At 43.8% G+C, this 144,179-nt stretch overlaps 1 protein-coding gene across 1 annotated transcript; it reads right to left on the bottom strand.

The window, feature by feature from the left end:
- Positions 1-44,544: 44,544 nt before the first annotated feature.
- Positions 44,545-136,808, bottom strand: ST18 (ST18 C2H2C-type zinc finger transcription factor). Its single transcript, XM_057736998.1, has 24 exons — positions 136,497-136,808; positions 133,188-133,324; positions 131,147-131,201; positions 129,167-129,314; positions 129,020-129,053; positions 105,161-105,360; positions 98,226-98,607; positions 97,810-98,138; positions 92,136-92,270; positions 90,511-90,601; positions 89,402-89,506; positions 87,159-87,352; positions 84,746-84,960; positions 75,894-76,139; positions 66,390-66,505; positions 61,632-61,694; positions 60,802-60,870; positions 58,062-58,124; positions 57,878-57,958; positions 56,756-56,977; positions 51,564-51,652; positions 49,014-49,117; positions 46,830-46,973; positions 44,545-44,685 (listed from the first exon to the last, which is right to left on the bottom strand). Exons 1-24 carry the CDS (start codon positions 136,806-136,808, stop codon positions 44,545-44,547), a joined length of 3,675 nt encoding a protein of 1,224 aa, XP_057592981.1.
- Positions 136,809-144,179: the final 7,371 nt, after the last annotated feature.

Genomic DNA, 144,179 nt, shown 5'->3' with positions numbered 1-144,179 from the left:
CAGGCGTGGCGGTGGGTGTGGGAAACCTCTGGGCTTTTTAGTCGCGTAAATGTATCCCGTTGATGGTTCAGAAATAAATTTTAAGTAGATATGGGTTTCAGTAAAAGTCTGATTTCTTATGTTTTTAAAAATACTTTCTAAAAATTTCCATACTTTTCCATAATTTCTGACTTTAGGAATCCGTGATAAAAATATTCCTCACCCTGGTTTTGTAAGTCTTGCATGTTTATCAGTGGGGAGCCCACAGGGATCGGAGGGCACCTCCAAGGAGCGTGGTTTTAGGAGGCTTTAATAAGGGCTGCTGGCAGGAGCGGGCTGGGTGGGAGCCCCCAGGAGGCTGGGCCCCGCATAAGAGGTGAGGTGTGGGAAGCGGGGATCCCAGTGAAGAGACCCCGCTCGCAGGCTGGGGGACCCAGGGATGAAAGCGCAACTTCCCCCTTCTCCACCTGACCTCCTGCTGGGACTCTTGGGGGTGCAGGGTGGAGGGGAGGGCGAAAAGGGGCAGGCTGAAGTTACCTGCAGGACAGGTGGGCGCACAGGAGAGCACGGGTGCTGCCAGGGCGCGGCTCAGGCAGATGCACAGGTTCAGGGTCCCCAGCTGAGCCTCAGGCTCGGGCAGAAGCAGGACCATGACGTCTGTGCTCATCCCTGAGCCCATCTCTGCTCCTGCTCAGGTGGGGGAGCTTTCAGAGCCCCCGGGGCTGCGCATCTTCTTCACTCACCCTCACTTGTGTCCTGGGCGTTTCCCAGGAACCACTTGCCCGAAGGCAGGTGAAAAGGATGAGGCTGGAGCGTGGGACCCGCTGCTCCCGGCGGCTCCCTGACTCCGGGTGACGGTCCGTCAACTCTCTGAGTCTCATGTTCTATGAACTGGGGGGAAAATACTTCCCCACTTTTCTCTGAGGCTTAAATAAGAACAGGTCTGTAAAGGGGCTGGCCCACTGCTCCGGGAGGGCTGTTTCCCCTGATTCCACAGGAGAAGGTGCAAGATATTAAGAGAAGTTTAATGGCTGATGAGGGTAGACTTGATCCAGGAATCAAAGAAGAAGGTGTTTCATGGTAGAAAAACTTCTGGATCTTTCAGAAGGGAGTCAAGGAAAACTGTGAGAAGTAAGGCCTGGGCTACATTACAATACCGGTAAGTGGATAATTAACACTGTGGAAACTTGGGTTTCCTGGTTTTGAAAACAGGACTAGTTATGACAGCACTTCCTCTGGGTGGCCCTGAGAATGCACTGACATGAAGACAGGGCTCAGAGCCCGCAGGGCACACAGAGCTCGTGCCGCACGGTCTCAGGGGGTCCCGAGTCTCTGAAACGTCCCCCAGGCTCACCACTTTCCACATTTCTTAATTGCCTTTTGGTAAAATCATAGTCAAAGCTGAAATACCAGTGTCTTTCTTTTTCCTGAGGCAGCAGGAAGAAAGCAGCCTGGAGAAGTCAGGACAGTCCCGTGGCCGATCTTTAGACAAGGGAGGTGGGTGTCCTTGAAAAACACCGTGTGCGGAGAGGAGAAAGAAAGCTCAGATTTTAGGTCCAGAAAAAAGCGGCTTTAGGGGCCCACCTGGCAGGAGGCGCAGGTATAATTTTCTGACTCAGAAACATCACCTGTCCAGCTGCACATTACCCCAGCACCTGCCTGTCTGTGCTCTTCCCAAGTCCTCCTGTGTCTGCTTCTGTGCTGGGCCTCAGGGCAGGGAGACCCTGAGCTCAGTGCCGTGTCTGCAGCTGCTGGACTTAGCCTTTAACCCACCACAATCACACCTGGGGCCACTGCCTCCAAGTTCCCAGGCTTCTAGGACGATGGGCTGGCATCTGTCGGTGGCCCACTGACCTCTTTGGTCCTTTGAGCACCGTGTACCCCTGGCGGCGTGAAGAGCTGTCGGTGATCATGTGGATGAAGGATGTTCATGTATATTTAGCTTTACCCGTCATTGTCAAGTAGAACTCAACCTAAAGAGGTGAGGTGCATAGAAAATGTTCAAGGCCTCTTTCATTGTCCCGGGCTTTTCTTGTCCTTGAGTTCTCACACTTACATTAGTGTTGGAAATTGTTCATCAAGGTATTCAGCAAATATTCGAGTATGAACTGTGTGCAGCTACCGAAGGCAGGGAGAGGCTGTGAAGTCAGAGCTGTCCCTGTTCCCCTGGGGCTGGCAGTCACATGTACAAAAGCAGCTTTGGGATTCTGCACTTAGGACCACTCTGGAGCAAAGAAGGGCAGTGTTTCAACTACAGCGACACTAATAAATTACCTGAAAAGCTTTCTTACCTCAGACCCAGGGAGTCTGTGCTGTCCAAGCCTTGCTTATTTTGGCTCCTTTAAAGCTCTGTTGGGGGGACTCCCCTGGTGGTCCAGTGGTTAAGACTCGGCGTTTCCACTGCAGGGGGTGTGGGTTCAATCCCCGGTCAGGGAACTAAGACCCCGAATGCCACGAGGTGCAGCCAGGAAAAAAAAGAAGCTCCAATGGGATTGTTACACAGTGACCCATATTAATTTTGTGAGGAACAGCTAAGAAAATTGTCCTAAAAGCGAAGCATTTGTTTATCACAAGTGGTGAGAAGAAGGTGGCAACAAAACTGCCGCACTGGCATGGCCAACGCGTGACTTTCTGGGCTTTTCAGAATGAGCTCCGGAGCCTCTTAAAATCAAATAGTTATTTTTCAATAGATATTCTCTTTATGTAATTTATGTATTGAATTGTGTCTCTTTTATTTTGAACAGGAGAATAGACATCGCCACAGTCTTTAAGAAATACACAGTCAGGGCCATTGGGTCCTGGAAACACGGTGTATTTTTCAGGTTGGAACAGCCGTGGATGGAGAATTGTCCTTGCCTCTGAGGTGAGCAAACAGTATTCAACTACTTAATCCTATTATCAAAGTCAGTTAACAGAACTCAACGTAAACAGCACCAGTTCAGAACCGCTAGTGCAGATCCGAGCAGTGAACGTGCAGGTCTTCTGGTGGCTCCAGCTCTAAGACAAACACCGTCAGTTTCAAACTGTCTAACATGCTTTTAGGAAACTAATGGCCCACGCCTGCATGTGTGCAAGCAAGTGTGTGTGCGTGTGTATGCATGTGTGCATGGGAGTGTGTGTGCATGTGTATTTGTGCACATGTGTGATGCGTGTATTCACTCAGCATGGAAAGTATCCCTGACATTTGACTGGCTTTTACTTTTTCATCTCTGTTGAAAGGATGCAAGTCCTATTCCAATAGCCAGCTCCTCTTAGTTGACTATTATTTAAACTTTTTCATAATTTTCAAGAAGAAAATTGAAATGTAAATGTTCATAAATTGGTATTGATTCTATGCCAACATCTTTTTAGTAAACATTTACTTTATTGTTATTGAAAAATAGTATAATATATAAAGACATGTTAGACATGCAATGTTTGACTCATAGAAAAAATGGGAGAGAATGAAAATTAATAAGTCAAAATGAAGCAGAATAATAATAATTACAAAATAAAAAGGGGAAGATCAGTAAATTTTATAGGAATCCAGAAATGCAATTCACAGAGAAACAAAATATTTGATCTTGAAGAAAATCTGAACAAAATCTATTTTCTATTATCATGAGATAGTCATAATTAACCTTGTTCCAAAATTATAAATGAGTCCACAGTACTAAAAGGTGTCTTGACATTCAGAGCTCATTTCTAGAGGAAGTAAATATGCCTAATTTTCAACATACTTAAAATAGAAGCAAATTCTAAGTGAAGTCAGCACGTGACTTATCACCAGGTTTTGGAAAAGTTTGATCATGTTGAACTAGCAGCATCACATGAAATATTTTTTATTTTTAAGTTAAACATTAGAGTGAATATGAATAAAAAAAAATCAGATGGCAACTAATTCGGATGGATTTTTACCATCATCACTGACATTCACAGCATGAAGATGACCAAAACTTTTTTGCCAAAAGTACAGGAAAGAAAGTTTGTAACCTGCTGTGCAGTTTGGTGTCAGCACTGGCATCCTTCACATGGAAAAGTGGGCTCACATCAGACAAATAACCCACAGAGCATCTTTGGGATAGATGTTCTATTTTCTGAATACAAATGACAATTTGTAAATGTGACCCCCATTTTCTACAATACTTTCAGTTCCTAATAGCATTCTCCTCTGCTCAAGCTGCTTGGAAGGTTGGGACTCTTTCTCTAACGCCACAATACAGAGTTTGCTGTTAACCTTGAGAAGGATCCTCTTGAATTCTACTCTAGCAAAACTGTGGTTGAATTCTTCATTTCTTCTAGAAATGAATCCCTCAAGCTGAGTCTTTGTGGTGTTGTGGAAGGATTACCTGGAAATTTTCCAGTTTGGAGTGAAAAAGAGAGCAGGTCCGGATAATTTGAGTCTCAAGGTGAACATCTGGAGTCTGACTTGGTTTCCACAGTTGAAGTCAACCCCACAGATTTTATGTCAGCCCAGAACCCTCCGTGCTTGGAAATGGACTTGGCCTTCTTTCAACGTTTAACATGTGTTCCATTCCCCTTAAGCTGTCCCAGCCCTCAGAGCAGCCAGATATTTCAGAATCTTGTAGAGAAAACCCATTGAGTAACAGATATTCCAGAGATGGAAATCCTGCCGGCTCAGGGCTGAACCTACAGTTGGGGAGCCCAGGACAATCCCCAGGAAGGGCGAGTGCCCCCTGCCGTGGGCCTGGCTGTGAGCCGTCTCCTTACTGGGGTGCCCTTGACCTTGCTGGTCTGTCCCATTCCCTCCCACTGCCACTGCCACCAGCAGGAGGCATATTTAGCAGGTTTCTAACTCAAATTTAAGAATTAAACTTAAGCCCACTTCCCCATGTCCATTAGCATTGTTTGGTTCTACTTTCCTAAAATGCTCCTCCAGATGGTTGACCCGTCGATCATACCTGATGATTAGGTTCCCGCCGTTCTCCTGCTTCACCTTCACATTGCGGGAAGAGCTATCTCGTTACCTCCCACCCACGGAGTTCACTGTGCCTCTTTCAGGGAGGCGGTACCATCAGCATCTCCGTTGCTTTGGATGCTCACAGCTTGCGCTGGGGATGGAATCCAGCCCACGCGGTGTAGTGAACACAGCCCCCTTCCCCACGGTTGGCGTCATGGATGCGACTCTTCCCCACCCGTTATCCTAAACCCACCTGCCCTTTTCTTCCTGCCGTCATGGCCTCATCTGATCACCGTCTCCTGCCTGGATGAATTCCCCGAGCCTCCAGGTGGTCTCCACACTCAGACTCCACACACCCCAGGACATTTGCTGCAATGCTAGCGGCATAAACGAGATTTCTAAAACTCATCCTGAGCATGTGATTCTTCTGCCTAAAATCCTTCAATAGCTTGCAACTGGGCAAATTCTAACATCCTTCGCGTGACATTTGAAACCTTTGAGAATAAAATTTCTGCCCTTGTCTTGGTTCCAGACAAGAGTTGGCAGCCCCAGGGGCCTTGCTGCAGGTCCTGTGGGGGTCCTCCTGCTTGGGGACCTGGCCCTGTCCCTGGGAGGCCTCCCATGACCCCCTACTCTGTCCCTCTAGAAAACAACATCAGATTTTTTTTCCATCACGTACTGTAGTAGATTATTGTTTACTTGTCTGAATTTCCTGATAGGGTCTAGACACAGAGTCCTGTCGGAGTGGACCCTCTCTTTATACTGGATTTGTTTTTGCCTATTTAACACATATTTAACACTCAAAATTTTCAGTGGATTAATAATACATCTGCGAAAATCTGAGGTCAAAATATATTCCCAATATCCTTTCCTCAAGTCATATAATTATCAATTGTCATTTGGGTCATTGTGTTAGTCACATGTCACATCTTTAAAAAAAAATGGATTTCTCTAACAAGAAATCTACATCGTATCATTACGGTGATGCTTCAACAGCAGGAATTACACAGCACAGGATGGGCTGGCAGCTATGATGCTATCTTGACTGTTGGGGAAAAGCACATATGAAAAGGCAAAAAATAAAAACACACAAAAAATTACCTACTGCTGAGTGCTATAGCTTAGCTTACAAACCTTTCACTGTTGAAGCGTTCTTTTGTAGCTATGGACCTCTTCTCCTATCAGACAAGATGGTGTGAAGACCCTGATGAGAAGTGTCTTGGCCTTGGGAGTCCATCAGGGTCATATTTAGAACTTGGCTCCAGCAGAGACCTGGCACCCGCACACCCTCCCAGGCCAGCATTCTGCTTGGCAGAGGCTGCCAGGTGCCTGATTGCACAGAGAGATGGGACGGGATTGCTCAGTGTGACAGTCAGGGGAGATTTCACAGATCACAAGTGCTTGGAGGGACGAGTCACAATCGCGCCATGGAAACGTGGCCTGCCATCTTCCCACTAAACGGGGGTGGGCTGCCAAGTAGGAGGCCAAGGTCATACGACAGCACCACTGCTCCTTTGGACCATCGCCTCAGGGAAAGAAATGCCTCCAGGCCTGTTGCAGGGGGATACCGTTGCTCGAAAAAAAAAATCCCAAACTCTGTTCTTTACCTGATCAGCCAGCAAGCACAGGGAAATTGGAGCTTAACATCGCTCAGTGGATAATAAGCCTTTAAGTAATGACATTTTTACAGTCTGTCCTCAAAGGAGTCCAATGCCAACTTTGTTGTGAGGCAGATGGTGGGGAAAAAGGTGGATGTGAATCTGATCGTTTAGCAGGCAAATTAATTTATGTGACAATAACCGGCCTCCAAATTGGGTTTATTGACTCATTACATTTTCTCCCTATGAAATTTAGTAAAATGCCAAACTCTACATTTTAAAGGAGCTGAAGGTTATTTTCTCATTTTAAAAGGGGCACATTCAGCATTTGTTAGAATCTATATGAACAATAGTCCCACAGCTTCAAGGTAGTTGGTGATTTTTCTGATAATATGTTGGTAGTAAAATTTTGGTCTCTTCGGCAACCCTTAATTAATCTTAAAAATAATCAATTATTTAATTTCTGGATTACATTTTTAGGAGCCCAAATAATTAAAAAAATAGACTAGTAAAACTTCAAATAATTTTGATAAGTTTAAAAAAAAAGGAATGAAAGGAAAGGAGGGTGAGGTGAAAATGTTAATGTCATATTAGCTGCTCCTTGAGTTTGCAAGGTCTGCTTATAACAGAAAGCTTGTCTTAGTTGATCTGCTAAAGCCAAAGTCATGAAAAGGAAGGGCATTTACTCTAGAAAATCAAGAAGAGAAACAGAAATACAGACGCTGATTGAACCGTACACTAGACTGTGCACTAAATTATTCTAACCCAGACCTCGGAATCACGGCTGGCCCTGCAGGACTGTATCAGTGTCCATCCGTGGCACCTCCGAAGGTAACAGCTGGGGCAGGTGACCTTATGCTGGCGGCAGCTGGGGTCTCCTTGGGCAGGTGCTCCAGGGCCCCCCTCGCCCCTGCCCCGCGGCTGCAGACTCCTGGACCTGCTCATCTCCATCTTTAAAAACTACATCTTCCCCAGACTTTCTCGCTCTGCTTTTATTTGTCTCCCCGAGCCAAGAAAATTTGCTAGAGGCTTCCTTTTTATCCGCAAGACAAAAATAATTGGCATGGGAACCATGCTTTTAAATTTATCTTTTAACAGAAAATGTCACACACGTACATTCTTGGTTGGCACAAATATGAACGGTGTGGATGGATGTAGGCTCACACGGGCGGGCTCCCGGCTCCTCCAGCGCTGCTTCTGGGTGGTGTCTTTGTACTTGACTCATGCGGGTCTGCGCGTGCTGAGGCTGCCCGATGTGTTTTCTAAACAAGCAGGCAGGTCCTGCGATGCTGTCCGCTGCCTCATTTGATTCACAGAATTACACGTGAGTTCTTGGAATGATGCCACATCACAGTCTTTTCACAGCTGCATAATATTCCAGGGTGTGACTGCATACATTTTGTGTATCCAGGCCTCTTTGTTTCCTCCTCTGAGAAGATGAAACAGGACACATCTTCCTCACTGTGGACAAAAACTCTAACTTCACCATTCTTAGGTCTTTCCCAGAGGGACGATCGGACAGGACACGTGGGAAAATAGCAAAGCATAACTAGGATCAACAATCTTTAGTTTATTTAGAAAGCAGTGTACCCAACAAATTACTTCTGTAAAATTCTCTCAAGCTGGTCCATCCACTATGCCCCCTAAAATGCACACGCCATCGCACCCTCCCCACACGGGCCCCCTCCTGGGCCAAGGTTTCCCCAGTGGCCTCCCTGCCCCCTGCTTTTCTGCCCCTGCCTGGCCTTGAGCAAGACCCCAGACGCGTCGTCCCACAACGTGGATCCCGGCACCTGTGCACAAAGAACACTCTCGGCCCTCCTGGCAGCTGGGTTTGGAGGGGCCCCGGGTCCCTGCAGCGATACTCACGGCCCTCACAGCCCGGCCGCAGTCAGAGCCAGGGAGGGCGTCCCCATTGCATCTACCAGCTGTGGGCTCTTCCACCATGTCGCCGACCCTCCCCCCGTGCCCGCTTCCTCACGTCCAGAAGGAGGGATCGTGACTGTGTAACCTGCCTGGTTCTTCTCCGTTGTGAGACCCTCAGCCCATCCCAGTATTGATCAAAGAGCCAGGAAACTCTGCTCGCTGAGCCAGCTCTCAGATCAGAGTGTATTTCATCCTCACTTCAACACAGTTTAAGATCTTTGGAAGGATTTTCTTCCGCTTTAAACATATGAGTGTGGGTGTTTATTGCAATCCGAAGCCGTGGGGACATGGCTCCCTCACACCCTGGCACCACTTGCCGTGACTGATGGGGGGGCTTTGGCCAGCAGGGCCTGTTTTAATCAAACGCTTTCATCTGAAATGCAATTCACAGTTTCTGGGTGGCAAAGAATAATTCCTGCAGGATGAACCTACAAAGCCGTGCTGCTGAGCTCTTTACACACTTTCAACAGGAGGGAGAACTCCTTTCACTACACACACTTGCATCAGGTGCTCTCTGGAGTCACTGTCCTGAGGACACAGGGTGACCTGGACGATGTTCGTGCCCTTGTGTGGCTTCAAGTCTGGTAGCAGCTAAGTCAGCAGCTAACACTGAGTTAGAATGCGGTAGCTGTCACTCTAGAAGTACTAAAAACCCCAGGAGTTCTCAGAGGGGAGTGAATACGAGTGACCAGGGGAAGGAGGGAAACACTCCTGGAGAAAGCGAACTTCGTATCCATTGTTGCTGTTCTTTGTTGTGATTTGTGGAGGGTGAAAGGGTTTGGAGGAGGGTGCTGGAACTAGAGTTTAGACTTGCACACTGCTGTGGACGTCACTTTTCCTTACCTCCCCAACCAGTGTGACTGTTAGCTGAGGCCCAGTGATGAACCCGTGAAAAGCACGCTGCCCTGGAGCGTCTGTCCTGGCCTCTCAGTGGTGGGACAGCCAGGATGGCTGAGTTTCAAACAGAGACCAGAAGGCTGCGGCCACCGGCTCACAAGCCCCAGCCCGTCCAGGGGTCTCTAGCAGAGCTTTTTGTCACCACCGTTGAGGTCTGAGTGGTGACAGGCTGCACACTTGGATCCTTGACAGAGTTCAGAACCAGGGGAGAAGCAAGTGCAGGAAGCAGACGGGGGTGGGAATTCTATCCTGTGTCCAAGGGCAGAGCTGAGGTGGAGAACGCACAGGGGGTCTGGCCGCTCCCCACCCCTCCCCACCTCCTCTCCACCCTCCTGAATTGCCTCCCTCCATCGTGGCCGCAGGCTGCAGGCTGATGCCAGGGCAGCCCCTCCTGCAGGAGAGGAAATGTGGGGCTACACAGACAGCTCAGCCCCCTCGGGACTCGCCAGGGAGAGAAGCTCTGCCTCCCCTGGGGAGAGGGAGGAGGGGCAGAGGCCAAGGGTGTCCTTCTAGTAAAAGTGCCCACAGAAGCATCAAAGACCTGGGGCACGTTCCTGGGGGCTTCGTCTTCCACCACAGGCTCGCGGTGGGACCCTGGATGGAGGAGATCAGGGTCTGGTGCTTTCTCCCCCCGCCTTGCTCTAGCCTCGCGAGGCGGGGCTCCTGCCGGCATGCCCCCGGTACACGTCCGCTGTCCCAGCCCAGGTGTTCACGCATCCTGGTGGCTCCGGGACCGCATTGTTCTGCGCTCACAAGCCCCTTCCCACTCTCCCTGCAGCCCTTGTCCTGCCCAGCTGGGGAGTCAGTGTAGCTCCCCAGACATCATAATTTGAGGGAAACGCCAGCTAAAATACTCCCAGCAAAGTAGAAATGCTCTGGATGCGACCACTGTGAATTCCTGTGGCTAACAAACCTCTAGGGAGAAAGTAGAACTGAAAACACTCCCGCCCAGTCTTCATCCCTCTCAGCCTCAGCTGGGACATCTCGCCGGGACCCCTGGAGGCAGCTGAGGCTCAGGCTGCCTGTGCCTCCACCCTTGCTCCAGGCCCTTAGAAGTCCAACCACTTCAAGAAAATGCACGTCTCTCATTGCTTCTCTTGCTAAAGAATCATCAAGAAATCCCGGGAAATCCTTAGGCTACAGAAGTTCTATGGTAATAACTCCCCAGGCCATTGGGATTAGGTGCCCAAGATATAACATGACTTTCTTTCTTTTTTTAAAAAAAATATTTATTTATTTATTTTAAAGATTTATTTTATTATTTATTTATTTTTGGCTGCATTGGGTCTTCATTGCTGCATGCAGGCTTTCTCTAGTTGTAGAGAGCAGGGGCTACTCTTTGTTGTGGTGTGCGGGCTCCTCATTGCGGTGGCTTCTCTTGTTGTGGAGCACGGGCTCTAGGCACACAGGCTTCAGTAGTTATGGCACATGGGCTCAGTAACTGTGGCTTGCAGGCTCTAGAGCTCAGGGTCAGTAGTTGTGGCACATGGGCTTAGTTGCTCTGCGGCATGTGGGATCTTTCTGGACCGGGGCTTGAACTCGTGTTCTTTGCATTGGCAGGTGGATTCTTAACCACTGTGCAACCAGGAAAGCCCCTAATTATTTATTTATTTATTATTTAGGCTGTGCCAGGTCTTAGTTGCAGCACGTGGGATCTTTAGTTGTGGCATGCATGAGGGATCCAGTTCCCCGTCCAGGGAGCAAACCTGGGCCTCTGTGTTGGGAGAGCAGAGTCTTACCCACTGGACCACCAGGGAAGTCCCAAACATGATTTTCTTAAATACATTATGCGTAAAATTCCACTTCCTCCATTCATGAACATAAAAGTGACAGAATATACATTTTGTACCTATAAGAAGAGTTGGGATCATTCCACTCAGATCTGAGGCCTTCATGGAGAAAACAGCATCAAGGAGAAGGCAGGCGCTGCCTCTGGTCACCTCCCCAAAGGCATGCAGCCTGTGCCCGGAGGTGGCCGCGGGGCACCAGCCTGGATGCAGGGATGGCTCTCTTCGGAGCACACGTGGCTGGGTTGCCTTCCCGACCTTCCCTCTGGGCTGTGGGGATGCTCCCGGAGCTCAGAGACAGACCCATTCCTGGCAGAGGCCACGGCCACTTCAGAGGTGAAGGTGTCAGAGACATGCCCAGCCCAGGCTTGGCAGCCTTGGGGAATGAAGGTGAAAGTTTTCTTTTCAGCTGAATGTCCAAAAATTTATTCCTCTTTCTGTCAACATTTAGCAGACTCTTTGATTCAGCTGTGGTAGATAACATTTAATCAGAATTGAAAGTGAGGATAAAAATCATCCCCTCGAATTAAAATACAAGGGCTTCTTCCAGAAAGTGGCCCCTTGAGCCCAGTTCTCCATCCACCGGTGAGGTGAGTGAGCAGCTTCACAGACATACTGTGTAACTGTCAGGGGCTGACTCATGTCCCCAAAATACACGTGTCAAAGCCCTAACCCCTGTCCCTGAGGACAAGACTGTATGTGGAGACAGTGTCTTTAAAGGTCTTTAAAGAGGTGACTGAGGTGAAATGAGGTCATTAGGGTGGGTCCTAATCTAATCTGACTGGTATCCTAATAGGAGAGGAGATCAGGACACAGAGACGTCAGGCAGGTACACACAGAGGGGAGGCCACGTGAAGACCCCCCTGGGGGAAGACAGCCGTCCACGTGCCGAGGAGAGGCTTCTGGAGAAACCAGCCCTGCAGACACCTTGACCTCAGACCTCCAGCCTCCAGCTCTGCGAGAAATCCACTTGTGTTTTTAAGCCACCCAGGCTGTGGTGTTTTGTTACACACGCCCTAGGAAACTAGTAGAGTAACACGCACATTTGATTTTTCACTTTTGTTCTGACTGAACAACAGATAGTGAATCTGATTCAACCTATCTCTCTTTTTTCTAGGAAACTAAGGAGAAAATGTGTTAGGTCTGCCTCTAAATCCTTTTCTCCTACCGAGTGTTATATTTTGTGAGAAAAGGAACGAATCAGTCATAATTCTGGGTCAATTCCAAGGTGTAAAAGAAAACAGTATGATTCATCCACAATTCTTTAAACATGATGTATATATTCCAGTACATTAGAGAACGAAATAGTTTCTTAGTTCCAAGGACAAATTCTGACTTATTGAAGCAGAACACTTCAACAGAGAACGTATTTTCAGAATCAGCAAAATATCTTCCAAGATAAAACCAACCAATATTCATAAATTGGCATGTAGATTTGCTTTGCTCAGACTTCCCAATTATTCCTGAAAAGGATGATTTTACAAGAGGTTTTAACAGACACTCGAATGATTGTTTCAGCTTCAGACTAGATGGCAATCAGAACTGAGTGTTCCACAAACTCAGGCTTCCAGTCGGAATGCCGGGGAGGGCCCGGATCCTGCAATAACGCTCCTTCTCCACTAAGTGATGGTGGCCAAGTCGGGGGTACCTCTTGATTCAGAAAGCCTAAAAGTGGGCAAAATGAAGTGACTATTTTCTATAGTCATCTTATAATGTTATGTGAAATCATAAAAAGAACCAGATGTTGTAGTCATTTCTTGACAAAAGAAGCCTAACTATTTCTTTTAAAGGTAATTAACAACAGTACCCTAAAAGCTTTTCTTAATGTACATCACCTGCAAATGTCAAAGATCAGGGTTTTGTACAGATTGATTTTAAAAGGATTTGGCGGGCAGGGGTTGGGAGGGGAGGCAAATTTTTGGTTGCTTGCTTTTGAACAAGTGAAAATAAAAACATGGAGTAGCTGATAGCAATTATGACATGAAGGCTTCAGCTGGTTCGAGGCACAGGAGAAAGAGGATGGACATCTCAGCTAGGGATGTGACCTGAATTTTGGATTCTAATTTTTGCCCAGGCTTTTTGTTTCAGACTTCTTGTCATGTAATTAAAATAAAGGCCAGGGAGCAAATGAAATGAATGTTCAAACATCTAAGAACAAAATGTATCTATAAGGACTGATTTCTTAAGCTGGATTCAGGGTACATGACTGTTTATAAAATTATCCTCAAAACATTTTGGTATGTCTGAAATATCACATAATAAGAAAAATAAAATGAAATGTCTTCTCAGCATTTTAAGATCGCCTTCTTTTGTGGATGACGACCCCTGACCCCATCCCTCTGTGTGTGGTGGGTCCCCGTGGCTGGACCCACAGAAGGAAGCCTGATGGCCCTTCCTCAGGGTGCTTAGAAGGCCTGAGAGGGCCTGCATCCCTCAGGACCAGCCTGGCCTGTGGTACCCATGGCTTTTCTTCTGTTTGTGCCACCATGTAAAAAGGTACTTGGACACCTTCAAGGTAGGGAATCAAAGGTTTTTTTGATGATTGGGAATCTCATAATGCTTCAGGATGCCCTTGTGAGATTTTAGAGCTTTAAAAGAGGGAATCCTTTGATACCGGGGTTGGGAAACGCAGAAAAGCCGCTGTCAGGAGGTGCCCCTCACTAATCACTGGTTAAGGCAGATTGTTTTGTTTAGAATATTGGAAACAAAAGAGTGTTACGATGGAAAACAAAGTAGCTGCTTAATAAATATAGAGAATAAGAAACATTTGGGTAGAGAAACTCTAAATGTACAGCCCTGCTCTATTTATGCAAAAATATTTAAAATGTGTTATTCCACACTTACTAAGAATCTGTTGTATACCAGGCACTTCAACCTCTACTGCAGAACTTCAACTTAAATGAAAACCTGGTGTCTCCATTTGAGTCTTCTGCCCTCTTTCTAAAAACCAAAAAACTTCCAAGTTAGTCAGCACAGAGCTCGTGGGGGTTGAAAGTGGCAGCTCTGATCCCAGCCTACCTGGGGCTTGAGAAGGGATGAGCAGGGTGGTGAAGATTCCTAGTGAATTCTGCCACATGTGCAAAAAATTAATATTAACTCTTCACAAACTATCCACCCCCAAGAGAAGACGAAGGAACACTTCCCATAAACATGGATGTCTTCTGTTTATTTGGATTTTTTAAATTTCTTTTATTAATGAGTTGTAGTTTTAGAGTATACATCTTGCACTTCTTTTCTTAAATTTATTGCTAAGCACTTTATTCTTTTTGATGTTATTATAAATAAAATTATTTCCTGAATTTTATTGTTCATTGATGGTGTATAGAAATATTATGGACTTTCGTATATTGATCTTGTATCCTACAATCTTGCTGAAGCAATTTTTAAACAAATTTATTTATTTATTTATTGGCTGCATTGGGTCTTCATTGCTGCAAGTGGGCTTTCTCTAGTTACAGTGAGGGGGGGCTATTCTTCGTTGTGGTGTGCAGGCTCTAGGCATGCAGGCTTAGTAGTTGTGGTACATGGGCTTAGTTGCTCTGCGGTGTGTGGGATCTTCCCGGACCAGGGATAGAACCTGTGTCCCCTGCATTGGTAGGAGGATTCTTAACCACTGCCCCACCAAGGAAGTCCTGTGAACTCATTCTAATAGCTTTGAAGTATGTTACCTTGTCAATCTCTCTCTCTCTCTCTCTCTCTCATATATCTATGTCTATGTCTATATCATCTATATCTTTATCTATATCTACATCTCACCCAAGGAGAGAGACCTCAGTGGAACCAAACCTGCCCACATTGGACCTTGGAATTCGAGCCTGCAGAACAGTGAGAAAATGCTTTTTTGTTGTCTAAGTTCCCCAGTCTGTGGTATTTTGTTATGGCAGGCTGACTAATACAATAACTGTGATCATTACCTTTTTCATCAATATTTTTCTCCAAAAAGTCCGAGCCAACACTATCCTATCCCCTCCTATTACTGATAAAAAATCCAAAACAAAATAAGACAAATCCTGGCATTTTTTTTTAATGGCCTGAGGTGGAAGTGTAAGAGTCATTTCCACTTTCAGATGATTTTTTCTGTCCTTTCGGGTGAACCTCCAAAAGAACCAACCCCTGTTAGCTCAGTTTCCTGCAAATTGGATGGTATTCCAGGATTTTGGAGGGTTTGTAAATCACCCTCTCCCCACAATGCACACACAGTTTCTGTGGGTTGAGAAGCAGGCGTGTGAGCTACTCAAAGAGGCTCTGTTTCCCTTGTCTTTCTCTTTTAATCATTCTCTTGTCAAAGATCCTAAACAGTGTGAAGTGTGTCCCCTCCCTTGGGCGGCTTCTAAGCTTTGTTCTGGTTTATTCTGTTCAGTTTTAGAAAACAAGGTGTTGCCTCCTGGCTTCATTCTGCCAGATTTCATTATTTCATCCTGTGCTCTGGCTTCAGAGGAGCCTCTCAAGTGAAGGAAAGAAGGTGCAAAGTTGGGGTTTCCGAGTCCATCCTGGGAGGCTGGGATTCTGTCTGAGCAAAGCGAGGTGGTCCGCACCAGGTCTCGGCATAGCTGGCAGTGGTGTGGTGTGACTGTCTTCAGCTCCCGCTCCCCAACGGTGTGACGGAACCTCAAGAAATGTGCAACCCAGGAAAACGCTTCTGAGCAGCACCGGCAACAGAATCTGCTCCTCCGTGACTTAAATTTCCTAATTGGAATTAACAATCCGGGGGTGGCCTCGACGCTAGACAGCACGGTTGTGCCATCTGTCCCAGCACCATCATTCTGGGAGTTTCTAGGTGGTGAATTGAAAGGTTATTTTAAGAGGCGCAGTTTATGGTGAAGCCTTCTGATAGCGCCTCTTTACAAACCCAATTGGATATTTATAAATGCCTGGGGGGAAAGAGCCCCTGAAATTGTATCACCACCTTCAGAAGCATTTTAAAAGGGCTTGTTGAGTATTAATGTCATGTACAATTACTTTTGAGCTCTTGCCAACAGTGCCAGGATAATATAGTATATGCATGTCCCAGTGTGCCTGAAAATTATTTTACAAAACCGGACCCAACCTGCTGTTGGTAGATTTGAACTTGAGGGCAGATTCTGCATAAGAGGCGGAACATTTGCAAAAGTCTGCAAATAGGCATCAGAATGCAGCCCGGGGCTGAGAGCACGTTAGCACACGTGAGATCACAAGCCCAGGGGGAGACATTTTATGATATTCAAAAGGACAAGATGCTGCAGGACCTGCGGATTTTGCAGGCGAGTTCACAGGTGGCTGTGAGGTAAAGGGAGGCGTGGCGCTCATTGCTCAGCTCACGGAGTCCTCACACCCTCGCCTTTTCTCCTGGTCCTTGTGCTACTCAACTTGTCTCTTCTAGTTTCTCTATCATTTTATTAAGTTGAAAAAATCAGGTCTCTTTGTTCTCTGTCCCCTTCCAGATTTTACCCTGGGGGCCTTACCTTTTCCCTAAAAACATTTTCCCTACACTAAGAGCCAGCTACTGTGAGATGGATTCTGTATTTTCCCTCCATATTGTAAATAGCTCTTTTCCTTATCTTTGTCATGTCACCATCCTTTCATATGAAATGGGATGTTTTTGTAGTAAGATTATACAAAAAATGCAAATTATGATTAAACTTAAAGAAGATGGCATACGGTTTAAAGTATAAATAAGCCAAGCTTGAATTTAAAGCCCTGAACTGGAGCAAGGACATCTTTATTAATTATCTTTTGGGTTGTGCAGATAGTGTTTGCACAGGGACACCAGAACGTCAGTTTTCTCTGAAGTCCTGCCATCTATTGGCTAATTCATGCAATAAGAATTTATTCTAACATTAATTAAAAAGCAACCATCACAAAAAGTCTTTGTATTCATGGAATGGAAAATAGGTGCATTCTTTGTAGAATTATGTAAATTTTCAAAAACTGTTCTTACAATGAATAGATGAATATAAATTTTAGTGCCAGTGACTAAGTATAATTATTTTTGTTAGAAATATTTTGTCTTCATGGAGGTTACAAACAGAACTAAAGAAAAATTGAATAGGATCTTGGTAAATATCACAATATTATATCTAACCAACAAAAAAAATGTAATATCAATAGCAATACAGGGGTTTTTGTTACCTTTTTACAGAAAAAAGGAAGTAGATGGCAGGGAAGTTAACTAACATCCAAAATCACACAGAGAGTAACCAACAAAGCTGGGATTTCACTCCGTTTGTCAAATCCCAGAGCTCACGCTCAGGCCAAATGGGAAAGCGGTGTTTAAAGGCTCTGCAGTCTCAGTGGTGGTCAAAATAGTCACTTTAACATAATCCAAGTCTAAGATGGGTCCTTTGGGGCTGAGGCTTCTCTCTCCAAAGCCGGAATAGTGACACCTTACAGTCGCTGACAGATGCCCCCTGAACACGCTGTGCTGTCCTGTGTCGGCTGTCCTGCCAGGGCACAGGGGGCAGGGGGGCCCCTTCGTCTAGAAATTGACAGCTTCTGCTGTGGGCAGAAGAACTGAAGCATCAGCCTCGTTGTTTCAAAGACGTGTCAGTGGTACTGCTTCCTCGTCCTCATCCCGGGGCAGGGAGGTGGTGCTAGGCCCCTTCCTCCCTGAGCACAGGGAGCTGGAAGCAGGCCTGGGGCACCTGGACTCTGATTCAGGTCCTTAGACCGAAAGCCCAAGCTCGACCAATGCAATCCCATGAATGAGCAGCACTGGGCTTCATTCTGGATGAGAAGGAGGGACCAGTTTGCAGAACGGAGGTGCATGGAAGCTTGGGAGAGCGTTTGCCAAAGCGTGTCTGTTGTTGCTGCAAAACAAAAGACCTCGAAACTTTGCACCCAGACCAGGACCTCTGATGTTCCCTGACTCTGGTGAGGGATTCAGCTGAGGCTCTGTGGGGATGGGTGTGGGGGTTCATCCTGCTCCCGGTGGTGTCTCCCGGGGCTAGACCGTCCAGGGTGTCCTTTTCACTCATTTCTGACTCCTTGGCTGAGGTGGCTCCAAGGCGTGGGGGTGGCTAGTGGGCAGCATGGACTGGGGAGGAATGTCTAGGCCTTGGGGTCTCTGGGGACTGTGCCCCTCTGCTGCCCTCTCTGGAGTTCCAGAGTCTCTCTCTTGCTCCTGGGTCCCGGCTGCCTCGTCTCCCCAGCAGGATTCTTAGGTGGAGCTCAGGGCTCCCTGGAGGGCACAGCTGAAAGCTTCCAGAGCAGAACCGGTGCAATCATATTCCTTATTCACATAAGCGGCTTGAGTTTCATCAGCGAGGACACGGTCACCCCCTGTGCAGTAGGGTCACAGTGCAATTCAATTTCACTGCAGAACAAATCAGTAAGAATTACCGAGGTGTTTTCTCTGCTCTCCCAACAGATTCATCCCTTGTCCAGATATTAGGAGGGATGGGAGTGATGACAACGCCCATGATTTGGTTATTCTGGGCTCCGGGTGAGTTGGGGCAAAGCTCGTCGTCCCGTCTTAGTTTATGGTCTTGTACTGAGGCTGGTCTCCACGGTGCGCCCCTTCCCTCCTCCAGGATGGATGCAGGTGGTGTTCAGAATATTTCGCCTTCCTGCCAACTGTGCTACAGAATGCGTCTGATTCTGACCTACTCTTCGGGTGAAGGCAGTCACGTGCACGGAGGTTAATTACAAGCACCCTCAGAGAATTCCCGTGTCTGTGGAGGTCCATACGTTTCCCACAGGAGTGCCTCTAGGACCTCAGCAGCTAAGATGGAGTCCCTTGTTCCACCAGTGCTACAGCCCCCATTGCATTAAAATAGTCCGGAGGCCCTGGGGGTCGGAGACCAGCCACCTCAACGCTAGGCCCCGGCTCTAGGCAGCGAGCTTGTTGAGTCTGCCTGACCTACTTCACTAAGGCCTCGTTCTCTTTCCAGGCAGCTCCTCCAACGTGCTTCTTCCGGGAAGAGAATTGCCTCTAATCTGTTTATTGTAGTTAATAAATCATCTTCCTGCGACTGCTGCTTCTCTTTAAAGGCAACTTCACCTTGACCTGGGACACCTAGACCAGCAGCCCTCTCCCCTTGAGCCCTTTTTGTCTTATGTGCCAGCGTTGTTTAATCTGCCCAGCATGTCATCGCCCTTGTGGTTAGAGACTTGATCTGTACCCCGAAATCCCAGGTCCCCCACCCGCGGGACAGGGGAGCGATAGTCACACCCCGGGGTGATTCAGTCTGAATACGCCGCCCATGGCCGGCCTTTCTTGTCTCAGGGGGGCCACTTCCCAGCGAATTTTGGACCATGTTAGTTCCCATCACCTTTCTATTGCTTCATAGCTTTCCACCTACAAAAAAGGGCTGGCGTGTATTTGTGCACAGCGCACGCTGCATGCAACTGCTATGTTTTACTCGTTATAATGAGAGACCTTCCTAAGCGTTTGGTCATCAGGGTTTATAGTTACACAGACCTGGCTACCGGCTGTTGCATCCTGCATCGTCCAAAGGCTGCAAGGCAGAGTAGTTCCCAGAGATCCCTTCCCAGATGCTATCGTTGTAACAGATGTAACCTGAGAGATGAGAGTGAAAGGTGTGGACACACGACCAGAATCCCATTCATCATTAAACACTGGCCTCGTGTGTCATCCTGCTGTACGATGGCGACTTGTCTCCGCGATGCCACTCGGGTTTGCAGGCTTCTACACAGCCTCCTCCAGCTCAGAGCAGGCATGGTCTGGAAACACACGGCTTTAACCTGTCTGGCCTCTGGTGTAATCACACTAAGGAGGAAGTCATTCCTTGCTTTTTTTCTTTTCTAGTGAAGTATGGTTGATTTACAATGCTATGTTAATTACTGCTGTACAGCCACCTACTTCAGGTATATATATTCTTTTTAAAATATTCTTTTCCATTATGGTTTATCACAGGATATTGAATATAGCTCCCTGTGCTACACAGTAGGACCTTGTTGTTTATCCATTCTATGTACAATAGTTTGCACCTGGTAACCCCAAGCTCCCACTCGATGCCACGCCCCCCCCCCCCCCCCCCCCCCCCGCAAGGCTGTTCTCTAAGTCGTTCCTTGCTTTGAGCCTCCCTGGAGGCAGCAACCTAATGATGAATTTCCCCTTGTTTCATAGCTCGCTTATGCGTTCCTTCACCCTCAGCTGCTGTTTCTCTTTTTCTCCATTTGTCACAGGTTTTATCCAAAATTTTCCAACTTTGGAGGGACTATTCGGTCCCCTCACTGTGCTGGGCCCAGCTGTCAGCAGCAGTGCTTCTCTAGCACGTGTGTCCCCACAGGCCCCTCCAGGGGCAGGTTTACCCGGGGATGTGGCCAGAGGACTGTCTCCACCACCAGGTGACACAGCTGCCTTCACCGCCAGCCCTCATTTTGGCAGGTGGGGTGAGGGCTCCAACCTCCCCGCGAGGCGCGGAGGAGCTCGAGCATCAATGTTTGCAGGGGACGGTCTTGCGGAGGGATCCGCCCCGCAGTTGGGCTCTGGTCCTGGAACCGTCGAGGTGATGAGGATGGAGCCAGCAGGTGTGCATGGCCCCCCGCTCACATCCTCACCCCCAACCTGTCCCCCAAACTCGCTTCTCCACCCGCACGCAGAACCAAGTAGACCATCGCTAAGTTAGTCACTTTCACAACCCACTTTAGTAAGATTCTAACAGCAGATAATATCAGCAGTTTCTTGATTTTTGCCTCCTCACCACCTAGACTACCTTCTTGCTGGTCAGAGGTCCTAGGGGTGCTGCCCGATGTTCAAATAGCCCAAATTTTCCTTTCGTTCGTGGCTATGAGAATAGGGATGCAAGTGCAGAGACTGGAGGGCAGGAGGTAAGTTGACGAGAGCGGAGGTCCCCAAGGCTGCGCTGTGATGGGGAGTCCCCTGGGGAGAGGCAGGTCAGGAGCCAGGTGACGGAGAGCCTCGTGGCCTTGCTGGGGCTGGGACCCTCCTCTGTCCCTGCACAGGGTGCTGTCCAGCAGGGGAGCCTTCCGGCTCCTTTCCACCCCAAGGGGACCTGTGAGTTCCCCGAACGGTGGGACCGGGAGACACAGCCCTCCTGGGCTCCCTCTTTGTTCGGGGAATCAACCTGCCCGCAGAAGGCATGTGTCACGTGTGCGCTCACCAGTGTGAGGAGGTCTGCCTAGCCTGCCCCGGAGCCCGAGGTTGTCCAGCAGTGTGACCACCCCATGGCTCCCACCCAGAGCTACACCCCTCAGCAGTGCTATCAGAAGCAGAGGTGGTACTCTGCCCGCTGTGTGTCCGTGTCGTGTCTAGTAGGACACAAAGATATTATGGAGTAAACCCACGAAAAACAAGCATTAATAACTTAGAATTTCTTTCCAGCTGATGGGAAGATTTTGAAAGCCTTCAGGTTGGGGTTTGGGGGTGAAATGATCTGATTTACATTCTATAAAGAGTGTTTTTGCTCCTGAGAGCAGAATGAAATGAAGAGGTCGAAAATAGAAGCTCGTTAGTAGTCCAGCCAGGAGGAAAAATAGGTTAACTTGGGATTTGCCTGGATCGGACGTCCGGGGTGAATGGTAGGGAGGAGTTTGTGGATCCCTTGGTTTTAGGTTCAGTAATCAGGTGGAAGGTGCTGATAGGTACGGAGGTGGGGAATTTTGTTTAAGGGCTTTTCGGTAAGAACTGTGTTTGCAATTTGTTGACTTCGAAATGCCATTAGCTGGTCAAGGATAGATATCAGGTATGCAATTGAATTTGATGCTGAAGCTTTGGGTTACATCAGGACTGGAAGCGGAAATGCGGGAGTCATCAGCGAAAAGGTGGTATTTATGCCTTTGGATTCTGAGTAACACATAACGGATGTTTGATAACTGTAATTGTGTGGTAGGTGAGTGTGGTGCCATAACAATACAGAGTGCGGGGGCCGGGTAGCAGCGCAGTGATCACAGTTACCGACGGCCGAAACTCTCACTTTATGAAACACACACTCCGCACAGCTGAGATGATGGGGCGGTATAAAGGCACAAAGCAGGAAAAACACTGTCAGGGATGCTGTGTTTTACCAAGAGCGTGAACCGCAGTCTCTGACTTTAAAATGACTTGCTTCACTCTTGTGATTTATTGCTAGTGTATAATTTTTTGAATGTTATTCATAAAACAAAGTTTCAGAAAACAGGAAAAATGCATATATCAACACTCAAACAAAGAAAAAAAAAATCATTTTGCTGCTGCTGACCTAAAAAGAATGGTTCAAAATGTATTGAGGAAAAAAAGCCCTAAAATCCAAGGGAACCAAAGAATATATAAAATGCTATGGAAAAGTACATAATTTTTTTTATTATTAAAGAAAAATTTGGATTTGCTTATGAGAATGAATAAAGGAAAAGCTCCCAAAGTCTTTGCCATATGAAATTGAATTTTTTTAATTGTAAAAAATTAGCAGCTTGATAATAACATAAAAGGATGAAACATTTTTTTTTAATGATGCAGAGTGGACTAAAACCATCACAACCACTGCCAGGAAAATTTCTACACACAGATTGTTCCCCTATTATTAGATTGGTGTTAATAATTATCCAGGCACCAAATGGCAGTTTGGAGAATTGCTGGAAGAAGACTTGCAGACCAGTTCTTCCAATTGAGACATTCGGAGACTAGGAAATGTGTGGAATTGAATTAAGACACTGGGAAAGCAATTTGTTTTCTCTTCTCTGTTACAAATGAGCTCATGGAGCCCACTGGTGGGCTCTTGTAGATGGATGGAGGGGAGGGGAGAACTAGGGGATGTTCACCAAGACCAGGGGTGCAAGGCCCGGAGCAGTCGGTGTGTCTCCTCTCCCAGCAGCTCCAAGGACAGACAGAACAGACAGAATTGCTCTTTCTGGATAAGGACACACAGGCCGAGTAAGAGGATGGAGAGGATGAAGGGAGGACGCCCACCGGCTCCCCTAATGTGTGCTGGCGGGGCTCCCGCCCAGCTGGGCTCAGAGCAGAGGGACTGGAGGTTGGAGATGGGGTTTGCTGGGTGGGGAAGCGTCTGCAGGGCATTTGGGATCCACTGCTTCATTCATTGAACACACAGAGTATGCTGCCAGAGGGCTTGCTGGGCACAGAACTGCTATGTGTCCTTTTATCCAGGAGTTGACAACCCAGTAGGAAGTGATCACTATGGAGGTGACACATAGTGTGGAAATACTGTGACTAGAAGCACCAGGGGTGTCTACACTTCTCTCCTTAACAATCCACGCCAGTAACAGCCCCAGTGGAACTCCTGCACCCTCTCAGTCTCTTCTGATTAATATGAATGTTGGTTATCAAGGGCTTATAGCCAACTTGACCAAACTTATACTTATAGCATAACAGGTAGGTTTTTTGGGGGGTGTATCCATGATTCCTCTGGTTCTAGGTCATTCACCATGATCCCACACTTTTGTCTGGGAAGATGAAGAATTGCTGAAACTCAGCTTCGTGACCAATTTTCTCATTTGCATGTTGGCTTAGAAAGAGAAGATATGAAAGTAAGTTTTCCAGTATCTGGAGATCTCGGTGATTCATGCCTTTGTTGGCCTCTCTTTTTGTTTCTGAAGAGGCTTGTCTGCCTTTTCTAAAATTTATTTCAATACTATTATGGAGTAGGTACATTAACCATCCTGATGTCTTTTGGAAAGTGGAATCAACTTGAGAATTTTAAAAATTAATCTTGCCATTTGCAGCAACATAGATTAACTTGGAGGGCTTTATGCTAAGTGAAGTAAGCCATCAGAGAAAGACAAATACTCTATGATATTGCTTATATGTGAAATCTAAAAATGCAACAAACTGGTGGCTATAACTTGAAAGAAGCAGACTCACAGATATAGAGGACAAACTAGTGGTTATGAGCCGGGAGAGGGAAGGGGGGAGGGGCAAGATGGGGTGAGGGAGTGGGAGGTACAAACTATTGGGTGTGAGATAGGCTCAAGGATGCATCGTACAACACAGAGAATATTTTGTAATAACTGTAAATGGAAAGTAACCTTTAAAATTGTATTAAAAATTTTTAAATTAATTTTGAAAGATATAAAGTTATGTTTAAGGTAGTAAAATTTAAAAGTCCATATTGAAAATGTTTTAATTTTTTAAAAAAGTTTTAGGCAGACGGCACAAAGCAGGGGAAGTTAAACATGCACTGTAAGTACTGAGCCTGCATGGGTTTAATTCATGAAGGGAAGGAAAGCTCTTTGCTTTCAGACCAGACATGAGGAGAAACTCACTAAGGATCAGAGTCACCAAGGCTGAGCAGATGCAGGTGAATGACCTCCAGCCCCAGTCATTGGCTCTGGGCCTGCTGAACAAGGAATTCTGGAGGATGGGCCAATCTTTGGCAAATCCTGGAATAAGTTGTCCGGAGACGCCTAGAGAAGGAGAATGAAAGTGGGGAGTGGGGCAGGAACACTGGGCCAGAACTCAACAGGAGCTTATTACAGGAAACTAAGGATCATGTTATGATAACGACACTCAGAAGTGAAGAGCAGAGTACATGTAGCTTTACTCCTTTCATAGCTCTAACCACTGTCCTCTCTCCTTTAGCCACGGATCTGGGAAGGAAGGACTCGTTCACAACTTGTTATTTTTTGCTTATTTCAAAAATGCTATTCTATAAGCATCTTTGTGTAGCCACTGATGCAGATTTCAGGCTACATACAAGGCAGCTAAGGTAAGGTGACTGTCCCTTCTGATGTAGGAAAGCATAAAAGCTGACTCATGAGGGTGAAGAAGGGTGTGTTTTCATCCAAAGACACGCATTGGAGTTAAATGAACACCTGCTGCATCCACATGGGGCATCTCGAGCACCCAGGGGGAGGAGTTTAGTCCAGGCGGCTCCTCCCACTCGTCCCAAGTCAGCCTCTATCCTAAAGGCAAAAACACAGCTTTTTTGGGGGGAGACTTCATGCCACCAACCCAACCAACAAAGCAACGTCCACAAAGAGCCAATTATGGCTGCTCACAGACTCTCAGGTGGGAAAACAGGAGAAAACCTTGGCCAAGAGTAAAGATGTCCCTCCACAAGCCCCTTCATCCTTTAGTCCAGCTGGTAATCTGTACCTCACCAAGTATCACAGAGACACTTTACAGGCACCACTCTTCCTTTCTCAGGGAAATAGTCCCGTGGGGGTGGGAAACCAAGACTGTTACCTATTGCCCTTAAATGAATCACATCAAAATCTGTTAACACCTTTCTCTGAAGTATTCGTTGTGCATATTGCAAAAGTGAAATTTGTATTTTCTTGGTATTTCCTTTTAACTGTTGTTAATAGATCAGAGGGAGGGATTTGCCCACAGAGCATCACTCAGATGCAGATGCTGAGTGGTACAAGGGCTCATCATTTCTGTCCCAGGGGCAGGAATATGGGGGTGTCATATGGTTACATGTTACACCCTCAGAATTTGCCCTCCACAAGAGGGTGAGGCTCAGAACAAGTTTGGACTTTTGAAAGAAAAAAAGATGAAGAAATCTTGAATGAATCCAGCAGAAGGCTGAAGCTAATGCAAATAATATCTAAATGTTGAATCACATTTTGAGTACGGGATAAAGGGGTAATAGAAAATCCTGGACTTACCTCAGTTGCTTGTTGTCACAAAATGTCCATCTTCTTGTTTGTTTTCAGAGAATCGATATTGAGCTCAGGTGAAAGAGTTGGGACACCATTAATTCTGACTAACACCAAAGGTGTCTAGCCATAACACTTTCAAGCACAAAACTTATGGTAGTTGGATTAAAATACAAATATTACTTCTCTCTCCTTAAATAATGTCATAAAGCCAAATTTCTTACTCATGGTATAAATCAGAAGAAATTTACCATTTGTTAATGTTTATCCATTCTAACATTAGAAAATGCCCATCTTTTAGGAATTTCAACACATATTGCCATTTTTTTTTACTGTGAATTCGATATTCTAATGTAATCTGTCATGACTAGAATGACTTCTCTCAGGTCATCTTAGACAAGTCGCTGAAAATCTCGAATGAAGATGTTTTGATCTATTCTTGCATAAATAAGCTCTCGTGTGGCTCAGCTCCAGAGAGAAAATGATAGTAATGTGAAATTATTAGATTAAGTGAGTTTACTGGTTCCAGAACAATTGTCTTGATGGAGGTAGAATCTCTTTTGTTTATTTCAACATGTTATTTAAGGCAAACTCTAACCTTGATTTTATTTTGATCTGACTTACTCATGAACTGTACCTGGACCAGGTGACTTCTGCTAAGAGGATTGTCTTCTATTACTAGTGTCGGTGTTAAATAGAAGTGGTTTAGGGAGAGCTACAAGAAACAATATAGTAGCAATAAGATGACTGCAGAAGTAGAAGTTGTTTCACTGTGAGGATTTTAATAATATGTCCTTAGAAGAAGAATGCACTCAAGGGATCATCTAATCCAACTTCTTATTTTTCTGTTGGAGGAGGTCAGAGAAGTTTAGTGGCTTACTCAATGTTAGTTGCAGATCCAAGACTAGAATATATGTCAGTTGAGTTTAATTCAGTGTCCTTTCTGCTTTTATTGATATCAATTTCACCTATGTACTGTCTGTCTATCTATCATCTATCTATCTATATCTATCTATCTATCTATCTATCTATCTATCTATCTATCTATCTATCTACCTATCTATTGATCTATCATCTATTCTGTAGATCTATCTATTGATCTATTTATCTATCAATTGATCGATCGATCGATCTATCTTCATCTACATCTATATCCACGTAATCATGGCTCTCTATGTATGTGTGTGTATAATCTTGTTCTCTAAAAGTATTTAAATTTGGAAGAAAGTTCAAATCAGTTTTCCCAGGCTATGTAACCTAGAGTCTTGAAATAAGCTAAGAATTTGAAATAATATACAAACGATGTCCTAAGGAATTAAACTGAATTATTCTGAACTGGGGATTGAAATCATGTATCACCCACATAAACATATTTTATCACTTACATAAGTCATAATTAATTTTCTATTGATGTTTTGTTGCAAATTAACCTAACCCACTTAAGAAATGAGGTTCTGGTGGCAAGGCTGGCCAGATAAGCTACCTGTGGGGAAGTGCTTCAGAAATGAGGCACAGAAATTATTAGGACTGCCATAAGCTAGCGGTAGATTAGCAAATCTCTGTGTGGCCCACACATGCATTTCTTGCTGACCCAAGTAAAACTTCATTAATATGTTTTTCTTTTAGATGTTGTAAATGATGAACAAACTTCTCGTTTCCTAGTGACAATAACAGTAATAAAATACTAATAGCCAATGTGCCAAGCACTGTTTTAATTATATAGTTGATTAAATTAGGAACAAGAGAGCCTATGTTATTTCCTTTCCCCAAGGCCTTCAGAGGCCTCTGTTCCTGACTGTCCATTTGGGTACCCAGCAGCCGGACCGACTTCCGGTCCTGTGCTCTGACTCGTCAGAACTGGCACTGGTAGGGTTGTGAAGACTTGGTTCTGCTGCTCTCTCTGTACTCACTTGATTCTGGTGCTGGCGTCTTTTGGTTTTATGGTCTACCCGTTTGGCGATCTCTCTAAATGAACTGATGGTTTGTAGAGATCTTGTGTCTTTTGGGTGAAAGACCATACAGAATCTGATTTATTAGTCTCTTCTGTTTGTCTGCGTTGTCTGTTTTGAGCTCAAATCAATTAAGGATTCAGACACTTTGGGAAGAGAATGGCTTTTTGGTATGAAGTAGTGAGTTTCTTAATCTTGTGTTTACCTTTGACCCAAGGCTGAAATTTTTTAAATTAATTAATTAATTATTATTGGCTGCTCTGGGTCTTCATTGCTGCAAAGGGGCTTTCTCTAGTTGCAGAGAGTAGGGGCTACTCTTCGTTGCAGTGTGCAGACTTCTCAGTGCAGTGGCTTCTCTTTCTTGCGGAGCATGGGCTCTAGGTTCGCAGGCTTCAGTAATTGCAGCATGTGGGCTCAGTAGTTGTGGCGCATAGGCTTAGTTGCTCTGTGGCATGTGGGATCTTCCAGACCAGGGATCAAACCTATGTCCCCTGCATTGGCAGGCAGATTCTTAACCACTGTGCCACCAGCAAAGTCCTGAAATTTTGAATTGAAGCTATAAGCTTTCTCTCTCAGAGTCATAGGTTTATATGTTTATTATTCAGAAAGACTTTTACCTGTCACTGGTGAGTGTGTAATATTTTCCTACCTCCTGATGGTATAATCTCTCAAAGGAACTATATTCTGATTATACCTATATAAATTGAATACTTATAAAATTCCCAGAAATTAAGGAAATGTAACTTTCAGTACTTTCAATGCTCTCAAAAACTGTATTCTTATAGAAATCAACCCAAGCAAACACTGTCTCTATTGCAATAAGCTGAATGAGATCATACCTTAATTGTCTTGTATGTTTTATCCTGGACACCACTGATCCACTTTCTAGCACTAGTTTTCATTTTCTAGACTTTTGTATAAACAGAACCACATAGAATGTCCTCTTTATCTTTTTGTCTGGCATCTTTCACTCACCACAGTGTTGCGAGTATCAGCTCCTCACTCCCTTTTACAGCTGAGCAGTACTCCACTGAGTGAAGGTACCACAGTTTGTTTATCCACTCACCTGTTGCTGGATGTCAGGGTTATTTCTGGTTTGGGATTATCACAGATAAAATTATTATGAACATTCATGTACAAACATTTTCATGGACATATGCTTTCACTTCTCTGGGGCCAATACCTAGGAGCGAGAAGGCTGGTACTAAGCAGGCTTAAATGGTTATCTCTGTATCTCTCCTCTTAGAACGTCTTGAACTTGAACTCTTCTCCAGTGGCCAATGGAATGATTTTAGGCAGAAAGTTTCCATAGAGATTTTCCTAGGCTCACAGGATGATCTTAACAATACTTTTGATAAGAGCAATGAATTTAAGAAATCTGTGTGGCTTCTATGCATTTTATTAAAAAAGAATTAATGTAGCCTGTAACATCTATAAGTTTCAAATAATGTCTTCAATAGCATGAAATTATCACAAAAAGATGCCATTAACCAGAAATTATACAGTGATTGTAACAAACACAAATTAATAGATTAAAAGTAAAATTGATACAGGAAAGTAATATTATGAGGGTGATGGCAGGGGTTGTAAAATACAGATAGTCAAAAGAGGTTAAAAAAGGATCTCAAAAGTGTTGTTTAAGCACATTTCTTTATAGATAATATCTGTGCCTCTAACCAGTTCCTCCCCATCTGCCTATAAGCATGTTCAAATCTTCTCCCTGAGAAACAAAACAAAAGGACACCTTGCACCTGCCCTTCCCGCTGCGGCCCGCCCATTTTCCGTGTGTCTTGCGCCCAAAACTGCAGAGCTAATTCTCTGGGAAAGTCCCACGTGCCTGCAGGCAGCCTCAAGAGAGGATAGGTTTCCATCATCACCAAATGAGACCCATTTGCTCACTGGAGACCATTCATCACACACTGCCCGCTTAGCCATCCACTCCCCTGAATTCTGGGCTACTGCCCTCTGTCCAGTGCTGCTCCTGCACCCCGACCCCGTCGTCACACCATCCTTGCCCCTCTTTCCTCTCTGCACACGCTTGCTCTGAGGCCACGGTGAGGACGCCAGCTTCCTCGGAGTCAATTACAGACACAGGAGCCCCTCGAAGGGGATGACTTAGGAAAAGGCAGCCCTCCCTCTGGAGGCACAGCCGAGCCTGGGCACTTGGATCCCTAGAACCTGTGCCCTCTGGCACCGCCCTATGGACACCTTTTCCTGCTCATGGTGTCTCTTTGCTTCTTGCTGGTTCTCACTGTTTCGAGAAATGCAGTTTAACATGTTTCTCTGCACCGTAGGTCTCCTCCTTTAACTCACTGCCCCTTCATTCTGCTCTGGTAGGTGAGACTGGCGTCTGTAATTACAAACAAGATTTACCTCCAACTGGCATGTTTTCTGAGAGCAGCAGGAAGCACAAAAGTACTTATAGTAATGCTTTCTGGATAAAATTACAGGTTTTTTTCCTTCAGAGTAGTTTATCAGAACAGCTTTAACTGAAATGATTTTCCCACTCATCTCTCCAGTGATAAAATTTTAATACAAATGTATGTGTTCATATACGTTAGGAAAATTATTGGAGAAATATTGGGAGAAGGTGAAGAGAAGGAATTTGCTACACCAGGAAATGGCCGCCAATGAATGTATCCTTCTAAAGAGTGACATTTCATAAAATCTTTTTAATATTTTTTGTATTTCCTAATTTTCAGTGCACTTTTGTCTGTGTTTACTTGCTAATGTATTTATGTGACAATGAAGAGTAATTTGCAAGAAAAAAACACAACCCGATATTAAATAATAACAGACATCATCGTTGTTGTTTCCACTAGAGGTCAGACGAAATGAATGTGGCAGATTTTGTTCCTGTGTCCTTCATGAAATATAATAAAGTCGAACTGTTTCCAATGCATACTAAACACGTGCTTTGTATTTCTCCTAGCTTTTCCACGGAGCCCAAAGAGAATACATCTATTACTGTAAATTATATAGTCGAAATCGTGTCCATTTATTACTCTGACTTTTTAAGCGAAATGAATAGCTTACGAATTAGTAACGAAATTGTAAGCATTTATAATGTTATATTCCTTATCCGACTGTTGCTAAAGTGACTCTTATAAAGATAGATGAAATTTCATATACGTTTTAAAAAGACACACAATGTGAATCAGTGAAAGGGATTTTGCTCGAGATTCTTTTATAATAACTAGCCTGCCTTACACCTTAATAATGAGGATATTTTATACATTATATTATCTTCTTTACAAGATACGTTAGAAACAGACTCACAGACATAAAGAACAGACTTGTGGTTGCCAACGAGGAGGGGAGGAGGGGTAGGGATGGACTGGGAGTTTGGGGTTAGCAGATGCAAACTATTGCATATAGAATGAATAAACAGCAAGGTCCTACCGTAGAGCACAGGGGACTATATTCAATATTCTGTGATAGTGGAAAAGAATGTGAAGAAGAAGATATATATATGTAACTGAATCACTTTGCTGTATAGCAGAGACTAACACAACTCTGTAAATCAACTATACTTCAATAAATTTTTTAAAAAGAGAGATGTTAAACAGCAAAGTGCAGTAAAATCTCTGCACGTACCAGGAGTATCCCCCCCGCCCCGCCCCAGCCACCTCCTACCCTTGAATCTTTACTATGAAGGTGGAGGGGCAGGCCTGAGGGCAGGAGGACCTGGCTTTGACTCGGGAGCTGTGTGACGTCAGGCAGGCTCAGTAACGTCCCTGGAATGGTGGCTGGTGTTCACAGTGGGACGGAGTCATGTGACCGGGGCCCCGGCTACGAGGGCTCTGCAGGGTGACCCGGATCCATGGAAGCAGGAGTTTGTAGAGGAGAGGCCAGCAGAAGAACACAGTCCCTGTGGGGATCCTAGGACGTGCTGGAGAAGGTGCTGGAATGCCTGCCGCATATGGAGTAGATGTCCTCTAATACCCAGATGACTCAGAGCCTGGAACTTGAAGACATTAGGAAACTTATAAGTAATGCTGCCCGGAGCTAATGTTTTATCTTGTGAAAGACGGTTGAGTAAAACAGACCTTATAGATTAAACACCATTAGCTCGTTTGACCCCATTTCCCGAGTGTCACAGATGTGCCGTGACCTCTTCTGCAGACCACAGATGCTCCACCTTCTGAGTCTTCCTCCGTCCTGCTCTGGTTGCCCCACTCTTGTTTGCGTACCTTTTCTCCAGGTGCTTCCCCTGGGCTACCTGTACGCTAGTGAAATCTGACCACTCAGTACTTGCTCCCCAGGCCCCACCCTGTGCTCCGTGTGCTTTCTTCCTCTTTCCCCCACCGTTTCCCCCCTCAGGTGGCCACCTCCATCTCTTTCCCGTGATTCTGTCCATCCTTCAAGTCCCAGCTCAGCGATTACTGCCTGGAAGTGGGGGGCTGGGGGTGCACCTGGGCCGAAGCACCGACACCCCTCCCCCAGCTTCTGGGAGGTAGGAGCCCCCTCCTGGAGGGAGCCCCCTGGGCCAGGCCACACCCTCCACAGGCTGCCAGGGTCTCAGGACTCACCTGTCGGTTGGTGGTGGGTCTTAAAGGCCCACCAGCTCCTCACAGCCATCCCAGCCCCAGAGCTGCCCTGGGGTTGGCTGAGGTCTCTGCAGTGACCACACCACCATTCAGCCTCTCTGTCTGCCCCATCCTGTTCCCAAAGGGCCTGATCCTAAGGACCCCTCCCACTAAACTTCCTCCATGCAATTTCTACCTCAGTGTCTCCTTCCTGCAATCTCGCCTCTTCCTCCTTGGGTGTTCCTGCCAGCCCCCTGCCTGAGTCCGCAGTGAAGGCGCTGAGATGGCACTGGCTGATGGACAGAGCAGAGGCTCTTAGCCATGTCCTCTGTCAAAGCCCAGCATCCAGAGAGGTCCAGTGCGGGTCTCAGGCTCACAGCAGTAGCTCTGGGCTGTTGAGAGGATTTATGCAGGAGACCTGGGCCTCTTATTCCTAGGTGGGAATGCAACAAATACTGAATCAAATTAAACCTAGGCCTGATTGAGTGGGAGAAATGGAGGCCCAGGAAAGGTAAGAAGTTCCCCAAGATCACATAGCTCGTAGGTAACAGAGCTAGAGCTGCAGCGTGTCCTGCCCTCTTTAGGGACAACTGCCCCCATCTCATAACAAGCCTGTGACTTAAGTCTTTGAAATCTTGATCCCGACAGCATTATTATAGAAAATAATTTCCTAAAAATCAAAGAAAATCAGGCTTGGCTCCACCTTGGACTTCACATTTAAAGCCTCCTTTGCCCCTGAGCTGATTGATCTTCAACCTTCCTTGTTGAAGTGGCTGGTGGGCTTCTCCTGGTCCTTGCTTTCCTTTCACAGTTTCTGCAACCTTTCTCTGGAACCTGGGTCCTTATGGGGTGGTCCCTACCTGAAGCTTTGAGAATTTTCTTTGAAGCTGGGGCGTGACTGTGCCCGGTGTCACTGGGAGTGTCAGGTATCCCTGGCCTACAGGGCGGAGTTAGGATAAGGGCTGTGACACGGGGGAGAAATGGAGAGATGGTTTAACAGCGTCTAGCTTTCTACCTCCAGCGGTACAACCCCAAACCACGTCCAGAGTTCTGGGTGGGGTTGTGTGGACTTAGCACAAGGCATCCTCCAAGACAGCTTCGCGCAGCCCACCATCGCCTTCTGTGTCCTGCAGCCTCTCAGGGAGGAGGTTGTGACAGCTTCGTGGATCAGCCATCCTTGGTAGATTCTCCCATAGTTCCAGGGGGCACAGTGCAGAGAGCAGAGGGTCCTTCCTTCTGGCTTGAGAGGATGCCCTGCAGGGGATCACCTCCGAGGAAGATGCACAGGGAGGCCATCTCTGGTGATCTCTGGGAGAAACTGGAAGTGCTCCACTAGGGCTGGATGTTATGCTTTATTTCTGATCACTTCTTTGGATTTCCCAAAGCTAAAAAAAGTAAACTTTATTACCAGTATTTTTTTTTTTTTAATTTTTGGCTGTGCTGTGCGGAATGCGGTATCTTGGTTCCCTGACCAGGGATCGACCTCGCTCCCTGCAGTGGAAGCGCAGAGTCCTAACCACTGGACCACTAGGGAAGTCCCTATTACTGGCATTTTTAGAAAAAGACTTCAAATATTTTAGGGACTATTAAAGGACATTATTAAGAGAAAATATTCTGGGTCTACCAAATAGAGGCTGGAGATGAATTGATTATAAATCGACTAACCAGAGCTTTTGGCCAAATTCAACCAGAGAAGAAGCAGAACTAATTTCCAAATGGACTATTGTATAGGCTTGACTGGAAAAGAGTCATGAGTGCAAAAAAGATGGAAGAAAAACAAATTTAAATGAATTGCTGAAAGTTGTCATGGTCTGTGAAATCCATGTAAATTCGCCTCCCCTTTTAGTGAGTTCTTCCCTGTAGATCCTGCAAACCGGCACTTTCACTAAAGGGTAAGGCAATAGATGCACAGTGTACCCTCACCAGATCAGGTGCTGGAGGAACCAAGTGCACAAGCAGCCCCAAAATCCTGAGGGAACATTCAGGGAAAAGATGCACATGATGATAGGAAATGAATTTGGAATCAAGAGCATCGTGGGAAATGTGCATGATTCAGTCATAGGAACAGGCTAAAAAAGGCTATTGAAAAGTTGATTCACTCATTGTGCAGGGCCAGATCCAAGTGTAATTGCAGTGGAGAAATTAGCATTCCATTACAGCAGAGCAGTTTTGAAAAACTGTGTCTTGGCCAATTTGTTTCTCTAAATCTGTATAACATTATCGAACGTGAGTCAGGCGGTAATATTTTTCAGGCTCTGCCTACTTAGTGCCAAAACCCCTAGATGCAAAGTGAAAAAACTGCATTCATACAGATGCAGATGTTTTCAGCTCTACACCAAATATCTCACCTATGGTTTTTTGCTATTATGAATCATAGTTTTACATGTTTTCGGTGAAAAAAACCCAGTGATTTGCTTGTTAAGTAAGGTTTTTTAAGGTGGCGCGTAGAGGGTGACAGTCCTGCCACTGGGCTACCTGTGAGAATTTTAGGATTGGGGTCTTTTAGGACCCAGACGTTTTAGCCCCCTCAAATTCAGTCATAGCCATTAGTGCATATAAACTTCGGGCATATGCAATCCTTTTAAGGAGTGCCTGATAATTGCAAACTTCTATTTTTTAGGAAGAAAAAAGACATCAGGATTGTAAAATAATAAATCAAAAATATTTTTAAAATAATGACTTTTAAAATTGTGGTGAGAGGAATGCTATTATTTGAAGAACTCTCACCCAATTCTACCCTGGAAAAATGAGTCACAGGTGATGCTCTACATCAAATGGGCTCAGCAGTGGAGAATGACAGGTGCCTAGCTCAGCGTCCGTTCTCTTCCTACTGAGTAACAGAACTCTGAACTCCAATTCTTGGCTATGTATATTGTTATCGAAAATGAAGGATTTCATTTAGAGTTAGCTAAGTCTATGTGACTAGTTCTGAGCAATGAAAGTGAGTACAAGTGTTATATGTGGTGCATGGGATGGATGGCTAAAGGGATCTGCTAACCTTTGTGGGTCCTTTTTTTTTGCTGTTTTCTCATTCTTTCCATCTTTCTCTTAGTATAGGATGTGGGTGAGATGGCTGGAGCTCTAGCAGCCATCCTGGCTCATGTGATGACCCTGAGGAGGCAACCTAGTGATAGGATGATATCTCAGAAAGACAGATGAAACTAGATCCACATTGGACTGCCTGCCATCCACCTTCTTGAAGAAGAGAAAGCAAGAGAGAGAGAAACCTTCCTATCACTTGTGTTAGCATTTGCTGTTGTGTTCAGCTGAACCAAATCTAACACAATTACTCTCTATTTCTATTAAATTAGAAAACCCTAATTATAAGTCTTTCAGACGATAGTGATTGTTTGGTGGCTCTGGCAGGAAGCTCTGGATGTTTGAATTGAACACAGACCCAGAAACAATGGTGATATTTCTCATTCCTTACTAATTTCAGTTCTTCAAAGGTATTCCTGTGATGAACACCTCACCCTCAAACAACAGCTGGGAATGGCTTCCTAACCCGTTCCTTGGCTGTGTGTGTCTCTGAAAGCATTTTGGAACGTATTTGATCCTAGTATGGTTGATTTTACTCTTTGAAATGTTTCTTTGAACTTGGTATCCTCCCAGTTTCCTACGTGGTTGCTTTTGCTCAGGCCCTCACCATCTGCTCAGCTTTGCAAGAGCCCTGGCAACTTCCCACATTTGTCTCCACCATGTACTTCACCCCCCACCCAGATCCAAGATTTTTCTCAATCAAGGATCAGGTTCAGTATAACGAGGTGGGAGAACCATGGTGTTTGGAGTCAGACAGACCTGGGTGTAAATTCTAGTGGTTCCACTCACCAGCTGGGTGTTGTGGACAAGTTATTTAACTTGTTGGAGACTTCAGTAAAATAAAAATACAGCAGCTTGCCTCGTGGTGGGAGATGCTCTAAGGTCACATAGGTTCTGCATTGGCAGCTCTGGTTTTCATTAGACATCCTTCCCGTGCTTCTGCCCCAGTGCCCTACTCATCAGTTTCACTGCACTCAAGGCTCACATGTGGGTCAGCCAGGGGTGGAGGTTGCTTTCTAATTAACCCTTTTCATGGTGCCCAGACGGATGCCATTGTCATTGATAGGTAACTGGCTTGTGCCTGCTGCATTCTGAGCATGTGCCGTGTCCCCACGCCCAGGAACTGGCTACCTGGTCCCCACACCTTTCCTGAGGCCACCCCTGTCTGCTCTAGAGCCTCAGGATTCCTTAAGCCCACAGTAAAATCTCTGCAACTTTACCTTGGCAAGCAGAAACTACCACCCACCCCCCACCCCACCCCACACATACAAGTTTACCATGTAAATCGACATGACCTTCCTAGCCCAGGGAATGCCACCCAGGAAGACACAGCTGCAAATAACTACCTTGTTCGTGTCAGGAACTTCCCCCACATCCACTTACGTGAATATTGGAGCATCACCTTCAATACCCGTTTACTCTCCCCTCTTTAAACTATGTTTGTTTGTTTTTTTTATTTAATTGGCTGTGTTGGGTCTATTTTTTTTTTTTTTTTTTTTTTGCTGTGCACGGGCTTTCTTTTAGTTGCAGTGAGCGGGGGCTACTCTTCATTGTGGTGTGCAGGCTCCTCATTGCCGGGTCTCTCTTGTTGCAGGAGCACGGGCTCTAGACGCATGGGCTTCAGTAGTTGCAGCACATTGGCTCAATAGTTGTGGCTCACGGGCTCTAAAACACAGGCTCAATAGTTGTGGCGCATGGGCTTAGTTGCTCTGAGGCATGTGGGATCTTCCTGGAGCAGGGATCGAACCCGTGTCCCCTGCGTTGGCAGGCGGACTCCCAACCACTGCGCCACCTAGGAAGCCCTACTCTCCCCTCTTAACCAGGGTCCATGATTATACCCTGAACTCTACCCAGTTTGGCTTGTCCATGGAAAGATCTGCCCTGAACCATCAACAGCCACCTTCCCCTTCTCCTTCAGGAGCAGACACTCTCCTGTAGACCCCTCACCCACAATCACTGTTGCTTAAAGGATAAGGAATCCACTAGATATTTGTTTGGTTCCCTTATTTCGGATCAGTTCCTTAAGCTTCCAATTCAGCATCGTATGCAGATATGTACTAAAAAAAATTATTCCAACTATTACAGTGACCTTTTAAAACATAATTTGGTCATGTAGATTGGCAATTGTTTACAAAAAAGCTCAAATGAGTAGATTTTCCGGTTGTGTGAACATATTCGATACACTTGTAGATCTAATGGTGCGACTGGCCACTCCATTTTTTTACCTGAACACATAAAAATTATAATAGTTCTCAGATGTTTTCATCATTTGGCAAATTCTCCCTCAAAAAAATGAAAAAGGGAGAATAAGGGCATTGTGCTTTCTGAGCTGCAGAAATTCACTCTTGTTTTTTCTTCTTGAAAACTCCCAGGCCTCTTACAGAAGGAATGGCCAGAGAAGGCTGTCCAGGAGAAAGCTAGTGAGAGCCACACGTGGACTTTACATTTTCCAGCACTTCCACTGAAAGTAAGCACAATGAGAGGAAAAATAATTTTAAAACTGTATTTTATTCAACCCACCATATCTGGCACATTTTTATGTCACCGCATGGCAGCAGTCTGGACTCATGTGGCCACTCCTGCTCAGGAAGGGGGGGTGGGGGATAGGAGGGGGCAGGTGGGTGGGGGCGGCCATGGACAAGCAGATTCTCGGGGGACCAGGAAGGGGCGCCGTGGACGACGGCTTCAGCAGAGCACATGTGACTCAGCCACTGGGTGACTCCTTTTCACAGTGTGTAATGATTGTAGTAATTCATAGCTCTCAGAATTGTTGTGAGAATTAAAATCGCGTGTGCAAAGCACTTGGGAAACTCCTGGTGAATGTTAAGCATTGAATAAATGTTAAACAGACACACGTGAGCACACACACACACACCTCTTTTTAAACCCTTGTGGGCGCTTGGCAGAACCTGTGGGAACAGTAAGGCTCTGTGCTCCTCCAGGGCCTGGGAATTAGCTTCCGTTGTTGCCCATGAGGGATTTTCATTCACTTTTAAAAAGCCATATGACAGGGACAGATCATTATTCTATCTTTGTTTCCTCTCTCTTTCTTCCTCTCCCTCATCCTTTCCTTCTTCCTGCCCTGCTTCTGCTCATTATTTACGTTCTCACCGCTGATCCAGGTGACTCTCTGGAGACAGAGAGCACGTGGGGAGAGGAGAGGCATCCGTTTTCCTTTATGTTCACAGATGTGCCCAAGAGATTGTTGGAAAGGTTTAGAGTTAAGCTTTCAGATTTCTGGTGAGTCAAATTGAGCCACTGACATTCCCAGTTACTTGTGGCTGTGCAGGAATTCCTTGGGTCTGTCAAATGCTATGCCCGCAGAAAACACAAATCTTGATTAATTTAACCCTGACAGCCCCCTGAGGAGGAGGCAGGGGTGTTCATGTGGTTTGAGGGGGGCTCTGCCTGTGAGAGTATGATTGGCCCCTGGGGGGCATTCCCCACCTGCAGGTTTGGAAGAGATGCTCCCGGCAAAGTGGGGGAGGCAGAGCGCATCTCCAAGAGTGAACAGTCATTTTGGGTGTCTGTTGTCCAGAGAGGGGGTGTTTCCAACGAGAGCAGGTCGAGTCCTTCCCAATCAGATACATGTGTTGTTGAGAAGCTGCTGAACAAGTGATGAAGATAAGTTCTCTAAATCTGTGACTCTGATTCTGTTTTGTAAATAAGTTCGTTTCTATCATTTTTTTTTAAGATTCTGCCTATAAGTGATATCATATGATATTTGACTTTCTCTTAGTTCACTTAGTTTGATAACCAATGATTAGGGTGTCACATTTGCATGAGGTGCCTGTGCAAGGAAAACACATCACAGCAGTGTGGGTGGGATGTGACAATGATGTTCCTTTGAGCAACTTTATCCAGACCTGTGATTAAACTGTCCCGTCCCGCCCTCAGGCTGTGATCTGAGGCAGGTTGGGATGTTGGCTGGGGAGTTGGGCGTTGGCTGGACGGTGCTGGTGGCCTGCAGAAAGGACAGGAGCTTCCCTGGGGGGTCAGAAGCAGGTTGAATCCTGACCCTGGACTTATCTCTGGGGCATCAGGCAAATTCTTAAGTCTCCAAGTCACACGATGCTGATGGTAACACTTCCATCATGTTGTGTCTGGGAAGCCGTGACAACAGATTCAGGAGTTCAGGACACCAGGAGGCACCGTTGCCACATCAAGATTTAGGGATATCCCACGTGTCTGGGCCCGACAGATATCTCTTCTTTTTTCTTTGATGTTCAACTTGGAAAACTGCATAGCAGTATTTATGATAGCTGGCCCTAAAATTCCATTCTTAGTTTTAGACCTAATAGAAATGAGTAAATACCAACCAATATCGTAATTCTTTTTTTTTTTTTTTTGATATCATAATTCTTGACTAATTCTTGTTTTCTTTCTTCCAGGTGAGACAGCATCTAACCAGTTAGTAGACAGATCCCCATGGGTTAGATTTTAAAACCAATGGAAAGTGGTCCAATCTGGCCGTACCTTTTCTTAGTTTCGGGGTCTTGGGCAACTTCCTAACTTTTCTGAGCAGCAGTTTCCTCTTTGGTGTCACTGATATGATATTTACTCCATAAATGTGTTTGAGGATTTCAGGAGCTAAGTGTCCAGGCATCGCTGATGGGGTCTGACCGGCAGACAGTGATTAGTCCATCACTGTCTGCTTGCTTTGCAATTATCTGCTCAGTAAGGAGAGGAAATAGCAGGGTACTATTTCCAGACTACATTATAATGAAAGTAATGTATAGAAAGAGATGTAGAAAACATGAGTTCTAAGAAGACTAGTAAAATATTTATGCACCATGACAAGTTAATTTTTAAAACAATTTTTAGGGAGGCAAATCAAAGAGTCATTTAGGCTCCTCTTTTCACTCAGAACGTGTTTCCGCTGGAAACATTTTACTTCTGTGTCTAAAGACTCCAGGACCTCGCATAGGCTGGTGACAAAGGGGTCCATGCAGCATCCTGAAAACAGTCACAGCAAAACTCGTTGTCAATTTTTATTTCCTGCTATACATCAGAGGCACAGCACTGAACACAATTTTGTTGCCTTAGGGTAAGAAATAGTAATTGTTTGAGTTGGTGGAATGCATAGTCTCTAATAGAAATCCGATCCTGTCATTCTTTGCTTTTAGATCTTTCTTTGGTACTCTGGGGTCTGGGTGTAAAAATTACAATTCTTTACCTTTGATGTTTATAATGTGACTCCCTCTCCTCCCTGCCGGGGCTTTTTGCCTCATATCGACTCACTGCTCACTAGTTTTTGGATATTTTAATTACCTGCTCAGTGGATGACTGTCTCACCATCATCTTCTGTAGGTGCCATTCGCGCTGCCTGCAATGCTTTTCTTCTGACTTGCCAGCTCATCTGTCACCAGAACTTTTCCCAGGAAATCAGAGTCAGGGGGATGCCCTGCACGCTGTTTCCGCAGGAGCCTGTGTATCAATCACTCATTTCCATGTCCCGCACCAGGCTGAACTCACGTGGGAGTGGGCCCGGCACACGTGTCTTCTGATGAAATGTCTGTCATATGAACGTGGGACTCTTACTCACCACTGTCTTCCTATTTCCAGTAGGACCAGTTCTCCTCTTCTGCCATGTCAAGTGACAAGGGGGCAGACATCGCTCGCTGATGTGAGATTCCAGGCCGGGCAGGATGCACAGACCCTGCAAGGGGGGCACTGAGAACTGCAGAGCAGATATGTGACTTGTGATCCACTTACACGCTGGACCACATGTGCATCTTTTTATTTGTTTATTTATTGGCTGTGTTGGGTCTTCATTGCTGCACACAGGCTTTCTCTAGTTGTGGTGAGCAGGGCTACTCTTTGCTGTGCTGCGCTGGCTTCTCATTGCGATGGCTTCTCTTGTTGTGGAGCACGGGCTCTAGGCACGTGGGCTTCAGTAGTTGTGGCACGTGGGCTCAATAGCTGTGGATTTCGGGCTCTAGAGCACAGGCTTAGTAGTTGTGGTGCATGGGCTCAGTTGCTCTGTGGCATGTGGGATCTTCCTGAAGCAGGGATCGAACCCATGTCCCCTGCGTTGGCAGGCAGATTCTTAACCACTGAGCCATCTAGGAAGTCCCATATGTGCATCTTTATGCATAAACTTGGTGATTAAAAGCAAGCTGCATATATTCTGCATTAACCGCTGTGCACCAACTCCTGTGACACAAAGGTCTACCCAAGTACCCTGGCTTTCCTCTGGGGACCCAGACTCCCCTTCAGTCAAGTTTGCTTTATCACAAGGATGACATGGGTTTTGTTTGTTTTGTTTTGTTTTTACCACATTGAGTATAAATGGCAACCAGTCCTAAAGATGTGTAAAACTGGGCAGGAACTGAAAAATTAAATTAAGCTGTTTGACATGAGATAGGAAAAACATGCAAGCAAGAGAGGTGCTGTCAAGAATTCATTCTTGAGACTTCCCTGGTGGAGCTGTGGTTAAGAATCGCCTGCCAATACAGGGGACACGGGTTCGATCCCTGGTCCAGGAAGATCCCACATGCCGTGAAGCAACTAAGCCTGTGTGCCACAACTACTGAGCCTCTGCTCTAGAGCCCATGATCCGCAGTAAGAGAAGCCACCACAATGAGAAAGCCATGCATCACAACGAAGAGTAGCCCCACTCGCCACAACTAGAGAAAGTCCACACACAGCAATGAAGACCCAATGCAGCCAAAAATAAATAAAATAATAAAAATAAAATATAGCTTTTAAAAAAAAAAATAGTTGATTCTTGTCCTTGAATCTGAGTTCAACTGGCTTGTAGCAACACACAGAAATACTCGGCATCCAGAGTGGTGCCGGCGTCGGGGGTGTGGGCCTCTACCCTACTGCTCACTAGATGCAGGTGAATTTCCTGCTGGTATGAACAAAGGTCTCCTGACCTAGAAGGCATCTGCCGGTCTGTATGTGTATTACTGAACCCAGGCTGGGACTGATTACCAACTGGCAAAAGTCCTGTCCACTTAGGGTGAAAAATAAGCCAGGCAGACTGGTTGACAGACCCCAAAGCATCCGAGCAACTCAAAGGCTCGGGTGTGCCCTGCCCTTGCTGAGCCCCCAGCGAGGGGGGGGGTGTGGTGGAGGGGAGGGCACAGTGCTTTCCATGGGATGGCACTGCATCTCCACTAGCTCGAGAAAGACCACAGCGAAACTCTTATCAATTTTTATTTCCTACCATACACCAAATGTACAGCACTGAACACAATTGGTTGCTTTGATGTAAGAAATATTAATTGTTTGAAGAAACTGTATACAAACAAACTACTTCAAATTAAAAAAATGCATACATCATTGCCTTTTTGTTGTTTACAAAAGACCCAATTTACAGTAGCAATCATTAACAGAGTGGAAAGGAAAAAAAATTCAGTGCACATTACAAAACAGATCAAGTATAAAGGAGGCAAATAAATACAAACATCCTTCACAAAAACATCCTGTCCAAACTACTCAAACACAAATCAATGAACCTGAAGTCATAGTAAATTATGGTAATAAATACATAGGTCGGTAAGAGATATCTTTTAAATTAAATAAAATATATAACAAACTTGTTAAAATATTTAGCAAATTAAACTTTTGTCTTTGTAATAAGTGAACTCATTTGTATGCATCTATCAAGGACTGTATAGCAAAATGTTTGCAAGTACATAACTTTAATAGAAAATTTTGTTTGGTGTCCCGTTTATAATAGCACACACACAGTAGCTCTTTTTTTTTTTTTAAAGTTGATTTTTAAATACCCACCGTTCCTACCTAAGAACAGACATCTCATTTTCACTAGACTAAGAGGCAAGGGTTCAAATGAACCCCAAACCAAAGATAAGCCCCACTTAATACAGAACAATGACCAGTGTCATGGGGTGAAAGCACCGTGGGCGGTGCTGTAGTTTGTGCAGTAACAACGGCGGAAAACATCAAGCCTGCGAGAGCCATCGCATTCAGTCTACACACCCATGAGGCTAAGAAAAATAAACACTTTGTTACAGCACAGAAATCAAGCCCATTTACAGGGAGGCACGTGGCACACCTGGGGTGTGTGCACAGCAAAAAGGCAGTTTAGCTGGTTGTCTATACCTTTTTCTTAAAAAAAATAAATATAAAAAAACTTTTGAAACAATGTTTAACTACTTTACAATCCCTGAAATAGACATTGCCTTTACTATAGCAACCACTGAACTCTGATCCATCCGGAAATGTGAGATTGCGGGCTCAATTCTGTGTCCATGTGTGTCTGTGGGTGTGGGTGTGAGTGTGTGTACTTTGCAACACTTGTCGTTCTGCAGAGACTTTTGTCAAACTGAAAGCTGTCTGGTTGCCTAAGGAGACTGAGACAATGTCGCCAGTGTTTAAAGCAATGACTCAGATCCGGATACCATTTGTGCGTGTGTGACTGTATTTTCCATTCCTTTCCAGTCAATCCAGTAAGATAAATGCTATTTCAGGGGATATGGTATCTACACAGTTTTCCATTTGGATGCGTTTACATTTGCTAAGTACAAATCTACATCGATATTGTCCCTTGTATATTGTACCAACGTACGGCAGGAAAGCCTGGCCGGTCACATCAAGTCTTATTTTTCATCTTGGGGTAAGAGCTGCCAGCTATCTGGTGTTACTTGAAAAACAAATGGACAAACCTGCATCACTAAAAAAGCTTGTTTCTTTAAAACACTTGAAATAAATAATTCATATAAACTAAAACCAGGCAGCCAAGTCGAATGCTTTGCTGATTGCTCTATTTAATTATTGCTAACAAACTGGGAACAGGCTGTTTTCCAGACTACTGTGCTTCTGTGAGGCCGCACATCCCACAGGTGGGCGCCTCTCTTCTTGCTGTCCCTTCCAGGCACCTTACCCAAGCCTGTTTATAAATACAAAGCCAGTGAAGGGGGTGGGGGGCGGGGGGTAGAAGTGTGCGGGAAAAATCAAACTGGACCTTCGTGTAGTCCTTAGACAAGGATTTCCTTCATTCTTTTCTGTCTCCTCCTTTAAACCCAGCAAGATATGTGATTTGAGAATAGCATTTCTATTTAAATTCTATTGGAAAATAAATTAATAAACACACTTGTAAAAATATGGCAGACTTCAAAATGCAGTTAAAAGATAAAAAAACTCTTTGATTAGAAATAAATAAAATATAAAAATGTCACATTTATTTTACATACACTGTACAAAAAAAAAAAAAAACCCAAAAAGAGTGCAATGAAGAAATAAAAGAAAAATATATGAAAATAAATAAGATCTAATATTTGACTGCATTGCTTTTCATCCAAAGAGTCTATCATAGTTTTTCTTTCCTTTTCACTTCAGCTGGGGGAAAAAAAAATTAGTGCAACGTTGCAATTGTGAATGCAGTACAGCACCTGCGGCCTTTGTGGCCCGGGAGCCCCTGCAGCTCCACGTGCGAGGCTGCTGGTGGAGAGGCCCGCAGCCAGCACTGTGGTCCTACACGTGGATGCCCTGCACCGCCTGCTTGATGCTCTCCAGCAGAGCCTTGCACTCCGGGGAATAGTCCCGTTCCAGGTTGCTGTACATGTCTGTGAGCGTGTTGACGTACGCTTCAAAATTCTGCTCACTGATGGGCCCCTGGAGGAGGACAAAGCACACGGCACCAGTCACGTGACCCAGGCAGCTGGGAAAGGGGGAGCAAGTGCATGGAAGGGTACCATGGCTCTGGAACCAGGGAGAGATGGAGGGAAGCAGGGATGAGTGTGTGATGGGCTCACTCTTCACTCAGTTAATGGGGTGAGTGTGACTGACTGTCCGTATTTTGGGGTCAGTTTGCAGCCACACCAGGGGGAGGGCTGGCTGCTGGGCTGGGCACCTCCCAGCCACCTCCCTTCTCCTGAGAGGGGATCTCAGCCTCCTGCGCATGTGCTCAGCCCAGAGACCTTGTCTACACAAGGTGAGTGTCGGCCAGGCGGGAGGAAGGCTTTGCTTGTCCAAAAGCTTCCTCTGAAAACCCTGGGCTGGGGTTTCAGGGATGTGAGGCTGGGTGAGGTGCTCCCTCACCAGCCGTCTGGTGGGAACTGTCCTCTTTCGTCCTCAGACCCTGTTTGTCCATGTTCCCCTTGAGGGTCAGAGTCAGGTGTCCCCCTCTCTGTCTTTCCAGGTGGAATATGGGATTCACAGAGTCAGGTCTGTTCACCTCCTGCTCTGTGTGCATGTGGGCACCTCCTCTCCCTAGCGTTCTGGCTCAAGCAGAGCAGCCCCTTGAAATGTGGAAACTGCACGCACGCGTGTAAGGAATGAGCAGCCTGGGGGGATCGCCGCTGCACCACTTCTGGGGCCTGCTCTTCCCAGCTTTTTGGAAACATGCCTTACTCATCTCACTAGACGCTTGGAAGAAGGGACCTGTAAAAGATGTCAATGCTAAGGAATCAGGTATTATTGTGATTGCCGCTGCCGAAGAGCTTGGCTTTTTCAACGTGAAGCTATTTCACTGTGCCCAGCCAAGTGCTGCCTCCACCAGCATCTGACCCTGGTTTCTGTTCCCTTGTCCTTTCTGCCTTTGCTGTGTCATGGCTTTCTAGCCAGACGAGGACCCGGGTGGCAGGGTGATAAAGGCCACCTTGCTCGTGCTGGCTTTGGAAACTTGATCAAATTATGTAAGTCTCTGAGCCTCCATTCCCTCCCCTGTAGGAGGCAAGACCAGTGCTGAAAATAAATCGTGAGCATTTACTGTGACCTGCCCTCACATCACCACGAGAGGGCCTTGTATGTAACTCTACAAAGTACAACTTATCTTGCTGAGTAATGATGATTCTCATGGTGCTGTTGAAGAAAAAAACACTACAGAATACAAATTTGAAGCATGAGTGAGAGAAATGTTAAGAAATAATAACAAAAAAGAAATAATATAACAATAATATTCAAGAATTACCTTAATACTGGCCATAATGGAATCATTTATTTTCCTTTGGGTTCTTTTTTTTATTACATTATTGATTTTTACAAAAAAGTATTGATTTTTTTCTTATCGTCAAGAGACATATTTGGAATTGGTCAAGATGAGGGCTCCATGCTGGAAAGTTGGAAAAATTGAGAGATTTCCTGCTTTTAGGAAAACCAATCCCATTTCTTTATTAAATTGCTGCTTTTTCAAACCCTTCTGTGTATAAAATGTGCAGCTTTAGAAAACTTGTTCTAAACATGCCTGTAATGAGGAAATGAAAGCATTCAACAATGCAGCCCCTCTTCCACCTGTTTATTATATTTGTGAAAATGTAGAGGAAACTAATTTTCTATGAATTTTAAATAGCTGCAATGCCTCAAATATGTGTTTAGCTTTTGGAAACAGGATGCCTTGCTCACTTTGGTGCTTTTTATTCTATATGAGGAGAACTTAAATATGCTCTTCAGACCTAAAAGCACCAAGTCACATTTTTTTTTTTACAGTTCTTGATTTGGGTGGATGGTGCAGATGGCTGGGTCTCAGATTGTGCAAGCCACATCAGCAAGCTTTCCACTTGGAAACAAACGTTTAGAGAGGGAGCTTTGGCTTCCAACTTTCACATTACTTTATAAAACAAGTTTCAAATAAACCCTCATCATCTTTGAATGACTCCTGCAGTATCAGACACCCTTGGTCGTGATGTAGGGTAAATGTAAATATCAATCACATTCACAGGGATGACGTGTGGCTGGTGGGTCCCTTCGGAGCCAACCCTTCCGCCACAGCGCTGGGAGCCCTGGGAGCCCTGGGATGCGGCCACGCAGCCCGGACTCACCATTTGTGGCAGCTGGATGTCGGCGAGGCTAGAGATGAGGGCCTGGCTCAGCCCTGCCAGCTCCCGCAGTAGGCTCTCATTGTTCTGCTCTATCAGTTTGTTCTCCTCCTCTATCGTCTTTAAGTTGCTCTCCATAGACGTGATCTGCAATGGAAAGAACTTGAGAACGAGGGAAGCACTTCAGCTGAATCCAGCGCCGAGGGCGGCAGGCATGGCCACTGCGGCCTCCCCCCCCCCCCAGCCCCCCATCGTTCTGAGGGCTGGAACCACAGTCTCTCCCAAATGTGCATCTTCAGCCCAAGGTCTCCCGTGGCTGCAGGTCCAAGCCTCCACGCGGCTGCAAGGTGGATGCGTGCTCAAAGGAAAACCTTCGCTATTTCCCCAAACCTGCCCCCTACATGGCCCCCTCCTTCCCAGCTGATGGCAACTTGCTTGCTGTGCAGGCCTGGGAGGCATCTCTGACGGCTCTTTCTTGCTCACTTCACCTCCACTGGGCTCCCCTTTCAGAGGGCCCAGGATGGAGCCGGTCCCCACCTGCACTGCTGCCCTAGGGTCCAGCCACTGTGGTGACCATGGACGCTGCACCTGGCTGGGCGCCACCCAATCTCTTGCTGGGCCATCTTCATCCCACCTACTAACACAGGTCTCTTCAAATGTCAGGCAGATAGTAGGTGAAATATGATCATGGCTCTAAACCCCAGGATGGTTCTGCGTTCATGTAGAATAAAAACCAACAACTTAAACATGGCCTGGTAAGCCCCGTGTGTCCCCAGGGTCTCACCTCCTATAACCCCAGGTCACTCACCTGCAGCCACACCCACTCCCCTAATTCTCAGAACGCTGGGCCTTCTGGAGGGTTAGGGGCTTTGCACTGGCTGCTTGTACGGTTGGAAACACTCCTCACCTTCCTGCTCGGCTGACACCCCAGCCCCTCGAGTCTTCCCAAGTGGTCTCTCCTCCTGAGGCCGAGCCGGCTCTCTTCTTTACACTGAACCCGGCTGCGCCTCCCCGCCCCCGCCGCCATGCGACGTGAGTTATCATTTATGGTTTTGTTGTTGTTTCCTGCCTCCTAGACCGTAAGCTCCACGAGGGCAGAGGCCCTCACTTTCTTCACTAACGGTTCTCAAGACCAATTGTCATGGTTTGTGAACCCATGCGTGACACTGTTTTGCAGACATGATTGCTGGTAATGGAAGATTATGACCTGGTCACGCTGAAACCTGCTTCTCAGATGGACCAAAAGCTTCTGTCTTAGGCCCCTGTGAGTGAGAACTTCTGAAAGTCAATAACCTCGGAGGCCTAAACTCCATGTTTCCAGAAAGGAGAGAAGGGAGAAGTCACGTCAGCTTAACTTTATCTCATTCTTCTCCTTCTGATTTATTGCAATAGAGTTACTATTTATTGCAATAGAGTAAAAATCTTGGACCCTGGTACTCCCTGGTGGTCCAGTGATTAGGACTCGGGGCTTTCATTGCTGGCGCCCAGATTAGATCCCTGGTCAGGGAACTAAGATTCCTCAAGCTGCATGGTACAGCTAGGCTTAAAAAAAGAAAAAGTCCTGGACTGAACTTTTAACTTCCATGTGGGTAAATTTGACCAGGGGTTGGGCAGACATAAAACAGGAGAATGCAGAATTGAGAAATTGCTTGGATTTTCAATAAAGAATCTGTCAGGAAAATCTCAGAAAAGATTTGTTTCTATCAAAGACTGACTCATTCAGAGGTATTCTAGAAAAATTAAATGCGAAAAGTTGCTCTTTTTACTTGAATTTCAAATAAAACTAAGTCCTCTCATATCTTCTTGTGACAGTTTTTCTAAAGCACCACATGCTCTACAGACTCTGCAATTATAGGATGATCTGTCTTATTTGCTTACAAAGCCTTTGGTGCACCCCAGGCATCAATGTGAGCAGCTTCGCCTACAGCTGCCAAACTAGCGATGGCCCCCGGAGATCTGCGTATTCAGGCCTTCACAACCACTGTTTTGGGAGACACACTCTGTGTGTTCATTGCAAGAGACCAGTCTGTTTTTCATCACAGGGTTTGATAGTTCAATGTGTTGCCTCCACTTAAGATTTTGATTACCTGAAGATAACTCATTGCTCTGCTTCCTTCCTCCTCCCTCCCTCCCTGCCTGCCTTCCTTCCTTCCTCTCTCCTCCCGCCCTTCCTTCCTTTTTTTTTACCTGTGTCTGGAGTTTCATCATATCTGCTTCAATTTTAAGGTTGGACTCGTTAAGTTCCTTTATTTCTTCATCCAAATGCCTAATTTCTTCATCAGTCTCTATACCTGTAAAAAGTCAGACTCAGTTCAAACAGAAAATAGGAGACTGTGACAAATCTGAGTCCTTCTACGTTTAATCTCTGGTTTGCTAAGTGAAAATGGGACTTTACTTTGATTTTTTCTTTTTTAGTTTTTAATTTTTTAAGAACTTTTATTGAGATACAGTTAACAGACAATAAACTGCATATATTTAGAGTGTACAATTTGGTATCCCAATCTTCCAATTCATTCCCCCCGCAACCCTCCCCGCTTTCCCCACTTGGTGTCCATATGTTTGTTCTCTACATCTGTGTCTCTATTTCCAGGACTTTAATTTGAAATGTTGAATTTTTACCCAAATCCATATCTAAGATGCTAAAAAAAAAGTGGGTTCAAAGAGTTGCAGGATTTACTTCCTTGGTAAGAAACGCCCCAGGGTTTAACGTAGCTCTGCTGTGTTCCGGGTCTACTGCTGGAGAATTCGCAAACAACTTCTCCTTTGAATGTGGCTGGACCCTGTGGGGCAGGTGTCATCATCCCTCCCTCCCTCAAAGGCCAGAGCCTCACAGAGGCTAAAGGAGGCCACCTGATCCCGATAGGGTTGCATCACCTGCCCGGGGCCAAAGGAAGGGGCAGAGCCGGTCTGAGTTCCAAAGCCCGGGCGTTCCCCTTGCACACCGCTGCCAGGACGTGGAGACCTGGGTTGTCCTGGTTCATGACCAAATGTGCCGGACCTTACAAGCCATTATTAGAGGCATGGGGGTCCTGGCAGGTGGGCTTGAGGCCAGGGACACTCAGCTTGGCTTCTCCACAGACCCGGATCAGGGGCAAATGATGTCTGGGGGGCTTTGGAGTTCAGATGCTGCCTGACTCTTGTCCTTGAATGTGGGTCACTTCCCTTCCTTAGGCTTTGGTAAAATGTTGTGAGAATGAATGCAATAAAATACAAAGTGCTGGATATACAGCACATTCTCCATGAATGGGAGTTATTTTCCTTTCACTCTTTTATAGGAGGAATACGAATACATTTTAAAGATTTTAGAAAGCTGAGAATTGTGGCTCATATTCAGGATGCCAGAAGCAGGATTTAAGGTCATCTCAACAGTCCAGAATGATGAGTCTAAACCAAGAGATGGGGACTTCCCTGGTGGCGCAGTGGTAAAGAATCTGCCTGCCAATGCAGGGGACATGGGCTTGATCCCTGGTCTGGGAAGATCCCACACGTACCACAACTACTGAAGCCCACATGCCTAGAGCCCATGCTCCACAACAAGAGACGCTACTGCAATGAGGAGCCTGCACACCGTAACGAAGACTGGCCTCTGCTCGCCACAACTAGAGAAAGCCTGCGTGCAGCAACAAAGACCCAACGCAGCCAATAAATAAATAAATAATTAAAAACAAAGATGTTTACTAAATAAATAAATAAATAAACCTAGAGATGACAATTCAGAGGCATACGTGTGAATGCCAGAATTTAGATTTAATGAGATCAACACCTGGGTGCAGGATGGGGAGAACTGACGGTCTGCGTGAAAGAGCTCCAGGCTCTGGTGCCTTCTTGGGGTGTAGCTCTGAGACACAGTTCATCACCTACTGAAGGTGGACCTCACATGCTCCTCGGTCCGGCAACTCCGTGCCTAGGTGCACACCTGAGACAAGGTGCACATGGCATGTTGTTCATGGAACACAACCTGGAAACAAGCCACTCTACGAGTCACACATGGATTTAAAAGAGGGAGCAATGCTTTCAGAGAAATAAAGCAGCAACAGTTCAGAGTCCCTGGCTCAGTTCTACTCCTGTGCCAAAGACACTATCAGATAAAATCCCCAAAGTGAAGGCTTCGCCTTCGTCTCCCGGACGCGTCAGGATGACGCTGAAAGGAAACAACATGACCCGAGACAATGCTGGTGAGAACTCAAGAGAAGCACTCAAGAACCAAAGACACACAGGAGGGTCCAAACACAGACCTCAGCTCAGCCGCTGTGCATACCGAGTGTACTCAGGGGCTGACACTAGGAAAACATGTAGAGAAACAGAGATGGGGCACTACATTACACCATCTGGGTTCACTGTAAAAATGCCAGTCTGGGTGTAGAACAAAATTTAAGGGTTCAAACACAAACGTCCCAAACTTGAAATTCAATACAGGGCTTATACCAGGAACACACACACACACACACAGGCTCATTCAGAAAACTGTCATTTTCAGGACTGAAAGACAAAAGTTCAGCCAGTGAACCCTAATTCATCGAGTATCATTGCTAGATTTTCTCTCTTGGAGATCCTTATTAAAAAGTAAGGGGAAAAAACCAATAAGAAATTGCTTCTTGGAGAGAGTTGCAGTTCAAATTTGAGGAAAGCTTCCTTCTGGCCTATTCAAGTTGTACTTCCTGATAAAGGATGGTTTGGATACGGGATGCCTTGGGGACCAGGGTCCAGACCTCGGGAGTGGCTGCCCTGCCCTCTCACCTCCAGACGCTTTGACCTTGATGGTCATCAGTTCTTCGGAGACCTTGCCCTTCTTGATGGCTTGTGCATTAAGAGGACAGCCAGATAAGCTGAAAAGAGAAATTACACCGATTTGTGAAAAACATATTATTCTTACAAAAATTAAAATTTTGTGTTCACTACTTAAGTCTTTGCCTGCCTACTCATTACATTATAATCTGCAGTCTCTGTGCAGAAAGTAACAATATCTATTGAAACAAAAGCAAAAGGCCCTCAAATAATGTAAAACATTTTGTGTTTTTTTCTTAAAATACAAATAGCTACTGTTGATAATTACCCCTTAATTAATTTTGTTAAAATGTTACTATTTTGCATTCGTGTAACGGCCTTTTTTTTTTAATTAATTAATTAATTTATTATTTTTTTGGGGGTACACCAAGTTCAATCATCTGTTTTTATACACATATCCCCGTATTCCCTCCCTCCCTTGACTCCCCCCCACCCTCCCTCGAGTCCCCCCCACCCTCCCCGTCCCAGTCCTCTAAGGCATCTTCCATCCTCGAGTTGAACTCCCTTTGTTATACAACAACTTCCCACTGGCTATCTATTTTACAGTCGGTAGTATATATATGTCTGTGCCTTTTTTTTTTAAAGTAGTGATTACTTTACTGTAAATATAAAACTGTACATATATATTTTGAGTAAAATTTGTTCCAAATTAGTCAAAATTCCATGAATAATGAAGGCAGAATCTGGATCTTCCTGTCTTTATACACCGTGTCATCTGATCTTTACAGAAAGACTCAAATTAACAAAAGCCCCAGATAATATCCGCCCCACCCACCCCCATGGTAAATTCAGTTTGGGTAGGGGAAAGTTTCAAATTTATTCTTTAACTTTTAAAACATCATTTGTCATTAAAATCTACCTGAAAGAAAAGAAAAAGAAGGGCTGTAGGTATATTTAGGTGCCCTCACCGCCCAGGCAGCATGCTCTCCTGCAGGTTGTTTATACGCTTTCCCTGAAGAGCTGCACCCTTCAGTCCTGCTTCTTCCTTATCATATCATCTGTTTTGTTTAAATTACACCAAAATGATAATGACAGCATCGAACAAAACTTGTTCCCTGTAGTACATGATGAGATCATTTTGTTGTTCTAAGCAGTCATTAATTCTTTTGCCATTTGGTTATATTTTTGGAGGCACAATTTTTAAATAAAATTAAAAATTATCATAATCAGTCATTGAAAATATTTTTCCCACAGAAATTTAGTTACAATTCATGCATGAAATGATCATTTTCCATCCAAAGATTAGGACACTTGGCAGAATGAAAGAGAATATTTCTGAAGCAAAGCCCTTACTAAATGTTTGTAGAATGAATGTATTTTTAAAATAATTTTAAATTATTCTATATTAAGATTATATGAAATTAAACAATAGATGTGTAATATTACATATAAAAGGAAGGCTCTGTGGTTTGCCAAGGTTTGATAAATTATGAAATATTTTACATAAGAAAAGAAAATAATGGAAAAGCACAAACTGAACTTTGCACCTGATTTTTCTATTTGGAAGCTGCTCGTTGTAAAGAGTGGCCTATATAAGCTGCATTGCTTTTTTTTTTCCCGGAAAGTTTGCACACGTCTATCTTGTTTTATGTCACATATCATCTTCTGAGAAAATGGTCACAAACAGGATTAATGTTTAGCTGGTAAACTGGATTTTAAAAATGGCGCGCAGGAGGTCTGTGACAAGATGGATGTTAATACCTCCCAAGAACCTCTCTGACTCCCCCCTCAAGGATCTGCGTTGTTCAGACAACATGGGGTGAGTGTCCAGGGGTTGTGGGGCTTCGCCGACCTCTCACAACCACGGAACTTAGAACAGAGTACAGTTAGTGATGGAAGTGAGGCTTTAGTCTAAAAAAAGCCACTGGGTGTTTTGTACCTCCCAATGTAGTTAGTTATACCTTCCAGAATATAAAACAAATCCTAAATTTAAGAAAATTGGGGCAGGAAAATATTTTAAAAGTCCCCTTTCCTTTTGAGGATGCCACGTCCTCCACAAGTCTCAGTCTCGCTGCTCAGGAAAAGGGGTAGCCCTCACCTACCCATTGACGGGCCTCAACTTTGGGGTTTGGGATCCGTATTGTAAAGGCGGGAAAAACATGCTTTGTACGGCTTGGACCAAATTCACAACGCTATGAAGGCACACGAAGGCAAGTTTAAACTATATCTTCATCTGCCCTGTTGCAGTAAAAGAGTGGTGAAAATCTGTGTGGTGGATGTCACTGCCACACATGGTGTGGCACTAAATGAGTTCTATCAGTCACAGGAATTCTGGTTTTAAAGCTGCAAACATCCATAATGATGCGTGTGTGTATTTAATATAATATCCTTTGTCTTCTCAGCTGCTATTCTTTCATGGGGGAAGTTGGTAACACGAAGTCTTAAAGGTTTTAAAGTAATTAGTACATAAACAAAATGCTGACATAATGCACAGGTAATCGTTCTCAGCCATCCTCTAAGGTAAATTTTATAGTTATTGCTGAATCTTAAATGGGAAAAGTTACAGAACTTGCTTTAGAGGATGGCTGAGGAAAGTCTGCAGGAGTGCTTGGTGGTTGGGAGGAGCCAGGAAACGCCAGGGATGGGCTGGTACCCAGCTCGGGAGTGGGGCTCCAGGGTCCTGATGCTGTGAGTTGTGCGGCGGGTGGGGGAATCCCTGAACTTTCCTGCTCTCTGATTCTTCTCTCAATGGAGGGTCACCTCAGTCCCTGTAGCTCACAGGGTTTGTAAGCGTTTAAAGGGATAAGCCGCATGAGCAACTTAGAGCAGGCTCTCTGTGGGACAGAGCAGCCTGAAGAGCAGTGCTGGGAAGAACAGAACTGCCTCAGGAAACACAGGACAGGTAATTGTGTATCGTAGGTCAGAACGTGCAATTCCAGCAGAATTCATTCCTGCTTTAATGAATTATTGCATATCTACACATTCATTAATATAACTGCACAAAAGGGAAAGGAAATGGTCTGTCGAACACGTATTATATGCCAGGGAATAAGCTAGACATTTTACTATACTTGTTGAAATCCTATATGTCGTAAGGAAAAGCATTCCACCTCAAAGAGAATACCCCAGGTTAAATTTGGGCTCTTAAATGCTTTGAGTAGCAAGAGTGAAAAACAGTGAAATCTGAATTATTCATTTTTCTAAACTCTTTGTTTTTCTTCTCCTAGAAAATATCTCTGCATTAATACTGTAGCCTATATTTTTTGAACTCATAATTTCCTTTTCCTATTATGAAATAGTATGTATGAAATAGTATGAAATAGTATGTATGTATGTGTATTTGCAGATGAAAGGACACCTCGAGGGGGATACCTTGAACTTACCTTCAAACACAGACCACACTTTGAAGCCCCACTAGCCCCGCAGCAAGAGCTGTTCCCTGTCCCCCAGAGACAGCCATTAGCTCCAACTGTAGACGAATAATTACCTAGCTTTTTTAAAATGTGATTTTGCTACATGTGTTTTCACTTTGTGGAAAGGGAATCACAAACACACATACCCCCTGGCACTTCGTCCCACTCAGCACCTGCTCCAAACCCGCCCCGGTGCCTTCGCGTCCACACGGCGCGGCAGCCCCGCACGTGGAACCCGTGCTGTTCCCTGCACTGCGGGGGCCACGGTGGCGGGGGCGGGGGGGGGGGGTGGTCCCCAGCCTGGAGCTGGGGAATAGGCCTCCCGGGACACGTCTGTCTCCGGCTCCGGGTGCAGGTGCGCCTCCGGGGCGGAGCCCCGCCACCGGGGCAGGACAGTAGGGCCCTCCCCTGCTCCCCTACAGCTGCGGCACCAGCATCTGACACGACACGGTTCTACCAACTCCTCTCCACCTCCAGCTCCGAGGGCCCCTGCACCCCCATCCTCACCAGGCCTTGGCACCCCATGTAAACTACTCCAGGGTTTGTCAAGAGAAATCTGCTGTTCCAGCTGAGGGAGGCTCTGGCCACAGCCCAGCATTAGCATTTCACCATCGACAGAGCGTGGATACACGGGGTCCGCGGTGAGGACGCAGCGCCCTGCGCAGCCGCGAAGCTCCACTGTGCTTCCTGAACAGGAAAAGATGCTGCAGACCAGGCGGAAAATGGCGGGCGCTACTGTGAAAGAGATCAGGCATCTGAGGCATGGAGAAGTAAACCACCTGAAGAGTTCAGGTTTTCTCCATAAGCAGGCATGGCTCTTGGAAAAACTTCATTTCCTGACACCATGGAGTGAGTGCACCTCGAAAATGGAACCAGCTTTTCTCTGTTTGCATCCCGTCGGTGAGCAGAGCGCCAGAACTCACTAAAGCCTCCTTAGATCTTAAATCTGCGTGGTGCACCGTGGGCCCCACAACCGGAAGGGCCCCACTCACCAGAGGTGTGTGCAGTGAATCTTGCAGCTCCTCTCCTTTTTTTTTTTTCCGGCCAAGCCTGCTTGGCTTCTGAGATCTTAGTTCCCCGACAAGGGATGGAACCCGCGCCCTCGGCAGTGAAAGCGTGGAGTCCTAACCCCTAGACCGCCAGGGAAGTCCCCTAGCTCCTCTCCCTGAGGTCGAATGTGGACAAAAACCTGGGCTAAGATCAGTGCTCTTGACAAAGGTCCTGGTTGAAATACATGCCACTCAGTCCTGAAGGACCTGAATCCTGTGAAGCTAGAAAATGTTTTCTACATCTCTCTTCTCCTCTGTGTACTCCGTGGTCACTGTGTCCTTTTGTTTCTGGCTGCTGGGGGTGAGTCACAGCTTCCCAGCTGCAAAATAACTGCCATTTGGTCTGAAATGGAGCCAGTTCGCGAGCGGAAGGGCGTGACATAAACACATAGAGTGAAAGTTCTCACACACACACAATGGAGGTGATCAGCTATCCCCACTTAGAAGTGAAGCAAGCTATTGAAAGACAGAACCATAAAAAAAGAAAGCAGCACAAACAATATTTTAGAATAAAAAAAACACAAGCACAGTTTCGAAATCACTTGACAACCGTGCAGTGAATTTCAGAAATAGAGAAAATAAATTTTCCATCCATCAAAGTGGTCAAATATCTATCCGGCAAGACTCATTGCTCGGACATCTACGGTGCTGTGATTACTGACCGTGAGAGAGTCTCTCCCCTCCCCCAGGCAATCCAGGTGACACGCGCCCTCAGCGGCCACACCGCAGGAAGCAAGCTTACCTCCTGTGGGTGACGAACACGTTGTTGACATGGCCCAGCCCGTTGCAGCCTGGCAAGGGGCAGTGGGGGAGTTCCTGTTTGTTCAGCTTCCAGGAGAGGGGGGCCCCATTCAGAGGGTTCTCCTTCTGTCTCTTGGCGGCCAGGGGACAGCCAGAAGCCGTGCGGTGGGACGTGTATTTACCCGATATGTGACCTTGGCCGTCACACCCTGTCACAGGGCATCTGGAGGGACACAACACAGATGTCAGCAGCTGGGAGAGAGGACTAGCCCGGGTGGAGCGCTGGGCTGAGTGAAGGAGAAGGCGGTGGTGAGTCCAAACCACACAGGAGGCAAGAGGGGAGATGACAGAGTTTGCCAGGTGCCTTCAACCAGGGAGACAGCAGGTGCTGGCAGTAAGGGTGGCCTGCAGCCTCCTGGCTAGGAAACTGTCATGCGTTACCTCCTGTGACCCTCACTGCACACCTCGTGGGCAGAGATGCTCTTAGCCTATTTCTAGAGCTTCTAGAGCTCGGGGCACCTGCCACCCAGTTTACAAAGAGTGGGGTCAAGTTTGTGACCACCCTTCTCAGCTCCAGAAACAACCAGGGAGCACCTTGTTACGGGTTATGTTGCCTCCAAAGACTGAGGGTCTAACATGTTAACTGCCTCGCCCTCATCACAGAACCCATCGTTCACAGAACGGGAATTTGGGTTCCCAAGTGTCTAAATATTGCATATGGTAGAGCAAGCATCTGTACCTTTCTACACCCACATCTGCATCTATCACCCAAGACGTGCAGCGTATTTCTCAGAGGAAGGAATTCACTTTGGGTAAAACTGTGCCTTAAGCAAAATGGAAGTTTCAGGGGAGTAGCTGTCATGTGTGCTGCACCAGGGCATGTCTCCAGGCTGCTTTCCTTTTAAAACCACTGGGAAAGGATGAAGCCCCCTTTTCCTTCTGCACTACCAGAGACCTGTGCAAGCACAGCTGGGGAGGGGGAGGTTTTCTGCAGCCTCCGGGCTCCCTGTGCTGCTCCCAGGGCCTCGCGATGAACAAGAGGCTCAGTTACGCCCAAAGTCCTGCCTGTGTGTCCCACCAGTGGCTTCTGCCCTGATGCCGCCACCTCAGCTGCTGCACTTACTTGAGTTCAGGGTCTTCTTTTTCTTCCTTCGTAGGGGTCACCTTGACACCGCCTTTCCTGGCACGAGGGCAGCCGGACAGGCTGAAACATGGACCCAACAAAGAACAAAACAGAACCATGTGATCTCACGGGCATGGCTGCCGCCGCTTTGAGTTCCATCTCTCGGGCCTGGGGTCGGTCCTACCTTCGGTGGGAGGCGTAGTTCCCGGTCACATGCCCCGAACCATCACAGCCTGGGGTGGGACACCTGGAAGACACAGAGCGGAGATGGGACCACAGGGGTGCAGGGTGGGGGGAGGTCACAACACATCACACAGAGTCAAGCAGTCAAACAAGATAAGCTGATTTTGTGGGACTCTTTTTGTTTGTACGTAACTGGTTTTTGGCTAAGAATCCATTTCTAAGGAAATGTTAAGGTGTGTAACTACCGGCCGATACTTGGTAGACACTGTATTTGCTGTTATGCTGCATCCTTTTTTCTTCTTTTTAAGCCTTTTTTTTTTTTTCATTGAAGTGTCATCGATTTCCAATGTTGTGTTAGTTTCAGGTGTACAACAGAGTGACTCAGTTTTGTGTCAGATTCTTTTCCCTTCTAGGTTATTACAAGATATTGAGTGTAGTTCCCTGTGCTACACAGTGGGTCCCTGTCGCTAAACCTTATTTTGGAAGGAACCTGAAATTTGACCCACAGCTTACTGCTGGGCTTCTGTCTACATCATGCAAAGTTCTTACCCTTTGCTTAAGAAAGAGTTTCCAAATTGTTTCTGTGCATAATTTATTTCCTTTGATTTGCCCCACCTCCATGATCATCCCTTACGTTCAGACGGACAACAGTGGTGGACGGGCAACCGGAGACCCGGCGGATTAATGCAGCTGCCAGAGAGCCTAAGACATCTGCACCTGATCTGTTCTGCCTCCCGGCCCACCTGAAAAGGTCTTTTGGAAACACTACCAATAACTCTGGCCGACAACCAGCCACCACACTTGGATTCAGGAGAGGGAAGGAGGAAGAAGACTCCAGCGCTGCTTTGGTTGCTAACGGGGAACAGGGTTCAAAATACACTTGAATGCAAAAACAGACAGACACTCACTCTTTTGTTGCCTTAAGAAACGCCAAGTACTAATAAAAGCACAGGGGCTGTCATAAAATGTTTGCTTTCCTGAAGGTTCTTGTAGACAAGGTCGATGTTATTATTTCACGTGTATGCCCACCCTGGTTCAGATTTCTACTCAAACAAGAGTTTGAGAAAGATGATAATCCAAAGAAGAGTATGAACATGTTCCTTTTCCTAAACTCTAACCCATGGAACTTTCGCGGAAATGTTTTATATTCAATCTTGAGGCAGAACATAGGGAGTGAATGCTTTTTTCAAAGGAAATATGAAATGCACGTACATCTCTTCAAGCTAACCAGAGACCCCTGCATTGATTCCCCAGTCAAACATTTAGAGATTTAATACATATTATATATTGTCAGAAAGGCTCAGATACTAGTCTTCTTCTATTAATATTTTTAGTAAAATAGTGGTTTACTAGCATATTGCAATTCTGGAAAAATCTGTGCCTAAAAACCTTGTTTTGAAATTCTCTCTGAATACCCAAACAAGAGGTCAATAAAATGTCTCTTTGTCTTCTTCATACAGAAAAACCAAAGATGTTACTTATTAGGTGGCTGTATAAAGCATGTAAATACTGAACATTGCTATAGAACCGCTCAGTCTACATGTTTTCAACGTATCATCAACATTTTTTTTCCTAGAAATTTTTTAGAGGAAATACTTAGGAAATACTGTTTTTACGATACAGCAATATAGAAGCTCAGAGCCACTGAGTAAGATTGAATAAGTATTGAAAAGAGTTTAAAAGTAAGATTGAGTAAGTATGCCTAACACTTCTCTCCTTTCAATCTGCTAATGAATCTCCACTTCACAGCCTACATTTCAAGCTAGAAAAACGGTGGCCAATAAAATGATTTCGAGAATCTACACTGACACAATCAATTGTACTTCCACTTTGAAAATGGGAAAAGTTGTTTATTTTATAGTTGCCTTTACTATTCATGGTACTAAAATTCTGAATTTTTATACCTGTTCAATATCACATCTTGATTCGTAAACTTTTTTTGGATAATTTTTAGACAAATTTTAAACAAGTTAAAAAGTGGAAATACTAACAAAATATTAAGAAGATATATTCTCTAACATTTTACCTGTAATTTAGATACCAAATGTTAATTCTACTATTTACATAAATATAATTTTATCAGCAGACTTAGTAACACTCATTTTCCCTAAAATATTATGTGCAAATACATTTTGTTAATTTTGTTCAATGTTATTTTTCATCTTTTCTAAATGTATGCCTCATTATATTTTTAAAGGGTATGAAATAGATTATAACTTTTTGTCTATATGTATTATAACAATACACAAAAATAACAAGTGAGAAGTCTGGGATAAAAGAAGATAATAGTAGGAAAAATAAAATCAATCAAGGAAAGTTAACATACGTGTGACTCTGAGATCCTGTTCACGCAGTGAAAATGAGCCACAGTTGTGTGTCACCCCCAAAAGGGAAAGGCAGTCATATGAGTCAGGATGCCCACAAGGTAAAGTACTGTGCAGTTTCCCTAAAGTCAGATGATGCACATGCTGGCCACGCCCTCCTAGGTCTGAGTAGCATATGCATTCCGAAGGTAACAGAGCAAAGGTGTTGTGTTGAACATTATTGCTTTTAAAAATATGTTTTGTAAGATACAGACCCCCAAAGTCAGCAAATTAACTAAACTAAGTTCCAGTGATTCAGTTTTAGTTGTTTGACTTTTTGGTGAGAGCGTGCGTGGATGGAATGTATTTAGGTGCCATCTGCCCCTGATTAGGGCCACCCTGGCTGGATGGGGGCAAGGAGGCCGGGTCCACACTTACTTGAGCTCCTGAGAGTTGGCCGCCATGAGGGATTTCAGGGTCTTATCCGCCAGAGGACATCCAGAAACACTGACGAGAGAGGAGAAAGCAAAAACAGAGGCACACACGCTGACACATGCAGGCCCGACTCACGGGCAGCCTGAGCTGGTGAACATACGTTCCATCCACCTCTAGGGCTTTGGGAAAGAGAACCAGGTCTGAACCCAGCTTTGCTGCTCTAGCCAGACGGGGCTTTGGGCACCTTGAATAATTGTCACAGACTCTGGTTTGCTATTTACCAAACCAGGGGCTTTAGCCCAGGGAGACCCCTGACTCCAGTGATGACTGACCCAGAGAACCCGCCCTCTGCATCCTGAGGGAAGGTGCTCAGAGGTTAGAGCCGTGCCCAGAAGGACAGAGAATCACATGGGTGACACGGGGTTGGGGGGGGGGAGATCGAGCATGGCCTCTGCACTGCTGTCCTTCTAATGCCTCACTGGCTGCCTGCCCAGCACGGAGGAAGCCCCCCGACACTGCTGTCCTGCCGGGGTTTCACTTGAGTCTTAAAGCTAGACAGGACCAAAGTCTGACACGAACTCTAGCTTCTCAGTTGTAGCCTGGACTATAGGATCAGAAAACCGTTTTTGACCAAAGAAGTATACTTTCTTTACAATATTAGTAAAAAGACTGAAGATTTAACTTAGCTTTATTTCTGAAAAACCAAGTGAACCAAAACCCCAGCTAACTCAGTCTCCAAGTCCCGATTGAGATAGCATCTTTCTAGAAGGTGTGAGGATAAGTCCTTAAGGAGGACAGTTGATGAACGCCTGACTGAGGAGGCGGGGAGCTACCTGCGATGGGACGCGTAGTTTCCCGTGACATGGCCGCTCCCGTCGCATCCTGGCGTTGGACAGCTGGGTCAATAAAAACAGAATCAGGGTCAGGTGCCTTCAGGGATGCATTTGCTCTGTCTGCCTGGGTACGAGGTAGCTTCTCTTTTCAAGACCAGTTAATACAGTGTGAGACGAGCAGCAGCTAATGAACTGAGGATGTAGGTTATATAAGGACCAGCAGGTGCACCTAGAGGACACTGGCATGATCCTGAGTTATTAGTTTCCAGCATCACATCAGCTCTGATTCAGATGATGTAGGAAAGTGATGCTAAAACACGTGTCCTGGTGATGGCTGTGAGTCAACAGTCAGTGGTGTTCTATTTCTTTGAAAATACGAGTTATAAAACGTAAATATTATAAACCATGCTTTATCATGAGAGCAGCTCTTATGTGTCAATTATATCACAGATTTCAGAAAGAAATTTTTGTGATTTGCTTTAAAAGAAAAAGATAACATAGTAACTTCATAAACATGTTAGAAACCACCTGAAAAAGATCTTTGGAAATACTACATAACGACTGAAATGTAAACTGACATTTTACATGGGAAAGTTACTGACAGCACAGAAATAGTTACTCAGTTTAGTTAATAAAGCTTGTGATCATTTTTGTCCAAAGTTTTGAACCCAGCAAAGACCATCAGGAGTTAACCACCTAAGCAGTAGGCTCTCCAGGCTGTCTGCCCAAGACCAGAGTCTGTCCCTGGCACGTCACTGATCTCAGAAGCTGGTTACATTCTGTGCATCTTACGTGTTTTAAAAATAATGAAAGAGGGTAGCTGTCCTGAGCAGTTCTATTGCCATGATTAACAGATTCCTTGGTTTCTCAGCCATTTATTTTCCTCTGACACTGCTTGAAAGTTGCTGGTTTGGGGTAAGCAGATCGACCCCTGCCCACTCAGTGGCCTCTGTGTTGGTGCCACTAATCAGGGAAATGTCAGCCACGTCACTCATGTCTTCTGATGCGTTAGGGACCCTGCCTGACATGAAGGCTCACCCACGTGTGCAGTACAGACTCTGTCCCCTTAAAGGGGCATTTGGGGACAGAGTGATGACATCCAAGATTTCTGAAATGTCACCTTCTCAGTAGTTTTCTTCCTGTGAGCTACTTCCCAATCATTCTCAGGTACTCTAAAGAAACTCTAAGAGTCAGAGCATCTCCATCTCTCGGAGAGATGCTTGATTTTCAGAGCCTGATCCAAGCTGGACCAACCTGCTCTGTGCCCACCACCTTCCTAGATGGAACGTCAGAAAGGAAAATGTGGAAGCTACAAATGTATGTAAACAAGTAAAGAAAAAAAAGAACAATGATTAACATCGGAGCTGAGTTATCTTGCAAGTGCCATCCACCTGCTAAAGGGAGACAGGATCTTTCCTGACCGTCACACAGCTGGAACATTCCAAGCTTGAGATGAGTTGTTAATGGCCTGGGAATCCCACTTTGGAAATACATCGCCACCTGGCGTGCCAAAACAGCACTGCATTTTTTTAAATTTTACTTCAAATTGCATTTCTATTTTTAAATTATTCTTGTTAATACTGCCAGGAGAGGCAAGGAAGTGTCAATGATCTTTAAACCAGATGCTTATAAATTACTTGGGAAGAATAATGATAAGTGTGCTTTTACATAGTGGCTAATTATTTTGTTTCAGCTTTGTGGTATAAAGAGGTCAAGGAAGAAAGCCAAGATTGAAGGGGTGATGCAGTGGGAAAAGCTTCTGTTTCGGATCCTGATGGCTGGTTTCATTTACAGATCTTCCTTGAGAAATCTTACACAATAACATGTGCGGATACCAGTTGGGTGACATATTCTGGGAAGATTTGTAAATGAAAGTATCACAGTTTAGAGAAAGGAAATGAGCTAGTTTCCTCAGTAAGCGGCGCTCAAACTCTAAGTTGATCAATGACATCAAAAGATCCTATTTTAGCCAAACAGTTTCTGGTAAGCAATTCAGGTGCATTTATCTGTTAGAAACATAAAACAAAGCACAATAAGGCCCGGGTGAAACTGTAAAGTGGTGAGATGTTTACAGGACCAGTGGATGACACAGGTGCGTGGAAGTACTTGGTACCCACCCAAGGGCTCACCTGTCCTGAAATGAGTGGAAACCATGAGGCCTCTAGAGAGTCAATTTCCTAGCAATTCATGATTATATTACAAAAATTATTCACCATTTTTGGAGCTCTTTCTCTTTGGACCAATGAGAAGTGCCCATTACAAAACAATCACACTCCTTTTCTCTGTCCAAAATGGTGACACAAGTTAATTATCAGTTTTTTACACTTCATTTAGCTTGGAATAACTCTGGAAATTTCCAAAATCTACCTTCAAAGGATAAACACTGGCCCTTTTTGAAGATATTTGCAATAATATGCAGAAACAAAATCCATACAAAGATTCTAGAAACCTGATCAGCGGCCCATCAGGGCATACGTACAGTGCCACCCCTGGTCACCTCCCAGAGGGTGCTCAGTGACACACAGCTCTGCTACGTGGGCCCCACATCATCAGGAAATGTCAGCCTCGTAAGAGAACATGACACCCCAGGCAGCACCGTCTGCCGATGAAATCCTTAAGGAATGCAGCATCTCCATTTATTTAAAAATCACTCAAGTGTGGCTAGGACGGACTGATGCTGGACTGGGGGTTTTCTGATTGACAGCTTCTGTGTGCAGGGCCTTTCACCGGGGAAATGAGAGGCCTTGCAGTGGTACCAGGTACCAGCACGTGGACTTGGGAGAAGGAACCTCAGTGGCAGGAAGAGCCTACCCTCCTGGGCCCCGCTCAGGGGAAGCAGGCAGCACAGATGCAGGTGCAGCTGAGCCTGTAAGTGCATTTGATGCAGATAAAAGTGGAAGGAAAAGAGGATCTGGGGTGGGGGGGTGGTGGGTAGGGGGGGATGGCGGCGAGCACCAGGGCTGGGGAGGGGGACCACAGCAGCAGGAAGGCCTTTTGGGCGGGCGACCCTCGGGGGAAGGGCTGGGGGAGAAGAGGATGGCCTGCAAGGATCCATGGGTAGAACATTCTGCTCAGGAGAAGGTGCTTAATCCGTTTCATTCAAAAAACGTAAATGTACTTTTATGTTAGGGGATTCAGAAGGGAGAGTACAGACGCCGATGCCTAGGTGGAAAGGTTACTCTTTACTAAAAACTCTCATTAACGGGCAGCCTTACACATACTTGTGTATGAATATACTTCAGTCATTTTCCTATGGAAAAGATGTCCCTGCATTTCACTCACTTACATTAAACACAAGCCCGCTGGGGCGTTGCTACCTGCTGAGGGTACAAATGCCCCAAAGCCACGGTTCCTGCCTTGTCTTTGCCTGAAAGACCTTCCTCTCCCTGCCACCCCCCCCCCCACCCCCAGTGTCCGTCCTGATGTCTCTACATCCCCTGCATGTGATGGAAGATGAGGAGGATGGACTCTGCCCTGGCAACGGCCCAGGTGAACCCACACCCGTAAGCAAGTTGTGGGAACCACACTCTTAACTCTAACACCCCATAGTCAGAGATCCTCAGAGTTAAAAAAGAATAAGGGTGTGTGAGCTGGGCCAAGGCCACAGTCCTAGTTAATGTCCCTCCTTGCATTTGGTGGCACATCCCCTACACCTGCACGCACCTCTGTGCACCCGAACTCTGACCCCCTACCCCCTTCCTTATGCCCAAGACCCACCTTCCTAGGATTTTTCCTGCCTTTTCTGCTTTAACCTCTTCGAACTTCCTGTGGCATCTGAAACCATCAAAGGCCTAGTGGGAGTTCTCTGAGGTCTTAGCTCCCACGACCATCACTTTCCTCCTCCCCCCCATCCCCCAGTGCCATCTCCATATTCTTTGTGGGAGTCTCTTTTCCTCTTAGGTCCCAGCAGGACGTGTGCCCTCAAAGTCTGGGATGGGCACTCTGTCCCCTTCTTTTTATACATCTTCCCTGGAGTCCCCATCTCCCAGGCCACACCTCATGATCTCACGTCTGCATCTCTAGTCAACATTTCAGATGATCTTCCTGACCCCAGATGGTCTCCATGCACACCTGGCCTCAGAAGAATTCTGCACAAGCTCTTCCTAAGACACCCCAGCACTAGCCCATTTTTCTGCTCAAACACCCTGTGGCTTGTTCATGTGAAACTTGAAACCAGGCCACCTTCTCAGGCCCTCATCCTGCTCTCCCTCTTTCCCCCTGTCTCCTGGTTCTGGGGCTCTGCTCAGGGCCTTCTGCTCTGGATGACCTGGCCTGACTCAGAACCCACTGCAGCCAGACTCATAGTTCCTGCCCTGTCCTTGCAACTTCAAAGTCACAGAACCCCTTGAGGATGTGATGAAAACCATGAACTCCCTTCCCAAATAACACTGTGCAGTAAGTTCTGTAAGTCTGTAGACTCCCTGAAGCCCTAACTTGGCTCCTCTGAGGTCAATGGACGTCGACTAAGACCTTCTGATCTGAACATAAACATTTCTCATCATTTTATATGATTTGGTTTTCAGTCAGACTTTTAATTCTCTTAGCTTGAGGTCATGTCATGCACATTTTTTTTTATAATCCTCTTAGTTCTAAGCATAGGTCTAGGTACATACAGACCATTTAACTACCGACTGGTTGAAACTGCCCTAAAACATTCGCAAAGTCAGCTCCATAAGCCAAAGCGTTACTTATTACTGAAGGGTTTGAACTGGAGTCTGTGTTCTAGAACCACAGCATAAGCTGTTCCACATCACTTACGTGATGAGTTCTTTCTTGAGATCTCTTGCGTGGAGCTTGGGTTTAGGGCTTGGTATGGAGGCCTCTCCAGGGAACTTCTTTTCCTCTAAATTTTCTAGAGAGCTCACTGGGTCTTTCTGGAAAAAAAAATACAGAAGCACACAAGACATTAGGAAACCCTGGAAAGACAACTGTATTGGAAGTCATCAGGGTCAAATTTGAGTTTTGACTTAAAGACTTCGATGACATTCCTCATTGGATTTGTACATAAAATAAGATAATGAGTATAAGGGTATATCTGGACTGCTGTGGACCTTTTTCCTCAGCAAAGAATGAGAAATTACAACTCATGGGCACACCTATAATTGTTCTCATTTTGGCAAATGTAACTACAGAGGTATTTCTTGAGCTATGTAAATAAGTTAACATTTTAATATATTTCAAGGTTTACAGTATAGCAAACATTTCCTAGAGAACATAGGAATAGTTCTTTACGTACACAGCCATCACTGGTAAAACAAAAGAAATATTGCAAAAAATGAATCACACAAATTTTTAAACAAAGAAAGAAGAAGTAAATTTAGGTTAATAGAATATCCTTTCTGATAGGCAAATAATTAAGATTTACATTATTTGTTTAAATATGTGGCCACTGAGTCCACAATATCTAGGTAACATTTAGTTAGATGTTTCTGGATAATTGTTTTCAGTCTCATATCACTTCCTGTCTTTCTTATGTTACTTCTTTTGCTAAGTTGGTATTTTGTAATGCTTTTATTCACTGGGTGGAATTTCATTTTGGATTATCACTAATTTTCATGGCCTTCTTTTAAGCTTAGTACTGATCCTGATTTCACAGGGAAATCTCATCAATCCTTTCCAATCATTTATTTACCATCTGATATATTACCTTACAGAAAACTAATGATGGGTTTACTCGATCACATAATTAGCTTACTTTTATCATTAAGCTTATATCTAGTAAATATGATACTTTCTGGATTTAATATTAAAATCAGATTAATATAAAAAAATGTATCTCCTAAATCTCAAAAGTATTGATCCATTTAAGGTGAGAAAACAATTTTGAGTTATTCAAGGAAAATCTCATTTAAATCAAATGGATATGAAATTGCAAGGGCAAGTACAATTATAATACTCCTGAGTCTACCCTCAAAATCAATGGAAAAACAAAATCCCTGGATTTTCTCAACCAAAGAAAAATTCTAAGCCTTGATCTCAGTCATAAAGGCAAACATAATTTCTTTCATTAACTACTTGGATAACAGTTCAGTTATTTTACATAAGACCACACAGTGATAAATAAATTGGCAAACTACTGCAAGTAACATTATCTTCAGACCAAATTAATAAAACCTGGTTTGGTCTAATTTCTTCTTTCATATTATTTTTAATACTGAGTATTCCATTTTATATTACTGATTAATGTTTGAAAAAGGAGCAGATAGTAATACACAACTGAAAAGTAATGAGAGATAGGGGTTTGATGACAGTTGTCCACTAAATTACAAAGAGAAGGGCTATTTAGTGCTGAGTCCGTGGCATTCATAGAAAATAGGTGAACGGTGATTATCCTTTTCACGTTTCACACTGTACATGCCTGAAGCGAAGCAATTCCTAATTATAAGACCTTAAACCTGATACACTACCACCCATTTCAATTGGAGCTACCTGGATTCAGCATAGGTGGCATTTTTCAGTATAATTTACAAACATCTTGGCCTTTTGAAAGTAGATACAAATGATAAATCCAATTTTGTCTCAATGTGGAACAGCCTTTGTTTTTCTGTTCTGATGCTGAATTTATCACAAAAGCGGCCAAAAAAAAGAGCTATTTTATTACTTTCTTTGTGATAAACAAGAGCAACGTGTCTCTAAGAAGGCATGTACTTTACAGACAAAGGTATAAAAGTCGTCAACTGTTGTTTGTTGAATCTGCACATTATGGAAGACAAGGGAATAAGGGATTTTGAAAGAAATGATCAATTATGAAAGTTTAACTTATTTGACTCAAATACATTCAAAATCAACGTTTGCAGAATATGTGGTATTTAACATAGCACAGAAATACGTGGTGATGTTTCAATAGCATAATTTTATTGGATATGACCTTTTAAATATTTTACAATTTCTTTTAAAAATTATGGACTCTTGGGTAGCAATTGCATTATGAAATAATTGTCTCCCCCCACCCCCTTTTTTTTGGTCAGCTTTCTACCTCTAGAAACTTGCAGGGACTTCCCTGGTGGCATAGTGGTTAAGAATCTGCCTGCCAATGCAGGGGACACGAGTTCGAGCCCTGGTCTGTGAAGATCCCACATGTCTCGGAACAACAAAGTCCATGAACCACAACTACTGAGCATGCACTCTAGAGCCTGCCAGCCACAACTACTGAGTCCTTGTGCCACAACTACTGAAGCCCATGCACCTAGAGTCCGTGCTCCACAACAAGAGAAGCCACCGCAATGAGAAGCCCACACACCACAACAAAGAGTAGCCCCGCTCGCCACAATTAGAGAAAGCTAATGCGCAGCAATGAAGATCCAATGCAGTCAATAAATAAATATATATAAAAAAAGAAACTTGCAGAGAGCATATATATTAAAATACAGGTCACCATCACTATAAGAATGCTTAATTTTGTTACAGAAGCGTTTTATGTTGGCTAAACTCCTCAATAGCACACCATAAAAATAGGTCAGCATCATTTGCCAGAATTTTTTCAACATTTAAAGTATCATTTTGAAAATAACAAATTTACATTGGGGATATGTATGAGAAACGGTGGCATACATATATGTGTGTGTTTAGAGAGTACATGGGTGAAGTGAAATTCCTTTAATGTACAGATAGAAGTTTACACAGATTTCAGTAAAGGCCAGAGCATAATGGGAACATGAGTAACAGATAATAGCATCTGGCACTTTTAACATCTGAAGCCCTGAAATCTTTGGAGAACTGAGAGTTGAATGAAACTGACAGCCCTAGTTATTTCTCAGCACTTTCCTTTAGAGATAGTTTGAGCTTTTTCCAGATTCAGGATTTTTTTTTTTTTTTTTAGGGGGCATCTGGACAGGCTATTTCACTGAGAGAGACAGACAATATTTTCTGAAAATTACCACCAAAATTAAGCAACTGTTGTGCATATGAACTAGATAACAATGAATTAGAAATAATCGCCCAGTTTCTGGTCATGGGTATGGGTGTGAGTGTCGTGTGGGTTGTGGCGAGGTGGGGGGTGGGGGAGGTGGGGGGGGGAGGTGGGATGTGGTGGGGTGGGGAGGTGGGAGCAGCCCACGTTCACAGAGCACCTTGGGGGCTCTGTGAACCACGGCAAGGGCAGCCAGGACCATGCCTCCCTGGTTTGTGTGTCACATCCTGTAACCGGGCTCAGGTCCTGCCGTCCTGAGAAGCACTGAGACCACTGTGGCCTCTGCCACACACACACCTGTCCAAGTACCATTTCTTCATTATTCTCTTTTTTCTTTCCTTTTTGCTTTTTCTCACTATTTTCTGGCTGTTTCCATTTTTGCACTTTTTTCTTTTCCTTTTCTCCATTTTCTCCCTTCTCCCTTTTCTTCATTTCAAGGAAGCCCAGGCCCATTAGTTAATTTCTAGATGACCAAAGAACAACAACTTTACCCTGTCAAGCCTCAGTTTTCTGCACGAGAAACTTTGATAATCACGCTGCTTTTCAGAATTGTTAGGATAACGAGACACTTTATAAAGATCCTTAATCTTTACTCTTACTCACCTTGGCCTCCCTCTGCTACCTGCACAACGAGGACACTGAATACTATCTACTTTTTCAAAATAATAACTATTGAGTCCACATTTCTCACTTCAGGATTCAGAACAGAATGTGAAAAATACTCTCTCGGTAAATTACCTTGGCACAGATGAAGGAACAAAGAACAAGGGTGAGAAACTATTCCAGGAGTGACAGGGGTTCAGCAGCTCCTGTGTGTGTCCCCAAATAAACAACCACCCACACTCAGACTGTGACAACAGGCATTAAGCTTAAGAAATATTTTGTCAACCGAAATCTAGTGCAAGCGTTTGGACTCCAAGAACTCAGTCGATGTCCCCAAGGTCCTCTTTGTTTTTCTCAGTAACATCGAATTTGCACATAGCTTGTTTATTCCAGAGGTCAGAATATTTAGGTGCAAACTGTAGCAGTGAGTCTGCACTATCAGACCTGAAGGAAGTGGGCCATTCTGAAAAGAGCAGAAATCTAATCTAAACAAACCTATCTTCCCCATGACTTTGCTGGTACATCAAACACTGTCACAGGTCCGTAAGCATCACACAAGAACATACTCCAGCCGAACCCACGAAGCTGCCTGGGTGAATCCACACATTTTTACAAAGAGAGAATATTTGTTATGAGACTTATTTTCTGGCGATTGGAGGGATAAGAAGTACATACAGCCAAGCAGATCCCTAAGGTACTCACAAGACCCCTAAGTGACAGGAGGGTCCCAGGATACAAGGGGTACCCTATAGATATTGCTTTGCACAAACTTCTAACTGATGTCAAATGACACAAGGACCCTAAAGGGGGAGAAAGAGCCCACTTTGCTTCGTTACTGTCGGGACTAGACTGGACGTCTGATGCTATGAGAACAGAAAGGAGATTTCTGGTGACCTTGGCAGGGTCGCAGGGGTGAGGATAGAAAGTCTAAGTCCCCTTCACATGGCACCGAGACTCCCCAACACGGGGGGTTTCATCCCAGCAGGATCACCCTAGAAAAGGGGTGCAGTCACGCTTCCTCTGTAAGGGACCATCCTCCATGCCACATGCCTTTGACGGGACCCCCACCTCCAGGTCTCGTAACTGGGGTGAGGTCCCCCCATGGGGAGTGGGACAGGCGGTGGCCCAGCTGGCAATCAGGAATCTCGTGGGCCAAGGGGTGTCCCCAGTCTTAGGAGCTGATGTGCACGGAGTGGGCTGAATCAACAAGCTTGCTCTGAAAAATACAATCTTCCAAGTCTGAACCAGGAAGAAATAGAAACTATGAACAGACAAATCACAAGTACAGAAATTGAGACCAGGGCCAAATGGCTTCACAGGTGAATTCTACCAAACATGTAGAGAAGAGCTAACAACTGTCCTTCTAAAACTTCCAAAATATAGCAGAAGGAGGAACACTCCCAAACTCATTCTATGAGGCCACCATCACCCTAATACCAAAACCAGGCAAAGATGTCACAAAAAAGAAAATTGCAGGCCAATATCACTGATGAATATAGATGCAAAAATCCTCAATAAAATACTAGCTAACAGAATCCAACAGCACATTAAAAAGATCATACCACGATCAAGTGGGGTTTATCCCTGGAATGCAAGGATTCTTCAATATACGCAAATCAATCAGTGTGATACATCACATCAACAAATTTAAGGATAAAAACCATATGATAATCTCAATAGACTCAGAAAAGGCTTTTGACAAAATTCAACATCCATTTATGATAAAAACTCTCCAGAAAATGGGCATAGAAGGAAATTACCTCAACATAATAGAAGACATATATGAGAAACCAAAAGCCAACATCATTCTAAATAGTGAAAAACTGAAAGCATTCCCTCTAAGAACAGGAACAAAACAAGGGTGCCCACTCTCACCATTATTATTCAACATAGTTTTGGAAGTTTTAGCCACAGCAATCAGAGAAGAAAATGAAATAAAAGGAATCCAAATTGGAAAAGAAGAAGTAAAATTGTCACTCTTTGCAGATGACATGATTATTATACATAGAAAATCCTAAAGACTCTACCAGAAAACTGCTAGCACTAATTGATGAGTTTAGTAAAGTAGCAGGATACAAAATTAATACACAGAAATCTCTTGCATTCCTATACACTAACAATGAAAAAGCAGAAAGAGAAATTAAGGAAACTCTCCCATTTACCATTGCAACAAAAAGAGTAAAATGTCTGGGAATAAACCTGCCTAAGGAGGCAAAAGACCTATATGCAGAAAACTATAAGACACTGATGAAAGACATCAAAGACGATACAAACAGATGGAGGGACATACCATGTTCTTGGATTGGAAGAATCAACATTGTGAAAATGACTGTACTACTCAAAGAAATTTACAGATTCAACACAATCCCTATCAAATTACCAATGGCATTTTTCACAGAAGTAGAACAAGAAATCTTACGCTTTGTATGGAAACTCAAAAGACCCCGAATAGCCAAAGCAATCTTGAGAAGGAAAGACGGAGTTGGTGGAATTAGGCTTCCTGACTTCAAACTATACTACAAGGCCACAGTGATCAAGACAGTATGGTACTGGCACAAAAATAGAAAGGAAGATCAATGGAACAGAATGGAGAACCCAAAGGTAAACCCAAGCACATGTGGGCACCTTATCTTTGACAAAGGAGGCAGGAATATACAATGGAAAAAATCCTCTTCAATAAGTGGTGCTAGGAAAATTGGACAGCAATTTGTAAAAGAATGAAATTAGAACACTTCCTAACACCATACACAAAAATAAACTCACAATGGATTAAAGACCTAAATGTAAGGCCAGACACTATAAAACTCCTAGAAGAAACCATAGGCAGAACACTCTATGACATACATCAAAGCAAGATCCTTTTTGACCCACCTCTTAGAATCATGGAAATAAAATCAAGAATAAACAAATGGGACCTAATGAAACTTAAAAGCTTTTGCACAGCGAAAGAAACCATAAGCAAGACAAGAAGACAACCCTCAGAATGGGAAAAAATACTTGCCAACGAAGCAATGGACAAAGTATTAATCTACAAAATATACAGGCAGCTCATGCAGCTTAACACCAAAAAAGCAAATAACCCAATCCACAAATGGACGGAAGACCTAAATAGACATTTCTCCAAAGAAGACATGCAGGTGGCCAACAAACGCATGAAAAGATGCTCAACATCACTAATCATTAGAGAAATGCAAGTCAAAGACACAAGGAGGTATCACCTCACACCAGTCAGAATGGCCATCATCAAAACATCTAGAAACAATAAATGTTGGAGAGGGTATGGAGGAAAGGGAACTCTCCTGCACTGTTGGTGGGAATGTAAGTTGGTACAGCCACTATGGAAAAGTTTGGAGGTTCCTTAAAAAACTAAAAATAGAACTCCCATATGATCCAGTAATCCCACTGCTAGGCATATACCCAGAGAAAACCATAATCCAAAAAGAAACATGTACTATAATGTTCATTGCAGCACTATTTACAATAGCCAGGACATGGAAGCAACCTGAATGCCCATCAACAGATGAATGGATAAAGAAGATGTGGCACATATATACAATGGAATATTACTCAGCCATAAAAAGGAATGAAATGGAGCTATATGTAATGAGGTGGATAGACCTAGAGACTGTCAAACAGAGTGAAGTAAGCCAGAAAGAGAAAAACAAATACCGTTATGCTAACTCATATAAACGGAATCTAAAAAAATGGTACTGATGAACCCAGTGACAGGGCAAGAATAAGGATGCAAATGCAGAGAATGGACTGGAGGACACAGAGTTTAGGGGTCAGGGGGCAAAGCGGAAGCTGGGATGAAGTGAGAGAGTAGCATAGACATATATACACTACCAACTGTAAAATAGCTAGCGGGAAGTTGCTGTATAACAAAGGGGATCAACTTGATGATGGGTGATGCCTTAGAGGGCGGGGACAGGGAGGGTGGGAGGGAGTCACAGGAGAGAGGGGATATGGGGATATATGTATAAATACAGCTGATTCACTTTGGTGTACCTCAAAAGCTGGTGCAAGAGTGTAAAGCAATTATATTCCAATAAAGAGCTTAAAAAAAAAGTTCATCAGAAACATCTAAAAATATATATATATTTACTGAGCCATAAAGTTGTAATGGGGCACAGTAAATAAAATAATGAGACTATCTGTCCATTTAAAAAAAATGAGTTTGCAGTATAACCTTAAAAAAAAAGAAACAGTTCTAAAATAGTGTTATGATAGATTAACTAAGATCATCCCTAAATACTTGGGTGAATTTTTAAAAGCCAGGCAGAATGACAATGACAAAGGCCCAAATAGCAGAATCTCACCTGAAGCTGCTGCTGTGAGTTCCCCCCACACCCTCCCCGCGATGGTGTGGCCAGGGGTGGCGCAGAGCCTGCCTTGGGTCCTGGGGGCTCCTTCCCATCTACTCTGTGCACCTGCTAGGCTACTCGTTTGTCTGTGAGCTTGGTTATAGGTTGGTCCTCCTACAAGACCGAGCACGCATGTGGAGGAAGTGTGTGCCAGGTGGTGCTGCATCCTAAGGACCAATCTCACTGCCTGGACGTGGGGATGTCAGCAAAAGTTCAAAAGTTTGGGGACGGAGGGTGGGAGGGAGGGAAAGAGAGAAGGGAAACAGGAAAAACCCAATCTTGTCATCATTGCCTTTGACATTGACTCATGCCCTGAGATGTTAAAGTAGATGCTAAAATCACACAGGGAACTCTACTGATGCTATGTAATAACCTATAAGGGAAAAGAATCTGAAGAATATACACAGATATCTCTGTATATATACATATATATGTATGGCTGAATCACTGTGCTGTACATCTGAAACTTACATGATACTGCAAATCAACTATACCTCAATAAAAAAATAAAGTATATGCTAAATCAAATTAGTCTTCCTCCAAAGTCTCTGAACTTTCACAAAGCTGAAAAGGTGACGATGCCCACTTTTGAATGTCTATTTCAGTTCTCTAAACATGTCAGCTGGCAAGTACTAACCACTTCCCTGACAAACAGAGTCACTTCCAGTAAAACTGGGTCACATTTGCCATGCCATCACGTCTAACCAGTGGAGAGTGTGGCCAAGACCTCTGCTGAATGACAGATACTGAGTTGCGGCCCATCAGACCCACCGGGGGCTCCAGCTACAAGATGAAACTGATGAGTTCCTGCTCGGCCACAGTATTTGGCACCCAGGGGTGAAGCCACCTCCAAGGATAACTCAGCCCACAACTCTGGGGTTGCCACGGCTGAGACAGCCCATGTCCATGACCCGTCCCCAGACCATGGCTCTGCCCTAGGGGATACCAGCACCATCCCTCCACAAAACCACAGGAGGAAATTTGACAAGATGCACCCTTGCCCTGGTTTGTTCTCCTGCTCTGGCCTATGGTGCCAAGCATATGCAGGCCGGCAGCTCGGCACTGAGTGACCCCTGTGCCTCACAGGTTGCCATGCCCAAAGGGACAGAGGACATCACCTCTCGCGCAGCGCATACGACTCAGCCGTGATGGGGATACAGCGTGCTCTAATGACATCTCATTTTAGGCAAGGGATGGGAAACGTTGGATTCATTTGTCAATTCCTCCTGAAATTTAAAGCCATCACTTTCCCAAATCGAAAACAAGGCACAGAACGACGGACGTATTATCTACACAGGATTGTGAGAAGCATTCCAGGAGGAAAAGCTGACCGCACTCTCCGACCAAGCTCTGTCTCCAGTTTATTGGTCAACATGGAAACAATACCTCTTTCTCCTCCTCTGTCTTCCCATGAGCTTTGCTATAGTTGATGGGCGTGTCCCAGCCCTCATGATCACAGAGGGCCTGGTAGAATGTAGCGTTAACCAACAGGCTGCTGGTTTTGAATGGAGAGGAGGAAGCGGTTGGAACAGAAGGGTTAGTGGAACTTAGGGGTGCAGCTTTGTCCAGGATACGGGTTTTCTTCATGCTTAAGTCCAATGTGCCATTTTCATCCACTTCTATCTCCGTGCCCTGGTGTACAACAGGAAACAGAAAATCATTTAAGCAGTTTGCCGTGGTAGCCTAGCCATGTGGGGCTTTTAAGGGATCATTTTAAATGCCAGCTTTTATGTAAGTATATCTGATTTTAAATCTAGCTCTCTGATTGGCTTTGGTTAATGTTCAATTCTTAGGCAGACTTTTCAGAGCAGCCCCATTAATGAGCTTTGTGTTTCTGGGTTTAAACAAAGTAAGCCTAATATAAATAAGATGGTCCAAGTACTAAACGTATGGGCTAAACCTGTCTTATCTTTTTTTCTTTTTTTTTCTTTCAAGTTTAGCTTTGGATCTTCCTTTCTAGTTTGCAGAATTATCACTCCCAATTCATCCTTTAAAGCATTAACACTTGAGTTTAGAAAGAGGCACCATATTCCTCCCCCATCACAATATGAATCTAACGTGGAAAACATGCAAAAATAACCAGCTGGAAGAGAATTTTTACTGGGAAATATTAGAATTAGATTCGATTCCCACGAAAGTGACATTTTACCCTGGGTGACCTGAGCCAGGAAAGCTTGGTTAACGCGTGGGGGGTGGGCTGTGGGGGCGGGCAGCGCACCCCATAGTTCCCTTCAGGGCCTGGAGGCAGCAACTGCCAGCATGATGCGGGGGGGTGGGGTGGCGGTGAGGTCTACAGTGAAGACTTCAGAATAAAGGTGATTCTTTTCCAGATACTCAGTATGAGCCTTTAATTCTACCGCATAATGCTTCTCCTCGGGAGACCTTTGGCTAAGCTTCGTTTTGTTTTTAAGGTTCCAGAGCCAACAGAGTCCCCATGTGCCCTGGACCTTCCACAAGTCATGTGCCTGAGGAGGGTGTGCGAGCTCCTGAACCGTGAACACCGCCAGGCAGGAACTCCCAGAATGCGGGGAGAACGGGCTCGTAACCCTCCTAAGTGGGTCACGTGAATACCTTTCTGGTATTTTCACTGTCACCCATCAATTCACAGCTAACTTCCGGGCTGGGTCTTTTCTCTTTTCCTTCTGGCCAGCAAAGCAGCAGTCTTCTCTGAATGTGTTCCCAAGATCCCCGACAGTTACGACGCAGGGGTTTATTTTAACTCCCCATTTACACCCTGTCCTCACCCCCTCCCCAGTGGTTCCCACTGAGATGTGATTCACAAGAGCTACTGCCTGAATTAAAAAATAAAAGCATCACTTCTGTTTGCTTGTTTTACCCGCAAATTTCCTGTTCTCAATCTTTCAGCCTACGAGGTAGAGATGCTCTATTATATTTGTGGGAGGTAAATACACTTCTAATATATTTGTACTAAGATGCTTTGGTCATATCTTTCTGTCCTTTTTAGTAAATAGTTTAATCTCCTGTGATAGTTTTAAGCCCTGAATGTCACAGTACAGCTTATCCGGGATAATAACTTAGTAACCACCACATCTTATGCCATCTGTATAATATCAAATACATTTTTATACCAGCATTAATAAACCTTAGTTACAAAAATCCAAGATATTAACTATATCGGTGCTGCGTGCTCTCTCCATGATGCAATGTATTCTGCCACGAGCACATCAAAACAATTTTTGGCTTCAAAGCTGACATGTAACTATAGCAATGAAACAGAGCTATAGCAATCAAGTTTAATGGCCAATGTAAAGTAAAATGCTAAATATTGTAGTTGCTGACATTTTTCATAAAAAAAATTAAAAACTTGGGTTAAGACTGCACAACCAACATTCACATAAAATTCCAGACCTCTGTGACAGATGGCTTAGGAAAAAGGAGTCACATGACTGGGCTGCAGCATTTTATAGTGCAAAACCCATAAATAGTGCAGATTCGAGCTCGCTGAAAAAATACCAACTATTCCAAGACAACACTAATATATATTTTAGTTTTTACAGGAAAAAATAAAAACTTCCAATGAGTGAATTAAAAAATCAGAGATTCTCAGAGTTGTGATGGTTTTACATCTTGAGTAATAATGGGCTAACTGAAAAAAAAAAAAAAAAAGCACTCCTAACATTTAAAAGAAGTGCTTTTCTGTGCCCCATGCCCCAGCCGGCTGCTCTGAGCACCTGACCAGGCTGGGGGGAGCAGGCGGCCGTGCGGGTACAGATGGGCTTTAAGTGAGCTCACAGATGCATCCGACAATTACACACAGCACCAGAGAAGGGCCCCTTTCTGCCCATGGATGGGTGGATCACACATTTACTGCATGGATTTTATTCAGAGCAGTATCAATAGACATCACTTCTCTCTGTGCTTGAAACTCCAAATGGCAGAGCAATGAGGACAGGGTGGTGGAGGGAGAGGCTGCAGGAGGGGGAGGGGACGGCCCTACCCTGACATGGACCCCCAGCCCGACTCCTAACATGCTCTTTTCGCAAAGGGCTGTTTTAGACCCTTATTTTTATCATTTGAATTTTAAGCTTTTTGAGGCTGGTCTAATACTACTCCTATGCTTTACAGCTTAGGAGTGACATCAGTGACATGTATTTCAGCCCCTTTTGATTTACAGATGCTACCTATGATGTATTTATTCATGAAATGATTGAGAAAGCACATAATATTTTCAAGCCACTATATTTTGGGGGGAAAAGAAAATTGAAAAATATACAGTAGTGTCTCTGCCTTCAAAGAGCTTATTTGGTGCATATAGGACATTCTTGGTGAAACAGACTATAAATTATTATTTTAAGTTATATAATTTACATATAAATTATACAATTATCAATTATTATTCAACTGAAAGTTGGATAATTATTCATTATAAGCCTGATCTGTACTATAAAATAAGAAGAGACCCAGATGTCTGCCAACAGAGAAATGCTATTATGCTACATCTATTAAATGGTACATTGTGTGATCAGTAAAATGATAATTATGAGGACTTTGTTGCAACAAGGATAAGAGTTATGTCACTGAAAGAAGGAGAAGACCTGGTATTCTGGCTACACTTACAACTAAAGAAAATGGGGAGACACTTGTTTTCTGAAGAACAAAAGGGAAAACATAGAAATTCTTGTATTTGTAGTTAGAGGAGAGGCTGATGGCTGTTTTCCTCCAATATTTTCCAGGTAAATGATATTATATTGTTTCAACAATGAACCATTATCTTATATTCAAAGATGGTGACAAAGTAAAAAAAAGCAAAATTGTAATTTTACCTTAAATACTCTGATTATGAAAAGCATTAACTTTCAAGACATTGGTAGAATAAGATAGCCTTGTTTTCCTTATTTGGCAGGTTTTCTGCTGATACAAGAGAGGTCACCACCACCTCTCCTTTGTGACGGGGCTGACGGGGTGCGAGGGTAGGTGGCCTACAGCCTGGTTTCTGCTTCCAACTTGCAGCTCGTGCTCTTCTGTTCCTTCTTCAGGGGGTTTTTTTGGGGAATTATCTTTTAGGTATCGAACACCCTCTGAAATATGTTTTCAAAGTAAGCAGGGTATTTAGTAGAGTTCTCTGTGCTGTACAGAAGGTCCTTATTGATTATCTATTTTATATATAGTAGTGTGTATATGTCAATCCCAAACTCCTAATTTATCCTGTGCTATTTATATCACAGGGAACTCTACTCAATAATCTGTAATAACCTATAGGGGAAAAGAATCTGAAAAAGAATGAATATATGTGTATGCACAACTGAATCACTTTGCTGTACACTGTAAACTAACACAACATTGTAAATCAACTATACTCTAATAAAATAAAAATTAAATTTAAAAATAAATTAATATAAAAATATAAAATGCTTTTGCTTACCCACAAAAAAAAAAAGTAGACAGGGTATTAACAATAAACAAATGAGGGATTTCCCCGGTGGTCCAGTGGTTAAGACTCTGCACTTCCACTGGAGGGGACACAGGTTCAATCCCTGGTCAGGGAACTAAGATCTCGCATGCCACAAAAGAATTAAAAAATAATTAAAATAAATAAATGAACTGAAAACATCTTATTCTTACTAAACAGCAATTGAAAATTAAAACTATTAAGAGTATAGACTTGGGAGGTGTTCTCAATACAAATTCAGTGGCAGAATTCAGAGAAGTAAGTGGCTGATATAAGGCATAAAATTAAAGTTATATGTATAACCATTTCCCTCAAATCTTTGTCTGGCACTTGGAGTCAAAGTGAAAACTCTTGGTGGGCCAGCAGTCTATATACAAGGGAATGATAAGCTCTTCAAGAAGATCAGAAGTTTAGACAGGTGTGAATTCAAATTTTGGCTCCAACAGCTGTAGCTGTGCCACTAGGAAGCAATTATTTAATACCTCCACACTACTTTCTTCACAAAATGGGATAATAGTATCTGCTTTACAGAGTTTCTAGAAGGATTAAAAAGGATTATTATGGGAAGAGCACTTATTTACAGTGCCTGGCACACAGTAGGTGTTCAATAAACAACAAGAACAACTGGTCATAATAATAATTTGATTGGGTTTTTGGACCCTAAGAGACCTCCCTATGCTGTTCTACACAGAGGCAAAAGATGCAGTTTCCCCACATGTATGTCAGCTGGTTCCGTGAGATCCTGACTCAAGTCCCTCAGAACATTCCTCTCACTTTCTATAGCATCCTCCGACTTCATGTTGAAGTTACTGAAAAAGGCTGCATTTGGATTCTAACCGCTCCCAGATCCGCCAGGCTATTTCTGAGAGCAGGCAGCAGGAATGGCGATGTGATATCTTGTTGTTTCTAGGCCTTGTTCAAACGCAAAACAGACTTTGAACTTTAAACATTTCAAGCAAGTGTCAATTTTTTGTTTTCTTTGAAGGCACACTGTGCATATGCGACTATATCTAAACAGGTGGGGAAAACACCAAAACAAACAGAACACTTGGCAAGCGGCAGCGATTGGGATAAAGATAGACTGTATGCCTGTTCCTACCTCCGCTGCCGGGGGGAGGAGGAGGAGGAGGAGGACGGAGGAGGAGGAGGAGGATGCAGTGCGGGGCTCAGGGAACGCGGCAAATCCTGCCACTCCCTCCTCTTGCTGCCCGGTTCTTCTCAGCCCTGCCCTCATCTCTGGAGCACCATCTCCAGACTAAAGGGGGTGTGTGTGAAGCTGTGGTCTGTGTGTGTTTTGCAAACTCACATTATTTCCAAATGGAAATGAAGAACAGTATACAAAGCTCAGGACCAAGGACAGTGCTAGTATCGCAGACGGGGCTTATCCTTTAGCCAAAAGCACCCATCACCATGACGATCTCCACGAAGGATTGCTGTCACTAATTTTTCCTCCTGACTCAATTCCTCAAAGAGATACTTAAAACACACACAGGTGATTTAGGTGGTGTAGACGTGCCGTGTACATGCTGGATTGGATTTTAACAAATAATTCCAAGATCTACTTTCGGGATGTGGTGGACTCGAGCTTGAGCAGCGATGGGCAGTGCGAGCCCTGGCATCTCAGCTCAGTGCTGGGAGGGGCTGTGAAGGAGGCGCTTTAGTGTTGGGTGGGCGGATGCTCAGGCTGATTAACTTTGGAAGGAGGAGAACACTTTGGAACGTCCATATTGTGTTTCATTGTCTTTAGAAGACATTCTCTTGCATCTCTGAAGTCAGCTTCTCCCCCTTATCTTCCATAAGAGTAGGGGTTATGCAAATCACAAATTCAGGTCTCCCAATAAACTTGGAGTCAGTTGTGAGTTTGCACATAGCATGAAAGGGTCTGTTATAGCCCTGACATGTGGTTATGAAGGCAATCTTAAGGTTAGTGTTCTCTGGCTTGATTTTAACAAGGTCATGTTCACGTGCATCATCTGTAATTTGGTCTCCTCTTGGGCTCTTTAAGCAACTTCAGAGAAGCTCAGCGGGTAAAGGAAAGGGCTAAATGGAGACAGATGGAAAATAAATCCCTCGTCCAAGTTCTGATCAAATTCCCTACAGAGCCACCCATGTCTGCCCTGGACTCCAGGAACATCACCTCCGAAGACCCAGCTCTGCACCTGGAATGACCACTTCCTCTGTCCTTCTCTGACCATAAGCTCCTTGAAGGCAGGGTCTCTGATGGACTCTAACCTGTGGCTTGGGCAGCCTAGCACCTACAGACCTTGTGGTTGGGACAGCTGAGTCCACCTGCTAGAATCGCTCTGGTGCATCAGAAATGCTTCTATGCTCTGCCCTAGAAGTCAAGAGTAGGGAAAAGCCGTACATCTCTACATCCTTCTTTTTAAACTAGGATCTCAGAGATCTACGGATTTTGGCTAGCAAAAATAAATATACTAACAGCCTGCCATGGGTGAAGGATCAAATCCTGGTAGAGAGAGAATCAGGCTAGTCTTCAGTGTGGAGTGGAAGACTGTTTACACTTAATCTTACATTAAGCAAAGGGCACAGACAATAGAAATGGCGGTCGCTGGACACTGTTTGATCAGAGCCCATTTTTCAGGGTTAATTACTTAGGCATTTTCTCATTTTTTTTTCCCTACAATAATTACTTTTTGTGGCTTCAGGAATGTATGAGTTTCTCTTTTATATTCAGAAAACAGGATCCAACAGGATAAAATTCTGCAAACTGTTACAGTTGTGTGCAAATGCAGACCTGAAAGAGGGCTCCTGCACAAGGAAGACAGTGTAGGGTGTCACAGCAACCCTATTTTTACGAGCACGATGTTGAACAAGACAATTTTTGTAGGAAAAAGGTTTTTAAAACCACCCGTATCACAAACTCTTTCTAAAAGCCGACAGGTGCACTTTCCATCTCTTCCACCCTTTCCGTCTCCTCAATGATTTGGCTCCTGCCCTTAGGGCTTGGTTGGCATTCGGAGGCTGAGACGTGTGCAGGGGTTCCCGTCACCTGGGCGGATGCGTCAGCTCCGCAGAGCAAGCCCAGCACACAGAGCACCCCGGCAGGAGCATCAAAGACACACAGAGAGTCCACCATCTGAATTTTCCAAATGTGTCCATTTAACAGTCAGTTTTCCGACCAGAAATGTGTTTTTAAAAGAGAAGAACGTATATCGATAAGGGAATATACCTTCAAATTGTAGTCATCTTTGTTTGATTCATAGTTTGACTTCAGCAATTAATAGAACACAGAGAATATAAAAGTTAAAGGCAGAATTCTGAGGAACAGAAAAGTATCTACCCATGTAGATGGAAAGCCTTTGCTCTACAACCATTTACTCAAGTAATTTAAGCAGCCTTAACCATTATAATATTGGCACTTTTATTCTTATAGGACAGCCTAAACAAACAAATAATAAAGCACTAGGAAGGAAGATAGTTTAGTATTTCTCCAACGAGCTGCATATTAGAATATACTTTTAAAAAGGAGAAACGTATTCCGGTTTTTAAAAACGAATTTAAAAATAACCAAAGTTACATTTTAAAGGATCCTACATCATTCATTTATGTAAATAATTTCTGCCTGTGATTTTGGAGAGCTTAGCGTTTTCTTTATATTTTTGAGGCGATGTGTTTTTCTTTGTTTAAGAACCTCATTTGTTTAAAAATTGTTTTTGAGTGGTTTTTGGCCACCAGCTCTTCCTGGGGTTTACTTGGCTCGGGTTTGTCCAGAAGCTAATTCTGATTCTTCTGTCAAATGCTCGACGCACTGGGCACCCTGCTCTCCTGAAGGCCTGGCACCCGGCACAGGTGAGCAGCTGACCGCACCGCGGACGGGCTGAGCTTAAAGGGGAAGGGAGCCAGAGCTGTGCTTGCCAAGTTCCAAGTTAAGTTTAACCCAGGGGATCTTCCACCAAAAGTAAGGCTAACATCTCTTCTCCAAATAAGCCTGGGCACCCTCTTCCAGCTGGCTTCAGCCATCTAGATAGGAAAATAATCTCTTTTAACAGCCCTTGGTATAGACAGGAGTTACAGGGTCCAGCTGACTGTGGAAGCTCACCCTCCCTCTGAGGGTCACTGTTACTCTGGAGCAACACAAGCCCTCCTCAAAAGCCAAGACGTGAAGGATCTTTGCTTTTTGTTTTCATCAAGGCATCATGCATACAGATGTCTACTTCTCCATGTTAGTCAGAGAGGAGAGGTTGTTAGAGAAATGTGATTCATTTTGTGAGCTCCAGGATGGTGGGATCTCCTAAACTTCACAGAATTTGATTTTGGATTTGAATTTGGGCTTTGAGTTCTCAAGATCCCCCAAGCCCTTTCTTGTTGATTTAATGGATCCAGGTTTTACGATATGTCCTTCGTAAAAACTGCAGCAACTCAGACCATCTTACTATGTGACAGTCACATGTACTATAATGAGTGTTCATGAATGTTGCAATGTTTTACAACTGGCTGTTTAACCGAACACATCCTACCATCTTGGACTCGCAGACAGCGAAGAGCTGCCATTGTCTAGACGGACTCCAGTGCAGTCTCCGTCCTCGTGCACCAGAGCCCCCGGTGCAGAAAGAGGTTTGGAGCCCATGGAGTCCCCCCAAACGGCCTCATAGCTTGCCCTCCCCCAGCTTTGGTGCCCACCTAGCAAAAGAGCCACGGTCTCCCTCTGAGGTCCTGACACCCACCATGCTCATGCCTGCCCGTGTGCTCTTCCCAAGGCGAGAGGGGCCGTGCACGGGGGTGGGGAGGGTGGCTGGGACCCGCAGGCAGTTTCTTCTCACGGTGCGCCTGAGCCGCCGGCCCCCCTCCGGGCTTTTGGCCGGCCTACCTTGGCAGGCAGACTCTGTGGCGGCGTGCTGGAGAGGATGTCCGCGGCCTCCCTGCAGCGGGTGGAGAGGTTGAGGATGGCAGCAGCTGCCGCTAGGTGGGTGTCTGCACTGCGCTGCCCGTGGCCATGAGAGCTGGCACGGCCGGGGCTCGGTGTGTGGGCGCCTGCGCTCAGCAGCCGGCTAGGAAATTTCCCTGGATGGGAAAAATGCTTCGCTGTTGAAGAGAGATTTGATTAGCAATTGCACGTACATGGACTTAGTCATTAAATAGATTTGTTTTCAAGACAGAACTTCTTGCATGGAAATACGTGGAGAATAAATTAAAACACCCTCCATTATCCCCAGGTACATGAAATGGAGGTTATTCAGATCGGTTTTTACAGAAGTTCACAGATCAAATGATGTGATTGCGGGGAAAGAATGCCTATTCTCTTAATTTTTTTTTTTTTTTTTTTGTATTTCCATGTCTTATGGCAAAAACTCTGAAACTAATGTTAGCAGGCAGGTGCACTGGCAGCGCGGGTAGATTCAAAAACACACTAGCAAAACCCATGAGGGATATAGAGGCTTACGGCCAGCACATCCACAAATGGTGTGTGTGTGAGGACCAGGAATCCCAGTGGAGGAATACGGACCCTTTCAATGTGTGTTTTCATAATAGCAATCTATACTTAGACATGGACTTGCATCTTTTTGCTATTTGATAGGCAGCTTTGTTTGTGCTTAAACCAGTAGAAGTTTTTCTTCCTCCAACTGGATGGAACTGAGTCGATGGCGAAGTCTTTCATGAGCTGGCACTTTCATGCTTGGGTGCAGGGCAGTGAGTGAGGGATGCACAGAGCGTGTGTTCTCAAGATGAACAGAAAGCACTGAGTTATAAAGGCTGAGTCCTGCTTTATGTCTCTTTCATGGGTACCAAGTTGTCACTGAAAGTATCAAATGCGTTTCTCTTCCCTCTGGGTGTTTGTAAACATCACAGAGGGACCGGGAGACACACCCGAGATTTAACGTGGGATAATATAAAGGCAGTTAGCTACTTTATTCTAAGTAGTGTTTATTTTAAATATTTGATCATCGTTTTTCATAAAATAATTTAAAACATTACCAAATGTTATTCCTATAGTTACAAAAATATGAAAACGTCACTGAATGTTCCACATTTTAAACCAAAATCCATATTATAAGTATATAGAATGCTGTTACTAATTAGTTTCACCTGAATTCAACATATATGTAAGTGTGTATATTTTGTGTATATATAATAGAAGTGTATACACACACACACACACACATATATATATATACAGATAGATACAAAACATTGTGTGTGTTGCATAATTTTTTTCCTGAATCTAACAGGTTGTCAGTGGTTACTTATGTTGACTGTACCCTATTTTTAGTAAGACCAGGTAAACTATCTTCTGGAGTTTAACGTACTTCTTGTTGGTGGACAAACTCCTTTCAAGTCTGTTTATCCACTGTTAGGTTTTATATGGCATTCACGTTCTTTAAAAAAGGTGACTACATCACTGAGGAAGGGAGAAGCACCGTGTGCCCCTAAGAGCACTACGTCTGGGTAACTACGTGTGAGGTCTAAGGGAGTCCAGGGATTTGTACAACGTGAAAAATTTGTGGTCTACGGAGGACTCCAGTTGGGGGATTATTTTACTTTGCAGAAATCATTCCTGGGTTTCTTCCCAATGTTCACTTTCTCACCTTTTCATCAGAATATTCAAGGCCTCTAAACAATGTGAGGAACTGTTAGTAAAAGCACCAAGTTTCCTATGTTACAGTATCTTTGGGTTGTCTGTACAGATGTGTTCGCATTAGAGAGCTGACACACTGTAAATGTTTCTGCATTAATTCTTATATTTGGGGATGATCTCCATAGCCTGAATGTTTCTTTTCCTAGTAAAACCTCGATTCCTGAGTGATGAATTTCTTTTCAGACTTTTCACTTTTTCTCCCACTTTTAGTTTGAATGCTTTTTCTAATGTAAGCAATATTTTAAGTAGTATTTCCATATTTTTACCTATTAAATTTTCATAATTTTAATAGGAACCAAAATTACTGTATTTTTATAGCTATTGCAGTTTTCAGTGTACTAATCCCAATCCTGGCTAAATGAGAATTAAATATTTCTTTAGAATTACATACTTAGTTTCAACAATGGTACTGCATTTGTAGATAATTGATTCACTAACTATTCACCATATTCAGTGTAACTTCATGTAAGATCAGTAGCACTGATTAGCTTGTTATTGCTATCTGTATTTTATGTCACTGTATGATATATTTTCTCTCCTCCCAGCAGTAAATAGTATATTACATATTTAAATACATGCCACTCACCAACACGCACATACACAAGATGCATTTTTGGGGGAATAAGTATTAGAATTCGAAGCTTACATTCAGGAAACGGTGGTGTTTTTCGGCCTTGACCTGTTTGTACGAGAGGGTGTTTACCAAAAACCTGGGCATCGAAACTGGCATAGTCGAAAGGTACTTTTCCAAACTTCTCTTGTTCTCTGGACCCTGTGGCTCTGGGAGAGATGATGGCTTGTGATCGGAAATTGAATTCGATTTGTTTCACCAAGCTCGTCCTGAAGAGAGAGGGGCAGAGCTCAGAAGAAATAGGACGACACTCTCAGCAGCATCCCAGCATCAGAATTTAAAGCAGGTCGGGTGCGTCATGCCTGCAGGTGCCCACAAAGACACGCACAGGGGAAAAGCGCTGTGGTCACACAGGATGAAGTGGAGTGAGGGACAATGAGGCACTTCGGACCCTCGGTGGCTGCGGGGAGGCTGCTCGTCGTGTGTCTGAGCCTCCCATCAGTAAGAGAGGATGTGCCATCCTCCATTCATTTGTGGGGATGCTTAAGGAACAGGTATTTGATGTCTGTTAGCACTCTGAACTACTTAGAGAAAAGTGCCACGGGACTGTCATTAGGGCACTGATAAGGTGTGCATATCCTGCTGCTCAGGACTGTTCATCAGGGTAGCAGTGAAAATTCACAGCTGTAACTAGTGAGAAAATGTCACTAGATTCTGTTCTGCAGAGCTGGCAGGGCCCTGACAGCACGGTCAGCATCAGGAACTTGATTCCTGAACTGGGAATTTCTTCTAAGGCTTTTCACCTTTTTCTCCCACCTTCAGACTGAATGTTTTTGCTGCTCTAACTAATATTTTAAATAGTATTTCAATATTTTATCGATTAAACTGCCATTGTTTCAATATGAATCAAAATTACTGTATTATAATAGCTATCAAATTTTTCAATAGAATTATCTCAAAAGCTGAACGTGCCTTAAATCTTCCTTTAGAATTACTGCATGGATTAAACAAGGGCATCATATTTGTGTAGCACCAATGCCAACCAAGGAAAACACAAATACTGTCATGCTGTGGTCTCATGTTAAAAGAACACAAACAAATACACCTTCAGAATTCAGCAATACCAAAAATACATATTTTTTCTTTTGTTTTTCACCAAAACATACCTTACTCATGAGAATGTCAAAGTTTCAATGATATTTCTTGGATTAGGTTAAAAAAATAAACAAACCCCCCCCCAAAACAGAAAAAAACCTTTTTAGCTGCTACATCAAAATATTTGAGTAATTAGTTGAACTTGTTATTGCATATATAACTTGATTTATACCCCTAATACTGCAACTGTGTTCTAGTCTAAAATAATACTTCTCTTTTAAGAAATGAGCAAAATGAAACAATGCTATTTCTATGTTTGATAAATAACCTACTTAGGGAGAAACTACAGAATATAGTGATACTAATCAAGAATCTTGTTACAAGATTTTTAATTGCTAGTTATTCAGTAATTCGCGATCTTTGCTTGACTTATGGTCTTCACTCACGTGATTTTCACTCTTGGCAAAGTCATGCCAATTAGACTCTTTTAATTAAATCTATAGAAGCAAATATTGAGGGGCACCGCATCTTGCAAATGTTCCTGATAACTGTTTTTTCATTCCAGTGTCTCAGTAACAGCAATGAAGATTCGGTCATCTGTTGTAATTTTGAAATCACTTTTCCTACGTATATGATTTTTGTACGAATATAATAAGGGTATCACCTCACACCATGTCATCATTCATAGCTTATTATTCAGGTGTAAGTAAGGTCCTCCAAACTGCTGGAGACTGTGAAGGACCCAGGACCAATAGGAGGTGTTTTATTCACAGTTACCAATTTGGAATGAATTTTTGTTCTAAAGAAACTGTACGCACATCTGGAAGAGAGCGATGAATGTGTCACATCACACATGTTGAGTGATGAGGGATTCATGAGGCAGAAAGTTTCCGTCAGCCATAACGGGACACCTACTTGACTAGTGGGAGGCGTTGTGTTTAGGATTCTGATTAATATATGCTATCATACACTTTATATCTTTTAGATTCATCCACATTATGTGACTTCTGCATGCAGATTAATTTCAAGTTACACTTCTGGAGGGTCCAGCAGTTCCGCTCAGTGACAGCACGACTTGCTGACCCAGCCTCTCATGGGGACACTGGTGGCTGTGCATTGGAAGGAAGGCGGCCCACGGTGAGCTGGCACCTGGGGGGTGAAGGACCCTCTGTGTAGGAGCTCGGCCCTCGGGGAGTATCGGGCAGCCTGGGGCAGCAGCATACCTGTGACCCTGCTCCGGACACTGCCCAGTTTTAGGAGAATCAAGCTGATTCTTGTCCTGGCACAGTGCCAATTTTTCAGCTGCAGCAATTGGACAACCAGAAAGGCTGTTAAAAAAAAAAAAGTGGGTGGATCTGAGTTAAAAAGATAATGTAATTTGCTTTGGCACTTACCTCACAGCATTCTTGGCGTGCACCAAATGTTAAGTTGTATTAATAGTTCACTTAGCACCGTTCTCATCCTAAAAGATCCCAAAGGGTTTTGCAAACTACTGTGTCAACATTTGTCCCCAAACCTCATCTCAGAGTTGACAGAAAACAAGCTCATTTTTAAATCAAAATATTATGTAAGGGAGAAATAACTACATTATTCTGAAATTTCATAATATTTTAAGTAGAATGCACTTATCCAACTGCAATTGTCCAGCTCGATGTTAGCATGATAATTCCATGACAGCTTAGTGTTTTTTGCAAAATGCTAGGGACTTAATTTTATATCTCAGTTTAAATGGAGAGTACAGATGTAAGTTTTCCGGCAATATGCTTATGCGTCAACTAGTATCTCATGACCACATAATCTATACATGAAACACATAAAACAATAAGCGTTTTCACCAAAAATACTTACATATACGCAATATAGATGTATATAAATGCACACATGTGGTTTAAGTTAGTTGCGATCTCAGTGAAATAAATCTCAAAGAAATGAAATGATGTTTACCTTCAGCAATCTGAAGCTCTTTGGGGACTGTCTTAGTGCGTATTGGATTGGGTTCAAGATGACCCCTAAGCCACTCTTTCCAAGGTCAAACAGCTCTGGGGAGGTTCAGAGCAGAGACCAGGCTCTCTGTGTACCATTATATGAGTATCTACCCCCAGTCTTCAAATATGACATGTTTTTGTTGGCACAATTGGCTGCTCAATGAAAATTTCTAGGGGCGTAAATAATAAGGTTTTTTTTTTTTAATTTTTTACTCTGCACGCATTGAGGGTATTTCTCATCTATGTCGAGTGCTAACATATTTGATGGTGACCCAGCAGTTTTGATAACACAGGGCAGGTTCCTTGTTTTCTTGGTGGAAAGGTTCTCTCACGTCGCATCCCATTACCTCCTGTGCGTGTTGCGGTTGCTGTTCACATGCCCTCGTCCTGTGCATCCCGGGGTGGGGCACTTGAGCACATTTTCATGCATGGCAAGAACTAAGCACAAAATAGCACATGAAAGAAAAGAGCAGTTTCCCATCAATACATCACATACCAACAAACTTATACCTCGACATTGCATCACATGGGCTTAGTCACAACCCACCACGCTCCCTCCCTACAGATCTTCGTGCTGAAGTAGATGAGCCCTTGACAACTTCAAACACTATATTCGGAAGCTTGTTTATACTGCAGTTGCTCTAAACATACGGTTAACACTGGACTTACATGAGCCCTTCTTTGCTGATACTGAACTTAAACTGAGAAGCTCATAACCTTCCTTTTATATCGATGTGCTTTTCCTAGGGGGAGTGGGTGGCAGGCATTGTTTGTCAAACAGGTCTCTCTATTTTCCCACGCTGTGTGAAGCTCTGAACATAGTCTCCTTTATCTCCTAAGAGCTGTTATTTTGACTCTTGGTCGGTCGCCCCCACTGCACGGGCGGATGGTGAAAGCACACAGCTGAGTGGACACTAAGTGGACACTCAGGTGACCTGCGTGAGTAGGACTGGGACTAGATTCAGTGCTGTGCAGGACCATGCCTTTGAGAAGGTGACACTGAGACACTCCCATCACTGTGGGTTGTGTGGCCCAAGAGGAGCTGCGATAAGCGGGCTCCAAAGTAGAGGCTGGAACACGCAGGTATTTCACACCTTAGGGGCAGCTCTGGCCTCTCCTTTCCCTCCAGTTTCTGTGCTCCCCTCGGGGCTGTGGGTGGAGAGGACAACGAGGTCTGCTCTCCCTTGGGGCCTCAGTGGCTGCAGGATGTCCTGAGCCACATCTCAGACCCTAGGCTCCCTGCCTGAAGACGGGAGGCAGGGGACAGTGGCGACGCACGTCCTGAGTTTAGGGATGCTCTGAGGCCCCAGGTGAGAAAGGACCGTGGGGCACACAGTGCGTCAACCAGGCCTCTCATTTTCTGTATCTTCTGATGCTTTGACATCAGGGCCTCACTGACCCTGGAGACACGGACCCTCCCAGGATCCCCAATTCCTAGAGATAATAAACAAATGCAAACCAACCAAGTGGAGCCCATACCTGACGGCCTCCTCACACTTCAGGACACTCCTCACCTGCCCTAACCCCACGGCCAGGTCCCAGGTGACCACAGACAATGCCCAAGCCCCAGAGCCCACTGGAAGAACTCCAACTGGCCACGCTGAGGCCAGCTCACCCTGCTCCCTCCCACGAAACCTCAGCAGAGGCTCTTGTCACAGTTCTTCCCTCCCCAACACCACCCCCCCACCTCCTGGCTGGCCCTGGTGCTTCCCTGGGGGCCCCGCTTGGCCTGAGGTGCCCCCTCCTCTTGGGAACCGTGAGTAGCAAATTATGTTTTCAATGTCAGTCATCTCCTGCTCTATTGGCCTCACTGTACCCCAAGTTTTCTGTCAATACACTGTATTTTAAATACCAGCTAGACGGAAATTGTCTTGACCCAGAAAGAGAAACTTGGTATTTCCTTTTCTGACTTCAGACTGGAAGAGAAGGTGGGTAACTTGGTGGACTTCTTTCAGGGCCGGGTGGTACTCACTCTCTAGGGGAACCCGCACTTTGTGGGGGCACCCCGAAAGGCTGCGGTGGTGGGGATACAGCCCTGTCACGTGCCCTGTGCCGTCGCACCCAGGGATGGGGCACTTGGTCTCCCTCTTTTCAGGCCTCGGTGAATCTACAGAGGAATTAAATCGAGAGAGACATCTGGTTATTCCTCTTCCTCCCCCTCGAGCAGAGCGGCCTTGCAGACGACCTTCTCATCATAAACATACTTCTCACATCGCCTTGAATAAGACCCTCAACTAACACCTGCAGAAGCAGAAAAAAACGTTGTCAATTTTCTTGGTTTCCTAAGCAAAGGCTGACACAGGGCAAGGGAGTGTTGAAACACAGTGACGGTTTTAAGTCGTAGTGTCACAGATTGTAGTTACAGCCTCATTGTGAAAAGTCAACCCTACACCAGAGGGTGAACAGGCTCTGGAAAAGGAAAAAAAAAAACAAGCAAAAAAAAAGAAAGAATTTATTTAAACCCAAACTATCTCCTATTGAAGGAATCTGGAAAAAAGCCAGATTTCAAAATCACACAATGAAGAAGCTGCAGAATCTGAGGAGGGCCCGCCTGGCCGGTCCAGTGGGTCCTGGCGGCAGGGCCAGGGCCCCGGCGTACCGGGTTCAAGGGGCTGTTCCTAGTCCCGTGGGGAGGCTGCTCTGACAACAGTGAGCACAGGAGTCCAGAAGGCCGCCTCGCGCCATGCCAGTCAGCGGGCAGTGCTGCGGAGCCCAAGATGCCCAAAGCCCCCAGGCTCTGCATCTCTGGGGCAACGCGCAGCAGCTGCAGAAGAGAAGCTACTGCTTCACTCCTGATGCAGAGACGGAAGATGGAGGCAGCAAAAAGAGGCTCAGCAAAAGCACGTTCTTGCAGGGGAGTCACAGACGATGGAAGCCCAAAGGATGGGGCCACCTTGAGGGGTCTGCAGGGCTCTGCCAGGGACACCGGGTGGTGGGGGGTGGACTACAGGTGCAGCCCGCAGAGAAAGGGACACCATGCTGTCAGGCTGCTGAGACGGGGCGGCTGAACATGGCTCCGGGTCTTAGTTTTCCCATGCACTCATTGCTGAGTTAGATAGAGGGTTACACAAATATGTAAAATAAATGAGGGCTAACAGGAATATTTTCATATTTGTGGTTGAGAGGGTAGATAAGCTTAAAACAGAAATGCATTCTTAGCGTGAAACTGCCCCGCTAACTCGTGCATGGAGTGACAATGCCAGGCCTTGGGGCCATCCTGCCCCTCGCATTCAGGGCCATTAGAGGAACCAGGACCAGAGCCAGTAGGGGGACCTAGAAAAAAGGACCAGTGTTGGATGGAGGCCAGGAGGCTGCAGGCTTCTCAGAACACGAAGTATCAGGAATCAGGAACACATGATGCTGAGAGCGAAAATAGATAATCTGTACCATCCTGCCGCAAGGAAGCTGCCTGCTATGGGGCCGGGCAGGGCCCTGGCTGCGAGGATGCCGAGGGCGCACACGCTGCGGCTCCGAACGTGGCACCAAGAGCAGGGCAGCGCTGCCGGATGCGCAACCGTCTTGGGGCGGAACACTGCGGACAGCAGACACTCCACCCCCCCCTCCCCCGTCCGACGGATTGGGCAGATGGGCACAGCAGGTTGTATGTAATGCAATTATTTGGGGACAGCGTTTCAGAAAGGGGGGAGGAGCCAAGGACCCTTCCCGTTAGAAGCGCTGCCAGGGAGGGCGGGGCCCGCAGGGAGAGGATGTGAGTCGTGGGTGGGAAGGGACCTGCCTGAGGAGCTGGCCTGTGTTTCCTGAGATAGGGTTTATTTAGCGCCAGGATGTCGACACTACACTCTTTGCTGTAAGAGACAAAGGGGCATACGAAAAGTTTTGACATGTATGATTTTACGGGGATATTTTTTACTTAGTCCAAAAATGCTGCCAAATTTCAAGTTCCTTTGGGCACCCAATGTCCACAGAACGCTAGTCGAAATCCCCGATATCTCATTTTGCTGTATAGCAGAAACTAACACAACATTGTAAAGCAACAAAAATTAATTTAAAAAAAGAATATAGCAAGTACTATAGATCAGTTGAATAGAATTTTGACCAGAATTACTTCTTATGATATATGGGAACTTGATATGTGAAAAACTAAATTCCTATTCAGTTGTAAAAAAAAATTTTTTTAAATAAATTCTTAAAAAAGAATCCTCGATGTTTGATTAACATGAAATTGGGGGTGGGGGGGTGGGCTGACACCCTGTGAGAGCGAATTGGAAAGAAAGTGAAGCGATGTGAATTCTGATGGGCTTGCTCCCTTGGATCTCATCCAGGGGAGGCCGCATATCTAAACCATCATGAGAGGTCTGGCCACACTGTCTGCGGGAAGCCAGGGAGGGTATGGGAGATAAGGCAGGCTGGCACCTGCCCAGGTGTGGGCCGCCGCCATCCCTCCTGCGCTGTGTCTGCCAGCCCCTCCTCTGTGGGGAGCACAGTGCCCCCAGTGCTCTCAGGCCGGCCCTGTGCCCCATGTGAGCCAGAGGGCCAGCATGGGGGCAGGGCTCATCCTTTTCCATTCCCTTTTCTGGATGCTGCTTAATGAAGGTGACCTTACACTCTGGTGACCTGACGTCCTGGTTTGCCTGGGACTGTCCTACTCACATCTGATGGATGCGTGGGACTGTCCCCATAGCTCCCCTTCACCCCGAAAGTGTTGTAGGCTGTAGGATAAGTTATACAGTGACCCTAGTTAGACTGTGACCCAAAGCCTCCCCACTGCTGGTAGCAATAGGATAGCAAAGCTTGGTATTGTTAGAACTGGCAGCTCATCTGAAGGCTTGGCTGAAACAGCATTTTAAACCCCGGGGTTCTCTCCCTGAGAGCGAAGTCACATGCCCAAGGTGCGTGGGAAATTCTTACTTAGGAGCATGGACTACTCGCAAGAGAAAAAGTCTCCTCCAAGGCTCCCACGCCAGAGCTGGGAGCATGAAAGTGAACTTGGAGACCCTCTGGATGAAGCCTGGAGGCCCCTGAAGTTGGCTTCACTGTTTCGCCCGTTGCTTCCTGGTCTGGACTGGACCTCCCTGCACAGCCTTTATACCCCAAGGCAGGACCTCGTCCTACACACAGGCTACACTGTGGCTTCATCCAGGTCCATCAGCGATTATCTAAGTCTCCACCGTGACCTGTGTTCACAGACTCACATTCTACTCCTTGTGAATTTTTGTAAGCAAAAAGAAAAGTCTTAAAAGTTCTGTAAAAATGACCAAAGTATGGCCAAGTGTTTTAAGCTATGGCACAAATAATCAGTGTCTCCAGAGACCGGATGTCACTGGCTGCAGATACCATAAGCTGCAAGATGGAACATCATTTTGTGTGCTAGTAAGAAAGGAAAAATGACCCAAAACTGAATAGTGGCGCATGCTTCTAATCTCACACAGATGCTAAAATGGGAAAACTCTGTGTCTTAGAATGGATGAAATATAGTATATTGGAAATGATGGGGTTTTGGAATATGAAGTATGTCTCATATTCTTTTCTGATTTTGTAGTTCATTAAAGACACACACACACACACATGCACGCGCGCGCACAGGTAAGTGCCACAAGTTGAGTGTGAGCGGAGCACTCAGAGCTGCTAGTACATCCTCCTGCCCCAGACCACATACTAGTCCTTAATATTCTGTCCCTATCCCAGCCCTTACAGTGTGTTTGCACAGAACTATTATCTTACTCCTCGCTAAATGACATTATTTTTTTTTCCCAACTCCGAGCTGCAAGACAGTATTTGACAAGATTACAGGTGATTACCAAAATGGACTTAAAATATCCAGTTGATTTCTGGATAAATCTCAGCCCTCAGACATCCAACCACACCAGCACTTTATTCTCATCAGCGCTTCAGGTACATGACCTTGATTATCTCTGAGAAATTCCTCCCCAAATTCTGTGGTTCTCAGACTATATGGTGCCCAAGAATAACCTCACAAACTGGCTTTAAAGAAAGCAAGTTATGCACATGAAAAAATGCTCAACATTGCTCATTATTAGAGAAATGAAAATCAAAACTGCAATGAGGTATCATCTCATACTGGTCAGAATGACCATCATCAAAAAATCTACAAACAAAAAATGCTGGAGAAAAAGGAATCTTCCTGCATTGTTGGTGGGAACGTAAGTTGGTGCAGCCACTATGGAGAACAGTATGAAGGTTCCTTAAAAAACTAAAAATAGAACTACCATACGACCCAGCAATCCCACTCTTGGGCATATACCCAGAGAAAACCATACTTCTAAAAGATACATGCACCTCAATGTTCATTTCAGCACTATTCACAATAGCCAAGACATGGAACCAACCTAAATGTCCATCTGTGGAGGAATGGATAAAGAAGATGTGGTGTATATATATATATATACACACAATGGAATATTCCTCAGCAATAAAGAAGAATGAAATAATGCCATTTGCAGTAACATGGATGGACCTAGAGATTATCATACTAAGTGAAGTAAGTCAGACAGAGAAAAACAAATATCATATGATATCACTTATATGTGGGATCTAAAAAAGTGATACAAATGAACTTATTTACAAATCAGATACAGACTCACGGACTTTAAAAACAAACTTACATTTACCAAAGAAGAAAGGTTGGGGGTGGGAGAGATAAATGAGGAGTTTGGGATTAACATATACACAATACAATATATAAAATAAACAACAAGGTCCTACTGTATAGCAGAGGCAACTCTACTCAATATTTTGTGATAACCTATATGGGAAAATAATCTGAAAAATAATGAATATATACATATGCTTATAACTGAATCATTTTGCTGTACACCTGAAACTAACACAACATTGTAAATCAGGTATACACCAACATAAAATAAAAATTAAATTGAAAAATAAAAAATAAAAAAAGCAAGTTCTGAAGCAGTACGTCTGATGGGATCCTAAAAATACTCTTCTTAACAAGCCAAAGACCACCCCTTGGGAAACTCCACGTAACAGAAGGACTCATCACCAGGCCCACCTGTGCAAGACTCAGTGAGGGGAGTCTTTATGGGCACACAGAACAGTTTCCCAAAATCTGAGGATCGATTTTAAGGTCTCCTCCAAGCACAGTGAGTCTCTCGTTCAGTTTGGTCCATATGTTTGTGGACCCTCAGTTAGAGAGCTTGTAAAAGCATAGGCTTATCAAGGCATTAGCATCTGGTCTTGTCCTAAGAAGGACCAGAGCATCCTGCCTGGCTTGCAAGTAGCTTGATGTTATTTTGAAGCTCAAAAGCAGTCAGATGATCCCAGAAAGAGGGCGGAAAAGAAAAATTAAATTTCTGGAATTGATTTGATTCATAAAATGATTTAAAACCCAGTAAATACGAATGTACTTCTAATATATCCAATACAGTACTTTAAAAAAAGTACGATATATTTTTTTAAAAGCAGTCATATTAAAAGAAATACAGGCAATGATCATTTTTTTGGTGTGTGAAACCCTTACAAACTGACCAAGCTTGATCTGAGAACAATCTAGACAGTAGGAAAAATAAATTTGCTAATTTTATAATATAAATTAGGTTTTTAAACTGTGCTGTCAAAAAGCTATCTGGAAGAAGAAATCAAATTTTACTCATTTTTCCCCCCAACTCTGAAGCAATTTTAAATAAAATAAAAGCAAAACTGTGTCTTACGTTTATTGGTAAAGACTTGTCTTCCGCCCACGTCGATGACTTTGGTTTGCCTCCTTTCCCCCGAGAGGTGCTCCAGTAGAAACCTGTCTAGCTCCTTGTAGCTGTTGTGGAAAACGCAGCCTCGCTCAGCCTGCAGGGCGATTGCCTGCTCCAGCAAAGTCAAGTTCCCCTTGGCTTTCTCCAGGGCAGCGGCCTCCTCCACCCCCTTGGCCAGACACCCGTGGCCATGACCGCCCTCCTCACTTCCGGGGAATGAAGGCTGGGCTTTTCCATCCGAAGGTACCCCAGGAGCATTCTGTGGGTCTCTCCTTTCTGTTTCTGCATCACACGCATTTTCGCAAGAGATAAACTTGTCACCTTCAGTTTTTATTTCGGGAACTTCCAATAGGTCTTTCCTATCATCCACCAGAAGGTACTTTGGGACTCTCTGAGGTTTGGTTTCTTCCGAGAAGTTGGAGCCACTGTCCCAACCATTCTCTGCACTTTCAGAGTTGCTTTCATTGTCGTCGGAGGAGCAGAACTGCAGCTGGGAATCATCGATTTTGTCTTTTCCATCATCGGAATGAACCGTAAAGCACTCATCCACTTCATCCCCTTCTGCTTTTAGAGACTGGATGCCACTGTCATTTAAGTTCTCACTTATGGTCTGAACAGATGCATTTTTTTCTAATTTCCCCAAGTGCATTAGAGATTTGACCACGAGCTCTTGGTAACAGCCATATCTGTCTTCCTTCCCGTTGGAATTTTCTGGTGCAGTTGAATGAAGCTTCTCCTCCATGGGTTTTATCATGATTTCTTCTAGGGAAAAAACAAAGCCAATATTTGAAAAACAAGAACAAAAATATTTTAAGGAAATTACAATGGTAGATAAATAGATAGACATATACATATATAATACATGCAACATGTGAATGTAGACTCTATCAATTATATAAACATTGGGTAGAAAAATATATACCCTCTGGACAGAACAAAACTCAGACCTTAATATTCTGAGAATTGCCTTTAAAGAGACAGGCTATTTGAATTTTCAGCATATCAGAGCTGTGTGTGTCTAATTACTGAAATAAATACTCAACCATCACAGAGTCCTCAATGTGAAATTCATGTTACTGTACCTTTTATATTTGCAAATCTCAGCCAACCAGAAGAAAATCAAACATGTGTCCTACTATACATTATAAAAGGGAAGTAGTCATTGGATTTCTCTGCTAGCATGATGATATATTTTCAAAGCTTACTTGGTTGATTTTCTCTACCTCCACAGAGTCCCAAACATACTTTCAGATTTTATGGGATGTTAGCTGAAACACACAACACATCTACATAGAGATGATAACTAAAAGAAGTCTGAGGTTCTCAAGACTCCCTGATCACTTTCATAATTGTCACATGAAACACAAGTAAATGGGAGAATGAACATGATGGAATAGTATCTTGAATAGCAGCTCAGTTTCTGGCCTGGTACCTGCGTGCACTTGTGTAAAAAGGGGATGAGTCAGGAGGTGGGGATGGTTGGAAGATGCTGAATGTTAACCAGTTCTTCTCAGTCCTAATGGTCAAGAAGCCCTGGGACTGAGAACAGCAACCCCCCAAGTGCCAGTCTATTCCCAGGGTGTCCACTATCCCAGAGCAGCTGCCAGCGTCACCCCCTTCCCTCTCGGCAGTGGCCCAGTGAGGGTGACAGATTGTGTGTGTGTGTATATATTTATATACAGAGCTATCCTCCCAAGCCTGTCCCGGTACAAACATACCAATTGGGGTGCTGATTTGCCTGTGCCCCAGATCTGGCCCGCCCAGTATGTGTGGAGGGGGGAGACCAGGGAGCTCGGCACCCAGCCCTTGCCAGGCTGTGAAATGCACCAGATAACCAGGCAGCGGTCCTTGGCTTTCACTAAGCAAAAAAAAAAAAAAAGAAGAAGCAGCAGGACCATTTCTGTGTCTCTAAAGGCAGGGTGGGGGATGGGATGGGAACACAAAATAATAAGCCCCCTTAGAGACTGTTAAAGACACCAAGTGAAGTGCATTCTGCGTTAAAAAACATCTTGGGAGGGAAGAAAAGCACAGCCGTCCCGCGGAAGGGCTGCGGGAGAGGGTGGCGGTGCAGAAGACAATGTGCCTTTTTTGGGTCTCATTTAATTTTTTATAAACATTGTCTCTGACAAGGACACTCCAAAATACATCTCCATCATCTTCCTTTCTGGTAATTATCTCCCTAAATCAACACTGGACTGCCGGGATCAAGTAAATATTGCCATAGTAACTAAAAGCATTTTTGGATGGAGGGAAGAATTCAGTCACAACACTAGCCCCTTTAAATAATGCTGATTATAGGGTGCAGTCTTTTGTTGGGATCTATTCAACATAAACTGAAAAATTTAACATTTTACTTCCTAGAAAAGAGGCTGGCAAAACCAGCACGTAATATTTGAGAGGATGGTCTATCCTCTCCTGAATTCATATCAGAGGGACTCCAGGTTTAAATAATATATTAAACATAGTCTAAAACGCAAATGAAGTTTTTCTCAATATCACGGTTGGCTATTAAGAGAAAGTGTAAAGGGTTATGATAATTTTAGAGTATTATGAACTACAGAAAACAAATAAAAAGCATTTTCAGTGAATATGCTCAATTCATTGAACTATTCTCTCAACTCCACTTAACTACCCACATGTGTACAATAATGATTTATAGACATTATACCTAATTATGCATATTTGGGCTGTGTGAGAGTGCTAACAAAAGCTCTAGAAAGCAACAATTACCTCTGTTGCTTAGCTACATAGTTTAAAATATTCCTATTAAGTGCAGATCACCAGAGAGGCGGGGGTGACAGCCGTGCACGTGTGCCCGACAATGCGTGTCACCGAGCTGCTGCCAATGCCAGCGTTTTGGGTCATTTCCAGTTTACATAATTGTTTGGTTCAACTGTTGGTTATGTGCTACAAGAAAATATTTATTAATTATTCCTCGGAAAGAGAGGAGCTCTGAGGTAGAGGTGCCGACATGCGTCGCCCGCACGGTTTCCAGGGACGCTCTGCAAACCTGCAGACCAACTTCCACTCGCCCACCCCGCTCCACTGCCACTGTCATTGTCACAAAGAGAGAAGCTAAGTTTGCTTTTGAGCCTGACAGCTCTGTGATGGGGCACCCGTTCTCCCCAGCTTTGAAATGGGCTGCCTACGTTTTCTACGCTAGTGTGTTTTTATTTTCCGGGGTGGCCCAGTGATCTATTTTGTGCTTTTGCCACTGAAATAACCCAAAGAGCCTGGCATTAGGGACCTCATTTGATTCTGAGCCTGGCATCCTCACCTTCACAGGAAAGCAGGTGACACCCCATAGGTATGCAGTGGAGGGTGGCTCCCTCTCCCTTCCCTGATACTAAGGTAGAGTCAGTAATGGTGGGGGAGACAGGGGACCCTCCACCTAGATGAGGTGGGGCCTGTGTTCCATTCAGAGTAAGTGGTGACCTTGCCCGCTGTGGAAGGGCACCGTCCAAGTGTAAAGAGGACTCAGCCCAGTTCACCATCCTCCACGTCACACATGCTACACTCACCAATGGCCTTGGGGACGAGAGGGTCCATGCACAGCATGGAGGGTGACCTCCCGGGTCTGAGGTCCAGAGACTGGGGTTGTGTGGTTGGCCCAGCACCACCTGCCTGTGTGGCCTCGCGCAAGCTGACGTCTCCTGAGTCCTGGGGCCTCATGTTTAAAACGAGGATGACCTGATGTCCCAATGACCGGAAGACCCAGTGACATCCTGAGACAATGAACTGGTATGTTCTTGGCATGGTGTTCAGTTACTTTTTACTTCATTTAATCTTCACAATAACTACAAGAAAGGTACATTCGACTCCCTTTTACAGACAGGACACTAGAGTTCTAAGGAGCTAAGGGCTCGTCCAAGTTCACACGACCAGCCAGTGAGGGGCTGAGATCGAGCCTCGAGGCCAGGTGCCTACTGTCTGCCCAGGTTTGGATACTTTCAAGAGTGAATTTGCAAGAAGATACTAGAATACCCTTGTCAGGTAACTTGTAATGAAAAGCAATGATCGCTAAAGTATAAAGAAAAATATGTAAAAACAATCACGACAACAAAACAGAAACTAACAAAGTACATCTCACAACAACGTAGGATAGAAAATTCCTCGGCTGCACTTCTGGGACCAGAGAGAGACAACACTTTCCTCGTAGAGCAAAAAAAAAATAAACTCTTTTTTTGGCCTGATAGGTAAAAGCTCACATGTGTTGATTTGCTTTAAACCAAAATCTCTCCTCCGAGGGGCTGGGAATCCTGAAGCTGCCCGCTAGCTGGTCCTCCACAGGTGTCACCTGTTCTGCATCAACACAACTTAGACAAAAGAAAGCCTCTGAAAACCACAGCAGGTTTTGAGTTTGATTCCTTTTTTTTTTTAACTAGAGTTTGGATTTTAGTTCTGTTTCGGTAACTAAGTGACTTTTATAGGTAAATTAGTTTTCTAGGCCTCCTGAGTTATGTCAGTTTTGCTGGGAATAAAAGCCCTAAAAAATGAATTCAGGGATGAATTGGGAGACTGGGATTGACATATACATAGTACTATGTATAAAATAGATAACTGATGAGAACCTACTGTGTAGCACAGGGAGCTCTACTCAGTGCTCTGTGGTGACCTAAATGCGAAGGAAATCTACAAAAGAGTGAATATACATATAACTGATTCACTTTGTTGTACAGCAGAAACTGACACAGCAGTGTAAAGCAACTATACTTCAATAGAAATAAATTAAAAAATGAATTCATCTTTCAAAGTCTTAAAATGGGAGTGGCTTATGCCTTCTCTGCTGTTTTCTGAAAGATAATACGTTCAAAGTATCCGCCCAGCCCTGGGAGCCCTGACGTGCGTGATGGGTTTCTCGGATTCAAGAGCACCTATTCATAACCTGGCGAGGACCCCACACGGGTTCACGCCACCTCTTTCCCTCATCTGCAATGGGAATGCACGAGCTTGTCCTGCCTCCTGAGAGGGCTTTGCAAGCTCATCTTTTGTTCGCCTCAGTGAAAAAGGTGCATCTGCATGGTTTTGTCTAAATGTTCTTCTATCATCCTTAATGCCCACCTGCAGCTCTTTGAAAGCAGCCAAGAAGGGCGTGGAGCACAGTTTTGCCATGAAAGGGATTCAAGCTCATGAGTTCAGCCTTCATGAGCCTGTACTCATCACCTGAACTGCCTGCTGAAGACACAATCGGGCACACACACGGTCAGGTAAAGACCTTGGGGCACTTGGAGTAAATGAGAGGGTAGTTGAAAGCCCTTATGCTGGGCTTGGGGGAAAACTCAGCTCTCTCTCCTTCTGGGGGCTGGGGGCACTTGCTCAAAAGGCTGAAGGCAGCTTAGAGTTTTCCTCTCTTGACCTGGGATAAGAACATCTGTGAGCTGTCATTTCTGGAAATGTGACTTCATGATTTGATGTCGTAGGGACTTTGCCCAACTTGCCTTCTAAAGGCAGTCACAGAACGAGGAGGCCTGGATTAGGGAGCTCGGTCAGCTGGGGAATAATTATTTTGCTTGTCTTTCAATTGTTTCTTAATTATATTCTTACCAACACCTACAAGCTGGGTTGTCTTTAGCATTAAATCCCTTTGTCCTCAATGGTCTCATCTGCAAAATTGTGGCCGTAATTACACACACTCATGTCATTGTTGGGTGGATTAAGAGAAATGATTTGTGTGCTCGGAATATATTAAGAATTCAAAACTAATGGCCACTATGGCTGTAATTTCAGCATATTCATTATTGGTAGGAATGGTTCTAATACTAAACATGAAGCATGAATATTTGTGAAGCTGCAGAGAGAGGCCCATCCCTGCTTACAAGTGAATACTTAACTGAGAACATTTGACAGTGTATTTTCCTGGTTACTATCAAGCGTCTACAATGATCATTCAGCTACAACATAAGCTGAGCAGCCGGTGGGCAGGTACAGTCCTGGTCCTCATGGCACCTGCAAAATGTGTTGGTGTAAAAGATGCCCATTTTCTTAAATACTCGGTGAATTCATGTCAGCAAGATGAATTACACCTAACCTACTGGTTCAAGGACTTTCCCTAGTACTAGACTCAACCTGCAATTTTCGTGAATCAACAACAAGAAACTGACCAGCTCAAGGAAACAAACAAAAAAAGTCAAGGATGATTATAATTTACAGATGAACGATGGGGCCTTAAGCCACATGTTAGATACAGAAAAGCTAGAAAATCCACTCAAACGCTATCAATCAGAACACAACCGTTTTAAAACAGAATCTCAAATTATTTGCAAGCCAATATTACTGGAGATCTGATGACTGTGGTCTGAGATTTATGCTCACTCAGTCAATACGCTTTTACATCTTTCCTATTAACACCTATTGCAATCACTACCATTCTATATGCAATAGACATTTATGGTCTAAGAATCTTGTTACCTTCGGTTTGTATAATTTATACTTCTTTTCAAGTAACAACTTATTTTGTATATTTTTTTCCTTAAAAACTCACATTCAGAAAAAATATGTGTATGTAATAGAACACATATACATCTAATTTCATTTTCTAATAAGTCAAGCTTTAGATTTCCATGTATTTTTTTAAGTAAACTGTTGAGACATTTTGCATGTCCTTCAAGTTCAGCCTCAGGCACAACGTGGTCTGTGATGGTACACCTCCTGGAGGTACTATGACAACCAGGTCTAGTGGGGGGGTGACCGTGATCTGGGGAGAAGCACATCCTAAATTTTCAAAATAAAATTAGGGGCAGGGGATTAAAAGACACAAACTCTTATGTGTAAAGTAGATAAGCAACAAGGGTATATTGTATAGCACAGGAAATTATAACCACTATCTTGTGTAATAACTTTTAATGGTGTATAATCTGTAAAAATACTGAATCACTATGCTGTACACCTGAAACAAATATAATATTGTAAATCAACTATGCTTCAGTACAAAATTAACAAAATAAAATTTCAAAATAGAGACTGCATCTCATACATCACATTGGAAGTCTTAAAGCTCATTTTGCAGGTTTTTTTCAGGGATTAGACATCCACCCCATTAGGGAGTCAAGGTCCTCTTCAACTGTAAGACTTAGTAGGTTTATTTTCTTTGGAAAGAGGCTCAGACCAAACCTGCGCCTGGGGGCAAGGATGCTTGGTGCCACAGTTATGGAAGGAAAATCGGTCCTCACTAGCAGAGGCAGAGGGAAACGAATGTCTGCTTCTGCCCCCACGTTGGGATGTGCTTTTCCCACCACACAAACTGCGTGTTCCCCTAAGGTGGGCCTGGGTCCGTGTCCCGGGGAGGAAGTAAAGCTGGGCCACTCCTCCTCACTACCTGTGCCGGGGTGATGGCTGGTCTCCAGGGGACCGTCCTGTCCCTCCACCTCTGTCCGGTCACCACGGCCCTCCTCGCAGTCCACGCTGGGGCTGTAGTGCCGGGGCTTCATGAGCAGAGACTTTCTCTTGTTGACTGGGACCCCAAAAGCCTGCTCCCCTGCTCTCCTCTTCTTGGCCGTGGAGCAGTCGTGCATGGTGCTGCGGTAATGGAGACGGATTAAGAACATGGTGAAAGGGTTCACGGTTGTCTGCCCCTCGATCATCACCAAGTACAACCCAAAGAAACCTGGGACCCAAGGTCTGGGCTTAGCTGTTGCACTAAAGAAAACAGCCCGTCTGTTGAATCCATTGAACTGCGTAGATTCTATTTTACTGTCGATCAGAAGAGTTAAAAAAAAATCATCCTTAATCCTGAGTAAGCATATGTTAATCTGTGCTTTGCCTGGCACTACACTAAACACCCAGGGAGGGATGAAACAAGATTTTCACTGGTTTGTTAATCCCAAGAAAGAGCTAATGTGAAAAATATACCACCAGCTACAAGAAACGTGTCCAGTACGCATAAATCACAAGGTTTTTCGGAGAGTTGTTTGCTACTGAAACTGCTTATCTCTGCCACAGTTGCATGTCAAACTCGAGATGCCCCATCCTGGGCTTTGACTTGAAAGGCGGGGCATTGGCGAGGGTGGGGGGACAAGCTGTGAACATCTGATGAGCCCATCTCCAGTCAGAGAAAAGAGTGGAAAGATGCTCATGGCACTCTGCCGTTTGATTCTCACCCATTTGGCACATAGAACAAACAAATAAAAGGAGGAGAAATAAGATTGGATTTCACAAAAATGGACCACAGTTTATCCTTACTCCTGTTCTTGTACAGTTTTATTTGGAAGTCCTCCTGAGGATGGCCCTTTCAAAATAGATTTCCTACATATAGCTCACTTGGCATTGACGCAGCTCACTCTATGTGCTGAAGTTAAGACAAACACTCTCTTGGCAAGACCCAGGAAGACCAGAGGGTTTAGCTAACAGTGAGTCTCTGACATATATTTATTAAATGCTCTTTGAAGAAAAATGCAAGAGCTTAAGAAATAATGATCCAAAGCAGAGAATCTGGACTCAGAAGAATGAGACATTACTTACTCCATCTCTAAGAGAAGACTGAGTATTCAGTATTATTGCTCAGACAAGGCCCTATATTTTTCTTTTAGAAGCATCAATGCAGAGAAACATCAAGGGTGGCCCGTTTGTGAAAACTATTTGGTTATCATCACACATGAAGTCTTGAATTTAGAAGAGCAGATTTTAAAACTTCAGAAAAAAAAGTGCAGTTCCAACTGGGGGAAAAAGAGATTCTGGAAGGAGAGATAATTCAAGAGGGTTAGAAATCTCTCCCAAAAGATGAAACATTTAGAATTGACGATTTTCCCAATGAGGAAGAGAACAGCGAGTTTCCTAAACAAACTAATGTGCTTTGGAAAATTTCTCGGATGAGCCCAAATTTACAGTGACCATGGGGACCTCCCTGGTGGTCCAGTGGTTAAGACTTCGCCTTCCAGTGCAGGGGGTGTGGGTTCCATCCCTGGTAAAGGAGCTAAGATCCCACATGCCACTCAGCCAAAAAACCCGAAACATAAAACAGAAGCAATATTGTAACAAATTCAATAAAGTCTTTAAAAAATGATCTACATCAAAAAAACTAAAGTAACCATGTACAGACCATGGAGCAGAAGAGCATGTAAGCAGATGAGCAGAAGCGTAAACACACGCCTTTGTGAGGACGCTGGAAAGGGAAGGCCTGCACTACCTGAGCCTGGCCTGTCAAGGAGAACAGTCTACAACACGCATGTCCGGTTTCACGTCAGCAGGTGCAGAACAGCAGACCTCCCCGTGCACACGCCTTCTCCATGAAGGGGGAGGGGCAGGAGGGCAAAATGCCCTGGAATGTGAAGAGAGTTCAAGTCCCCTAAACCAAAATCTCCTAAATCAAGTGAGTTTCCATCCAAGATGCTCAGAAAATACACAAGTAAGGCCATTATTAGCCATTATTAACCATTATTCTGAACTAAGAAGATTTATACAAAATGAGAGGCTCCTGGCAAATGACATACAGATATTAAAGTGGGGAAAGAAAGTGGATTCTAAACACCAGTGTAAGCATAGCTCTGACACTGGGAAAGCGGCTGAAAATGTTCACTCAAACAAAGCTTGCTCATCACCAACACTGATCGAAGGGACCTGGGCTGGTGGGATGGATCAGTCACACAAACGCCACTTCTTCCTTTGATGGCTGGGCTGATGGATGAGGCGGAATGTCTACTTCCCGTAAGATCCTTACAGATTTTGTCTTGTTACTATCATCATCCAAGTTTACTTAGAAAGACAAGTGACATTCCCCAAATCACGCAACCCGTAATTGGTGGGGGTCATATTTGAATCTGGTCCGCTGGTCCCCAAAGCATGGGGTGGAGTAGGAAGCCTGGTTCCCACGGGGCTGTTCCCCAGGACCCAGGACACACGTTAGGTCAGAAGATGATGCTGAGGTGCAGTAAAGAAAAATGCTGCAAAGAGCAGTTAAGACACTGCCCCCAACATCCCTCCTCTCCCCCATGTCCATCATCTGGAGCAGTAGAAGGAACGTGATGAGAGGACATTATTGACAATAAAAATCAAGATCAGTATTTGGGTGCAAATAACTTGTGGCAGGATGAAAAGAATGTTAAGATCTTATCAAAAGTACAAATTTAGCTTCAAATAAGTTACTGTATTTGAAACTAACAGTGTATGAAGTTCCTTAAATAATATTAGCTGTGTAATCTGAAGCAAATAATTGAGTCTTCTGGAGTGCTAAATTCCTTATCCGACCAAGGGGGATAACAATTTCCATATCACATGTTGTGGGTAAAGAAGGTGACATCTGTGCTGCGAGTGACAAAAATAGGTCAAGCCAGGGCTGTTCTGATTCCTGGTTCTGACTGTCTGCACGGACTCCACCGAAACCAGACTGAGCATCACCTCCACAAACTCTCCCTCAGTGCCCTCAGTGCCCTATGCAGACAGACACAAGCTTGTATGTCCATACATGCATGCTACTTTTTGTTTTTTTTTCAAATTGAAAGTGGCAATTTATTTCCTATTACACTTTTCTGGCCAAAAGGAGCAGAAGGATTTTTTTCCTTCTTACTTTCTTATAACAAATATTGTCAGATTTTTTTTTTAAAAAAGCAAAATATAACAGAATTATAGTTAAGAAGACTAATTCTATCTGAATGGTATTAATCACAGCCCAGTTAAAGTAACACTTAATACAGACTCACTTCAACGTCTTTTGCGTTTCCATACAAATTGTTCTCGTTCTGTGAAAAATGCCATTGGTAATTTGATAGGGATTGCGTTGAATCTGTAAATTGCTTTGGGTAGTATAGTCATTTTCACAATGTTGATTCTTCCAATCCAAGAACATTGTATGTCCCTCCGTCTGTTTGTATCATCTTTGATTTCTTTCATCAGTGTCTTATAGTTTTCTGCATCCAGGTCTTTTGCGTCCTTAGGCAGGTTTATACCTAGGTATTTTATTCTTTTTGTTGCAACGGTAAATGGGAGAGTTTCCTTAATTTCTCTGTCTGCTTTTTCGTTGTTAGTGTATAGGAATGCAAGAGATTTCTGCGCATTAATTTTGTATCCTGCTACTTTACTAAATTCATCGATTAGTGCTAGCAGTTTTCTGGCAGAATCTTTAGGGTTTTCTATGTATAATATCATGTCATCTGCAAAGAGCATGCACTCTACTTTTAACACAGTATTTGTATTTACATCAATTACAGTAGATTTATACTTAGCATTTGCTTTAAATCTCCCATTCTGTGCATTTCTCTACTGCAAAGTAGCTATGGCCCAGGCAGCATTTGGAGCTAAAATGAAAGGCTTTATAATAAATATTACCCTTTGTGTGTGCATGGAAAATGGTCCCTTTCCCTCGTTTTCCCCGAGGGCACACTATTTTGGCTTTATTGTGACACTTCACTGTGACACTGCAGTGAGGGAAAGCCAGGCTTTACATGTCACTGAAAGAAATGCCACAAAATGCTAACATATCTTCTCAAGGTTGCCAGAAATAATTTCCACTGGGTTGTGTTTTCCCATCTGTGGAGCTCTGAAATGTTAAGGAAATAAATGAGCTCTATTATCTATATTTTTCTAGTAGATGAGAAAGAAAGAGAAAAAATACACTCAGCCCGGCATTTATTGTTCTATTCAATCAAACTGTTGCTTTAAACATGCAGACTCCTCCAGGGGACGTTACCAGTGCACCAAATACCTTTCAATGCCATATTTCATATCTGTGGTTTTCATTTTATTAAAATATCTTTAAAAGATCTGTATTTTTACCTGAAATTTTTGGTTACATATTTGAAAAATGCTTCCATTTAGAAATTCACATTCTAATTGGAAACAGTACTCCCTTTGGTGACAACATATGGCTGAAATTTTATTCAAAAAGTGATGAAGGAAAACAACAGTTAATAATATTAATGATAGACTCATTGCTGGAAGTCTGTTTAGAAGTCAAATTCACTGACCTTTCAGGTTTCAGGAGAGACAGTATAATAAAGTAGGGAACTGTAAGTCCCCCAAATCTGAACAACGAACACTGGGCTCTACAACAATTTTCCAGCTTATTTTCCACAGTAATAAATCCTCAATGCAAGTTACCAGAAGGTATGTAATACATTTAAAAATGTAGGTTCATATATGGGAATAGAATCTAAAAAAGAACAGATATATGTGTATCTTTAACTGAATCACTTTGCTGTAGAGCAGAAACTAACACAACATTGTAAATCAGCTATACTCCAATAAAAATTAATTTAAAAAATTTAGGTTCAGCAAGATATATTTTGGGTACATTACCCAAAGAGAATAAAACAGGAAAACAAATGGAAGTTATAAATCCCTGAGTCCAAGGAAACTATACGCTCCAATATTCCCATGGAAAATTCATAGTGGGGATTCCTAGTGATTTCTTCTGATTAGGCAGAATACCACAGACTCACGGGAAGGCAAGAAGTATGAATTTGAATTAAAAAGACTGGCAGGAAAAAACAAAGGTATGATGATTGAAAAACAAAAAAATATATACAATTATTATTTTCAGAGACATGATTGTATTTGAGGAAAACCCCAAAGAATCTACAGATAAAATATTAAAATAAAGAAGTAAATTCAGTGAAGTCGCTGTTAAAAATAATTTGAACTTCTGTAAACCAATGATAACATAAAAAAAATAGAGCAAAGGAACAGAGTAGATGTTCCACGTTCTAGGTCCAGAAATAGACTCACAAATACACGGTCAATTTATGGCAAGTGTGTCACTGGGGAAAGGGTTCTTTCTTCAGTGAATGACATTGGGTCAATTGGATATTTATCTGAAAAGAGAGTCTTGATTCTACTTGATGGTATAGACAACAAACAATTCCCGAAGGATTATGGATTTCAACCATGCACTGTAAAACAATAAAACGTCTGGAAAAAAAGGTGAGACAATACCTTCGTGACCTTGGCAAAGACTTCTCAAGCAGTTTGCAAAAAGCACTAATTTAAAGGAAAACCCTGATAAATTAGAACACCTTAAACTTAAGAACCTTTATTCATCAAAAGATACCAGCCAGTAAGGAGAGCTTTCTATCAATATTTTGTTTCTTGATCTGTTTACATGAGCTTGTGCAGGTCATGAAGATTCACTGAGCTCTACTCTTATGATAAGTACATACTTCTATAGATATGCTACACTCTTCAAAGCAGTTATTAAAAGGCCAATAAGAGGAAGAATTCTTACAAATAAATAAGAAAATGACAATCAATTTAAAAAGTGGGCTAAGACATGGCAGGCACATCGCAAAAGAACTGATACACAAATGAACAGGCGCTCAGGCTCTTCCCTATCCAGGTAAATGTAAAAACATAGCTGGCTTCTCGGCATATAAAGTGGACTTATAAGTGGAATCCTCTAAAACTTCTCCTTCCCATCATCAAAATAGTAAACCCAAAACATCATATTCTAGAGGAAATGACAATGATGAGTGCCACCCTCAAACTTAGAGGATGTGCGGCTGGTGGCCCCTATGATTTCTCCATTGATTCACCAGCGCAGACTCTGGAAAGACGGGCTTGGGGCTAACAGTGGGTGACCTCAAACTCAAACAAATAATAGTTCTAACTGCAGCTGCCAGACCAAAATAGGGGATCTTTGCTTTACAGGTTAACAGAGACTCAAGTTCACACTCTGCAGTCACTGACATGGCAAATACATCCTCTCCCACCTCCATCAGAGAGCAGAACCGCGAGTGTCAGCATTCCATTCAAGGAAAAGACCTGCTGAGGTCTGTGCAAATCCAGATGCCCTCGGCCATAATACAGTCTGGAGGGGCCTGGATGATCCGGCATCCCACAAAACACCATGTGGCAAGATGAGGTTGATGACATCATGCTAATGAGAACAGGTAAGCAAGAAGTGGTGAGTATTTTAGAAGCTTTGGGGAGACATCTGTGCTCCAGAGGGTAGAAGATAAACCAGCAAAGATTTAGGAGCATGTCGTATCAGTGAGGCTTTGAGGGCTCTGTGGCCAGGGGCATCTAGGTGTCCCCAGTGATAATAAAGGACAGTAATGCAGCTTTTCTTCCCACCACTAAGAAGGAAGCACCGTGCCAGACTGCCCGCTTAGGTTCCGCGGACCACATACTCCACACTCGGGACTGCTGCTCTGGTCCATGCTTGGGTGACAAGGGAGGTGGCTAGCCTTGACATCTGCAGAGCAGGTCCAGACTGCACAGAGGACAGCCTTGCTGATTGGATGTAAAACCTGGGACAGCCTATGATATGTCTGTAGGCCTCTGTGGTCAAAGGAAAAGACGCTCATGGAGTTCGCGGCAAGATCTTGTGGAAGGACTACACAGAGACACAGGTTTCTGGAGCTAGGCCATGTCACCTGCAGCAAAGAACTACACACTCGTAGAGACAGAATCCCTGACTGGGAGGCCAGAGCTGACCATCAGGAACTGGTTTCTGTTAGACCTACCAAGTCATAATGTCAAGCAGGGATAAGGACGTGAATGGTTTACCTAGAAGATCAGGGTCAAGGGGGTCTGAGGAAGAGGTGTGCGGGTGAACCTGTGAGAGTTAAGATGACTTGTGAAGGGCTTTCCTTGCATGTTGACACCCACCAGAGAGTATCTACTAAGGAAAACGCATTCAACCACCATCCAGACTGTGTGGTCTGGTCAGGAGAAGTCAGCCAGCCTCTGTCTTTGGCTTTCCTGTGCTGGAGTTGATGGTGGAGGAGACGTCATGGCAGGGATGGAGGGACTGGAAGGACCCCCCAGCAGGGTTCCCACTAAGACCATTTAGCTGCTCTTGCAGACCAATGTGCAATCTGCCAGCAGAAGAGATGAATGCCAACCCCCCAACAGGACAGCATCTCTTGATAAGGCCAACCAGCCAGTGGACTTTTCACTGTGGAAGCGGCAGCAGTTGAATTTGATTGGAATTAACCCCTGTTCTGAGTATGGATTTGCCTGGCCTGACTTCAGGGCCTCAGACAGAACCACTATCTGAATGTTCTACCAGCAAGAATTCTCATCCATCTCGTGGACCGAGAGACCAGGTTAGGAAGATGACCATGGGAAGAAAATAATTGGATACATGGTTGGTAATCACTTACTGCACATCCCGGAAATTGCAGGCCTGATGGAGTGATAGGATAACCTCTTGAAGGCAGAACTGAGATGCGGGCTTGCAGGTGACACCCTGCCAAGAGGGTGTGCCTCCTGTGGGGCCAATGTGCATGCTTGATGATCAGCATGGGCCCAAGAACTAACAGGTGGAATTAGGAATGGCTTGGTTTAGCGTCACTCTAATGGCCAGCCTGAAGGGTCTGTGCATGCCTCACCCCAAATCTAGGCTTCGTGGGTCTGAAGATCCTGGTCCCCGAAGGGAGTGCTTCCACCGGGGGACATATAAGAGTCCGATCAAACGTTCACTCTGCCTGCCTCTCGGTCATTGGGCTTCTTGGGCAGGGAGACCACCAGGCAAGGGAGAGAGTCACCGTCCTGACCGCTGGCAGCAGCAAGGCTGCTGTTATATTAGTGGGACAGAGAAGAACACATTTGGTCCTTAAGTGACCCACTGAGGCATTTCCTGGTTCTTTCTGGCCCAGCCTTGACAGCCAATCAGCATAGACAGCAGCCAGAGAACCTGAAGCTCGTGGTGACCAGGGCTCAGATCCCTCAGGGATGAAGTTCTGACTCCAGCCGCCAGGTAAGCCACCTAGACGAGCAGAGATGCTTGGCAAGGAGGAAGGGCCTCCTGCCAAGGATGGAAGAGTAAGTAGACGATGACCGGGACAGAGTCTGAGGAGCAACCCCAGCCACGGAGCATCCAGGAGGAATGGCCGGGCTTCGCAGTGACTGCACTGCAGTTTGCTCCCCTCTGCCCCGTCCTCTCCCAGTGCTGGACCAGCTTTTACACAGTCAGGAGACAGGCCCCGTGGGAAAGTTAAGCCCCCGTGCATTTGAAACGGGCCTCCTGATTCCCAAGAGTTACAGGCCACCGTACATACAGATTTACTTTTACAGAGACAAGACTCCTTCTTGGAGGACGGTCCCTGAATCCACGCCCAGCTCTCTCAGCTGCGGCGTAGAAACTTGTCCCGTGCTCGTGCTTACAGAGCTATGTTAAGCCGTAGTAAAGCTATCATTTAAGCTTCTCCTATGACTCATGTTGTCAGTTCACCCAGTTGTTGCTATTTATCGATGGTTGGTTTGCTGTCAAGGAACACTGATTCCATTGGCAAGGTTATTGGATAATATCAGGTTTATAAGAGAGGAGAATTTTTTCCCCATAAGGCCAGAGCTAGCAGACGCTTTTTCTGCATTTAATTGGGATTGTTTTATGAATGGTATGTTAATGGCATAACGTCCACAAGTTTTTTCATAAAATAGTTGAGCCGTTAAAAGCCACACTGAAATAATAATAATGATGATGATAATAAAACTTGCTCTGAAAGCTGAGTAACAGTGGAAGGAACTAAAAAGACTCCCTCAAACCTCCTGCTGCCTCCACCACCCCTGTGTGGGAGGACACACCCTCCTTACGATGTCATTCCCGCAATGTTGTCAGAACATTCCCCCACCCTTCCACGCCACCGTGGGGTTTGGCATTTTCCATGACTGTAAAACGTAACCCTCAGAACTGTCATTGTCGCTGCCAGGAGCCTGGAACTGTCTACAAGGGGATGGAGACTGCTTCTTATTCATGTCTCATCTCCTGCACATCTATCAGGCCTGGGTCTTGGTGTCACACTTGGTAAATGTCCCCAGAAGTTGAACCCCACCCAGGTGCAAGTGTATAAAGATGACCTGGATGCAATTGCATCTCCGCAGGAGATGCATGAAGAAGCTACCCATTGACTGTTCAGATCATGTAGCTGCCTACCCCCTTGGAACAAAAGGTCACAGATCCATGTGAGCTTTTGCATGGGGGTGGGGGAATTAAGTTAGCAGGAGCAGATAAGTCAGGAAATCCTACTTGGTCCACACGAGGATTGAACAAATGATCAACTGGTCACTCCCAAACTCTGCTCTCCAAGAAGGCAGAGCAATCAGGCAGTTTTAAAGACGGTTCAGTCCTCACATGAACCAAAATTTTAAAAGAGACAATATTTGATCATCAACTAAAACACAGACAAATACACCAAAGTTTGGGAATACAGTCTAACAAAATATAAATGTCTCCAATTTATACCCAGAGAAAAATGATGTAACTCAGTGAAATGATGGGGTGCTGTGAAGCTGCTTCTAATTGCCTGTGGATGGACGGTCAGTTCATTGAGGTACAGCCACAGCTTAGCCGTGCAACATGTGCACAGCACACTGGCCTCTTCAGACACATAACATGGTAGGTCATAGGGATCTCCCCAAAAGAACAGAAGTTATATTGCGATAAAATTAGAAAGTAAAGACAGAAAGAGGTGGTTATTATGTGGATTTCAGAATTAGGATACCAAAACAATTCACAAAGGATTTACATACAAAGGGAGATTTGTTGTTGTTTGCTGGTAAATTTGGCTTTGCTAAAGCCACATTGTTTTTTTTTTAATTAAAAAATATTTGTTCTTAAGTAAATACAACAGTAAGATATATATGCTTTTATATTAATTTTGTCAAATAGCACTATAAAACTAAACGTTTTAAAAAAGTAAACAAATGATCTTATTTTGATCATGAGGAAATATAAAAATAAAATTCACATAGTTCATTATAGTTGTTATATTTGAGGAGAAGATACCTAAAATGGCCTTGCTTCAAAAAAAACTTTAAATAACTATTGCATCATCTTAGTTGCTCTAATGATAACTATTTTACTATAGGTTGCGTCTGCCAAAAAAATTCAACGCGGTTGAGTAACAACAGCATCTTGACTATTTAAGTTAAATGTATTTGTAGAATTGAGTTCAAAGTTACTCTTTTCATTTTAATGAATTAGGCAATAATCTGAATTGTTTTTTTTTACTTTGTACTCCTAACCAAAAAAAAAAAAAAAAGATAAAATAAAATAATGAAAGTGGTAAAATTCCATGATAATGGGGATAAAGTTACTGTGCTTTATCTCTATATGTTAGGATATAACAAGACCACACACATTCATTTTTTGTGTGTATTCACAAATACCTAGCTGTAGAAGAAATTAAAGCAAGTCCCCGCTAACGTCCCTCGCACAATATTTTACATAATTTTATGTAGCAACGGAGCTACCAGCAGAAATTCTGTTGGCAGAAGATGCTTGTAAAATAGTTAAATTTAAAAAGCACCAACAAGGACCTACTGTATAGCGCAGGGAAATATACTCAATATTTTGTAATAACCTATAAGGAAAAAGAATCTGAAAAACATAAGTACTCATATATGTACAAATGAATCACTTTGCTGTATACCTGAAACTAACACATCATCGTAAACCACCATGCTCCAATTGAAAAAAAGCAAAAGGCTTGGGTGCTATCAGCAGGGGTGGGGGGCTCTTACTCCCTAGGCTGGATGGACAGGCTGCCAGCAACCAGGCTCTCCCTGCTTCCTGTGGCGGAACCAGCTGTGTGGCCCAGCTTGTCCCTGGGGGAAAGGGTTTTAAGCTCCAAACCTCCAACTTGTAAGAAAGAGAAGGCTTAAATGCCAGGATCTTCACGTTATTTTCACATCACCCCATGAATGTGATGCTTTAGTCACCCTGCCATTTCATCAACATCCTACTGTATTTTGTTGGAGATGTGCAGGAGACAGACATCCTGCGTGTCTCCTCCCTGACTTTAGACCTTATTGATACTTCATGCATGCGTGAGTGTGTAGCCCAGGGCCTGCAGCTTCCTAGAGGTCACAGAGTATTTGTTCCGAACACGTAGGCACAGTACGAGCACTTTTTACTGCTGCAGGAGGACCAGAAGCCTTCCATGCACACTTCCAAGGAAAGAAGACACGCTTAACTTCGTTATAAAACTTGGAATTCAAAGTGAATTTGAATAATCTGATTATTTGCTAATCGGAACGAGAAGATTAAGTTTTACAGAGGTTGTTGACTAGAGCGCTGGACCAGGACCCAGGCACGGATGGGCAACAGTCCAGTTCAGAAAGGCCATTCCAACCCTCATCTCTGATGGCAACATCAGACGGAGTAAGAGACAGTGCCTGTAAAAGTCACACGGAAAAATCTGCTCCAAAGTTACTCTTGAACCAAAGTAACCCAGGTAATTAACATTTCATTCATGATCACGCAAATAAACTCAGGATCATGCGAATTAGCTAGACAACTCAGGGGAACAAAAGTTTATGGTGGGCAATGTATAAAAGACACTGTCTCCACTATGCACCGCGTCCAAATCTATCAAACACCAAGGCCCCATTTATGTTTGTGGCACAGACACATCTTTAGTAAATGAAAACGATCTCATTTGCTCACAAAGTAAAAATCACGAATTAGTGATGGGGGTTGCAGCTTCTTTGTCACCGTGAGTCAGTCTCTCCCAGAAACATTCACCTCAGGGCCACAGAAGTAAAACCGAGTATGTTTGGTGGCTTTAAATGGTGACCAGGAAACAAAAAGCACCAGCTACTTAGCACCATAACGAATACAGTATAGGTGTCCTCTGTTCCCTAGTGTGGACAGTGACTTTCTTTTTCTTCTTCCCAAGATGGGCAGACGTGAACTCCTTCTAAGGAGCAGCCTCTGAATGGTTCTTGAGAACGACACAGGGTAAGGCTGAAGACGTTTAAGAGTTCAATGTAAGAATGAAATGTTCTTACATTTTTATATTTGATTATTTTGTAGTAAGAAGGAGAACCATGTTATTTTTGTCACCTAGAAGAGAGTTTATCAAAGCTGACCTTTTTCATTACTCACTGATTTCTTTTTCTGGCCATTCCTGTTGTGGTTTCTACTATAGATATTTCTCAATGTTCAAAAGAATGGTTTTCTCAGTTTCAAGTGGGGGTGGGTGGGTCTAGTAGGAACATTTAGAGTAGAAATTTGTGGAAGAAGGAAAGGTGATATGAAAAGAAGGAAAGGGAGAGAGAGGGAGACAGTGTGAGGTGGGAGAGTCAGTGAAGGGAGGTAGGGAGGCCAGGAAGAGGGGAGGAAACTGTGTGCATGGGTGTGTGTGTGTGCGCGCCTGGGCGTGCACGTGGGTTCGTGGGTGTGCACGTGTGTGCGTGGGTGGGTGTGCCCTCCTGTGCCAGGGGCACGACATCAAGGACCAGCACAAATAGACACGAAGAGCAACCAACACGAGGGGGAGGCACACCCACTGAGGGAAAGCAGAATAGAACCCCACACACAAGCACAAAGACACAGCTGCATCAACTGATACGGCCATGCTCTGGCTTTTCACACGACTACGACAAGAGACTCTTTAAGACCATGTGGCTCTTTTATGACTACTATCGTAAATGTCGATTTTATTTCTTGACATTTACCTGAATGCAGATATTGGGTCCATAAATCTCAGTATCTTTCTTAGTTCCCTGAACTAAAAAAACTAGAAACCTACGGATACACACAAGGTCTTTGGTACGAAAAAGAGTCGTCTGATATTTGGACAGCTCCCATTTATCCTTCTCGACTTCACTGAAACGTATGATGAATCATTTCACAGAACTTGCTGCCGCGCCGGGGAAATATTTAAAAGGAGGATCAAGTGTTAAAATAGTCGAGTGAGCCCTGACTAAGTAGGGGTCACCTCCTTTGCTATATTATTAAAATTACATGTATATAAATGTGTGTGTCATCTCGCTATATATGTGTAAGTGTGTGTATATATATATATAACACACACAAATCTGTGCAGTGTTGTGGCAGCCAAGTATCCAACTGAATCAGAAATAACTTGCTTTTAAAGGCCGTCCCTGATGTAGAAGCTCTCAACTAAAAATTAAGCCTGAAAACCACACGTCACTTCCTATAAGTCACCCCTGAAGCGTATCTGTGCCTTCCTTCCCGTCCAAGCTCCTGAGGATTATCCTCCTGGCCCATCTCTGTCCCCAGACCCCACCGAGTCCGTCAGGCTTGGCCCCAACGTGGTTCTGCCATCCGCGACCCAGCAGGCAGCCACGTTCCTGGACTACTCGCACGATGCCCTTGCTCCCATTCACTGGGGGGAGGGTGGGGGGAGGGCGGAGTGACAACATTGCCAGCGCCTGCCTCCTAGTTTGCTATTCCATCACGTAACCCTTTTAAAAAATTCATAATCGCATTTGGAATATTTCACGACTGTGCTTCCCTGAGAACACGTAAGCGATAGGAACCCACTTCCGAGCCGGAGTTCACTCCTCGAGATGATGTGGTCGGTGGCCCCCGAGGCACAGCAGTGCTTCAGGGCTCAGAAAAGGCCAGCCTCCCTGTCTTACCATTTCACCCCCACACTGGGTGGAAGCTATCCTATAAGTTGTTTACAAGATGTTTCCATAGTTAGCAGGGATCGTGCGGTTAGAAAGCTGTGTGCAGGCTTGATTTACAGTGTTGCCAAGAAATCGTCCTGCATCTCTTTTAGGTGTAGAAGTAAACTGAACATCAAAGCCCAATTCACTGAAGCATAAAATGGAAAACTTGGGATCTCAGGGTCCAGGCTTTCTCTTGATACATGATTTTTCGTTGCTTTTAAAAATACGGGGCCACCTTGTTGAAGAAGGGCAAGCGGATGCGGGTTTGAAGTCCTGGAAGGAACTGGCTTTCATCACACTCAAGGGACCCGGTCAGTTCTCATCTGCCCCATCTGCCTTGACCCCTGGCCACCCAAACGCCCAGCAGGCTCAGGCCTAGGCCACTGGAAGATCTGGTCACCCAATCTTGTTTAACCGCATACCTGCTTCCTGCCCGTAGGAGTTCCCTGGGAGGACACGTTCTCACCTCCCAATGCAGGTCAAACCCTGGCCAGAATTCACTGCTCATGTCACTGTGCTCCCGTCCAATAAATCTCCCTCACAATACACGCGGAGCCCATGAGCCCAGGATAGACGGCAGGCTGTGTGTCGGCCTCTATCTCCAAGGACACAGGCCCTCAGAGGCTCTGGAGCAATTTCCACCCTTCGTGGGCAGAGGGGTCTGAACTCCTTAGTTCTCACAGGGCACTGGGAAGCCCAGAACCTGCTCTGTGGTCCCCCCCACCCCCCGGGGTGTGTGTGGTCATTTCCCTGCAGGTGTCGCTGCCCCGGCCCTGAAGAGCATCCTCACCCATGAGAAGATCCCACAGGTGGGGGGGGCGCTGCTGACCCCGGGCGGGGGCCACGGTGGGGACCTTTAAGGAGCAGACACCCCCGCCCTGAGCTCCTTCCAAGTGCTCACGCGCCCACCAGCGGCAGCGGTGTCACCTGCGGCCTCAGGGTCTCCCATCCACAGACTCAGTGGCTGATTCCCTCCTACAAGCAACTCAGAAATGGGCAGCAGGCACTTCTATTCTAGTTGAAAATGACCCAATGAAACTGAGGGAGAAGTTAACAGAATTAAGAACACCTCATTTTTATGCTGGATAAAATATATTTGTAGAGGAAGACGCGTATGGATGGTAGAAAAATAAATTAGAAATGGTTCTTACAGCGAGAGTGGCCTGGTTTGTAGTCAAGGGGCCGGTGGGAGCTTTGCTGACTAAACAGGCTTGACTTTAAAGGGACTGAAGTAGGGAAAGAATCTAAGAATTTGGAAGCAAAGAGGTTACTGGCACTATAAACAGAGAATTGACATATTAAACAGAAAGTCCTTCGCAATGAGTTACTAACTACATTATTCTCAAAACAAACATTGGTAGGCAATGTAAAATAAGATATCTCAAGTCACACCATGTACCGATGCAACAGTGAAAAAAAATAGATTTCTTGTCTTTAAAAAGTTTACACTGTATCAAAAGGGATTATATATGATAATTAAAGTTTTGTTGAATAGTGTGTTCCTTTTTTGTTTCCCCAGATTCTAAACTTGAAGGCAGGGAATCTGCTTTCTTCTGCATGGGTGGACAGATGGATGAATGAATAATAAAACAGCTATAATTCAAAGTAATAAGTGCTTTAAAACAGACAAGAAAAGAAGTGCTTTGGGGATACAATGGAAAAAAGTATTAGTCAGCCTAATAGGTCATAGGGACAGCTCACCACAGAGATGACAGTGGTCATTTGCCTTAAAGATGAGAACAGATCCCACAGGGGAAAGGATGAAGGGAAGAATTCTGCCAGGAATAGACGTAACAGAGTTGAGATGGAAAGAGCAATATATAAAATAGAATAGAATAGAATAGGATACTAAAATAATAAAATAAAATACGAAGCAGCTTTAGGCTTGGGATTTCCTGCAGAAAACAGTCTGGGGATGAAATTGGAAGAAGAACATTTGGAGGTGGATGTGATTTGAAAATAGCACTTTCTCCTTCAAGGAGGATAAAATAAACAAGGAAAAGGATCACACAAGGAGAGAAAAAAACAAGTGAAAAGGTAGCAAAGGAGGGCTTCAATGGCAAAGGTGAATCAGTGATGTGTCTGAATTAAGCCAGAGGTCACTTTAGCTCTGCTTGGAGATGGTGGGGAGCAGTTAGGTGAATCCAGAGGCCACAACCGAAAGCACCGTGCAGCATAGTTTCCTTAGTCAAGACGGCAGCACAGATGTGACAGCTGAACACGTCTCCAAGGTCCCACAGCCGGTCTGACTGGACCCCCAGAACCCAGAGCTGCTGTTCACCCGTGTTCTCACCACCACACGCGCCCGTCAGAGCCCAAGTTTGTGTAAGAGTTATGAGAAGTCATCCACGGAGAGGAAACGCTGCAACTAAAGCACACACATGCTTTGGTGTAGAGAGTTGATGTGTCAACCTTGTAGGACACGTTTATCTCAGTTCACGCTTCAAGCAGGAGAAACAAGATGTCGGAATTCTTCTTTGCAAACATACACAGTAATTGAAACGGGACTTCAAGTGGGTATGGCTTACTTAAGAGATTACAGCAGAAATGAAGAGCTCTGCCTGGCGATTCAAGTTAACCATTCCTTCACAGAAGATGAAGGAGAAACATGAGATGGAGCTCAGGACTTTCATGCTGCACTAGGGATTCTCCAAGCACATCAGGAGAGAAGACAGTGACCATACCCTGACCAGAGACATGCCTGGGTGGCCTGAAAGGAACCACAGCACGCTGGTTATGGACATATGAATGTCAAAGGCAGTCATGTGACCTGTGGAAGCCGAGGGAGAGTCTGGATTTTGTTTGAAATATAATATTCACATCCCCTGAGAGCACACTGTAGACGACTGTAGGGACATATAAAGTGGTGTTTAAATGCATCCTTACACGAGTTCTCTTTCTAATGATCTGTGAAAAACTCTAAGGAAGCTTTGGTGGATTTCAAACACACCCAAAAGGTGAAAACAAAGACTCACAAAAGCTCAAGGCTTGTGCTTTTTGCCACGCTGCCATCAAAGCTGTCTGCTGAGTATTCTGCTCCTCTTCGTCAAGCAGAAATACTGACAGGCATTAATGTGAACCCAAGAATTCACAGACCAAGAAAATTCCAAAGAAACCCAGACGCCTGGCTCTCCTGCCAACTCACACCATGAAAATTAGCAATGGAGAGAAGAGCTTTTCCAAGTAGGAAGTGAAGTCTAAGCTTGGGGGTGCCTCTTGCACTGTAAGATGCAGGATAACAGCTCAGGATCTCGCTAGAACACAGGTTCACCGGGTCTGGGGTGGGCCTGGAGGGTCTGCATTTACATCAAGTGCCCAGGAGATGCTCGGAGCAGCGACACGTGACCCTCGAGTGGGAGGGGACCTCTCCCGCTGCAGTGTCTCCCACAGTGATGTTAGCACATAACTCCCTGGTTTATTACATCGATGTGATAATTTTGTCTCCCCTGCAGGACCTGGTAATACACAGGTGCAGAAGAAGCGCTGAAGGAACAGATATGGAAGGAAATATTCTTTCCTCAATCAAGAGTGGCAAATTCTGCTGTGTAAAAAGATTTGTGTTACAAGAAAAGAAGAGCTAAATGGATAAAAAAATGATTTCTGGGGTGAGCTCTGCAAATCTGAAAGCCATGGTGAAGTGACTCTTCACGTGTGGCCTGCAGGGGTGGCATGTGTCATGGTTTTGGAAAAGGTCTGATTTATGGAGATGTTCACACCTTAGGTTCCTAGAACCATTGGCTGACACAGGCCACCGATATCCTTGTGATAATGCTGGAACATGGAAAGAAAAAGTAAAAAAAGAAAGCACATTTTCTTGTTCTTGTTTTTTTACGACAACCTTCACTCTGAACATTTATGTATAAGCCCCCTGGTGTTTTTCCAAAATGTGGGCATTATGATATAAAATAGAACCTATGCAATTCAGCTGGGGAACACCCTGCCCTGTGCAATCATCATTTTATGCATGCAGACGGGAAAACGCACAGCTATTCAGTCTCTAAGCTCAGCTGTGAAGGGACAGGAGCCCACTGTTGGCCTACGTGCCTGTCTAGATGCCTGTCCTTGACCTCAGGTGGATGGCAAAAACGACACACACTGCTCACTTTCTGTATTCAAATCTGTCTCTGAAGAACAAGGCCCATGATAGCTTATCACCCGGGAGGTAGCACTTTGAAAGGAAAAACAACTAAAACGAACAGAGATTTGTGTTAACTCAGGTATTTTAACAGAGACTTAAAGTCACATAATTAAGTCATGGAATAAAAAATCCAGAAGGAAAGGACAGGGCCTCTTTATAATCAGCAGTGCCGTGAATCAGGAAAATGTGCTGGGGTTCGTTTGTAGGTCTGGTATATTCCACCTTGATTTACCAATTTATTGATGAAGTTTAAGTAAATATTTCCCCCAAAATGCAGATGATAAGATGGGATTCCAATGTGTCAGTGCAGGTTCATCAATTGTAACAAAGGTACCACCTCGTGGGGATGCTGATGGTGGGGGAGGCTGGAGGTCTATGGGAAGTTCTGTCTGTTCTGCTGTGTTTTGCTGTGAACATGAAACTGCTCTAAAAAGGAAAGTCTACTGGGGAAAGAAAGGAATGCCAGGGCCTGCAGTAAGAGAGGACAATACAGTGGCTGCAGTGGGTCAGGGGAGGCGTGGGGTGCGCCTGCACCACAGACAGGCCTGAGTGCTGCCTCAGGTCCAGTTTCTTACCAGTCAAAGACCTCGTGAGTATAAAGCACGTAACTCCCTGAACCCGGCTCTTGAGTTAAATGTGGACAATGTCACTTGTCCCAATGACCCTATGGTCTGGTCGTAGGGATCCAATCAGACCCTGTGCACTATTTCCACACCTCACTCAACAGGCACCTACTGAAGGCTGCTCACGGCAGGCTCTGCACTAAATGCAGGACCATATGTACTGATGGTCCACAGTTAATGGAATTTTCTAGTTGGACAATAAATTCTTTTCAAATTTTTATTCTTGTTGAATGCCTCCCTAAGGTATCTTAAGACACTTTCTTACTCCAGTAAGTACAGCACAGAAAACAAAACTCTCTGGAAGGATTACTTCTGCCCCCGAGTCATAGGTTGGACACCAGCTTCCCCCCCTCCCTTTACACAGAGGTGGATGAGGACCACCAGGATAGGAGGCGATGGACAGTGATGCCTCAGGCACCCCCTCACCAGAGACTTCTCTTCCAAATCAAGTCCTTATCATCACCTTCTTTGGTTATTAGCCTTACTTCCCCTCAAAGGGGTTTTAGGAAAGTGAGTTTTCATTAAGTTGTCAGTTCCTTGGCTTTTAATTTATAGGTCTGGCCACATTTAGAGAGATGCATGGCTAATGGAAATACAGTAGATATGATGTCATTAAATACCCCAAAGGTGCACTGAGTCATGCATTTGGAAATCACAGCAATAAAGGAAAGAAGAGGGTTTCTTCCTACTTTTCTCCAATCTTGTGATTAAAACAACTTATTTCCTTTAACCTTGGTAATAGATTTATAAGACACTTAATTTTAGAAAACAGTTTCTGTTCATTGTATTTCCTTCAGTTGACTGTCCTCCCCAGAAATTTCTGTGCAACAGAGTAGTTCCGGGAAAATCATGACCATTAAAGGAAACTTTAGTCTCAAGAAAAAAAATTGGAAAGAAAAGTACTAAATATTAAACATTCAACTTATATAAAGACTATAGTGCATGAAATAAGATAGAAGAAAACACAGAAAGCCACTTAAATCTGTAAGTTGCAAAATATTCTCACATCAATTAAATATTGTTATTAAATCTATAGCCTATTGATTATAGAACTCACAGAATATTTAATATCTTAAAACTTACAAGAAAATGCCAAATGATAAGGTTTTGAATGAACAAATTATATACAATAAAATAAAAAGAGACAACTAAATTAAAATTTTATTACAAAATTTAAGCCAACTGGGAGGCAGCAAGAAGACCATGAAAAGACCATGGGATTTTCCTCTAATATAATTAAGAGCCTAGAATTCACTTGTGCCTCTAAGTGGTCACATAGGAAAGCCATTTCAGAGACTGGCATATATTTTCCTAATTAGAGGAGGGGGCTGGATTAGCGTAAAACACTTTGCCAACCCAGGACACAATTACCAATATTAGTAGATGCAATTGCAGGCGGATCAGATTAAGGATAATAGTAATAAAATAAAAGAGCAGAGAAAATCCAACGGTCATGATTTAGACAGACTCATGAGAGCCTTCTCAGCACTACCTGTAACCCGAGCTGTGCCGAGGAAAGGCTGAGAATGCTATTACGGCACATGACTGAAGGTGGGTCTGGGGTTATAAATTGCTTTTTTAATGGTGAGGATAGAGTATCGTAAGAAGATGAGAATGTCAGTATCAATTTTTATTAGTGTCATGAACAATATGCAGGATATTTAAATCAGTTTCATTTGTGTTAGTGTTTTTATAAGTAGTAGCTCTAGAAGCAACAACATGTTCACTGCATTCTAAAAGGAAGAACTAAATAAAGTTGCCAATGTTCTCCACAAAAGACCCATAACTTTCACAACTGAGGAAAATATGTCACATTTCCCAAGATACTCAGAATTCAAGTGCACAACAAATGCTGGATTCTGGACCACGACATAGCTGCAGAATCAATCAGAGGGACAATTGTAGCAAATGCATAAAGTTGGACAAAATTAAAAGCACACTAAAAATATAACCTTCCATATGAATCAGAACTTTTTTCCAGGATTTATATAGAAGGGCAATTAGCGTCCATAGCTGGGTCAACTTAAACCATTTAAGAAACAATTTGAGATATATTTAGCCTAGTCATGATCAGGCTGTTGAAAATAAGTAATTATCAAATTAACAATAATCAGTCCTTTTTATAAACTCTTTCTTAGTAAAGAAAAACAGGTGAATTCATTTCATTTATGAATTTTCCCAGCAATTATCACCAACTTTCTGAATTGGTCTAATGACAATAAGGTAAAATTGAGTATCTGAAAAAAATAATTTTTAGAGAATTAGGAGACTAGGAAATGCTATTTTTACTTAAAATATATTTTTTTTTAAATTTCAGAAAACTAGGCTTTGAAAAATAAACCATCAGGGTTAAATTGCAGAATTTTAAAACTCCAGGTTCTGAGGACGTCGACAACAGACCGTTTCTTTTTGATTTATATTCTAGACAATTAGTATTAACTGTGCATGAGAGAAAGCTCAGCCTGGTGGGTGAGAGGCAGGCCTGAGTCAGAAGTCTGGATTCCTTACTAGTTGTTTAATCTTAGGCTATTTATATAAACTGTTTATTTTCACTTTCTTCATCTGAAAATTGGAAATATCATAGTTTCTACCCTCTAAGTTTCTTGGAGGATTGACAGCCTGCCCCAGGACACTCAGGACTCCCTGGCTCTTAATAAACATTAGTTTCATTGTAATTACTGATGCTAATAAAGTGCTTAACAGTTATTCCTATTTCTCCAGAAAGGCCATATTAAACATTTTTCCCTCACAAAGTTGCTTCTCTCTGCTAATGTCTTTTTTTCTATGAATTTTATATTTCTCCGTAGTCCAAAGCACACAACGTATTCATTCCTCCAAAATTCTCTCTTGTTTTTCAAGTTATTCTTCAAGACACATCACTCAAAAGGACTCTTCTCCCGTCTGAATAGTTTTATTCCCTAAAAATACTCCGACTGGAAACACAGCTAGTTCTTCAGCTGTGAGACTCCCAGGAACTCACCCTGGGAGGGCACACAACACAGGCCCGTGGAGCCTTGAGGATTTTCAACTTCTCTCCATCATTCTACAGGAACATTAAGTCTCCAAACAAATAGGAATTGTTAATGAGAGCAGATGTAAAATGCAAGAATGTAAGGGAGGCAGTCACTCCGGCCATTTAATCCTGTCCCAATGTGAGCATGTATCTATGCTCTGCTCTTATAAAAGTAGTTTACAATGTAATATTTTCCATGATGAAATCGACAATGTAGACAGGGCCATGGACTTCCTACAAGCACATTTCCACAGAGAAGAGCACCAGCATGAAAGCTTTTACCCAGTTCTGATAGATCCCGTTCCACTCAGTTGAGGAACCGAAAGTTATAGAATGAAGGTACTAAGCTAGCCCTCCTTTAGGAAATCACAGAGCACAGTTGCCTGGAAAACAACCATGTAAATTGTCAATGCACACATTGTAAATTTCAAGGTGTGCCAGACACTGTTACACATCCAGACACATTACATATCCAGACGCTGTTACACATCCGGACACTGTTACACATCCAGACACTGTTACACATCCAGACACTGTTACACATCCAGGCATGGTTACAGATCCAGACAGAGTTACACACTCAGATGCTGTTATACATCCAGACATGGTTACACATCCAAACACGGTTACACATCCAGACACTTTTACACATTCAGGCTATGTTATACATCCAGGCTCTGTTACATATGCTCCAGTTTTCACACATTTCCCCCAGGAACACATAGACGATCACTGTTTTCAGAAAGGTGGATTAGACCCTGAGTTTGGGACTTTCTGCATTTGAAAACCTAGAGAAGAGACAAGGGCCTTCTCTTGCTCCTGAAACATCTCACTAAAAAATAGCAAACACAGGACAGAAAACATATCGGCAGCATGTGTTTCTCTAAACATGCCCTGAAAAGAAAAAAAAAAAACTATACCTTACAAAGACGCTGTGAAAGAAAACCCACTAGGAGTTTATTCTGCAAAACCTAGTCAGGTGGAATTTCAAGAGCACTGCCTGAGGCACACATCACAGTATCTAAAGTGGAAGTGCTCTGATCACCTCAAATCCCATCCGTCACATTATCTTCAAATGTCTACCATCAAAAATTCACATGATTATCTGATAGAATTATCTAAATTTTTTAAGAAATTGAAGCATAGTTGATTCACAATGTTGTGTTAGTTTCAGGTGTACAGCACAGTGATTCAGATGTATATGTATATATATCTATATGTCTGAATAAATAGATATATATACAGGTATATATACACACTATATATATACTTGTTCATATTCTTTTTCCTTAATGTTTATTACAAAATATCGAGTATAGTTCCCTATGCTACACAGTAGGTCGTTGTTAATGATCTGTTTTATATAAGGTAGTGTGTATCTGTTCATCCCAAACTCCTAATTTATCCCTCCTGCCCTTCCTCTTTGGTAACCATAAGGTTTGTATGTCTATGGTTCTATTTCTGTTTTGTAAATAAGTTCATTTGTATTAGGCAAGACATGGAAGCAATGTCCATCAACAGAGGAATAGATAAAGAAGCTGTGGTATATATACACAATGGAATATTACTCAGCCATAAAAAAGAATGAAATAATGCCATTTGCAGCAACATGGGTGGACCTAGAGATTATCAGTAAGTATTTACGACGTAAGTCAGAGAAAGACAAATATCATATGATATCACTTATATGTGGAATCCAAAAAAGAATTATCTAAGTATTAAAAAAAAAACATGGGGCGTTCTGGAGTTGGGTTATCCCTCAGTCAGGTTCTCGGATGAGCTCAATTCCTTCCTCCCATCAGCACAGAAACAAGCCACGCTCGGGGTAGTACACAGAGGCAGTGCACCCTCCAAAGAGAAAATGGGAGACTACTCATGTTTCAGAAAAGCGTTGTGTTTTATCAAAATATGAGCTTGAATTGTTTTGGATTGACAATCAGTAGTTCTTCATTTTCTCTGTCTCTCAGGTGTAGACAGAGGCTACGTGAGATGGCCCACGGGTTTATTGCTCACAGTAAAATGAGGCTCAGAGGCTTGAAAAGTACAAAACATTCTAGTAATTAAAGCTCATCAATCTTAGAAAAAGTAAAGTAGGGCAACCCTTACCTGAGCTCCTGGATTAGAGACTCCATTGGTGCTACTGAGGAAAAGAAAGAAAGAAAAGGAAAATCAGTTTATAATTTCGAAAACTGTATGACAGAAACCTTTCACCACCTAACGATAATGACCGCTGTATGTTAGCGCAGACCCCACCCGACTTCCCTGTGAGCCGACTCATCTTTTCCGGTTCTGGTTCTTTGGAGACAAGAGGACAGGTGACCATGGCCCAGGACAGATGGTGCCGGAGTAGCACCTCTCGTGACCCAGGGACTTTGCAGTCATGGGTCAGACTTCCAAATACCTGTTTTTAGAGATTCGTTGAAAAAGTACAGAAGCGCAAAGGACTTGAACTATTTTTTAAATCAATTTTATAGTCTCTAGGAAAACTTTGAAAAGAATCCTGTTTACATTTTTATTGAATTAAACAAGCATTTAAATAAAACTGGCAAAGTTTTATGAATAAATATGTCCTAAGATTCTGTTCCATAAATTTCATTCCTGTAGAAACAGAAGTTTTAGTCATGTTAATTTCAACAACGTATTAAAAATGAGACATTTATAGAAAAAAGAGATTTGATTTTCCGCAAATGATGGGAACTAAAGAAGTTCATGTTTATAAATACCTGCCTACACCAGGATAAGCGGCATATTGAGAGAGACAACAGGTGGTTTTAAATATGACTCACGCTGCATGAGAAACAGCTGTTTCATTTCTCAAAGAACATTTTGGCTCTATTTAAGGGTGTATATGTATGTGCCAAAAGGATTCAAAGTCCAAAAAGAATGGCAAATTGAAATATTCATATTTTAAAAGTATAGAGTCGTGTGCTTTCCAAAGTCAGAATAAGATATTTTAATAATCCAAATACAGTTCCTAGAATGTTGATATTTACAGCAGATGTGAGCCTGTCCTAAATAATGGTAAAACTGTTTTTGTTTTAAAAACCTGTATTTCATGGAGAAGTTTGTGGCATAAAAATTTGATGTTTCCAAAACTGCATTCCAAAGTTAAGGTGTATGATGTAATTACTTTTAAAGTAACAAACTAAACCTGGAAAATAGAACACTGTGAAACTTCAGTTTGGGTGGAGAAAAGTCCCGTATCTTGTACAGCCTGATTCTGCATGTTGATTATCATGGCTGATGATACCCAGGGTTGTGTTAAACTGAAAAAAAATCATCCTGGAATTTGTTTTTAAATAGGGGATTCTGGACTTTACTGAAACAGGAATTATTTACCTTGACTACACACATAAACACAGCTAACGAAAGCGCTGAATTTGATTAGACATTTTCGACTGTAAATCTCAAAAAGCTTACAAATGACTGCCTGATCACTGCCCACCCCAACCCTTCCTCAGCAAGACCAACGGGATGAGGGGCGGGGGGGGGGGGTGGGGGTGGGGGGGACCGCAGCCCAGCTTCCTTCCAGAGGCCAGGCCGAATCTTCCATTTGGAATGAAGGGTCACACAAATACAGCAAATTATAATAAAAGTTATTTTCCTTAAGGGGTATTATTGCCAGTCAATCCTGTTTTCCAGATGTTTAGATCATCAAGGGCCTGTTTATATTTCAATATTACATTACCATCTGTTGGTTACAAAAAGGGAGGGAAAACCCACAAGTTAAACCTTGCAGACATGACTTTGCAAAGCTGCTGGAAACTCCCAGCAGGGACAGTCCAAAAACAAACATCATCATTTTACTTGAACTAAGTTTAGACTGGGAGCCACTAAACTGGATCACATAAAAATCAAAACCTGCTTTGGCAATAAACGAACAATTTGGTCTTTTCCCTTGGACATTAAAGGTCACATCAATAATCTGAGGTCTCCATGAAGCGTTCTTCCCTTGCTGAGCCTTAGGCTGTTCTGCAGGATGTTTAAATCTACTCATGATTGCACTTTGTAAAAATTAGCATCCTACCTCGTGTGGACTATTCTGAGTCCTTTAACTCCTGCTTCATAGGATTTAGCCTCTCAATGCCATGATCCAACGTCCTGGCTTGATTTAAAAATGGAAGCCCTGAGGAAGTTGTAATGCTTCTGACTACACATCAGGGACTGAGCATGAAACGCCCACATTGCATGGTGTGCTGGGCAAGGTGTCCTGGAACCTGCTTGCTAACTCACCCTTGGTTCCTTTCGCGCGGGTACGCAGCGTTTTATCTTCAGCCTCTGCATCCATCTGTAACGTGAACACAAAGTCCTGAGGTCACTGCTTTGACATTGACCAAAGTTCTGAAGGTCATTATGAAAAGCAGAGTAGCCTTTCATGCTTTTGAACAGCATCTGACTCTGCAGAGAGAGAACTGTGACTGCCCTCACACCCCACGAGTTCTGGAAATACTTCTAAAGATGCCGGAACCAGAGGAAAGGGACAAGAGGGCAGATGTCCTTGCTGGCAAGTGTCCGCTAGTGATTCAAACACTTTTGGCATTACAAAGATAGAAAGAAGGATGGTCTGAGTAACAGTGGTTGTGAAAGAGACAGAATCTCAAATACCAAAACAAAAGGTTTCATATCAATTTACTAAACCAGATTCCTCTGTATTTCTAGACTCTTCCTGATACATACCTCTTTCTAAGTTAGGAAAAACAATTCTCAGTGTGAAAAAGCAGCACGAATGTAAACCCCTGAAATGCTCCCATTGGAAAATACCACTGGAAATGTTGATTATCAACAATGACATACAGGTACTCCTATAAATCCAGAATAAATAAGAGTTCTAGTCATCCAAATGCATAAAGAAAGTGAAATTTGAGTGTTGTGTGTGTCAGTATCAAATTCCCTAAAACATCATTACTAATGATTTTAAATATAATCAAGTTAATTACCAAAGGGATGCCAAGATGTAAAAAGTTTGTTGTTTCTGTCCACATGGAGATAGATTCTGACCTGACTACACCCAACCATTTCACTAGGATCCTCTAAGCATCTCGTAGTTTAATTCACTTTTGCACTTTATCAGAAGGAATTCTTCAATAGAAAGAAATTGTTCTGCTTGTTGAAGATCAGAGGCGGGCAGAAGGCGCTCTCTGCGGCTCATCCTTACATCCCGACACCGGCGGGAATGCGCTGTGACTGCAGTGAGAGTGGGAGACGCATCTCTGCTCTCCGAGGCTGAGTTGTGATGGAAAGCACTGACCTGCCGTAGACTTATAATAGGGGAGCAGGTGTGGCAATGATGGGCTTTAATTTCCTTTAATAAACCTTTTATGGGCCACACTTTTACTGCCATTCGATGCTCTCCAAGGTCCTGCACATAATAGGTTCATTACTTTTGATTACTGTAGTCTATTGAGACAAACAACTCCAGAACACACTATATATTATGTTCGGTTAAACCAATATAGACTATTTATCCATTGTGCATTTTTTCACCTGCAACACTACAGACAAAATTAACGACAGCTCTCGTAAGCTAAAACTATTAAAACCACCAGCACCCTTTTGTCATCATTTCATAATAAACACCACACCAATTGCTAAACTGTCTGTCAAATTAGCCAACAAAAAGTGTTTGCTGTCTTTTGGAGAAGCCATCGCTTTAGTCTAAATGAAACGGTCCATTGTTACGAATATTTTAAAACTACATAATAAGAGAAAACAACAAGAAAACAAGAGGTGATTTTTTTTTTCTCCTGTAGATTTCCCTCCTTTTAAAACCACACAGATTTATGGGATTTATGACAGATGTGACACCGCCTGGGATTAAAGCGGCTTGGTTTACACAGGACGGTGAGCCCTGTGCTGTGAAATCCTCCTCCATGAGGGTCTCTGCTGCATATAAAGTGGTTCAATTCATGCAGACTCCCTTCTGTGTGCTAAACAAGTCACTCGATTAGGAGAGACCAGTAGCTTGAGGGTTAAAATGGTGAAAACCCTCACCTGTTTCTGAGGGAGCTACCCCCGTGGCTGAGCATCACCTCCACACAAGTCTATGGGTATCCTGCACACAGGTGCTCTTAGCTCCCCAACCACTTTGCACCCCTACCCCACCCCCTCTCCAAAACACAAGTGGAGGTGGAGCCCCACGAGTTTCTTTACTGAAACACAGTGTGCCGAGTGCCAGCAGACACACAGAAGTTTCAGAAACCTGCTTAAACGTAAGCTTCTTCAGAACAGCTCCAAGACCCCTGCGATTTTGCAATTCAGCTATCCAGGGACTGACCGGTCTGCCACCATCCCCTGCAGCTGCCTCCCCACTAATGTCACGGGAAGGGAGGCGCGAATACTCATGGGCCTCTGCTCGATGGTGCCGGGAGTGCCAGTTTCACGCTCGCATCTTGTGGCGCTATTGTCCTCATGCTGGTGGAGTCAGACATCCCACCCAAGCCTTGTGAGAGCTGGGAACGCATCCACAAGGCTCAGCGTTCATTTTAACCTGTGGGCCAAGCTGTAGGCGTGGGATGCATCAGGCGCCGACCTACATCCCATTCCCTTCACCTCCTCTCTCCTGATCACACCTGAAGGACAATAACTGTTACTAAGTTCAGGGTCTGGTCACGTCTTGCGGCTCATTGGGAATAAGAACACCAGAAACCTAGAGCACACCTGCTTTTCATTTGGGGCAACGCTCACGAGAAAGCTCTCTCCCCGGAAGGTCTCAGCTTAAAAAGAAGCCTTTGATCTCAAAACCCTCACACGTGCAGCAGAAACCTCTAAGTATCCTTCATATGGATTATTCGCATGGACTTTAATAAATTGCCAGTGAGGGGGCTTCATTTTTGTAAAATCGGACCTCGGATTCCGTGACTACCACATTAAGGTGATGGGTCATTCAAGGGGACGGAGGTTCTAACTCATTGCTTGTGCTGAGACCTGGGGGCTGCTGTGGGGGAGGGGGACGGCCACCCCTTCAAGCTATCCACGTTACAGAAGAGGCCACGAGTACGAACGATTCAGGACACTGACCTAACTAACACAGGCTGCATCTTGAAAACTCTACTTCCTGTTGGGAACATGGATTTTTTTTCTATTGGAAAAGAAGACTTGATCATCTTTACCGCCAAAGTCCCAAATGCTATTGACAAGCCTGAAACTGATTTTGTGAAACTTAATGAATCATTTCTTTTCTCAAAACAGAGTTTTGATTTTCTAAAAAGCTGTCCTTCTCCTTACTTCTTAGGGCCTTTAACTATTGTTTATGGATGGGAACAAGACAAGACATCTTCTGAAATTCCTATCGTGGGTTCCTCCTGGCTTTGACAGTCTACTCAATTGAGATAAAATATTAAAGGCAAGTTTTCCCACTCTTAGTTTTCCTGAAACTACTAAGAAAAGTTCTCTTAACCTATAAGTATGGATATGTTATATATAATATTTATGTAGAAAGGAAAAAAAGGGCTCCTGACTGGTATCTAGTTCATAATAAAGCCTTGAAAAAAAATTTTCAAAGACTTTCTTCCCCAGTTCTCTGGGGAGAGGAGTTAATACAAGAAGTGGCAAGAGGGAAGGAAACTTATAAAATAAAGAAGGCAAAGAAGCAAAATGTGAGGGAAGGATGTGCCAGAACCAACATTGGAGATGAGATGACAATAAGAGATAAGATGTTATGAGATAAAATGATAAGAGATGATAAGAGATAAAAGACAGTAAGATGATAAGAGATAAGATGAAAAGAGATAAGTGATCAGATGATAAGAGACAAGATGATAAGAGATAAAATAACACTGTATGAGAGATAAGATAAGAGATAAGAGACAAGATGGTAAGATATAATATCAAATGATAAAATAAAATAAGAGGTAAATGGATGATAAGAGACAAGAGACAAAGACGTTAAGAGACCAGATGATAAGATATAAGAGATCAGATGATAGGCAATAAGATGATGAGATAAGAGATCAGATGATAAGAGAGCAGAGACAAAGATAAGATACAAGAGATAAGATAAGAGATGATAAGGCGATGAAGAAAAAGGACCATAAAATAAATTTTCACCACTTAGTTGAAAGTCCAAAGCTTTCGCTTAACATCTTCATATATGTACAGACCTACATACAGGGGTGCACATGGACTAGACCACCTTTTCCTCCTGGCGCTGAGTTAGTTACATCAGGGGCAATCAGAAGGTCTTCCTTCCACGTCGCTCCAAGGCACAGATCTGGCACCTTCTTCGGGGATGAAGAGGGACCCCTGGAACTGCTGATTTGTGGAAGAGAGAGATTCCAGGAGCAGGACACCAAGTTGATAAACTCAGTTTTACTTTCGTTCACACAAGCAAATTACAGGTATGTGAGAAGATTTAGTTCCCTTTGATTTTATTTTTCACTCAAAAATCCTATTTTAACCTAATGGTTAAACAAACAAAATTATTTGTCAACAAAAACAACCTCCAAGTAAATATTTAATCACTTCTTAAGATTTGGGGAAAACAAATCTCTTGCTAATGTTTATGTTTTATTTCTCCTTTCAACAGAACTCTGGACAGTAACATCCTCAATATATACTTACAAGTAGTCTTACGTTTCCTAATATTAGTAGAAAAGCCATGATGATCATGACATTTTGAGGATACTTTCTCAAAATCCTTGTACAAGTAATCGTAATACTGTCTAGTGACATAATTTCATGCCAATAACTACTGTTAATTTGAGAAGCCCTTCACATACACTCAACTTGCAATAAGTCCCACTTTTAACAAGATTTCATTGTGTTCCTCTCCTGAGAGTTGGAAACTGACACAGCAGGTTTGTCTGTTGTGTCGCATGACTCTTGTGAGCTGTCCTTTCGGTCCTGGGAATCGCACGGCATCAGTGAGAGGAAGTTAGCTCTGTGCCTGCCCAGAGGAGGTCCAGGGGTCCTCCCCACCAGGAGCACCTTATCCTCAGTGGATGCTTCCTTTACAAAAATCAGTTTTTAAAAAGTGACAAAGAGAAACTCAGGAAGTTGGAAAAGGCTAAACCCAGAAAATGGAACAGCTAAACGATGCCAGTATCTTGGGATGAAACTTGGCCAGACTGAAGAACAAAGAACCCTACACCGAGTGCCCTTCCTTTTCATGATTCTGGCATCATTTTGTTTTAAACACAGCTTTGGATCAGCCCAAAATGGCAGCAAAAGATGTTTCCCTGTCATACAAGGAAAAGACAGGGAAAATGAGTCGTGATCCTAAAAGAATACTTGACTCATCGAGAAGAATACCAAGATTGAATGTTCAAGTATGTTTTCTTTCTGTTCTCACCCTCTTTTCATTTTCCTGATTCTCCTTTCACACATTTATTAATTCCTCAGGAAAAGGAATTCAGAAAACAAACTTAAAACGTCTAAACGAGTAAAATCAGGAGGTTTGACATCATCCTTGATGCCATATTAATAACTTTCTGAACATTTTCTGAATCCTTTATCCTAAATGAAATGAAAATTTTCTGAATCCTTTTGGGAACAGGCTCCCTGATTTCAAGTCTCTGTTCTTGTCCGTCTCTATTTGTACTGCCTTTGATTCTACGTAAAAAGCAGAAGAACTGAACGACAGTACCCTTTGCACAGGTGATCGGCTCACGTCCCCGATCCCTCCCAGGCTGGCAAACACCACACCTAATGGCTCTTCCTGAGGCTGAGGGCAGGCACATCCCCCAGAGAGGAGGTGCTCTTCAAAGGGAATTTCTAGAGTCGGATGGACATGCCCAGCAGTGAAGGAAGCCTCGGGCCTGGGAGAGCTCGGGTGGCTAGAGGAGGAGGCTGATGTGCTTTCATTCTCATCTCTGATTTCTGAGTTGCGGCTGCTCCTGTGTGTAGACGAACCCTCTAACGTGGCACAACTGGCAACGTGAACATGAACCAAAGCCATACGTCTGTGTCCTTTTGCCAAACGGCTGCAGCAAATAGTTCTATTATTCCCTCAGGTGCGCAGCCTGTGCCAACGATTTCTATTAGGCGCCCAACCACGGCCTCTGAGTCGCAGCTTTGTGAACTGAGGGGGCAATCGCCAGCTTTGTGTTTTCGGAGACTTAAATTTTTTTTAATATGCCCTGTTTCAAGATAACTCAGTGTAAGTAACACCCTAAAAGGGTCTTAAAAATTTTTTCCTTGTTGATATTTTGAGAGGCATATGTTGAAAAATGTGTAAATGTTAGAAAGCAAGCTCCTTCATACAGCGATGTTATTTTCAATAGATTTTCCCAAGGACAACCCAGTTCCTTAATTTGCAGTGTTTGTAGGAATTAACTCTAGAAGTCAGCTACAGTGCTTCTAAAAACATGCTTTTAAAATATCTCACTTATTTATTCTTAATCCTCAAGGAAACTAATTTCTAATACAAATGAATTCAAATTGGAATTTTAAAATTATTTTAATGCTGAATCTGTCTCTAAGGGCAAACACGTGTAAACAAATGACGCTTACCAATCAATATGCAAAGGGATGTGTAGGTGCAGAGAACTTCACCTGTTTAATTTTAAAATATTAAAGTGACCGTGCTTCGAACAAAAATCACAACTCTAAGCTGGGCGCTTGCAGTACATTTCTGCCAAATCAAACGGACAGCGACGAAGCACTGGGGAGGAGGAGAGCCTTTATGGGAACGCATGGATTGCACTCATTTTATTTCAATATATTCTACTTTTTAATAAAAGCGTGGTCTTACCTCTGTCTGTCTCCAGGTAACGTTTAAGCGAGCTCCGTTCGGCCCCTTCCGTCAGAGTGACGGAGTACCTTGGTCCGCTTTAGTGAGAAATCCTGCAATTCATTCTATTACGATAAAGAAATAAGAGAAAGGAGGCGTACGAGGTAGGAGAAATAAATAGAAGAGCAATAATAAACAGTGAACGACAAACAATTACCTACCATTCCAGTGGGCTAGACGACAAAGGGAGAAAGGTGCTTACCTTTTCTAAGGTAAGCCAAATTAATTTTTTTTTTACCAAACTCTGTCTCTGTCTCTCTCTCTATATACACACACATATATGCTATGCCTTCAATTTACTAGGAAAATTTGATAATAGAGATTCTCAGTATCATTACTGTCATTTTTACTTTTAACCATCAGAAAAAAAATTCAGACGAGGCTTGGCATGTGCTATACTCAAGAAGTCACAAAAGACAAGATTCCAAAGGCAGTCGTATTTAGGGTGCTCTTGAATGAGACCATCCTAAGAGGCTACTAATGCTTTTTCCAATGTTTTAACCTGCTTCCTATGGAAACAATTTTCAAGAGGCTTTCTTACTTTCAGATGTAATACGCAGGCCTGCATCATCTCTATTTGGTCCCAGGGATGGAACAGACTCTGTCTTAAGGCCATTTGGCCCTTGAGAGAAAACTCTGAAATTCAGTGTCATACACTTAGCCTGATAGAGTAGCTATTGATACAAATGCTGTGTATCATGTATACTGTCTACATGAAATGCACATTCGCAATGGTCCGCCCGTCAGTTCTGATATTCTAGAACACAAGTCACCAACCTTCCTGGCAGAAGATTTCTCTTGTCCGTGTTTTACCCTTTGCAGCAGGTTGGAGTGCCCGACTTTTTAACCATGGATTTCTGTGTTACTTGAAAGCTTTGACCAGACATTAAGCAGATGCTTCTTCAACTCAAATCAGCAATGGTAGTTCCTGGGGGAAAATGAGGTTAAAACTCTGAAGACATAGAGATTATCGCACAGGATGTAAGGATTGAAAAGTAGCACAGGACTTGGGAGTTCTTAGTTTGTGTTTGATTGCAACTAAAAAGAAAAAAGAAAAAGCTTTCTTTACAAATGTGTTTGGCTTCTCCTCCACCCTTGGTCCACCTGCCTGTCCCCTTTGTTTGCCACACTCTAACCTAAGACAAAAGATACTGGAAAACACTGGTGGGCAGAGCTCTTTCTAAATCCTGAAAGTAATGGCTTTTTGTCTACACCCTATCGTGTTGTGTGTTTATTAGCAATACATTTTCCATTTATTTTCTCAAAGATTGCCAATAAAGAACTGAATCACATAAGGGAGTAGCTGTAAACCCTCTGAGTTCCCTAATGTCAAACTCATTAGCATCCGAATAAGCACACAGCAGCACATCATCTGCACAATTGCAATTTTTTACTACTTTTAATAGCGTTTCTCAAAGGGCTCATTTTCAACTTTCTTCAGTGGTTAGTTGGTTCTCAGGGGAAAAGTAGCTTCCTGACGCTCGCGGCTTCCACTCAACAACCCGGCCGTTTGCTGTCAGATGCATCAGCCCTCTGCCCTAACCCCATCTGCTGTCTCTCCCCTCCCCGGGGAGGAGCGTTAAGGCAGCACAGCTGAGATCCACGTGGAGCCCTGCACACAGGGCGCCGACAAAATATAAGTTTAGAAATATGATTTGACACAAACGGACTGGGACGTCCAAGTGCACCAAAATACAGACGGGAAAGAGGGGCCCACAGACGTGCTCCATTCCAGCCATCCATCACTTACAGCTCCACCCACTGCCTTTGGGAAACACACTCTTGCCTGAGACCAACAGCCATCTTCCCCTGCGACTGGTTCCCTCTAGTCCCTGCTTGCGTCCTGTTATTGCATCAAAGAGATACCTTTAAAAACCCACTTTTATTCACTGCCGTCTTTAATCTCGTTGATGATCTTAAACCATGTTGTAAAACTTAAGGGCGTCCTAAAATGTTCATAGGTGATGATATACCTTTTGGAAGACAACCTAAGGCTTGGAATCTTGACCAAGCACCCCAGACTTGTAAGTGAGTTAGTTCTATCCCCCGCCAACCGGGATGGACATTTTCCATTGGAGATGAAACAGCAATCGTAAAAGGTAAAGCTCCATGACAACCAAGGTGTGTGGAACCTAGTGGGCTACACAGTCCTTCGGCGTGTGCTCTAATTAAGACATGGCTTTCCTTGTTAAAAGGGCTCATCACAACGTAATCCATTTGTCTGCTCTACTATGTGCCAATAATTAGGGGTGGAGTGCTCCATTTACAGACCCTTCAGGGGCGAGTACTTGCTTCTAATAAGGACAGTTCTTTAAACCCATAATACAATGTAGTGAATCTGTGGTGTGATTTTTTTGAAGGGTATATCAGATTATATTTTATTGGTGGTGGTGGTGGGGTGACCTACAACGAGAGGATGCAACTATCAACGGTGTCCTTAAAGCAGAGAACGATCAATTTACTTACGATTCAAAGAAAACTCTGTCTCGAAAAAAAATCCTCTAAACTGAACTCAAAGTGAACAATTTGGTGAAAGGGCAAATAAGTTGACTATGAAATATCGTGGCACTGGTAGCCCCGTGACAGAACTACTGTTTGGGGAATTTGCTCACCAGTAGTTCCAGTCGGGATGGAGAAGCACAGCGGCTCCTCTCAGAAGTCTGGGATGTTAGTTCAAGCTCCGAACACCACGCTCAGATTTGGTTTCCTGCCGAGTAAAATGAAAACAGGAGAACACCAGCACGTTAACCTCAGCCCTGCTGACCCCTGAGGTCCCGTCTCCCAACCTCTAACACTTTCAACCTCCCCATCACGAACTTCGGGACCTTCACCAACTGCTCACCAGTTGAAATGATGAAAAAGGGGGATTATTCTTGCTTGGTTTTTTTTTTTTTTTAATGGAAAGGCAAGTCCTTTATAGTTCTAAGTTTCCAGCATGATTTTTATATTAATCACCATGATAATTTAAGTGAGAGTCAGATTTCGTATAAATCTCCCTGGACAGGCAATCGAATTCTTCCTCTTTCTATTTGCCGTGCTGTGCTATGAAATTCTAATGAAAATGTAAACCCCTTATTTTGAGGTTTCTAGTCAATGAGCTATAGAATTGGCTTTCCCATCGTAGGAAGAGATTATATATTTAGAAACTGATGCACAAAAATTACGTTAGCCTACTGCCACTTTATTTTTTTAAAGGACTTTTATTGAGATATAATTGACATACAATAAACTGCATATATTTAACGTGTACAATTTGATTTTTTTTCTTATTAGTAATGTATATATGGTAATCCCAATCTCCCAATTCATCCCACTCCAACTCTATATTTATGCTGTCAAAGATGACTTTCTTCTTAACTTTCCAGGTTGATATTAAGGGGACATGCTCCAGTGGAAGGAGCAAATGAAGAGAAGGAGTGAGTTTCTTTTAAGCTGTTTTAGGCAAAGAAAAATACGGTTGATTGGCCACAAGCCTTACTTTTACCATCAGCCCAAAATTAGGCCCATGATCACGGTAGGAGTAGAAACAAGAACTTCATCAAAACCAGAACAGCTCCACAGGAAAAGCGGCTCCCATTGCAAAGCAGGGCAGTGATATCACTTACTTTTAGGGAGGATGTTTTGGATTTTAAATCGTTGCATATTCAACAAGACAAATTCTTTGATATCAGCAACCTAATTGCTTTCATGATCCATTCTGAATGTTTTTTGCTTCCCTGAGTGATCACTGAAGTTCAAATACAAACAAAACTTCTTGTTATGCACTAGAGTTGTTATTTTACAAGAAGAATAGAAATAAGACAGTGTACAAAATTTCCATTGATGGACTTAATTGATTTTTACTGGTTTGCTTGGCTTTTTGAAACCTCTGCCCTATGGAGCCTTTCAAGGAATCTGAAGTACAAGGAACACTATGGCAACTCTGATCTTCTCCAGAAAATGTAATTTTTTGCATTGCAAATTGTTGCAGTCATAGAGAGCATCAAAATAACTTCTGGTTTCCACCGTGATCAATATGAGGTCATTGTGCTTGTACTAGCAGGCATTATATTATTTCTGTTTGTCCTTCCATCACGTGTAAAAATTAAACACAGGCCTCTTCTCCTTAAACTCTGAAGCAATGCCAATAACTTGTGCAAGACCTGTCTTTCTCCCTGCAAGAGGATTTAACTTTCACCTGATTTAAGTCACAAAATAGCCCTCAAAGATACTTAAAGCCTTGCTGCAATTAACATAGCCACATTCAGATGCCATTCATGACTGATAATTCCAACACCTTGTGGGAAAAAAAAGTTGCATGCTGTAAACATTATAAACATATTCAAATAAGCTTACCACAATCTGCCATGCTTATTTCTGCCTGGATCATGGACCAGTGAAATGGTTAATGCAAATGGATTTATAATTTGCTTTGGGGGGCCAGTTTCTTCTCCTTATTTATTAGCCCAGCTGATGGGGCAGATTTGATGAGGCACTTCTGGAATAATTGAGTCATCACACAAAGAAGGCTGCTAGCATTCAGAGTGGTTTTATCAGCAGCAAGCAGGCCTGATTACTGACAATTACACTCTGATCCGGTGATGGAGGAGAAAGAGCCAACGAGTGGGAAATGTCCGTGTTTCTATCCAGGAATAATTTCTACATTCATTTTACATGCTAAGTGTTTCCTATCTCTGCATAATAAACTGTAAACAGGAATCGATGGCACAATGTCCCTTAATATTTCCTGGTAATGAAGACACAAATGTACAGTGAGAGCTGATAAATATAGATGAAACATAAGCTATTCTCTGAGTCTGTATTGTTACCTTTAAAACAAATGCATTTTTCTGGTAAAAGCATAATCAGAGCTAATGCAAAAAAATGACAGAAGATTGAAACTGTCCTTGTAACTACATAGAAACTTTGGGAAAGTCCTGTTAATCACTGCTGCTTTAAAGGCTCACGGGCTGGGGTGAGACAGGAGGAACCACGTCATTCTGCTTCTCAACAGTCAATGGTGAAGAACTCCTTGGGTTACACACAGCAGAGGACACGCGACAGTGACCATCGTTAGTGCTCAGAGCACATCTCAGAGAAGCTGGGCACCAGGGGGCTTCACCAGCATAGGTTTCCGTTTCCTCTCCATCAGCCCTCCTGACAGGAGGATGATGGTGAATAACCAAGTCAGACTCGAGATGGCAGGACCTGCCACGGAGAGCAGTGTTGTCTCCTTCGTGGCTTTTAGAACCACTTTTTTATGACATGGTTCTCAACAAAACACTATGAGCAAAAATGCATCTCACAGAGATAATCTCATTAAACCAGCTTTTGCTCTGACTCAGAACCTAGTTGGAAATGCCCAAGGAAAGGGAATGTGCAGATTTCTTAGCATGCTGCTATAGATTTTAGTGGAAAAACTTCAATTTCCTGTAATATCAAGTTTCTTTTTTTAAAAAGCCAATCGGAGGTGCAAAGCCCTGCATAATGAACCTGCTTGGGTCTGCTTCCTTCATCTTTTCTCTAAAGCCCCTTCCTGGCTTCCAAAGAAATAAAAGTTATCCTCTGTTCTCCTGTGGTAACTATGGAAACTCTGTTTTATTAAACTAACCACTTAACTTCAAGGCTTGTGTTGCAACTAAATGTGCTATTTTGAGTAAATCTATACTAAACAACCCTATAGTGTCAAAACATTTTTAATAAAGTTCAAAGAGCACTTGTTGATTCAAAAATGAGGCTTTTTATTATGTAAAGGGAATTTTCTCTATTTAAGCTGTTTTATTATATATATATTGTTACACAATATGCTTTATATCCTAAGACATTTTCTGTTTTCCTTGCCTGTTTTTAAGAGGTTTTTTTAGAATTTTTTTCAACAAGTGTGCTGTTTTTCCCAACAGGAACTGTTTGTTTTGCATTAAAATCTTCACCATATTCTGCAAAATTGAATTAAGATAAAAGAATAGAGTCATTTATCTTTATTGTCTGACTAGGAAATATGGGATGGGAGAATCTAACGAAATTTACAAAGAAATGACCTGATTTTCAAACATTGAGGCCAACGGGCGCTGGAGTTTTCCAGAATGATTTTTGGACTTTGTTCTCATTACAGTGTTTAATTTAATATGGATTCTGTTAATATCAGTCCCTTTCTCCTAAACACTTTACTTGTTATTGGTTCAATACACATTTATTGTGAACTGATCTAAGGAACTCCATGTTATTATTCTTGGACATTTAAAGATGCAGAAAGCATAGCTCCTGTCCTCACGGTACAAACCAGCAAACCGAGGATCCGAACAGGACGTGGAAAGTATGATAAAAGTTGCTTCCATGTCTGGGCCACTGTAAACAGCGCTGCAGTGAACATGGGGTGAATGTATCCTTTCAGACCAGGTTTTTCTCCGGATAGATGCTCAGGAGTAGGATTGTAGGGTCATATGGTAGCTCTATCTTTAATTTTTTAAGGAACTTCCATGCTGTTCTCTGTAGTGGCTGCACCAGTTTACATTCCCACCAACAGTGTGGGAAGGTTCCCTTCTTCCACACCCTCTCCAG

Source organism: Hippopotamus amphibius, chromosome 5 (genome assembly GCF_030028045.1).
Source record: "Hippopotamus amphibius kiboko isolate mHipAmp2 chromosome 5, mHipAmp2.hap2, whole genome shotgun sequence".
Classification (NCBI taxonomy): Eukaryota; Metazoa; Chordata; class Mammalia; order Artiodactyla; family Hippopotamidae; genus Hippopotamus; species Hippopotamus amphibius.
The sequence above is the reverse complement of the archived record's forward strand: the minus strand, read 5'-3'. Positions and strand labels throughout refer to the sequence as shown.

Bases quoted from the DNA above. Each gene is read 5' to 3' on its own strand.
- ST18 (XM_057736998.1), bottom strand. From the start codon at position 136,808: ATGGCTTTGGTTCATGTTCACGTTGCCAGTTGTGCCACGTTAGAGGGT. The intron at 98,139-98,225 runs GTACCTTCTGGT...TTGCGAAAATGC, and splicing joins AAACCTCAGAGAGTCCCAAA to GTGTGATGCAGAAACAGAAA. The intron at 44,686-46,829 runs GTGAGTCCGGGC...GTCCTCCTCCAG, and splicing joins ACATCCAGCTGCCACAAATG to GGGCCCATCAGTGAGCAGAA.